Source organism: Geotrypetes seraphini, chromosome 12, assembly GCF_902459505.1.
Source record: "Geotrypetes seraphini chromosome 12, aGeoSer1.1, whole genome shotgun sequence".
Classification (NCBI taxonomy): Eukaryota; Metazoa; Chordata; class Amphibia; order Gymnophiona; family Dermophiidae; genus Geotrypetes; species Geotrypetes seraphini.
Genome location: NC_047095.1, coordinates 49,405,331 through 49,543,388, shown reverse-complemented (window position 1 = coordinate 49,543,388; position 138,058 = coordinate 49,405,331). Strand labels below are relative to the sequence as shown.

General features: G+C 43.9%; 1 protein-coding gene across 6 annotated transcripts; it reads right to left on the bottom strand.

Annotated features, from left to right (window-relative positions):
* Positions 1-29,947: 29,947 nt before the first annotated feature.
* KANK4 (KN motif and ankyrin repeat domains 4) lies at positions 29,948-134,869 on the bottom strand. Of its 6 annotated transcripts, none has more exons than XM_033917090.1 (11): positions 134,512-134,869; positions 102,263-102,345; positions 73,879-73,943; positions 66,952-68,973; positions 64,165-64,276; positions 55,926-56,156; positions 48,641-48,728; positions 45,522-45,741; positions 39,193-39,335; positions 32,531-32,731; positions 29,948-30,507 (listed from the first exon to the last, which is right to left on the bottom strand). In XM_033917090.1, the coding sequence occupies exons 3-11, from the start codon at positions 73,892-73,894 to the stop codon at positions 30,406-30,408; spliced, it is 3,135 nt and encodes a 1,044-aa protein (XP_033772981.1). In that variant the 5' UTR covers positions 73,895-73,943; positions 102,263-102,345; positions 134,512-134,869; the 3' UTR covers positions 29,948-30,405. The 6 variants fall into 6 exon arrangements, with proteins under 6 accessions (XP_033772981.1, XP_033772983.1, XP_033772980.1 ...); XM_033917092.1 differs by lacking the exon at positions 134,512-134,869 and adding an exon at positions 109,765-110,018; XM_033917089.1 differs by lacking the exon at positions 102,263-102,345.
* Positions 134,870-138,058: the final 3,189 nt, after the last annotated feature.

The following is a 138,058-nucleotide window of genomic DNA, read 5'->3' as shown; positions in this document are numbered from 1 at the left end:
GATTTTTAGTCTGAGCCATAGCCCTGGAGGTGAAATCTCTGTAGCCCTCCGTCAGTTTCCTTGAACCTCCCAGTTTCTGGGTAACCGACTCTTGTTTCTTGATTATTTTGCAAGGCCAGCGCTTCTTTGCTATTCCATCGTCTCCAGCTTCTTATTGAAAAGCAATTTATGTACTCTGCCATGCGAGCTGCTTGTGAAGTCACGCACGCCTGAGACAAATTTTATGTCTTTGAACTATAAATGGCTCCGTTCTCCTGCCAGACTGGCAGAAATCATCTTCATCGATCTCTCCTCAGCAAGTGTTACTGCTCTGGGAATTTTCTATTATCTTTCGGTATCTCGGCAAGTTGCAAATTCAGAGGCAATGATCAGTTTTCAGTCCAGCAGTTTGTAAAATGCTGCCATTTACTTCTTATGCATGCAATAATGAGAGCAGAGCTTTCTCAAACCCGTTTCGTTTCAGGTTTGGCTCTGCAAATATCATACTCAGGCTTACTCTGACCCAATCTGAGCTCTGCCAGGTTTTTGTTTGTCAAGCCTGGTTTACACAGACTGAAATGAATTTGTGAATATTCAGAGACTGAGTGTTCAAAGACATATGAATCTTCAAATGTGCCTATATAGTATTTAAAAATTCAGTTTTACACTACAGTTCTCTCTATAATATGAAATTTAGGGGTGTAGAAAACCATTACATAGAAGCAAAAAGTAGAATAAGGAAAAAATACTACTGTCTTTCACACATTTTAAGAAAGCTTTAAGTCAATCCAATTAAATGGCTTCACCTGTAATTTAAACAAAGCTACAGACCTAAAAAATATGACAGTGTAGCTCCTGTTTTCATGGATAAACACTGGCTTAATATTTATGATCATCTTGCCTACAAATTTTTTTTTTGTTATAATTCTTTATTCATTTTCAAAAATTACATTAAGTGTTAAATATTTTCATTCACAGTAACGATAAATACATCACTTATACACAATCATTGGTATATTACATAGATTCTTATTCCTACCCCTCGCCCATCCCTCCCAACCATATACTCCATTATTGTATGATATATGTAATAATTTTAAAAAAAACCCTCCCTACCTCATATACTGATAAACATAAGGGAAATAATTTTACTTAATCCTGACAATATTTTGTTAATGGTTTCCACACATCCTGAAATTTCTTAAAATATCCCTTTTGTAAAGCAATAAATCTTTCCATTTTACAGATATGGCATAAAGAATTCCACCAAAAGTTATAATTTAATCTCCTCCAGTCTTTCCAATTATATGTGATTTGTTGAATGGCAACCCCTGTCATTATTAGTAATAATTTTTGATTATTCACACATGCCTCCCTCAATTTCATTTCAGATCACTTGCCCTGTAAACCCTTCTCTCTGCACTTAACTCATCAAGTTTCAAGTTTATTCATGTATTTGATTAAACGCTTATCCTAGGATACTAAGCGTTGTACAATAATAATAAAAACTTTTATAGACAAACAAAAAAGTCAGACAGTTTTTCTTACTTAACTATTAAGACCACAGTGGTACAGTAGAAGGGAAGGGGGGGGGGGAGAACTACAATATTTATCGAGAAAAGGGTAGGGAAAAGTTAACAAATTTGCTGGACTAAATCAAATAGTCAATTAAAGGCATCTTTAAAAAGAAAACATCCCTACATTTGCTGGTCATCCCAACTCACCTAGAAATGTGATCATATTTAGCCTGACTTTCTGCTTCACGTTGAAATTCAATTCCTCGAGCTATGATCTGAACTTTCCTTCCAACCTCTTCTCAACACTCACATCGTCTCACCAAGGGGGGGGTCTTTGACTAAGGTGCACTAGCATTTAGCACATGCTAATAGTTAGGGCTCCTTTGACGAAGGCGCGTTAGGGCTTAACGCGCAGAATAGCGCGTGCTAAAATGCCGCACCCGCTAGCCGCTACCGCCTCCTCTTGAGCGGGTGGTAGTTTTTTGGCTAGCATGCGCTATAGCGTGCGCTAAAAATGCTAGCGCACCTTTGTAAAAGGAACCCTTAGCGCACGCCTTAGTAAAAAAAAAAAAAAACTTACTTTCCTCCTTGTACATTTATTTATTGGGATTTATTAACCGCCTTTATGAAGAGATTCACCCATTCACCTTATTATAGGCTCTGGTACGCTGAGCAGCAACCTTCACTTACATTCTCCGTTTTCCCTTTCACATCTTCCCATCCTATTGCATTACAGAGTAATTATACCCTTCTGTTCTTTTTTTTTTTATGTTTAAATGATTTTTATTATTCCAGCAGTAAGAAGCAAATACAAACCAGTCAGGAAATAACATTTTCAACAATATAATCAGTTCCCCTCCCATCCCCCCCTCCCCTCCCCAAGAATCCATGGCCAGTCCAACAGCTGAGAGTGGGAATAAAATCTTAAAGATTCAAAAGTCTACTGCGAGCACGCGGTGTGAGGTCCCGCCAGAAGTGCTCCCACACCTGACAAAATTTGCGACCCGGGCCAAGAGTCAAGTCTCCCACCATGCGTCTCTCCAGTGTTGCGTGCACTATCATTAGGGATCTCCATTGTGCATATGACGGGGGATCACGGGAGAGCCAGTGGGTGAGGATGGCTTTTTTTCCCCATCAAAAGGGCTCTGGAGATAAATGCTGAAACTTCCAATAAGTATAACATAAGATACAATCATTTTATACTTTAACATCACTTAATATACCATCAAGTTCTAACTCACATCAAATATCCCCCCCTCCCTTATAATCAACAATTGTTCTTAAGCATAACAAATCATAAAGTATTCACCCCCCCCCTCCCCCCACCCTGGACGTGTATGAACAAAAGGAAAAAAATGAATACCCTTCTGTTCTTACAACTGTAGCCTTGGCCTCCTCATAGAATTTTCCTCTCAACCCCCAAATAACATTTACTCTAATGCCAACTGCTTAACATAAGTTATTTATTTGTAGTACTGTATATTAAATAAAGTTAAAATGTGAACTTCATTTGTTGACCTTTATTTTTAAATGTCCACGTGATTCTGCGTTTCTTTTTATTAAGGCTACTGTGGGGTGCTCTATACAGGCAGCCACTAGATGGAGCAAGTGTCAAAACATTTCATTCCTAGCTTTCATCTCTCCCTAAGGCCTTGCTTAAAACTTGTTTCAAAAATCCTGTTTACTGTTACCGCCAGCTCCGAAAGATGAGAAACTACTTCAGGGAGCAAGACTTCACCCAACTGCTCTGTGCCTTTGTCCTTACACACCTGGATTACTGCAAAGCTTTTTCAACGGTATTACAGCAAAAAAAACAACCCAAAACCCCAACACCAAACAATTACAGTGGGTTCAAAATGCAGCAATAAGACGACAGAAAAACCTACAAGCCCGTGAACCTGTCTCTCTAGCACTGATATCGGCCTAGTGGCTGCCCAAATGCTGCATTTTCAAAGGCCTAGTGTTGGCATATAAATCCCTGTACTACATGACACCCAAATACTTCTCAGACACCCTATAGAGAACACTCCACTCCACCATCAGGACACTCCCTCCAACTCCAGACAGCATGGAAATTATCTTATTCCCATTTCTTACCAAACCTTTGGAGAGCCTACCTCCTCATATTAGAGCCCTTAAAGGACTTCTTAACTTAAAAAAAAAAAAGCTGCTAAAAAAACAACAACTTTTTACTTGAAAACCAGACTGGCAAGGGTAAGGTGATATTATGTGTACATGAAAAATGAATGGAATAAATTTGGGGTGGGATTGGGGCGGGGCTAGGATGGGAGTGGGGAGTGGGACTGACAATTAATAGATGTCCCGTTTTGATGAAAAAAATAAATGGTCATGTTAGACAAGGGGGGACTCCGGGACCGAGTTGAGACACACTTGGCTAATGCAATGGTTCGCAGACCTGTCCTGGAGCACCATCAGCCAGCTGGATTTTCAGGAGATTTGCATATAATGGAGGTGACATCAGTGACGTAGTAAGGAGGGTATAGGGGCGGTCCACTTGGCGCGCTTGCACCCGTCTTCTCCATCCCCACCTTCCCACTCCTCCCCCTGCCACACATGTGCCCCTTCCCTCTCCCATACCTTTTTAACTGGTGCCAGCAGCCATGAAGTTGCTGCTCGCGTTGGCTTCAGCGCTCTCCCTGACATCACTTCCGGGACCCCATCTCTCTGACATCACTTTCAGGACCCTTGTCTCTCTGACATCACTTCTAGGATCTGCGTCTCTCTGACGTCATTTCCAGGATATGCGTCTCTCTGATGTCACTTCCGGGACCCGTGTCTCTCTGACATCACTTCTGGAATCTGCTTGTCTCTGACGTCACTTCCAGTATCTGCGTCTCTCTGACGTCACTTCCGGGACCCGTGTCTCTCTGACATCACTTCTGGGATCCGTGTGTCTCTGACGTCACTTCCGGGACTCTGGTCTCTCTGACATCACTTCTGGGATCTGCTCTCTCTGACGTCATTTCCGGGATATGCGTCTCTCTGACGTCACTTCCGGGACCAGTGTCTCTCTGATGTCACTTCCGGGATATGCGTCTCTCTGACATCACTTCCGGGACCCGTGACTCTCTGACATCACTTCTGGGATCTGCGTCTCTCTGATGTCACTTCTGGGACCCATGTCTCTCTGATGTCACTTCCAGGACCTGTGTCTCTCTGACATTACTTCCGGGACCCGTGTCTCTCTGATGTCACTTCCGGGATCTACGTCTGGGAAGTGACATCAGAGAGAACACCGAAGCTGACGCAAGGAGCTCGCACCAAAGATCAAAAGGTACAGGGAAGGGGTACGTGAGTGTGGCAGGGGGGACGAGAAAGAGGGTGGGAGAGGGGCACTGCACACCCTCGCTACCCCATTGGGTGACATGCTGCAAAACTGTCTTGCGTATATTCATTAGTAAATCCTTCAATGGGAGAAATATTTATCATTGTTAATATTCTTCATCCCAGTACATCGTCATGCGTCCACACAACTAATATTCAATGCTGAGTAGTGCCAAAAAACACAAATCATTGCCTCACTATAAATAAACCCAAGAAAATCGTTTTGAAAAGGTGATGTGTGTTCTGAAACCTCACGCCAATAGTGACCAATGCTATAAAACCATTGGAAAAAAAAAAGATCAAACAGCCGGCAAGGTTAAAAGGAGACGTGAAAGAGGCTATTAGAGCCAAAAGAACATCTTCAAAATATTGGAAAAAGTTACCGCATGAAGAAAACAGGATGCAGCACTGGCAAGTTAGACACAAAGCTTTAATAAGGGAGCTTAGAAAAGAATTGAAAAATAAATTTGGCACAGAGGCAGAAATTCATGGGAATAACTTTTTTAGGTATATCAGAAACAGAAATCTTATGAGGGACTCAGTTGGAACATTAGATTATCAAAGAGCAAAAAAGGTGCTTAGGGAGAAAAGGCCATAGCAGAGATACTTACCGCGTCGGAGCTAATACCGCCACGGCCAGTGCTAAAAACCACACGATGGTTTTGTAAAAAAGTTTTGCTTGTTCTTTACGAAGGAAGATGTATGAGATCTACCTGTCAACACCACTCAGGACAGAAGAAAAACTCAATTCTTCAAATAGCACTTACTTCTAATCGTTCAAAACATGCAATACAGGAGTGATTAAACATTAACTATTATATTACCTAGAAGACCAGAGTTACAATTGCATTGTGCATCGACTGTAAAAATCAAAAGTGGGAGGAAAAAGCCTCAGATCCTCCTCCTATAAACCAGAAAGGTTAAAAATAGGTAGCTTCAGGATCCAGGAACCTCATTGGCATAAAAAAAACCTCCACATTTATAAATTCTCAAGCCTTGTGCAACGCATTTGACCTTGAACTTGGTTTTAACTTAGTTTCAAAACACTTTCTCCATACTACAAAGTACTTATCTCAATATTGAAGATCGAGAACACCAACGGTGGCTAGCGTTACGCCATCAAGGCTACCCCAGGGTGCGCCAAAGTCGATCCAGTTCTAATACATTTCATCCAGACCGCTAGCAGCATAAAAAGCACGGATACTTTGAGCTCCTTTTACAAAGGTGTGCTAAGGCAGTGTTTTTCAACCTTTTTACACCTATGGACCGGCAGAAATAAAAGAATTATTCTGTGGACCGGCATCGGTCCGTGGACCGGCAGTTGAAGAACATTGGGTTAAGTCATGGGCCAGACCCTGCTCATCTCTACCCAATCTCCACCCCAGACCCCGCCCCCATAATAGTAATAATTGCACCTTGTACGTCCCGTGCCTCATCTGGAAGCCTTCCCTTTGATGTTGCAACGTCAGCGAGAAGGCTTCCGGTTCAGGCGCAGGATGCCCGTGGCTTTGTGCACTGAATCAGTTAGGAAGAGGGAGCTGGCTCGAAGGTAATGCCGCATCGATTGCACCGTGGACCGGCGGTTGAAGAACACTGTTTTGGGCCAGATGCACGTGCTGGCCCTGTGGACCGGCAGGAAATTTCTGTGGACCGGCACTGGTCCATGGACCGGTGGTTGAAGAACACTGTTTTGGGCCCGATGCACGTGCTGGCCCTGTGGACCGGCAGGAAATTTCTGTGGACCGGCACTGGTCCATGGACCGGTGGTTGAAGAACACTGTTTTGGGCCCGATGCACGTGCTGGTCCTGTGGACCGGCAGGAAATTTCTGTGGACCGGCACTGGTCCTTAGACCGGTGGTTGAAGAACACTGTTTTGGGCCCGATGCACGTGCTGGCCCTGTGGACCGGCAGGAAATTTCTGTGGACCGGCACTGGTCCATGGACCGGTGGTTGAAGAACACTGTTTTGGGCCCGATGCACGTGCTGGCCCTGTGGACCGGCAGGAAATTTCTGTGGACCGGCACTGGTCCATGGACCGGTGGTTGAAGAACACTGTTTTGGACCCGATGCACGTGCTGGCCCTGTGGACCGGCAGGAAATTTCTGTGGACCGGCACTGGTCCATGGACCGGTGGTTGAAGAACACTGTTTTGGGCCCGATGCACGTGCTGGCCCTGTGGACCGGCAGGAAATTTCTGTGGACCGGCACTGGTCCATGGACCGGTGGTTGAAGAACACTGTTTTGGGCCCGATGCACGTGCTGGTCCTGTGGACTGGCAGGAAATTTCTGTGGACCGGCACTGGTCCTTAGACCGGTGGTTGAAGAACACTGTTTTGGGCCCGATGCATGTGCTGGCCCTGTGGACCGGCAGGAAATTTCTGTGGACCGGCACTGGTCCATGGACCGGTGGTTGAAGAACACTGTTTTGGGCCCGATGCACGTGCTGGCCCTGTGGACCGGCAGGAAATTTCTGTGGACCGGCACTGGTCCATAGACCGGTGGTTGAAGAACACTGTTTTGGGCCCGATGCACGTGCTGGCCCTGTGGACCGGCAGGAAATTTCTGTGGACCGGCACTGGTCCATAGACCGGTGGTTGAAGAACACTGTTTTGGGCCCGATGCACGTGCTGGCCCTGTGGACCGGCAGGAAATTTCTGTGGACCGGCACTGGTCCTTAGACCGGTGGTTGAAGAACACTGTTTTGGGCCCGATGCATGTGCTGGCCCTGTGGACCGGCAGGAAATTTCTGTGGACCGGCACTGGTCCATGGACCGGTGGTTGAAGAACACTGTTTTGGGCCCGATGCACGTGCTGGCCCTGTGGACCGGCAGGAAATTTCTGTGGACCGGCACTGGTCCATAGACCGGTGGTTGAAGAACACTGTTTTGGGCCCGATGCACGTGCTGGCCCTGTGGACCGGCAGGAAATTTCTGTGGACCGGCACTGGTCCATAGACCGGTGGTTGAAGAACACTGTTTTGGGCCCGATGCACGTGCTGGCCCTGTGGACCGGCAGGAAATTTCTGTGGACCGGCACTGGTCCTTAGACCGGTGGTTGAAGAACACTGTTTTGGGCCCGATGCACGTGCTGGCCCTGTGGACCGGCAGGAAATTTCTGTGGACCGGCACTGGTCCTTAGACCGGTGGTTGAAGAACACTGTTTTGGGCCCGATGCACGTGCTGGCCCTGTGGACCGGCAGGAAATTTCTGTGGACCGGCACTGGTCCATGGACCGGTGGTTGAAGAACACTGTTTTGGGCCCGATGCACGTGCTGGCCCTGTGGACCGGCAGGAAATTTCTGTGGACCGGCACTGGTCCATGGACCGGTGGTTGAAGAACACTGTGCTAGGGCCTTAATGCGCACAATAGCGATTGTTAAATTCCCGAGTGCACTAGCCACTACCGCCTCCTAAAAAGGAGGCGGTAAATTTTCAGCTACCGCGCTATAGCGCGCAGTAATTTTGTGCGTGCGCTAAAAACCCTAGCGCACCTTCGTAAAAGGAGCCCTTTGTGTGGCCCCTTTGTTGACCAAGAAGAAAATGAACCATCTTCCAGTCTACACAAATCACCCACTGATGTTCTCGGTTATTCATCTTTTCTAAGACGCAAGGGATGGCCTTGTATTCTTCTCTCATCCTGGTGGAGTGACCGATTAGAATAGCACCATATTTGTCGCCGTACCTAAGAAACTAGAGCTGATGCGGTCTATCCATTGCAGTTTTCTGAAACAGCGCCCCACATAATCCCAGGAACAGGTCCAAACACCCAAGGCACCAAGAATTTATTTTTGGGGTGGCCTGCGTAATGCATGCAAATTAGACTGCAATATTAGTAATACAAAATCTACTCAAATGAGGTAATAATATGCAAAACTAGGTAAAAAAGTTAATGATCTACACTAGTATGGCAGAAAAGCACCTGCACAAACTGTTTTGTAGAAGCAGTAATGTAAAAAAAAAACTTTAGCTGCATCTCAGTGGTACTATTTGAATATGTATACGTTCGTGATTTGCAGCTGTTTAACATCTGACATTAATATGCATAATAAATACCACCAGCAGATGTCAGTACATTGGCCCCTAAAACAAGCTGATATCTAGGACAGGTGGAATCTGGGAGGCTAATGTTGGTTCCTGCAGCTCTGCTTGCACCTAACCTGTGTCTCTTGTTTATTTCATGCCTTGTTTCTTCACTACACAGCCTCTCTCATTCTTCATCCTCCTCCCCCGCCCCTGTATTGACATACTGCAGTATTAAGTGTCTATATACCATTATATTCTCTCCGACAAAATATTGATTCATTTTCCATGGTGTACATGTCTATAGAAAGAATAAATCAATGCTTAACTCATCTGAGCCTAGTGACACGAGGTATGAAGATATTCAAAGAACCGAAATAAAAGCACCACTCAGACTGGGGGGAGGGGAAGCGAGATGGCTGGCTGGGGGAATAAAGGGAGGTATGATGCGAGTGTGGGTAGAGACCCTGAAATGCTGTCGAGAGGGTTGCCTCAGAATGAAATGGAAAGTGCCATAAGAAACTTGAAACGAGGTGTGAGCAAATGGTGTGTCTCTCTTCCTATCGCCTGAGGTAACTCGGGTTCTTGTTTGCAGAAGGGATGACAAATTGAAAGTGAAGTTACAATTTAGTGCAAGGACTATGCAGAGGATTCCGAGTATGAATTGCAAACTCCGGCCCGCGGGCCATATCCGGCCCATTAATTTTTGTAATCCAGCCCGCCGACCGCGAACCCTACATACTTCTCTCCAGAGCAGCATCGGGATGGCAGCACCCTAAACAGGTTGCTTCGCGGTCTTCTCTCGTCGTGGAATTCCCTCTGTCGCATCACTGATGATGTCGTCAGTAACGCGGCACACGGAAGGCCTCGAAGAGAGAAGGCCGCAAAGCAGCCTGTTTAGAGTGCTGCTGGCCCACCACTGCTCTCGAGGGAGGTATGTAGGGCTTGTGGTCAGCGGAGTTCGGATGGGAGGGAAGGATTGGAGGGTCAGCGGGGGTTCGTCTGCGCAGAGGGGGGGGCGGGTGCTCAAGGGTTCTGCTGCACAAGGGATGGGAGGGATGGAGGGATAGAGAGATGCTCTTGGTCTGGCCCCTCTGTCAAATTTAAGAAGCCATTGTGGCCCATGAGTCAAAAAGTTTGCCCACCCCTGTTATAGACCGTGGCTTGAGAGCATGATACAGTAACGCAATGCACTTTTATTCTGTGGCGTTCTGAGGTTACTTTATGGCATGCACTGCATTAAAATTGCTTTCTGCTGATATCATGTTTCTTGTAGTGCATGATTTAATATATCTGGCTCAGATTCCAAGCATTCGTTCCTCACAAATCTCCAGACTGAGCTGGGACAGCTTTGTGGAAGAGAGCCTTTGGTATTCTACTTTGATTCCAGCTTCTCTCTGAATTAGGGTTATATTTATTCCAAACAAGGGCCAAAAGAGAGGTGTGGTTAAAGGAAGAAGTGCCCAAAAAACTTTATAGTGAAGTTAAATTAATTACCTTAGAACTTAAGAACGTAAGAGTTGCCATACTGGGCAGACTGAAACTACTACTGTTTATCACTTCTATAGCGCTGAAGGGCGTACACAGCACTGTACAGTTCCTCAAGCCCAGTATCCTGTTTCCAACAGTGGCCAACCCAGGTCCCAAGTACCTGGCAAGAAACCCAAGTAGCAACAACATTCCAGAGCTGAGATTGTGATGTCATAATGCCTCATCCTACCAATGCCTAAGAGCCAAACTCATTAGTGATGTCACAATGGCTTTATTGCCCTCTACTTGGCTCACTTAAGAACATAAGAGCTGCTATACTGGGACGGACATGAAGATCCATCAAGCCTAGTAGCCTGTTTCCAACAGTAGCTACCCCAGGTTCCAAGTACCTAGCTAGATCCCAAGTAGTAAAACAGATGTTATGCTGCTTATCCTAGGAATGAGCAGTGGATTTTCCTAAGCCATCTCAATAATAGCCTATGGACTTCCTTTTCAGGAATTTAGCCAAACCTTTTTTTAAACCCCGCTAAGCTAACTGATTTCACTACTTTTTCCAGCAATGAATTCCAGGGTTTAATTACACATTGTGTGAAGAAATGTTTTCGCTGGTTTGTTTTAAATCTACTACATAGTAGCTTCATTGCATGCCCCCTAGTGAGTCCTTGGAAGCAGGACTTTTGGGTGCCCTCATTTAGGTGTTGCAATATAGGCATCCCCATTTGGGTGCCAGACTTTTGGGTGCTGAAATAGTGACATCTAAAAGTCTTCTCTGTACATCTTCCTTTCCCCCCACTCCATGATCTCCCTTGTGCTGAGGATTGTGAGGACCAGCAGCTAGGATCTCTCTTCTCCTGCAAGTAGTACTGACCCAGTACCTTGCACCAGATCAGTGTACAGAAAAAAAAACTTTTAGACACCGCCACTTGAGTTCCGAAAGGTTTGGTGCCTATATAGCAGCATCCAAAAGCCATGTACTGAAAAAGCTTAGTTTAAAGAGGTTAGACGTTAGAGTGGCTGTAATTCTGTTGTAGATGAATTTATGATCTTCTTGAGAAGTCACTTTTCTTCATTACAAAAGTATATCTGTAGGATTAATCTACAGAATAAAATCGCTACCCTCTTATATTGAAAACACAGAGACCTAAAAGAAACAGCATGAGAAAAAGAACAATTTGTGTGCTTAAATTTGGACTGCCTGACAATACAGGCAGTCCCCGGGTTAAGAACGAATTACGTTTTTAAAGCTGTTCTTAAGTCAGATTTGTATGCAACTCAGAACCTGTAGATTTTCAGATTCTTGCTGCTTACCTCTGCTCCCAGCTGACAAAAGAGACAACTGTCCTTGTAGGGTCATGAAATGGTTAACTGTTGTTTAAAATATTGCTCTGGTCTACATAGCTGAAGAAAGTTTACAATCTATTGACTTCATCTGCCTAAAATGTATGTCCCTACCTTACCACATTGTAAGCTGAATAGATAAGAGTTTGAGCCATGATGTGCCCTGCCCTTCTGTACATGTAGCATTTAGACCTGTAAGATTTAGATAAGCAGAGAAATGAACTAGTTTCCTATAGGACTATAAGTTGTACCCCTGAACCTATCATAAGTGCTGGCTTAGGACCAATAATTATTGTAGAAAGTTATAGAAGTAACAAATGAAAATTGTAGTTTTTGCATATATTAGTTTGCAAAAAGGGCATAAAAGTCCGTGTATTTCCTGTTTCTGACACTCTAGTAGGCAGGCTATTAACTGCACTAGAGTCCGGTATACCGTAATAAATTTCTTGCACTTTCTTCACGCCTCTGACTTTGTGTGTCCACGTGACCTTTCATCCCTACCAGTGTTCCTTCTAAGGTAACTGAATATATGTGTCACTTGTTTTTTGTTCAATCTAATCATGCTATATTAGGGCTTTTCTATAACTTTTTTGTAGCTTCTTTACCTGCAGCACATATTATTCAATCTCTAAGCTGTATTCATTTTTTGATTGTATGGACTTTCGGATTGCATCCAGGCATTATATTGCCGGTTGCTAAACTCTTCATGAGTCCAATCTTTATTGAGATATAATTTATAAAATGTAAAGCTTCTGAAAGCAGTGTTTGTATATTATTTTTTTTCAATTTTATCTTTTGAACTTTTAAACTTGTAAATCTTTCTCGCTAATATTATTAATAGAAGAACTTCACTTAGCTTAATGTTGGTCAGTTCTTCTTTCACCCCTCCCGACAAGCATGTCTCAACTAAGAAACTCTTCTTCAGGGTCGAGGTAAACGTACGTGGGAGCTAGAAAGTTAAGTTTAGATAGTTTTTCCACTTTCTGCATGTTGCACAGCTTTCAGCTGTGTAGATCTGAAATGATCAGAAGCAATTAAGGAAAGATTTATAAACTATAACGAGTTTTACCTTATGCAAACTTGTCATTTCTTTAATAAGACATTAGCTATTTTTTTTTCTGCGGCCCTCCGAGTACCTACAAATCCATAATGTGGCCCTGCAAAGGGTTTGCGTTTGAAAGCGCTGGATTAGATGGACAATGTGAAGGCCGTAGTCTGTTTGCTAGACCCTAGAATACAACTGGCGTTTTACTTAGACATCAGTGAAATCCCAGACACCAACAGCACTGAACACTAAGTCATATTGGAGAGATCATGCTAATCTTTCCCAGGCCTTCCATTTGTCATGAGAAAGTTTAAACATTTCTGGCACAAGATGAGAGAATTGCTTTTAATGTAAACAATGCACTGGAAACAAGAAGGCTCTGTTTTGTTCATGGGATGGCTGCTGTGTTTTAAGCCTCTGTGAGGTAAAGATTTCATCTTTACCAGAGATTTAATCCTCCTGCTTTGGCCACAGTTGCAACATTTTAGTAGGTTGGGGGGCAGGATGTTAATCTTCCCACGTTTGCAGTTTCAGGGGCCAGTGCAATGAAAGTGTGCTAGGTTTTGTGCAGGGTTAATGCAGCTTTAATGTATAATTTGGGGGGTACATAAGGCAGAAATGAGTTTTGAGCGGAAGGCTAACCTGTATAAAGTCCTGTGTTAGAAACCAGCACACAGAAACTGGAAAGAAGGCAATATTTAACTGATAAAGAGGGAGAAAAGATCTCAGATGTTGGAGGCAGCATGCTTTAAAGTCACTTGGGAAGGGGTAAAACGCGGACCTCACGGACCTGACGGACCTCGCGGATCTAAACCCGTTCGGCCTTAAAAATCTGAGGTCTGTGTCGGTCCATGTCCCTGCCGCTTGTAGTTTCTGTCGCTGACAGACCTTGATGACATTTTAGCGCTGACGGATCCGTCTCAGCATAGGGAAAAAGTGTTAGGATCCGTCAGCGCTAAAATCTCTTCCAGGTCTGTCAAAGCCAGAGACTAGTGCTGGAGCGGCAGAGCAGAAGCCAAGAGAGCGGGGACATAGGTTTTGGACGTGCGTTATGGAAAAGAAGTCTCCAAACTCCAGCACTAGTCTCTGGCTCTGACAGACCTCGAAGAGATTTTTAGCGCTGACAGATCCTAACACTTTTCCCTCCCTATGCAGAGACAGATCTGTCAGCGCTAAAATGTCATCAGATCTGTCAGCGACAGAAACTACAAGCGGCAGGGACACGGACCGACACAGACCTCAGATTTTTAAGGCCGAACGGGTTTAGATCCACGAGGTCCGTCAGGTCCGCGTTTTACCCCTTCCCAAGTCACTTCCTAATGCAGTGGCTAACTGCAGACTGCGCCCAAAACTTCCAATTTTAACTATAGTTCAACTTTGTTTTACATTTTTGGGGGGGTTTACAACTTTGTGTTCAAATTCTCTAACGAAATGGGCACTTGTCTCGTATGTGTAAAGCTCAATAGGGATCCAAAAAATTAAGCAAAATATCTTATAAGCGAACCCCGAGGCCCGAATAAAGAACTTCTTGAAAAAACGATAGGACGCCCTGGAGGTTTAAGCGCCAGGCTTGACATCCAGGGGTGCCTGGTTCAAATTCCACTGCTACCCCTTGTAATTTTGGGCAAGTAACTTAACCCTCCACTGCCTCAGGTATAAAATTAGATTGTGAGCCCTCCAGGGACAGGGAAATGCCCCATGCACCTTGCATCTCACTCATCTTGAGCTACTACTGAAAAGGATGTGAGCTAAATCCCAAATACATCAATTAGCCATTCTGCCCCAGTACAGGAGACTTTAAGGCTGAGAACAACATGCTAGGCCTAGAGGGGGTTAGCTTATTCGTCATTATATTGGACTCACCAGCTTTTATCATGGCCCCTATGAACAGCATGACCTCAAAAGTTCTTCAGGGAGGTGGTCACACACAGAACAGCATTCCAGCATGGGAGCATGTACTCTCTTCTGCTCAGACGTGTGCACAGCATTAGCTACCCTTAGCGCAGAACCTTGTGCGCATGCAACCAGGGCCGGCTGAAAGGACTGTGGCGCCCTGAGCCGACTTTTGCATTAGCGTCCCTCTCTCGCTCCCCCTCTCCCACACACACACCTGTGATCTGGTCTCTCCTCCTCTTTCTCAAGTCTCCCCCCTCCTGCTGGATGAGGTGAGGCACTGGCTTAGGACACTAATAGAAACATAGAAACATGATGGCAGATAAAGGCCAAATGGCCCGTCCATTCTGCCCATCTGCAGTAACCATTATCTCTTTCTCTCTCCGAGAGATCCCACGTGCCCATCCCAGGCCCTCTTGAATTCAGACAGTCTCTGTCTCCACCACTTCTTCCGGGAGACTGTTCCACGCATCTACCACCCTTTCTATAAAAAAAGTATTTCCTCAGATTACTCCTGAGCCTATCACCTCTTAACTTCATCCTATGCCCTCTCATTCCAGAGCTTCCTTTCAAATGAAAGAGACTTGACATTACGAATCTCAGTCTGGCATTTATCCTTGTAGATATTGGAAGGCGACTGGGATTCTGGTGCCCTATATCACTGGCGCCCTAGACCAGGGTCTCAAGTGGTCCATAGATTGAGCCAGTCCTGCTTGCATCCAGTGTGCTTTCCCCAATTAGTGTACGAACATTTTACAGGTCCTGCTGTATGTTCATATAATTTGCATGCACTGAACTGTTAGTGCCTGGCTTTAACACGGGATTTCTGAACCAACTCCTCAGCCAAAATACCGAGAAGGACCCTCCACTGCTCATGGCTCAGATCTCAACATCTGATCTTAGACAAAAAGATGCTTAGTGCATAAAATGGAAACAATACTTCAATTATTGTGGTGGTATTCCAGCTGGAAGAGGTTTGTACAATACCGCAAATAGGAAAACTGAAGGGTAAGCCTGACAGGCAAAACCACATCTTGAATGAATTTGATACACTACAACATGATTTTAATGGCTTTAACATAAAAAATATCTCCCTACATTATATAATCCCACCTAAATCACACGAGACCCATTAAAATTCAAGATGTAACCACACCTTAATAGTCTGGGATACAAATTAGCACTTGTGGTAGACAAGGAAGGACAGCTGCACCTTGAAGTGGAATTCGAAATGAACAAGAATGTTGATGAGGAAAAGTTGGAAAATCACTGCAGTCTATGGGTGCAGAGAGTAGGAGAACCATCTACCACCTACTGAGTCTTGATTACATTTTGAGAAAGAATTTGGATGAACGGAAAATGGGAAAGGGAACATAAATACCGTTGGAGAGGTCAGCTGAAGGTTTTCTTTTGCAACAAAGAGAGTAATAGGGAACTGGACCCAGAAAAAAAAAAAAATGGTCAGCAGCCTTGTGTGGAGTTGAGCATGGAATCAGCAAAGAAACCTTAATGGCATGATGAAGAAACTTAAGCCAAAGTGGTGCTATTGAAAACTAGTGGGACATCCATTCACACCAAAACCTCAGAAATCATAAACAGACAAAAAATGGAGAAAAACAGACCTCAGTTCTCTGGATCCTCGGCTTACATTGAGTCAACTGGAGCCCATTTCATCACAGGTTGGTTAAAATAACTTCACATAACATTTATAATCACTCACATTCTGTCTTTCTTTTGCAATCAATTTGCTTCCACTTGGTGTCCGCAGTAATAAACTTCCAAAATGTCTTCATTATTAAACTTTTACGACTCTTTAGATGAGCTTATCAAAAGTGTATCCATATTAATACATCCACACAAAGCTCTTAAGAGATTCCTCCATATTAATGTCTATAAACTGCAGGAGATATTACTTGTCTTAATCTCTCCAAATCCTTCTTCTGGAGATATTATTCTCATCACCAACTCCTGTTTCGCCTTCAAAACAAGCTATATCAGGGCATAAATTACTAACTTCTTCCACCCCCTCATCACACACCGCTCATCTAATATCTTCAAAATATGTAGTTTATATACAGACTTGTGATGAAATAGGCTCCAATTAAATCATTGTAAGCTGAGAATCCAGAGAATTGAGGTCTGCTTTTCTCCACTTTTGTCTGTTTATGATTTTCAAGGTATATTTTTAAAAAAATCCCACACACAGAAAAAGATGTTCCACCAGTGGTGTACTGGGGGGGGGGGGGGTGCATGGCTTGGGGGGGTGCACAGCCGGTCAGGTCCGGGTCCTCCTGCCCTTCCTATTCCCCAGCCCGCGATGCTGCAATCTTACCTCCCCCCGCCGACAAAAAGTCTTTCTGACGTCAATTCTGACGTCGGAGAGGACGTTCCGGGACAGCCAGGCAGTGATTGTCGGCAGGGGAGGTAAGATTGCAGGCACGGACTGGCGGAAAGGAAGGGGAGAGGCACTTTTTTTTTCTTTTTTCCGCAGCAGGGAGGGCAGAATGTAGACAGGCAAGCTGGCTGGCTTTAGCGCAGCAGAGAGGGAGGGAGATAGGTGGGCAGACAGGTAGGCTGGCTTTGGGGGTGGACAAAATCTGGAAGTGGGAGGGACATAAGGAGGCACTGGGGGCACCATGGACACAGGAAGGAGGCACTGGGGGCACCAAGGACACAGGAAGGAGGCACTGGGGGCACCATGGACACGGGAAGGAGGCACTGGGGGCACCAAGGACACAGGAAGGAGGCACTGGAGGCACCATGGACACGGGAAGGAGGCACCGGGGGCACCATGGACACGGGAAGGAAACACTGGGGGTACTAAGGACATGGGAAGGAAAGAGGAAGGGAATAGAAAGGTCCTGAGTGCAGAAAGAAAGAAATGAAAGAAAGGATACACAGTCAATTAATAGATGTCCCCTTTTGATGAAAAAAATAAATGGTCACGTTACCTCTGACTTACTTTCTCTGCAGCAGAGTCGGCAGCCGCGCTGAGGTACAGGAAGGTCCCGTGATGACTCGTCTGCAGGATCTGCTCCGGAAGAAGTAAGTTACATTGGAGGGGGTGGACCCAGCAGACACAGTCATTGCGAGACTTTGCCACAACTCCCTTTGTTTGCCGGAGCAGAGCCAGCAGACGAGTCATCGCAGGACCTTCCAGCATGCGGCTGCTGAGTCTACTCCAGACCAAGTACGTCAGAGTGGGGTGGACTGGCAGCCAGCAGCTACAGTCATCGTGGGACCTTGCTGCATGAAGGGAGAGAAAGGAGCAGGATTGCTGGAATGGAAGAGTGGTGGAGGGAAAGAAAGGGGGCAGGGTGGTGCTGATAGAACTGATGTACAGAGAAAGGGGAGAGACATAAGGGGGAAGGATATTGGAGGGAAAGAAAGGGGGCAGGTGCTGATTGAAGAGGGGTGGATGGCGAGAGAAAGGGCAGACATTGGATGGTAGTGGGGAGCCTATGCTGGATGGAAGTGCAGATGGGAGAGATAAGTGAGCAAATGCAGGAAGGAAATGGGAGGAGAGAAAGAGGGGAGCAGACGCTGGATGGAAGTGGACAGAGAGAGGAGAAGGTACTACATGGAAGGGCTGGAGAAAAAGGGTACATGATGGAAGGAGGGGATAAATAAAAGGAGGGCACATGATGGGGAGAAAAGGATTGAGTTAGGGAAACACTGGAGGGATGAGGGAAAGAGGTGGCAAGCTTTAGGTAGACAGTAAAAAAGGACATTGATGAGAGGGTAGTAAGAACGTAATCTAGACAGATGCAGAAAATAAATTGAAAAGGAAAATGAGGGAAAAAAGGGAAAGGGATTGCAGAGGAAAGATGTGGGAGAGGGAAGGAGAAGAGAGAGATGCCAGACCAATGGGGGTGAAAGGAGAGATGGAAGGGGGAGGCATACAGTTTCTGGAAGGGGCATAGGAGAGAAGATGCCATATAGGGGAAGAGAGGCGGCAGACAGTGGATGGAAGGAAGAGAGTTACAAGAAGATGAGGAAAGCAGAAACCACAGAAGACAAAGGTAGAAAAAAATTTCTATTTATTTATTGCTTTAGGAGACATGTGTCACTGTTTCTGTGGTACACTGTATGCAGAGTCCAGCTTCTTACTGGTTCAATTTAACCTTTGTCTATGTATTTCTATTTTATCCCCCCTTTTACAAAACTGTGGAGCGTTTTTTAGCGCCAGCCATGGTGGTAGCAGCTCTGATGCTCAGAATTCTATGAGCGTCAAAGCTGTTACACCGTGGCTAAAATCCACACTACAGTTTTGTAAAAGAGGGAGGGGTTAGTTTGTGATTACATATTCCATACTAGGTGAAGGTGTTTTCTGTGTTCTGTGTGTTCGAAAGACATGGTTTTCTGTTAGGATTGACGGTGTAGGATTGATCTGTACTAGCCTGGCTTGTTTAGTTTTACAATGGGTGTATTGATGTTGTACTGCTCACTGCAGTATGTAAGTTGCTGCCTTTTCCTAGGTACTCATGTGTGACATGTGGCTTGTTACTAAAAATCATGTTTTTTGTACAGATGGGGGGGGGGGGTCAAAATATGATGGGCCCCGGATGTCACATATGCTAGGTACGCCACTGCATTCCACGAGTCAGTATTGCTCACTCCAATACTACATATCCAGCCACTGTGCTGGTATCTGGTTAACTTAGGGCAGCCCTTTAATCTGATGATTATCTGAGTTACCACTGCTGAATATTGTCAGTGCCTGGATCAGTAGTGTAGCAAGAGGGGGGCAGGGGAGTGAACCGCCCCGGGTGCCATTTTGGTGGGTGTGCCATCACCTCTCCACCTCCTTGGTCCTTCCCTGTCCCTCCCCTGCCATGTGTGCACCTTCCCTCCTCCCCCCCTCCCCCCCCCCCCTCCATGCCTTTAACTCTTCACCACAGCCTCAGCTCTCTCTCTCTGAAGTCACTTCCTGGTTCTAGGACCTGGAAATGACATCGGAGAGCAAGCTGAGGCCATGAAGCTAAACAGGTACGGGGGAAGGGTAGTGACGTGCGCATGCGTGTGGTGCAGAGGGAAGGAGTGGAGGGGGGGGGGAAGCAGGTAAGGAACGGGGTCACTACCACCCCAGGTGCCTTCCACCCTTGTTACGCCGCTGCCCTGGGTAACTTGCAACTTCACCTTGACTTCATTCAAGACTGCACCAACACTAAATGGAGTGTGCCCAAGAGCTACAGTTCTGTGGCAGTATCCAATTAATTCTACTGAGCTAGCCAGCAAGATTTGATAGGGCGGGAACCTCTCTTACAAGTTTCAAGTTTCAAGTTTATTCAATCTTTTGATGGATCGCCTATAACAATTTCTAAGCGATGTACATAATATAATAAAAGGAAATAAGAAACTTAACATAATAGTTATATTAACATAACATAAAAACATTTAAAACTTACTTGAGGGGAAAGGGAAAAATAAAAGTTACAATTTTGGGTTTCGTAAGAATAAAGGGAAAGAACAAAAGGTAAATCACTTTGAATATCAATCCCTTTATGACAAATCTGTTCAATTTCCTGACCTAATTTTGACATCTAGAACTAACTATATCTCTCTTCCACTACTGTGGAATCTTTGTGTAATCTAAATTTGTTTTACTAAAGGAGTCCTTTTGTGTAAACCCCAGGGGCATATCTGGCTTGGTTGCCACCCAGGCAATGCACCCCCTCCTCCAGGCAGTATGGGGGGGTGCATGGAATGGTTGTGGAGCCACGGTGTGTGTGTGTGTTGACTCTGCTGGTCTCCTGTCCTAGAACAGGAAGGGAGGGGGCAGGGGAGAGGACTGGTGGAGCTGAAGGCCATGTGTGTGTGTGTGAGAACTGCGGCCCTGCGGAAGCTTTATGCACCCCCTTACTGCCAAATCTGCACGAGCAGGAGGAAGCGTATCTGGAAGCAGAGAGTGGATGTTCCTTTGCAGTTAGGGCAGCTACATTACCACACATTAGCTGATTCACACAAGATAACCGTGTGCAGTGCGTTTGACCCCTTCCCCGCAGGAACACAATTTTCCCGTCCCGTCCCTGCGAGTTTTGTTGCTGTCCCTGTCCCGTTCCTGTAAGCTCTGCCTTAACCACACAAGCCTCGAACACTTCTCATTTTAAAGTGTTTGAGGCTTGTGCAGATGAGGACGGAGCTTAGGCATTGGTGGAATGAGGCATTATGACATCACAATCTGAGATCTAGAACAGGGGTGCCCAATAGGTCGATCGCGATCGACCGGTAGCTCGCCAAGGCAAAGTGAGTCGATCATCCAGGACTCACTTTGCCTTGGTGATCTATCGGGCCGATCAATCTTCCTCTCCCCGATGTCAATTCTGCCGTCGGAGAGGAAGTTCGGGCCAGCCAATCGCTTCCTGGATGGGCGGAACTTCCTCTCCAACGGCAGAATTGACGTCGGGGAGAGGAAGATTGATCGGCCCGAAGCAGAGAGAGCATGGGGCGGCATCAGCGTCGGGGCCTGTTATCCATTGGTGGCGTTTGGGTCCTGTTCCCCGATGGCAGTGGCAGTGGCAGTGGCAGTGGCTTGGGGAAGGGCAGGGAGAAAGAAAGAAAGGGGGCAGGTAGGGAGACAGAAGGAAAGAAGAGAAACAGAAAAAAAGAAAGGGGGCATGAAGAGAGAAAGAAAGAAAGGTCAGGGAGAGAGGAAGAAAAAGTTGGGGGAGGGAATGAGGTGTGGAGGAGAGGAAGCATACAGGCTGAACGAAGGGAAGAAAGATTGGATGCACAGTCAGAAGAAGAAAGTGCAACCAGAGACTCATGAAATCACCAAACAAGGTAGGAAAAATGATTTTATTTTAAATTTAGTGATCAAAATGTGTCTGAATATTTTACAATATGGTCCCCTTTTACTAAACCGCAATAGTGGTTTTTAGTGCAGGGAGCCTATGAGCGTCGAGAGCAGCGCTGGGCATTCAGCGCAGCTCCCTGTGCTAAAAAATGCTATTGTGGTTTAGTAAAAAGGGAGGGGGTGGGTATTTGTCTATTTTTGTATGGTTGTTACTGAGGTGACAGTGCATAGAGTCATCTGCTTTGACCTCTTTGAAAACCCCCCAGAATAGGAATGATAATTAACAATTCTATGCGTACAATGTGCATTGTGTTTTTTAAAAATTTTATTGTTGGTAGATCATTTTGACTTGGTCATTTTAAAAGTAGCCCGCGAGTCAAAAAAGTGTGGGCACCCCTGATCTAGAATGTTGCTACTTATGATTTGTTGCTACTTAGGATTTTAAAGTGTTTGAGGCTTGTGCAGATGAGGACGGAGCTTGCAGGAATGAGGCAGGGGCAGGAAAAAAACTCTCTGGGACAGACGGGAAAATGAGTTCCCGCCAGGATGAGGAAAAATTTGTCTCCGTGTCATTCTCTAGTAGAAACCTCTATCATGGGTTATTAAAAGAGGGCCAAAATAATGGTCAACATTATTAAAAAGATTGCAAGAACAAATTCATAATTTAAATCCATAATAAAATAAAAAATCTAAGGAAAAAAGGCTATACGATAGGATTTTAGATTCTTGATTTTATTATGGATATTAAATAATGAATTTCTGTATATGTAATTTATTTAAATATGTATTACCCACATGATCCAATCATTCTAAGGGTACAAAATAAAACAATCTTTTGGGATCTTGCCAGGTACTTGTGACATGAATTGGCCACTGTTAGAAACAGGATACTGGGCTTGATGGACCTTCCCTTCCATCTGACCTGGTATGGCATTCCTTATCTTCTTATGTTGGGCTTTGTCACTCGCCTACAGTTTGAGGATTCCCTGTACTTTATTGGTACAGCACGAGGGTGAATGGGTCCCTCTATTCCTTTCTAATTTAACGTAACCAGCACTGGAGCCGTCAGTTCTCAAGATATGTTTTAATAGTAACCTAAAAAAGGGGGAATTGGCTCGCAATGAGAATTCTTCCAGAAGGGAAAGATTGAAAGGAAAAAGGAAAATAGAAATAGAATTTAGTAATATTGGGCAGGCCTATAATACATAGGTAAGCCCTTTATATACAATGGACATCAGTATGAGCCGTTCGAATAGCGCACAAAGTGAGATTAAGGCTCAGGCAGTGACTTTATTGATGACTAGCATCAACCAGACAGAAGTCTAGATAAAGACTGCCTCATACATCATGTTGTCCTTTATTATATGTGAAAAAAGACCCAAACATAAAATAAATAAATAAATGCCTTTCAACCATTCACTCCTGGGATAAAGCAAATAATCTCCCAAGACGTAAAAAATAAAATGTCAATGGCTGTAAAGTGCCTGTGCAAAGTTTAAAAACTAGATATCAAAAAGTTAATAAGATAACGCCCTAGTGAAAAAATATATTTAAAAAAATGTATAAGCAAAGTAGAAAAGTGGAAAAAAGTTCATCAAAGTGTCTAGTGAAAAAAAATCAATTCCTTCCTTGTGCAAGTTCGTGAATAAAGAGTTCACGAGAAAAGTTAATGGACCAGGTGGTAATAACAATCCATTGAATGAATGTGGTGATAGTAGTTCATTAGATGAAAGTCAATTCAATCACTTAGAAAAACATGACAAAATTCATGAAATAGAACTTGAAATAAATACTTAGCTTCACAGTAAAAAGCAGAATGTAGCCACATGTAATAAAGGACAACATGATGTATGAGGCAGTGTCCAACACTGGTCTCCATACCTTAAGAAGGATATAACTCTGCTGGAGAAGGTGCAGAGACGAGCCACGAAACTAGTCAAGGGTATGGAGAATTTGAGCTACAAAGAACGCCTCAGAAAACTGGGACTATTCACCCTCGAAAAGAGAAGATTGAGAGGGGATTTGATAGAGACCTTTAAAATATTAAAAGGATTCGATAAAATAGATCAGGAAACAGTATTACTAACATTTTCGGAGGTGACACGGACACGGGGTCATAGCCTGAAACTCAGTGGCAGCAGGTTTAGGACAAATGTTAGGAAGTTCTGTTTCACCCAGCGAGTGGTTGGAGCTTGGAATGCTCTCCCGGAGGAAGTTGTGGCGGAAACGACTGTTCCGAGTTTTAAGCGCAAGTTGGATGCACACCTTCTGGTAAATTGTATTGGGGAATACGGGGTATCCCGGTCTCCAAAAAGGAGTACCTAAATGGGCCGCCGTTGCGCGGATCGCCGGACAGGATGGACCTCGGTCTGATCCGGTGAAGGCATTTCTTAGGTTCTTAGACTTCTGTCTGGTTGATGCTAGTCATCAGTAAAGTCACTGCCTGAGCCTTAATCTCACTTTGTGCGCTATTCGAACGGCTCATACTGATGTCCATTGTATATAAAGGGCTTATGTATTATAGGTGAGGAGTGTGTGGCGCAGTGGTTGGATCTCCAGCCTCAGCACCCTGGGGTTGTGGGTTCAAACCCCCATGCTGCTCCTTGTGACCCTGAGCAAGTCACTTAATCCTCCATTGCCCCAGGTACGTTAGATAGATTGTGAGACAGATAGGGAAAATGCTTGAGTACCTGATTGTAAAAACCGCTTAGATAACCTTGATAGGCGGTATATAAAATCCTAATAAACTTGAAACTTAATAATAAACTAGGCCTGCCCAATATTACTAAATTCTATTTCTATTTTCCTTTCAATCTTTCCCTTCTGGAAGAATTCTCATTGCGAACCAATTCCCCCTTTTTTGGTATTTAGGTTGGACTTTATTGGCTTCTGAGTCCTTAGGGTTTCAGTGGTTTAGCTATTGTTAATAGTAACCTGACATGCCTTAACACCAACACTTAATGCTCCTTAAATGCAAAGGGAACGAGCTGGCAAGGGGGAGTTTAATATATTGACAGCCCCTCCCTCCACATTCTGCTTTGGTGATGATGCAGGGAATGAGCCCATCTGTGGGAAATTTGTGGGTTCTGCGGCCCTTCTCGTGGCCACTGCATCACAGGAGATTAGATGCCCTGAGTACGTGACTCGCATAATTTGCAACTACAGGTACAGTAAACCCCCGCGAATTTGCGGCTCGCAAATCGTGGCCTCAGTAATTCGTGGTATTTTCCAACTGCCTCTTCCTGGTACTAAAGTCATGGTTACACCAATCAGGAGCTGCTTTGACACGCTATCTGGCGTATCAAAGCAGCTTCTGATTGGTCTAACCATGATTTTAGTACCAGGAAGAGGCGGTCGGAAAATGAGCCCGGCTTCGTAAGTACAATTTAAGCACCCGCCAGCACCCCAGCTGCCCTCTCCTGCCTTCGATCAACTGAAAAACCGTAGTTGCGGGTTTTTTTTTTTAATTCGCAGGGGTTCCTGGAACGGAACCCCCGCAAATTTCAGGGGAGTACTGTATACCAAAAATGCCTCAATAAAGTACAGATGAAAGGACAGAACGTCACCCCCTATGTCGTTTCAAACCTTTGGTAGGGTTTTTATTTTTTACCCTTTTATGTTTTACAATGATGAGTTGACAAATATGGAGCAAACAGTCTGGGACAAATTCAACATCGTACAAGTTTTAGTATGATTCAAATCTGAAATGCAAAAATATTACATTTTCTACAGGAATACATGTAAACAGCTGAAAATGTAGCTGCGTATGATTTTCTGTTGCATTCATAGACTCATGTTTACATTTTCGACTAAACAGACGGTTGATAAATAAGCTTATATTTTCCAGGAAGTGATGGCTAGGCTGGGTGGGGGGGGGGGGGGGGTGTTGCTTTTGCCTATACCCCACAAAACAAATGATTGTCGATATGATAGTTGCGATTTGAAAATGCTGAACTTGATTAACTGATATCCAGCGATTCAATAGCCCCTTTGAATCGCTGGATATCAGAAAAAATTGCATTCTGAAGATTGTGATCATTTCTACTGGATCAGTATAAGAGCTCTCTAAAGACGATGGTGCCCAAGAGCCTTCTGGAAGGAAAGACCGATGGTGTCTTGGAAGCACCCAACCTCATCTTCACAGAGTTGGCATTAGAGAATGACTTGGGGACAAATTTGTCCCTGTCCCGTCCCTGCCCCATTCCTGTAAGCTCTGCCTTAACCGCACAAACCTCGAACACTTCTGATTTTAAAGTGTTTGAGGCTTGTGCAGATGAGGACGGAGCTTGCAGGAATAGGGCTCGTAGGGATGGGGAAACGAGTTCCCAAGGGGACATGGAAAAATTGGTCCCCATGTCATTCTCCAGTTGGCATATGGAGCCAGAAGAATGTAACAAAATCTACAAAGAATCAATTTTTAGCCAACGATTTGAATTTAAGCATTTGCATATTAAAGGGTAAAGTGCAACGTGAAACTCCTCAGATCAAAGGCTTTTGCAGACAGACGGAACTGAAACATATCCAGCCCTTAAAGCAGATTCAATTTGTGGAACTCCAAAAGCACAGCGGTAAATTAAAGAGCAGATGTTTACCCACAGGGTGACTTCCATGTTAAAACCGGCAACTAGCTTGACTTAGTTTTGGGAAAGAAAATGACAATTGTAAAAACATTTTCAACACAGATCTTTGTTATAGTGTGCTCGGGAAGTGTGTGGACTTACAGTAATGTGTTTCATATGCTTTGTTTCAAGTCCTTGCGCAGTTTAAGTGAACACCTTCACAATCGGTGTGTCAGGATCTCACAGACAGGACAGCATGGGTCCAGTTTGTCTGCTTTGATTGGACTAAGCAAGAAGTCGGGAGGTCAGATTGGCCTGGATTATCTTTTTATTCCCTCCCACCCTACTGCCGACACTCATTTATTTCACTCTCTAATCCAGGGGTGTCAAAGTCGGTCCTCAAGGGCCGCAATCCTGCAGGGTTTTCAGGATTTCCCCAATGAATATGCCTGAGATCTATTTGCATGCACTGCTTTCATTGTATGCTAATAGATCTCGTGCATATTCATTGGGGAAATCCTGAAACCCCCAACTTTGGCCAGGATTCACTAACCTGCCCAATCGGGCAAGTCCGACGAATCTGCAATCCAGTCGGGTTTTCAGGATTTCCCCCAATGAATATGCACGAGATCCATTTGCATACAATGGGAGGCAGTGCGTGCAAATAGATCTCAGGCATATTCATTGGGAGAAATCCTGAAAACCCAACTGGATCGCGGCCCTCGTTGCCCACCCCTGGCTTAGCATGTGCTAACGGACATTAGCGAGCACCAAATGCCACACGGCCCCTAGGTTTAAAATAGGACACACGTTAGCACATGCTAAAGCGTGCTAAGCTTTAGTAAAAGGGCCCCTTTGTTAATACGTTGGATTTAATGCTTATTAATTATTTGGATTTTGCCTACACTTTTGAAGTAGTAACTCAAGAAGCATTACGTTCAGATACACTAGGAATTTCCCTCTCCCTGGAGGGCTCGCAATCTAATTTTGTACCTGAGGCAACAGAGGTTTACGTAACTGCCCAAGGTCACAAGGAACAGCGGGGCTTAGCCGGGAGAACTACTCAGTATATCTTCAGTAAGCTACTCAGCGCCAGATTCTCAAAACTTTGCGGTAAAAAACGATGGGCCGCTGTTGAAGCCGTTATTGTAGCGATTTCAAAAAGACGAGTCATTCCCCCCCCCCCAAAAATAACCATGCATGCAAATGAGGTTGGCGGAGGGTAGCGAAGGCTCGCTATATTTACATGGTGATAGTGATTGTCACAAGAGGCGTAAATATGTACATGTGGCGGGAAAAGCAACGCCATAAGCGGTGTGTCAATCATAGGCATGCCAGAGCTACTGGATGATGGGAAGGGAGGGGAGACGCAACGTCAGCTTTTAATAAGGGCACATAAGATAGGTTTTTTCTCCCCCCCAAAACTGCTGTAATTCATGTAAATCTTGTAATTTGTTTTTAATGTCAAATTTTATCATGAACCACAGCCAGAAACACATAAGACACGGCTATAATACACGTGCTCATGAGTGGTGTTTTATCTAACCCCCTCCCCCCCAAAACCTATAATTTATGTGAATCATTGGGGGGGGGGGTTTCTTCATGAACCACAGTCAAAACACACGCCACATGTTTGCTTTTCACAGTAACGGCACCCCCAGACCAGTCACTGATTTTTCATCGCCGAAAGCCAACGCCGCGCTTGGAGAATCACTCGGCGATGTTGAAGAATCCACTGGAGCGCTCATTTAAATACTGATGAGCCCCTTTGCACGGCAGAATCGGAGACTGCTAGGAAGCTCGGAAAAGACCACAGTAAGCCGTTTTGATAATCTGCCGCTTAAATACATGCACACTAAACCGGCTGGAATCGGTCTAGCGACCGCTTTAAAATAGAGAATGACACGGTGACAAAATTCATCACTGTTCCCGTCCCCACGGATAACCACGGGAAATAATCCCATGTCATTTTCTAGTGTTTATTTCAGCCTCGGTCCTTCTACATCAGCATTCTTCAAAGCAAAGCTTGCGGGTCAGTGGTTGTGGCCATTCATACTCTGATTCTTATGTGAGCCATTGTGACATCACTGATGTGATTGGCTCTTAGGCACTGGTGGAATGAGGCATTATGACATCACAATATCTGCTCTGGATACCAGAGACTGTCATTCTGTAGTGTCTGTTTCAACCTCAGTCCTTCTACACCAGCATTCTTCAAAGCAAAGCTTGCGGGTCAGTGGTTGTGGCCATTCATACTCTGATTCTTCCCTCTCTCCTTAAAGAATGACATAAAGATGGTTTCCCGCGGTTATCCGCAGGGACGGGAACGATGATGAATTTTGTCACCGTGTCATTCTCTACTTTAAAAGACAACCTTAAGTTTTGAGAACCTGGCCCCTCAGTAACTAATCAATAAGCTATTCCAGGCATAACCACCTCCTAAATATAGTATTTCTTCATTTTTCCTCCGAGCCTCCCTCCTGTTGGCCTCATCTCATGACCCCTTGCTCTTGAATTTTTTCTTGTTCTATGTATTTCAGAATTTCTCTCATATCACCTCTTTCCTCCAGCGAGTACGGTTGGAGTGTTAAGCCTCTCTGTGCTCGTTTTGGGTTATAAACCCTGTACCATTCTTTTACTTAACATTTTGAAACTGCTGCTGTCTGCAAAGACATTCAAACAAGACCAGCTGCTGTCCTGTATTATCTATATATATAAAATCGGAGGTATGTATGTGTGTGTGTATGTGCCGCGATCACGCAAAAACGGCTTGACCGATTTGAACGAAACTTGATATGCAGATCCCTCACTACCTGGGATGATATGTTCTGGGGGTCTCGCAGCCCACCTGCACACGTGGGCGGAGCTACAAACATAAAATCAGATTTCACCCATTCATGTCAATGGAAAAAATGTAAAAAGCTGCCATTCTCACTGTGACCAATTTGGACGAAACTTGGTATGCAGATCCCTCACTACCTGGGATGATATGTACTGGGGGTCTCGCGGTCCACCTGCACACGTGGGCGGAGCTACAAACATAAAATCAGATTTCACCCATTCATGTCAATGGAAAAAATGTAAAAAGCTGCCATTCTCACAGTAATTCACAAACGGCTTGACCGATTTGAACGAAACTTGGTATGCAGATCCCTCACTACCTGGGGTGATATGTTCTGGGGGTCTCACGGCCCTCCTGCACACGTGGGCGGAGCTACAAACAGAAAATCGGATTTCACCCATTCATGTCAATGGAAAAAATGTAAAACGCTGCCATTCTCACAGTAATTCAAAAACGGCTTGACCGATTTGAACGAAACTTGGTATGCAGATCCCTCACTACCTGGGGTGATATGTTCTGGGTGTCTCCCGGCCCCCCTGCATACGTGGGCGGAGCTACAAACAGAAAATCAGATTTCACCCATTCATGTCAATGGAAAAAATGTTAAAAGCTGCCATTCTCACAGTAATTCACAAACGGCTTGACCGATTTGAACGAAACTTGGTATGCCGATCCCTCACTACCTGGGGTGATATGTTCTGGGGGTCTCGCGGCCCTCCTGCACACATGGCCGGAGCTACAAACAGAAAATCAGATTTCACCCATTCATGTCAATGGAAAAAATGTAAAAAGCTGCCATTCTCACTGTGACCAATTTGGACGAAACTTGGTATGCAGATCCCTCACTACCTGGGGTGATATGTTCTGGGGGTCTCATGGCCCACAACTCTATTTTGCTTGCTCAAGGGTGGGTTCAGCCAAGAATTTATATGTTCTTGCTCCAGGAGGTGAAACTAAAATTGTTGTTTATAATCACGTTTTGCGTTAGTTGTATTGTATTCATTTTGTCAAATATTTCACTTTATAATTTGAATATTGTACTTTTTATTAAGCTGTAAAAAAATACTTTCATTCACCACTATAAAGTATCTTTATTTGAATCCATTTACAGTGTTATTGCTATAATTAAATACCAGTGCAACGCCGGGGCATCAGCTAGTACTCCATAAAAGGAGATGCACTTTAGAAGCTTTATTTAAAAAAAAAAAAAAAAAAGACAAATGTTGGAAATGCAGACAATAAGTATATCGGTAGTAAAATCAATCTCTGTCAGATGTTATGTGGTAAACTATAAGTCATTTAGGATGTCACGCTGAAAACAGGCAGTCTTAACATCTTGGAAAACACACATGCGCGTCCTTCACTGTGCTAGTTTCTGGTTAAGGCCAGAGCAGTGTGCTTAACAAAGAGAATTCCAGAATGCAAATATATGCACATATTTGACATAGTTCCATCGAGAAGTATAGAACTTAATAACGTTATTACTGCCCCCTTCCAAATGCGGCCCGAAAAAGGCTGACTGAATGAGGCGCTTGTTCTCTGTGGCAGGTTACGAGGAGGCCCGTTTTTTCCCAGTTCATTTATAGCGACGGGGCTGCGCTGTGCTCTGTGTGGGCTTCCAGAAGCTCTGCAATGTGGCTGTGGGCAGAGCTCGGAACAAGGGACAAAGCAGACTTACCACCCTATATGAAAGAAAAAATAAAAATAAGAAAAGGGTTTATTTTTCAGTCCGTTAAAATTGCGGGAAAGATTTCCATTTTCTCAGGGCTTCCTCTCATTTCAATATGTCCAATCCAATCTATTCCCAACCCCTCCCCCCCCCATCTGATTTTAAGAACACCTGCGAAAATGGAGCCTTAAGAAATTTAAGGGTAAAATATTCAAAACGATTTAACGGAGGCAGGAAAGGCTCTTGCCTGGTTAAATCACGTTGGCCTTCTCTGCTGTTGGCATTCGCTCTCAGCTGTGACCACCCATCACTATCTGATTGGTGCTGCGGTGGTCCAGGAGTGGAGTCAAGGCAGAGGAAGAGCTTATCACAAATGGGAAGAAATTGGATCACGTCACTCCCTTACTAAAAAGTGTGCATTGGCTGCCAGTCCCACCTTGAATCATATATAAAATAGCTTTTCTCTCTTTCAAGTCCCAAAATACTAAAGAACCGGCCTTCATTCACAAGCTCCTTATTCCACACGAGCCTTTAAGAGTCCCAAGATCCTCCTCTCAACATCTTCTTCATACACCGTCTTTGAAAATCATTAGCACTTCATTTGCAATTATGGCCCCCACCGTATGGAACTCCTTGCCACCTCATATCAGGGCTGAACAAAACTTAGATAAAATTTAAGGGAAATCTAAAATGCTACCTCTTCCAAGGTGCATATGATTGCTGAATAGATTGGGTGACTGCCAGGGTTGTTTAATAATCTTAATTCCCTAGTTCCCTATTGTCTTTTACGCTCTGTGTTTCCTTTGCTTTTAAAATTGTAGTTCTTCCCACTTTCCTATTGTTTTTATGTTTGTTAAGTATTGTCTAGTCGGTACTTATCTGTTCAATGTTTCCCCCTTTTTTTTTTTATTAAAATAAATTGTAAAACGCTTAGAATTCATGATTAGCGTTTTATCAAAATTTTAATAAACTTGAAACTTACCTGGTTAGTGGGAAGAGAGAAAGTTAGGGCTCCTTTTACTAAGGTACGCTAGCGTTTTTTAGCGCACGCAGGAAATTACCGTGCGCTACGCTTTTAAAACTAACGCCAGCTCAATAGCGTGGAAATGTAGTGCGCTATTCCGTGCGTTAAAGCCCTAACGTGGTATAGTAAAAGGAGCCCTAAGTGTTCAGATAACATAATATCGGACTTCTAGACCGCATAACCAACAAAAGTTATATGCAGTTTACAAAATATTATCAAAAAGATACAATAGAAAATATAGGATCAGAAAAAAGAACAGCAAAAAGGCTAGCCTACTTTTATCGACTCAGGGGCAAATTTATCAAAGTTTGCTAATGATTAAGATTCAAGTTTTCAGAGATGCCTTTGAGAGCTGGCCCACTTGGCTTCTAATCTTTATGCCACACTAGTCACTTGCAGCTCGGGCTCCAATCTAAGCCCTACTGTTTTAACCATTTTTGTTCCTCTTTACTCTAATAATTTGGAGTTCTGCCCCTCCATCCCTGAGTGAGCCTCAAGTAACTTATGTCGATGTCAAGTTACTATATGTTCTTTTTCCCCCCACTTTTTATGATGGAAATCGCTTAGAAATTTTATAAGCGTTGTATCAATTTTTTTTAAAATAAAACTTGAATTAACATGGGCCAAATGCTAAAGGTTGTGGGTTCAAAACCCGCACTGCTCCTTGTGACCCTGGGCAAGTCACTTAATCCCCCACTGCCCCAGGTACATTAGATAGATTGTGAAGCACCAGGACAGAGGGGGAAAGCGCTTGAAGTACGTGTACGTGAACCATGGCTGAATATTGACACATGCTTTTAAACCTTATTGCTAGCTGGAAACCCTCAGATTTGGAATGTTCATAAGCGAGTTAATATCTGCACACTTAGGTAATGCTGCTGTCGCCGAGATTAGTGGCGGCACAGAAATGATGTGGAAAGGAGCGTGCGTGTCCTGCCTTCCACCTCTTCCTCCCCTGTGGAACTGCCTTTCTCATAATATCAACCAACACAACAGAGGCCTATATCCTTACCTTGTCGGTTAGCTGAGCATCGCACTCGGGCTGAGCCAGAAGAAGCTTGGCGATTTCCACGTGACCACACTCGCAAGCCATCATCAGCGCAGAACGTCCCTCATCATCTTGCACATTTATATCGGCGCCGCAGGACAACAAGACTCCCACCATATCGGCTCGCCCGTGGCTCACTGCCAGCATCAGTGCCGTCTGGCCTCCCTGCAAGAATGGCGATGCTTAGACATAGTGTGACACAGTGTGAACAAGTAACATCTTGCTTCTCAAAAACTTTATTTATCGTTCTTCTCTATGTTCTTCGGTTTATTTAATCTCTAATCATTATTGTTGTTATTATTACTTTATGATTATTAACCAAGTCGAGCTCCATTTTCCATGGAGGAGATGACCCGGTCTATAAACTTAAGTTTTAGTTTAGTTTAGTTTGAAGAATAGTTAAGCAGCTCAGCTCACTAAAATACATGAAGGAACAAACATGATGCCTGTGTAGTTCATCAAAGGAAGGGCTGATGAGAGGTTCCATGCAAAGCAAGTGCATTTCAGTTTCATCCCATTACTCAGTAGGCAGCACTGGCCAGAGCATTTATGTACTAGAACAGGGCTGCCCAAGTCCGGTCCTCGAGATCTACTGGCAGGCCAGGTTTTCAAGATATCCACAATGAATATGCATGAGAGAAATTTGCCCGCGCTGCCTTTCTTGGTATGCAAATCTCTCTCATGCATGTTCGTTGTGGATATCCTGAAAACTTGGCCTACCAGTAGATCTTGAGGACCGGACTTGGGCATCCCTGTACTAGAAGTAATTCAAGAATTCTCCTGCTTTATTTAGGAAAAGGAACATTCTGGAGTTCCTGCTCCTTGTGTGAACTGTGAGTATTATGATTAAGGGACGATAGGCCTTCATGTCCATCACTAGACAGCGAGTGCATCCTTTGAAGATCTATCTGGAACGATTTAAGGCCCTGAATATTATTCTGGCTTGGAAGCTGTTGGTCCTAGCTGAGGGAAGTGCCGAGAAGGGGCCTGGAAACTCAGAAAGAGCAACAGGGATTTGCCTCTCTTCATGGCTAGTTAGGCCTTCAATAGGGGGAGGAGCTGCTCCAGGCTGGCTTAGCCTAACCCAGTGGTTCCCAAACCTGTCCTGGAGGACCCCCAGGCCAGTCAGGTTTTCAAGATAGCCCTAATGAATATGCATGGAGCAGATCTGCACTCCTGGCATCTCCATTATATGCAAATCTCTGTCATGCATATTCATTAGGGCTATCTTGAAAACCCGACTGGCCTGGGGGTCCTCCAGGACAGGTTTGGGAACCACTGGCCTAACCAAAGAAGATCTGAAGACTTAAGGGAGAGTCTAGAAAATGGGTGGGCAACCCTGGTCCTCGAGGGCCGGAATTCAGTCGGGTTTTCAGGATTTCCCCCAATGAATATGCATGAGATCTATTTGCATGCACTGCTTTCAATGCATATTCATTGGGGAAATCCTGAAAACCTGACTGGAGTCCGGCCTTCGAGGACCAGAGTTGCTCACCCCTGGTCTAGAAAGAAAAGCCAGAGAAATTTTGAGTAACTTCAGGAGATTAGTGAGACCGCACTGTGCATCCTATCTTGACCCTAACATAGTAAATGACAGCAGATAAAGACCTGAACGGTCCATCCAGTCTGCCCATTAGTTATACCAATTAAAACTACATGATTAAATTAACTTGTCTCTTCTTTGATATTTCTGGGTCATAGACTGTAAAGTCCACCTGGTATTGGCCTAGGTTCCAAATGTTGAAGTTGCCATCCAAGCTCTCTCCAGCCTATCCAACCATCCTGTTTGCAGGACATCTACCATAAAGTCTGGCCAGTAACATCCTCATGCTCCAAGTTAGTGGAGTTCCCATTGATGCCCTCCCCAGTCCATCCTACACTAAATCACCCCATATGGGACACAGACCATGCAAGTCTGTCCAGTACCGGCCGTAGCTCTTTAATTCACATCCTTCATTTTCTAATTAGAGATCTTCTCTGTTTTTCCATCGCTTTTTGAATTCTATCACCATTTTCCTCTCCACCACTTCTCTCGGGAAGGCATTCCAAGCACCTACCACCCTCTCTGTGAAAAAGAATTTCCTAACATTGCTCCTGAGTCTTCAACCCTCCAACCTCAAATTATGCCCTCTAGTTTTACCATTTTCTCTTCTCTGGAAAATATTTGGTTCTATATTAATACCTTTCAAGTATTTAAATGTCTATATCATATTTCCCCTGACCCTCCTCTCCTCCAGAGTACAGTATACATATTTAGGTCTTCTCATACTTCTTTTGGTTCAAACCCCTTACCATTATTGTTGCCTTCCTCTGGACCACTTCAAGTCTTTTTATATCCTTCATCAGATATGGCTTCCAAAACTGAATACAATACTCCCAAGTGCGGCCTCACCAATGACCTATACAGGGGCATCAACACCTCCCTTCTTCTGCTAGTTATTTCTCTTTCTATACAGCCTAGCATCCTTCTGGCTACAGCCACCGCCTTATCACACTGTTTAGATGCCTTTAGATCAGGGGTAGGGAACTCCGGTCCTTGAGAGCCGTATTGAAAGCATTGCATTGAAAGCAGTGCATGCAAATAGATCTCAGGCATATTCATTGGAGAAATCCTGAAAACCCGACTGGAATATGGCTCTCGAGGACCAGAGTTCCCTACCCCTGCTTTAAATCCTTAGACACAATCACCCCAAAGTCCCTCTTTCTCTGTCAGTTTCTTATCAGCCTCTTACCTCCCAGCACATATGGTTCCCTCGGATTTCTACCCACCAAATGCATCATTCTGCACTTTTCTGCATTGAATTTTAGTTGCCAGACATTAGACCATTCTTCTAACTTTTGCAGATCCTTTTTTATGTTTTCCACTCCCTCCGTGGTGTCCAGTCTGTTACAAATCTTGGTATCATCCACAAAAAGGCTAACCTTCCCTTCTAAACCTTTAGCAAAGTCGCTCACAAACATATTGAACAGAATATGCCCCAGCACCGATCCCTGAGGCACTCCATTACTCACCTTTCCCTCCTTTGAGTGAATTCCACTATGGTGTCTGTCCATCAACCAGCTTCTAATCCAGTTCACCACTTGGGCCCTAACTTCAACCCATGGAGTTTGTTTAAGAGCCTCCTATGAGGAGCCATGTCAAAGGCTTTGCTGAAATCTAAGTAAATTACATCTAGCACATGTCCTTGATCTACCAGTAATTCTCTGGTCACCCAGTCAAAGAATTCAATCAGATTCATTTGGAACAATTTACCATTAGTAAATCCATGTTGCCTCGGATCTTGTAATCCATTCGATTCTAAGAATTTCACTATCCTTTCCTTCAGCAACGTTTCCATTATTTTTCCAATAACCGAAGTGAGGCTTACCGGCCTGTAATTTCCCGCTTCATCTCTGCAACCACATCCGCTTTTCTCCAGTCCCGCGGAACCTCTCCCGTCTCTAAAGATTTATTGATCAAATCTTTAAGAAGACCTGCCAGAACCTCTCAGAGCTCCCTCAATATCCTGGGATGGATCCTGTCCTGTCCCATAGCTTTGTCCACCTTCAGTTTTTCAAGTTGTTCATGAACACTTTCTTCCGTGAACGGTGCGGTATCCACTCCATTCTCAGGTGTAACTTTGCTAACCAATCGCGGTCCTTCTCCGTGTTTTTCTTCTGTGAATACCAAACAGAAGTATTTGTTTAGCATGTTTGCTTTGTCCTCATCACTCTCCACATAGCGGTTCATACCTTCTTTCAGTCTCGTAATTCCATTTTTTGTCTCTCTCCTTTCACTAATATATCTGAAAAAATTCTCCCTTTTTTATATTTATAGCCATTTGCTCTTCCACTTTTGCCAGATGTATCTCTCTCTTGACTTCTTTCACTTTTATCCGTTATTCCTCTTCTTGAGGTTTTTTTTATATTTCATGAATGCCAATTCTTTTGCCTTTATTTTTTTCTGCCACTAGTTTGGAGAACCATATTGGTTTCCTTTTTCTCTTATTTTATTTAATTTTCTTCATATTAAGGTCAGTAGCTCTTTTTATTGCATCTTTCAACTTAGACCACTGTTTTTCCACTTCTCTTATGTCTTCCCATCCAATCAGCTCTTTCTTCAGAAGAAGCCCGAAAAGGAGCACGAGAGTGCAAATCTGCCTGGGATGAAAAATGTTTCCTGAGAACTTTCCAAGAATTAGGACACTACGAATCCAGGCAAGGATTGAAACTGTATTATTTATTTTTGTAAATTGTCTTGGGCAGGGTGCCACCTGGAAGTCAAACCTGCAATTATTATTCTTAACAGAATTTTTTTTTAAAAAAGCAAGTGAGCAAGCCAAGAAAATGGCAATGTTAATATAGTGATTTGGTCATCACACATACATGAAAGCTCAGAATGAAGGCCCTTTTTTTTTTTTTTTTACCTCCTCTTGCTCTAATTCATTCTTGGTCTTTACCTCTGTATTTACACTTGGCCCTGGGGGAAGTTAATTAGTTATATGGCCAAAAAACAGAAATGCAATGTTGTAGGCTCATCACTTATTAATGCATTGCCTACGCGCTTTAATTAGCAGCTGATTGTCATGGATGCATAATAGCTTGGAATGAGGTAAAACACTCCAATTGACCTCTGAACATTCTGCAAGGTTTCATTAATCTTAGGAGAAGTACATGACTCGGCTAAAAGTGGCACTTTAACATCCTAAACTATCGTGTCTCGTCTCCGTCAACACCATGCAAACAATCCTTCTCCCAGCCAATTACTATAAGGCCAATATCTCATATGGACATAGAGACATTTTCAGGAGGCTGTATAAGATTCTTCACTCATAAATCCACACTGAAATACTCGTATTAATGTCCATGAGGACACGTTAAGGTTACCAGATGTCTAAGAAAACCTGGACATGTCCTCTTTTTTAGAGAACCGTCTGGGTGCCCGGAGGGATTTCCAAAATCCGGCAGTTTGTATGAGTTTTGGAAGGCCCTGAGCTTGTCTGGATGTCTCCTTCTCTAATTTCCACTTTCTCTCCTACTTCCTCTATTCCCCCCCCCCCTAACCATCCTCTTCCCTCCTCTCTCCTAACCCCCTCCTCTCCTTAAGTCACCTTGAACCTGCATAGGTATGAGCAACGCACAAATAGAAGATTAGATGTCCTCATGCGCGGTCGTCAACATCATCACGCTGATGTCCGTGCATACACAGAGGACATCCAGAAGTGGTCCCAAATCCGGGGAAAGAGACCTGCAGTTCATATGGAGGTGGGGCCGAGGGCGAAGCAGGGCAGGGCCAGGTATCCTCTTTTTTTTTTTTAAGAGGAAATCTAGTAACCCTACATTAACTCCCATTAGCCACCGCATTACTTGGATTCATGAACACAATATAGCATAAGCCAAGCAAAAACTGAATATCTGAGGACTGGCTCAGGGTCTCCCAAGCCTGTCCTAGCTCTACACCCCCATACCTCCATTCTCAAGTCAGGTATTCAAAATATGCACAAAATCCTAGGAACTAGCTCGGAGTACCAGTGGGTGCTCAGCATCCCCTATATTGACCAAGCTCCTTCCTAGGTGTTCAGGGAATAGTTTCAAGTTTATTAAAATTTTGATATAAACGCAATATCTAATATTTTCAATGTGTATAACAATAAAAGTTGGGGTTTTTTTGGGGGGGACAAAATAAAACAATTTATACAGGTAAACAAACAATCGATGTACACAATGAATTAGTGATACATAGGGAAAGAGGAGTGAACTACAATTGTTAAAGAAAGTCGATGAACATTTAAGGAAAAACAACATCAGGAGGGTAATTGAAAATGTTTTACAAATAAAGCTAGGTCTAAAAGTGAAAGGGAGAAGTTGTGACTTATATAGAGATCTGGTTAGGTTTAAGTATTTGAGCCTGAGATTGTTGATAAAAGAGTTATCCTGTTTATGACTCGAATGCATCTTTGTGTAGGTGGCTTTTTAATGTGCTTTTAAATTTTTCTAAAGAAGTTTCACCATGCAGATAAACTGATAACTTGTTCCATAGTTGGGGTGCTATGATTGAAAAAATTGTAGCTCTTCTGGTGTCTATTATTTTCAGAGACGGGAAGTAAGTGTAGTGTGTGTGTGTGTGGGGGGGGGGGGGGAAATATTGTAAGTGCACTACACTTCCAATATTCACTTGGTATCTAGTGTTAGGGTAAGGTTTAGATGAAGATTTAATCCTCATCTAAACCTTACCCTAACACTAGCGCAATTGATGGGTCGCCATTGTCCTGTAAGCACTTGTCGGTGTACCCAGGAATTCAGTTTAGGATTGGCTGGGGAGGGCTTCGACAGGAACTCCACTAGTTGGAACCTCATGACAGTACTGGGTGAACATCTATGGTCTGTCCCAGAAATATCAAAGAAAAAAAAAGACAATTGAATCATGAATTTATAATGAATACGACTACTGGGCAGACTGGATGGACCGTTCAGGTCTTTATCTGCTGTTATTTACAATGTTACTTTACATTAGTTGACTTAAACAACCTTAGAACTCATAGTCATGAGGTAGGCCTTGTTTCTGAGATTTTCCATTAGAAAATTAAAAGCTAGCAACAATTCTAATTTCATAGCCAGCAGAGCAATTCAGCGTCATTTTTGTGTACCTGACTGGCGCGCGTGTTAATATTTCCTTGATTTAGAAGCTTCAAAACAACCTCCATTTCTTGGTTGGTCTGTGCCGATGCCAATGGTGTGAGCATGACAGCAGTGTACCCCGCCTTGTTTTCACAGTCCACATCACACACGCCTGCAAAACGAAAAACACAAAGATTATCAGGTAGCCTACAATGTGCAAGTGGGGATTTTAAGCAATTTTTGGAAATACGGGTGAATAAACCAAAAGGAATTAAGGTGATATCTTTTTATTAGACTGATTTAATTCATTCTAGCTATCAGGAGTCGATGCTCCCTCTCTCAACCCAAACAGTCAACGATGATATTATGAGGAAATGCAAATAAGCCACATGATTTTATCTGGACATCATGGCATCTGGAGTTGTCAAATATGCTTAGGGTTACCATATTGGATGACAGACAAACCAGGATGTATGGCTCCGCCCCATTCTGCCTCCAGTCTCAACTTGTTCTGCCTCCAACCTGCCCCATTCCGCCTTCAGCCCCGCCCCCCCTAAAAGCCTCGTCTCTTTTCTTGACCTCCAGGCTGTGTCCGGAGGGCCTCCAGCATGTGGACATCATCCGCGCATTGCTTGTTGAAGGCCCTCCAGATGTGGCCGGAGCTCGGGGCTTTCCAAAACCCGGACAAACTGCCGGGTTTTGGAATGTTTAAAAAGAGAACACGTTTGGGTTTTCCCAGACGTCTGGCAACCCTACATATGTTGCAATGCACTCTACAGCTTGTCAGAAAGCCACTATTAAAATTTTATTGTGTCACGTGGGGAGTTTGCTTTGCATAATGCATTGTGAGCCTTCGGGACAGTAAGGGAATTTTTCAAGTACCTTTCTTATTTCTAATCTTAATGTATATTTTCTGTAAACCGCTTAGAACCTAACGGATGTAGCGGTATATAAGAAATAAATTACATTACATTACATTACATAATGTGACCATTTATTTTTTTTCATCAAAATTGGACATCTATTAATTTTCTGTCCCGCCCCCAATCCCGCCCTAGCCCCACCCCAGCCCCGCCCCCAATTTCTTCCATTCATTTTTCATGTACACACAATATCTTAATTCATAATGGTAAACATAAAATTTTTTTAAAAACCACAAAGCACAATGTACGCAGAGAAAATATTAATTATCATTTATGAGTTTTGAGGTTTTTTCAAAGATGTCGAGACAGATGACTTTAAAATATGCAATGTCACCTCAGTAACTATAGAAAAATAGACAAATAAAGTGCAAAATATAGACAGCAGATATAAATTCTCAAAACGGACACATTTTGATCATTAAATTGAAAATAAAATCATTTTTCCTACCTTTGTTGTCTGGTGATTTCATGAGTCTCTGGTTGCACTTCCTTCTGACTGTGAGTCCAATATTTCTCTCTTTCTTTTACATCCAACATTTCTTTCACAATCCAGTCCCATCCCCTTTGGATCTAGGCTCTCTCTCTTTTCCCTCTGTCACCCTCCCCAGATTTAGTGTCAGTTCTCCTCTGTACCTTTGTTCCAGGTCTCCCTCTCTCTCCCTCCTCTATTATGATCTTGATCTCTCTCTTCTTGCTCAGGGTCTCTCCCCCTCTGTCTGAACCTCCCATAGTCCTGCATCTGCCTCCTGTCTTTCCCCTTTGGTTGAGGCCTTTCTTGTCTTTTTTCTGCTTACAACCCTCCCCCCCCTTGTTCTCTGCCTCTTTCTCTCCTTCCTTCCTCTCTCCCTCCTTCTTATGTCTCCCTCACTGCCTTCCAGCCTTTGTCTCACCCCCTCCCCCAAAACCAGCCAGCCTGCCTGTCTGCCTCCTTCCCTCCGAAGCCTACCGCCGATTCTTCTGCTCCCCCCACCCGGTCCACCACCGCAGCCCCCTGCAGCTTCCTGCTCGCTGTCGCAACAACTGCAAGAAAGGAGGGTCCAGGCGCCGGCCCAGAAGCCTTCTCCCCGACATCCATTCTGACGTTGGAGAGGAAGGTCCGAGCAAGCCAGGCAGAATTGACTTTGGGGAGAAGGCTTCTGGGATGGTGCCTGGACCTTCCTTTTTTGTGGTTGTTGCTGCGGCAGGCGGGGAAGAAGGGAGAGAGCCCATTCTCCCACGATTGCCTGTCCCATTGTCCCCATACACAGCTTCAGGATGCCGTCTCTGAAAACGGGACATTTCAGTGTCCTGACGCTGTGCGTGGGGACGAGACAGGAGAATCCGAAAAAGGGACAGTCCTGTTGAAAAGGGACGTACGGTTTGCACCACTTAAAAGTTGCAGAATGTGTTTTGGGCCTGGGCTGTGCTTCTTTGAAATCACACCTTATTAGAGTTACCATATGGCTCCAACATGCATGCAGACTGGGTTTTTTAAAAAAAAAAATGGTTTTACTCAAGGTCTAATTTATGCACTGGGCAAAATTGCTATATTTCAAAATACTGAAGCAAAATGATTTGTAGAAGTTTGTACAGTGGCAGAAACTGCAATAGTTGCTTATTCTTTAATGCTGCTACAAATGTAGGAATTCACTAGGCATCCTGAATGTTCACAATTGTACAAAGTTATTTTGTCATTTTGTTTCTCTGTCCATTAAATTGTACATGACCCTAAATTGGAGCTTTCAGGATGAGGCAAATAAAAAAAAAGTAACCCATTAGAGATTTTTGCTGTTTTCTGAGCAACTGCTTGGAATTTCACAGCTTTATCCGTCGTTACTATCTTCATTTATATGCCAACTGGAATGAGATTAATCTTTAAACACAGCAAAGTTACAAAGTTTATAGCATGACCACCCAGCAATTTTCGTGCTGTAGATTCTTTTGAATTCTTAATCATTGGTGTTATTGAGATATATGGCCTAAACCTGACGGGAATTCACCTTTCTGCAAGGTTCGAGGCGATTTACAAGCGTCATGGGGAAAAGTTTGCATCCCGTCGTGGAGGAAGGTTACGCCGTTTACAATAGGGGAAAAAGTTGCAACACATTATGGAGGAAGGTTACATTGTTGTGAGAGGGGAATTGGTTAAATCACGTTGGGTGAACGACGAGCGCCAGATTTGATCAGGAAAGAATTAATGCTGGCTTTCACAAAAACTCTGAGGCGGCTCTGGAGAGTGAGAGGAGGTGGTGCTCTGGGCACAAGTTATCAGTGCTCTGTTTGCTGCTTATTCATTCCTACACTGCCTAGGAAGGAGAGAGACTTGTGCATAGGAAGCGGCTCCTGTATGCTTGTTGGCTGCGATGCTCCGAGATTATAATTCACATGCTGGTGTGGGCCTGAGCATCAGACCAGTCCATGGTACACATGTTTAATGATGAAATAAATTAAACAATTGACAGAAACGCAGAGTCATTAGAGGAAAACTGTAGAGAAAACTAATGAAAGCATTCATCTAAGTACCGGTAATAGTGGGGGGTGGTTGTTGTTTTTTTTGTGTGGGGGTTAACAGCAAAAATTTATAGATGTTATATTAATGGCATTACGTTGACTTGGGACTATATTCAATATTAATGAGCAATACATTGTTTCCGCATCTCCTTTTCTACATTATTTGCATACACTAATTTCTCCCGTTCTGATGAGTGGAGACGAGGATTCAGGCAAAATTAGAGAAAAGATGCTCTCTCTGCTTTCTTTGCCAGTGGTACAATGTTTTTGAAATTAGGGTCTGAAAAAGACATGGCTGCCAGGGGCCCTTCTTCATTTCAGTTTGGAGGGCAGCAAAAAAAAAAAAAAACAGAGAGAGGTACAAAATTATACACATCAACCTTACATGGAAACATGATGGTAGATAAAGGCCAATTGGTCCTTCCAGTCTGCCCATCCGCCGCAACTTCTCTTCCTCTCTCTAAGAGATCCCATGTTCTTATGTGAGCCAAGTATAGGACAGTCAAGCCATTGTGACATCACTGATGAGATTGGCTCTTAGGCATTGGTGGAATGAGGCATTGTGATGTCACAATACCAGTTCTGGAATGTTGCTACCGTTTGGGTTTCTGCCAGGTACTTGGGACCTGGGTTGGCCACTGTTGGAAACAGGATACTGGGCTTGATGGACCTTCAGTTTGTCCTAGTGTGGCAATTCTTATAGAAACATGATGGCAGATAAAGGTCAAATGACCCGTCCAGTCTGCCCATCCGCAGTAAACATTATCTCTTCCTCTCTCTGAGAGATCCCAAGTGCCTATTCCAGGCCCTTTTTGAATTCAGACACATTCTCTGTCTCCACCACCTCTTCCAGGAGACTGTTCCACGCATCTACCACCCTTTCTGTAAAAAAAGTATTTCCTTAGATTACTCCTGAGCCTATCACCTCTTAGCTTCATCCAATGCCCTCGCATTCCACATGGTTGGGAGCTTCCACAATTAAATAGCACGCTCTCAAAATATGGAGCGTTTACAATTCTACAAAATATAGAACTGAGAAGACGGGCCAATTGCTATGTCATTGGTGAGGTGGTACAGTAGTTTAGCGTTTCAGTTCCACCCATTAGTAGCTTGGTGGCAGCATCATTCACTTCAGATCTTCTCTCTTATTGGGGCTAGAGAGGTTTGATCTGTCCCAAAATAAGGGAGCAGTGAATGATGATCCCTAGAAATGACCATGAAAGAATTAAAGCTGGTTTCTCTTGCAGGCTGGCGAGGTAAATGCTCCGACGCTCATAGAATTCCTATGAGCATTGGGGCATTTACCTTGCCAACCCATGGTAGAAACCTCTACCGCATCTTTGTTAAAAGGAGCCCTAAGGCTTCCTTCTAGTCCTACCATGATTCCCCGAAAATAAGCCCTAGCATGATTTTCGGGGTAGGTCTTAATATAAGCCCTACCCCAAAAATAAGCCCTAGTTGGATCGATCCCCGAAGCCCCTCTTGAATATCCCCAACACTCCTTGATTCGCCAGCAGCAGCACTACCCCCCGCAGCATCTTTCCTCCCCTCTCACCCATCCCCTTGCGCAACATCTTTCCATCCCACGCAGCAGAACCCCACCAACCCTCCCACCGCAAGGCCGTCATACCTCCGTTCCAAACAGCAGCGGCGGCAGCACTGAACAGGCTGCTTCGTGGCCTTCCCTGCCGGGGCCTTCCCTGTGCTGCTGCGTCACTGATGACATCATCAGTGATGCGGCAGAGGGAAGACCATAAAACAGCCTGTTCAGTGCTGCCGCCACTGCTGTTTGGAACAGAGATATGACAGCCTCGCGGTGGGAGGGTCGGTGGGATTCTGCTGCACGGGGGGGATGGGAGGGAGAGATGGAAAGATGCTGCACAGGGGATTGGGTTGGCCAGGTTGGCGAGGTTCTGCTGCACGGGGGGAACGGCTTCATGTTATGACATCTGAAATTCAGTTTGTTTAAGGATGTTTTGTAATTTGTTTATTTGTTAACCATTTAAAGCTTTATTTTATAGGGTAGATGTGGTATACAAGATGGGATGAGAGGGAGGTATAGAAAGATGCTGCACAAGGGGATGGGTGAGAGATGTTTGTTGTATGCACAAGAAAATAAGACATCCCCCGAAAATAAGCCCTAGTGCGATTTTTGGTCCCCAAATTAATGTAAGACACAGTGTCTTATTTTCGGGGAAACACGGCAGCTACAAGGAAGGAGTGGCCTAGCGGTTGAAGCTACAGCCCTGAGGTTGCAGGTTGAAGCCCAGTCCTGCTCCTTGTGACCCTGGGCAAATCGCTTAATCCTCCATTGCCCCAAGTATGCTAGGTAGAATGTGAGCCTGCTGGGAGATAGGGAAAAATGCTTGAGTACGCAGTGCTGTACATTTTGACATTTAATAGAAGGTCCCTACTCGGAAGAGCTTACAATCTAACTTGGACAGACAGACATGACATATACCCCCTCTATTGCTAAGTTGTGCTAAACGCTAACGTGTCCATAGACTAACATGTATGCATTGGCGTTTAGCATGCGCTAATCGGTTAGCGCACCTTAGTAAAAGAGGGCCATAGTGTTGGGGGTGCAGAACCCAAGGTGAGAGGAGTTAATTAATTAATTAATTAATAATTAATAAACTTGTGCAGGAAGGGTGGGTAAAGGAAAGGAGGGGGGGAGGAAAAGGATAATCTAAAACAGAGGTGTCCAACCTGCGGCCCGAGGGCCACATGCGGCCCCGTGAAGTGTTTTGTGCAGCCCCAGTCGAGGGCGATGTAGTGTTTTCCTCTGCTGCCCCCTGGTGTTTACCGTCTTGCCGGCTCCCTCCTCTGTCTTGCTGCATCGTTTGCGTGTTTGGGCAGCCCCAGAAACATTTTTTTCGGCCAATGCGGCCCAGGGAAGCCAAAAGGTTGGACACCCCTGATCTAAAATAAGCAAGAATTTCCACCTGTATCCAGAAGAAGTTTGACGATGGAGAAGTTGGAATGGGAGATGCTGTAATGAAGAGCAGTGTTTCTATTTCTGTCGGCCATATTCACAATCGTTTCCAGTAATTGGGCATTAACCGATCTCAGCGTCTCGAGATAAGCTGCAACAGTTTCAGAACTGGAGGACTTTCGGCTCGAGACTCGGAACCATTCTTGGCAGACGGCCTTCAGCGATTGTCTCTGAAACAAAAGAGAACAACAAAAAAAAATCTTGTCACCCCCTCGATAGATTCCTCGTTTCTTCTACTATTACAAATGAACGTAGAAATGGGTATAAAAAAAAAAAAAAAAAAAATCAGGGTAACCAATACAGTAGTATCCAGAGCTGAAGACGTGCATTCTCACACTGAACTTCTCAGGACAATAATCTTGCCTTTATAAGGGCCACCAAGTTATCACTGTAATGTCAGCCACAATCGCATCCAGAATGAGAGATAGCAATTTGCTTAGAGGCAGCGATTGCAGTATTTTGGCAAATCTCATGGAATAGTGACCTGCACAGTTGTAAAAACAATCAAAATTCCAGCCTCCGGCCAGACTAAATTCTTCTTGCTTCCCTCCTCTCCATGATAATCCCTTAGGTATGAACTCTTGATAACACTAGTCCTATGAAGATGGGTTATGTGGCGCATTCAGTAAATACTATAATACGAGGGATCTTCAAAAAGTTTCTGCATTTTTATTTATTTATTTTTTTTAAAACGCTATTTATTAAGGGCTCCTTTTACGAAAGTGCGCGCTATAGCGTGCGCTAACCGAAAATCTACCACCTGCTCAAAAGGAGGCGGTAGCGGCTAGCGCCTGCTATTCCACACGTTAAGGCCCTAACGCACCTTTGTAAAAGGAACCCTTAATATCTCAAACACAATGACATCACTACCTGTAACTATGACAAATTTAACCTGTAAACTGTATATTATGTAGCTTGGTATTAGATGCCCAGTATGTGTCGAGTTAGGATAAAAACTTATATTGATAACCCTTGCACTGTATCTATAAACTGTATATCCTATATAATAAAACCCTAGCCGCGCATGCGCACTCCCACCTGCGTGTTCCATTTTCCCCGTTCCATGAGATGTAGGTCCGTGGTGGCAGGAGTGCGCATGCGTGGGTCCCCAGCCTTACCGCACCTAACTACACTCGCTGGAAGGACTGGCAGCCAGCGCTGGACTCCCTGCTCTGCTGAAAATAAGTTCTTCGCCTTGCCCGCCCCCCCCCCCCCTTCCCTTCCCGCGGTCCCAACTCCAGCAGCGTCTGCATCACTCTACACTATTCTTTATCATTCAAGTATCTATAAATTTATCATAATTCCGTAATTCATTACATATTTTAAACATAAAATTACACATTTATCCACTTAGACATATTTTAAACTTATAAACCACCAGCTTGGTTTTCTTTTAGCACCGACTGCTCAGGATTGATCTTGTACTAATCTGGCGTCTTTAGTTTTCCAATGGGCGTACCGATGTTCTACCGCTCACTGCAATATGTAAGATGCTGTCTTTTCCTAGGTACGCTCTTGTGGCACGGTTTATATTCGGATTGGTTTGTACGGTAACTCATGAAACATTTTCTTTTTGTGTGTTAAAATTAAAGCCAATGTCAAAATGTGCAGGCTTTTTTTGCAGAGCCAAACGAGCCTAAAAATTAATGCAATGGATTTTTTTGAAAACCACACTGAGATCTTAAATTAGTTTTCACATCATTATTCTATGCAGTCTCCCTTCCACTGTAACAACCAGCTCTGTCTTTACCTCATTATAAACATTTCTAAGCAACTTAGCTTAAAAAAATACAAAAAAAATAAAAATTTTCATGTAAGTCAGATGAAAGCTATCTAAGAAACAGGTTTCCAAGTTTATTTAATCTTTGATATACCATTTATAAAATATATACCTAAAAGGTTTACAATTTTCAAATATTATATACAAGAGTAAAAATTAAAAAGAAAATTAGAAGGGGGACAAAACATGCTGACTTACTGGAAACAAAGGGAAGAAGCAGGAAATGGAAAGAGATTAAGGGCTAGATTCATAATCCTGACTTTCCGTGGCCGATCCTTGCAGGCCCAATCAATTCATGAAACAAAAAAAATTAAAATGAGAGTGATTGGAGGAACACCCCCCTCCGACCGCACGGATCGCTAGTGTGCAATCCTGACGCATGCGCAGATCATCTTCCTTGCCTGTAGATGGTCTGCGCATGTCCTCAGCATTTTTTGTTTTTTTGCAAGCCCTTTGTGCCCAGCAGAGCGCTTTTTTTTTTATTTTTGACTGTTTTTTCTACTTCGCGACCCCATGGTTTTAACCTGCTTTAAACCCGCGGATTAAAACCATGGGCTCGCACTGCGGGGAAGGGCAGGTGAGTCGGGGGCTTAGCAGGGCAGGAGATCAGCTGGAAAGTCGGGGGGCTGAAAGCAAATTGTGGCAGACAGCAGGGGGGAGGCAGAGAGAGAAAGTCGGGGAGGCAGATCGCAGCAGAGAGTGGGTTTATTTCAGGGCTGGCAGGACAGTTGGAAAGGAGGTGAGCGACTGGTCCCCGGCAGTCGCTTCTTGTTGATTGACCAGCCCAGCTGGTGTTCAAGATTTTTATTTTGTGAATCGCGTCCCTGCCTACTTTGCATGCCGTTTCCCTCATTTGCATGCACGGATCGGAACGGGATCGGTACACAGGTTAGTGAATCGGGTCGGAGGGAAATCGGGTCGCAAAGGGCTTGCAAACCGATCAGTACATGATCGGTTTGCTTAGTGAATCTAGCCCTAAGTACATCGAAAAAAAAAATATATATCATGGGAGAGAGGGAAGTGAGGGGGAGGGGATTGAAACAAGATGGTAGGGTAGGGTTCACTTCAAAAGAAGCGTTTTACTTTGGTATTACCGGCAACTAACATTCAGGACACAAAAATAAGCCGATCTATTCAGCATGTCCCTTAGGAGATTTCAGGCCCTACAGAAAAGCAGAACATCCTTTTCAGGGTGAAAGGATATTAACATTCTACAACTCAAAAGTTGGCATTGAAACAATACTAAGAACGAGACTACACATAAGCCTTCAATTAGAACATAACAGTACCAGCTCTTCGTCGGTAATAGTTCCCATTTCCGAGAGGTGATTGCTTAATAACTGGCACTGATTCAGGAAGGCTTCTGGAATCACGCATCTGAAAGGCAGACAAAACGTATGAGAGCGCTTCTCCTCAAAGAAACAATGGAATTATTGCGCATCAGGAAGGCGGGCTTACAGGCCCCCATCTGGTCTAGAGATACAGTTGTAACTCATTTTTCATTCATTCCAGATGTTAGACTGTCTAATTATCATATAACCACAGAAAATTTGACTTCAAAGACTACAGTAGTGTTTGTGGTTTTAGCGTTAGTATGATCTGGGGGGGGGGGGGGTGTTCACTCACAGCCAATTAGATCACTTCATTCTCTAACACTTCAAGCCTTCCTATATCTTGGATCACCCTCCCAACCTCCTCACAAGTAGTTGGGAAGAGGTAACCGTTAATAAAAAGCTGTTCATTTATAGTACATTAGGGAAGTGCAATCATTTTAAATACTGAAAACGCTAATTTGGTTTCAAAATCAGCACAAGAGAAGAAACCCCCCAGCAGACTTTTGTTTCGTGTTGTTTCTAGATTGTAAAGAACATAGAAATCAGTACTTCAAAAGTCCATTAAAAAAAAAAATCTAAAATCGGCAACACGTCCAGAGTTGCAAAAAAAACCAAAACAAATCAAATTAAGGGCTCCTTTTACGAACTAGCCGAAAAACTACCGCCTGCTCAAGAGGAGGCGGTAGCGGCTAGCGTGGCTGGCAAATTAGCGCGCGCTATTACGCGGCTTCGTAAAACATAGTAACATAGTAACATAGTAGATGACGGCAGATAAAGACCCGAATGGTCCATCCAGTCTGCCCAACCTGATTCAATTTAAATTTTTTTTTTTTTTTCCTTCTTAGCTATTTCTGGGCGAGAATCCAAAGCTCTACCCGGTACTGTGCCTGAGTTCCAACTGCCAAAATCTCCGTCAAGACCCACTCCAGCCCATCTACACCCTCCCAGCCATTGAAGCCCTCCCCAGCCCATCCTCCACCAAACGGCCATACACAGACACAGACCGTGCAAGTCTGCCCAGTTACTGGCCTAGTTCAATATTTAATATTATTTTCTGATTCTAAATCCTCTGTGTTCATCCCACGCTTCTTTGAACTCAGTCACAGTTTTACTCTCCACCACCTCTCTCGGGAGCGCATTCCAGGCATCCACCACCCTCTCCGTAAAGTAGAATTTCCTAACATTGCCCCTGAATCTACCACCCCTCAACCTCAAATTATGTAAAAGGAGCCCTAAAGCTTCAGAGTCCATTTTAGGACGATGTGCCCAGACGATTTTTAGATATATGCACGCTTGAAACTAGCAAAACATTTGTACTGTCTCTTCAGGCATTCTCAGGAGCAAGGAATGGGGAAAACATGCGCGTCAATTTCTACAGGCACGAAGCCGTCTTAACTTTCTGGGGCGCTGTCAGGGAGGGAATTTTATAAAGACACAGATACGGTTGCCAGATTTCCTCTATGAAAAAAAGAGGACCCCCCCCTGGCCCCCTCCCCCAGCCCTGCCCCATTCTGCCTCCAGCTCCGCCCCCACATGAACCTCCCCAACAGGACCTCATCTGGAGGGTGCCTGTGCGGCCACCGACACGATGATGTGCGTGCACATGACATCATCAAGTCGACATGTGCAGATGCAGCCCTGAAGTCGGGGGCTTCCAAAACCCGGACAAACTGCCGAGTTTTTTGAAATACCTCCGGGCACCTGGACGTCCTCTAAAAAGAGGACGTGTCCAGGTTTTCCCGGACATCTGGTAGCTCTACATAGAGAGAAGTATTCAAGGTGAGTTCTGAGTCACCAGCTTGAGGCATCCCAGTACCACAGGTTGCTGACTCCCACGCACTGTTCCCTCCAAGCTGGGCAGGAGCCTTTCAACTGCATTGCTACCAGTGGTGGTGGTGGGAGGGGGGGTATTTCAATACTGTGTCTTCCATCATTAGAGACAGGCAGGTTCCCAGGAGTCCTGCAAACTCACTATTGAAAATGTGATAGTGAGACAGCACCCTCTACTGGCAGGATTATAGATGGAGGACTCCTGCTCAAATTAGGAGAACAGTGCTCCTATGGTAACAGGATAATGCTGCTTTATTATCCCAGATCACTGAGTTACAAAGCCATGGCATGACGCACCTAGCTGGCATCTTAAAGGACCTGTCTGGCTATCCTGATCCCTAATGGCAGTCTCCCTGTCAATCCAACACTTGCTGATGAGGGCATTCCTGCCCCCACCCAATTAAGGCAAGGTCTCTCCCAAGCATTTCCCTCTTTGTTCCCCTTCCCTCCCTCCAGAGCCCCTGAGTCTACTGTACCAATGTAGTCCTTGGAGATCCAGTAGGTCTCATACAGAAGCAATCCCTAATCACTTTTGCCTTTGTCGGTGCCAGGTCTCAAAATGGCACTGGTGATCCCTAGCAGTAGTACTGCGAGACTACCACTAGGAGTCACAAGTACCATTTTATTTTATTTCACAAATTTCTTCTCTGCTAAATGCCTAAGTGGATTACAGTCATCATCAACTATTTATTTATTTTATTTATTTAGAGAACTTATTATCCACTTATCAACTGAGCAGCTTACAAGTAAACATGCACAGTAGAGGTCAAATTGTACCACACAATTTTCTATTACATTACAAACACTTTGTTTACATTGTTCAACAAAAATTTGTGGTCATTCTCAAACATTTTATTGGGTGTCAGAGGGACAACTAAAAGCTAAGACGAAAAAATGAGCCTTAAGTAATTTTAGAAATAGCAGTACATTGCTACAAAAACGTATTGCTCCGGACAGACCGTTCCAAACCGCCGGACCCGCAATTGAAAACCAAGACTTTCTAGAGGAGGCATACAGACTCATAACAGAAGAAAAACATTCTTTCTTCACCTCTTCCCCGCAAACCTCATATTACATCAAATATACTTAAAAACTGTACCATTCAAATTTAAAAAAAAATTGTACAAATAAGTTAACATAAGCATTGCCTCTGCCGAGTCAGACCATAGGTCCATCATGCCCAGCAGTCCGCTCCCGCAGCGGCCCTCCAGGTCAATGACCTGTAGTGATCTATTACTCAAGGGCGTTTTGTATTGTATAGTAACCCTCTAATTGCACCCTTGGATCCCCTTTCCCTTCAGGAACTCATCCAATCCCTTTTTGAACCCCAAAGTCGTACTCTGCTCTACCACCTCCTCTGGAAGCACATTCCAGGTGTCCACCACCCTCTGAGTGAAGAAGAACTTCCTGGCATTTGTTCTGAACCTGTCTCCCTTCAATTTTTTTGAGTGCCCTCTAGTTTTTGTTGCCCCCGCCAGTCTGAAGAATCTGTCTCTCTCTACCTTCGCTATACCCTTCATGATCTTATAAGTTTCTATCATATCTAATCTAATCTAATCTAAACCTTAAGTTTATATACCACATCATCTCCATGAGAATGGAGCTCGACACGGTTTACAAGAACTTAAAATAGTGGGTAGAGAAGAAGAAAAAGGATTACATGAACTTATGTGTAGAAGGGGGGAGAGAAAGGGGGGAAGGATAGAGCTACAATTTGCTGAAAAGCCAGGTTTTCAGTTGTTTGCGGAATAACTGAAGGGAGCTCAGGTTCCGCAGCGGGGTGGTGAGGTCGTTCCAAAGACCTGTGATTTTGAAGAGAAGAAATTTTCCCAGTTTGCTTGAATAGTGGAAGCCGCGTGGAGAGGGGAAGGCTAGTTTAAGCCTTTGGGCAGTTCTGGAGGAGTCGGGACTGGAGGAGTTGAAAGACAGTGGGATAAGAGGAGGCAGGATTCCGTGAATGATCTTGAAAGCCAGGCAGGAACATTTGAAATGGATTCTGGAGATTATTGGGAGCCAATGAAGTTTGGCAAGGAGTGAGGAGGCATGGTCAGACTTGCGTTTTGAGAAGATCAGTTTGGCTGCAGTATTCTGGATTAGCTGGAGTCTTAGAATACTTTTTTTGATAGATTTAAGTAGATGGCGTTGCAGTAATCTAGTTTGGAGAGGATGATGGATTGGACAAGGATGGCAAAGTGTTGTTGGCTGAAATAGGATCTAGCTTTCCTCAGCATGTGAAGGCTGAAAAAGCATGATTTTGCCAAGGAGTTGAGGTGGTCATTGAGTGAGAGAGAGGAATCGATAGTGATACCAAGGACCTTGCATGAGAACTCGAGCTGTAGTGTATCGCCTGTGGGTAGTGTGAAAAGTGTGGGCAGGTGTTCGAATTTTGGGCCGAGCCAGAGTAGTTTTGTTTTAGATTCGTTTAGTTTCATCTGTACCGAGAGGGACCAGGCACGGAGTCTCATTATGCAAGCTGTAATGTTTTTGTGGAGGTTGGTGAGGTTCTAGTCAGTCTCAAGGAGGACTAGGATGTCATCTGCATAAGTGTAGATTGTTTCCAGGGGGGATAGTTGAAAGCGTTTCAGGGAGGACATGTAGATGTTAAAGAGAATAGGGGAAAGGGGTGATCCTTGAGGGACACCGCAAGATGGAGTCCAAAGAGTGGACATGGTGCCATTTGTGTTGACGGTGTAGGAACGGGAGCGTAAGAAGTTTGAGAACCACATTAGGACGGTGGAGTCGATTCCAATCTCGGAAAGTTGGTAAAGTAGTATGTCGTGATGGATGACATCAAAAGCAGCGGAAAGATCGAATTGTAGTAGGACAGCGAATTTGTTACGTGAGTGTAGTTGTTGTACCTTTGAAAATATCCTCTCTAAGTTTCCGCTTTTCCAGGGAAAAGAGCCCCAGCTTCTCCAGCCTCTCAGCATATAAGAGGTTTTCTATGCCCTTTATCATTTTTGTTGCTCTTCTCTGGACCCTCTCGAGTATCGCCATATCTTTCTTTAGGTACAGCGACCAGTACTGGACGCAGTATTCCAGATGCGGTCGCACCATTGCCCTGTATAGCGGGAGGGCTGTTTTCAGTTGTTTTCTGAAAGACCTCAGGTTTCTAATTTGTAGGGTTACCAGATTTTACTTTAGCAAAATCCAGACCCCCATAGAAATGCCCCCCAAGCCCCGCTCTTTTAGGCCCAAGCCCCGCCCTCTGCTGCCTGCTCTTCTCGGATGCCCTCCTGCCGACGCCATTTCGAGGAAGCTTTTCAAAACCAGGACAAAGTGCCGGGTTTTGAGAAGCCGTCCGGACCCTCGGACATGTCCTCGAAAAGGAGAACATGTCTGGGGAAATCCGGACGTCTAGTAAGCCTAGTAATTTGTAATGTATTCATTTGTATCCGGCTTTATACAAAGCGGGTCATAACAAATGCATACACAATATCAAAAGAAAGCAAAACACTAGTGCGTACATTACAAATTTAAGACAAAAGGACAAATCAGTAGCCAGCGCTCAAATACACACAAAAGGCTTAAACCCCATGGTTCATCTTGCAAAAGAAATACCTCTTCAAATAGTTGCTTAAAATTACACAAATTATCTGCTGGCGTATGTATATCGGAATCTCATTCCATTTCTGAGGGCCAAGGCTGGACATTTTCCGCCTCAAGCGCCTGACCGGTGGTATATACAGAGCAGTACGATTTACAGAGCGCAGTTTTTGTAATGGAACTTAGGGCAGAATACTATCCACCGGACATTTCGGGGCCAATCCATGCACGCAGATAGACCATCAACAGAAATGTATAGCGTATCCGGTACTCCAGTTTCAACCAATAGAGCTTCACATAGTATTCTGCCACATAGGCTCTTACACAACCTCAAACAACCTGGCAATCCATTCAACAAATGTGGACCCGCAACTGAAATAGCTGTTGGCTTGCGTTCTCTTGTATTGTCCTTTTGAGTCCCGGACCAGCAAGGGCAGGAGCAATTTGGGATTGCTTCTGCCGGAGAGACCCACCGGACCACAGATAGGCTTGGGGGGGTGTCTTGCTTTCATAAGAGGGGGTGAGAAGCCTTAATCAAGCACTCTAATCACAGAACAAGGTTTACAAGTATTTTATAGGGTTTTGAAAAACAAGGCATAACAAGCCTGATGCTAATTAATTAGTAACTCCATGCGTGGGCGGCGGGAGGGGGGGAGGGCACAGTGGTTAAAGCTACAGCCTCAGCACTCTGAGGTTGTGGGTTCAAACCCCACACTGCTCCTTGTGACCCTGGGCAAGTCACTTAATCCCCCCATTGCCCCAGGTACATTAGATAGTGAGCCCAGTGGGACAGACAGGGAAAAATGCTTGAGTACCTGAATAAGTTCATGTAAACCATTCTGAGCTCCCCTGGGAGAACAGTATAGAAAATAGAATAAATAAATAGAGTGAAAAGCTTCAGCCTCTGATAACCAGAGCTGGTATTGTGACATCACAATGCCTCATTCCTCCAGTGCCTAAGAGCCAACCTCATCAGTGATGTCACAATGGCTTGACTGTCCTGTACTTGGCTCACTTCTACTATATTTTGATTTCTAGAGTGGTGCAGTGATTAAAGCTACAGCCTCAGCACCCCAAGCTTGTGGGTTCAAAACCCATGCTGCTCCTTGTGACCCTGGGCAAGTTACTTAATCCCCCCATTGCCCCAGGTCCATTAGATAGATTGTGAGTCCGCCGGAACAGAGAGAGAAAAATGCTTGAATAAATTCATGTAAACCATTCTGAGCTCTCCTGGGAGAACGGTATAGAAAAATGAAATAAACACAAATGCATAAACTCATAATATCACGCTTACATTATTGTGGTACAACATATACTAATAAGTCTGCCTAGAATGACTGTAGCCAGTGGCATAGCTAGGATAAGAGGCGCCCAGGGCAGTGGCACCCCTCCCCCCCTCTTCTCTCTCCCCCCATCCGCTCCTTCCCCAACTCCTCCTGCTGCATGCGTGCATCCCTTCCCCCGCACCTTAACATTCGCGGTGCGAGCAGCAACCCCCAGGCTGCTGCTCGCGCCATTGGCTCTTCCTCCGACATCACTTCCTAGGCGCGGGTCCAGGAAGTGATGTCAGAGGAAGAGACGACGCTGGCGCGAGCAGCAGATTGGGGGGTTGCTGCTCGCACCGCGAACGTTAATGAGGTATGAGGGAAGAGAAGGGGCGCACGTGAGCGGAAATGGGGGGGGTGGGGAAAGAGTGGAGGGCAGAGAGGAGGATGGTTGCCAGTGTCCCCACCAAGATGGCGCCTGGTGCGGACCCCCCCCCCCCCTTACTACGCCATGGGCTGTAGCCCTTGAGCAAAAGTTGCAGTTATCTGATTTTAGCTATTCATTCTAACCACGAACCTTAGCTTTCTTTTGACATTACCTCTCTGGACTGTGTCGTGCGCTACCGCTTGCGGAATGTTCCATTTCCTGTTCCTCTTGGTCTTTACTCATTGCGTACTGGGTGGTTTCATACTCCGCTTCCAAACGTTTACTGTCGCTTTGCAGATGTTCTCCCTCAGAAGCATCACCCTTTGCTTCCACATCACTGTCGGTAGATCCCTCCGAGGAGTTTTCTCCGTAACTTGTGTCTTCGCTTGATGTGGTTTCATAGCTAAGAAGTTCAGACATTTATTTTTTTTTTTACTCTAAGAGTATGTTATAGAAAAACAGAAAAAAAGCTATGCATAGACTACTGTAAGAGAATCGAGAACAAGGTCTTGCATGCTATAGGCACTACAAGGATGTAGAGGGTCCCTAGGCCGGTGTTCTTCAATGCAAGGCCTGAGGGCCAATGGCAGCCTTTAAGAGGCCTGTGGGGTGGCCCTCATCTCTCTGCCTCTCTAACAAAGGTCATGATAGAAAGAAGTGGATTAATTGATAAGATCCTTAATTCTCTGAATTTCTTAATTTTCCACACACATCCAGATAGGGAGGGAGGGTAAAGGAGGGGGGAGGGTGTAGGGTATTTCATTTTAAATATTTGTACAAATATAAGTGCTGTTAATTGTTTATATCTATATGCTTATTTGTATGCACTTGTCGGTAACTTTGGAAAACTAATAAAGAATTTAAAAAAAAGAAGTGGATGGGAGGAAGAGCTACATGCTTGAAGGGCAAGGCATTTTTCAATAGGTGAAGAAAATGCATTTGGAAATACCTCCCCCCTGTTAATAAATGGTTTGAAGATGAGCTGGTGGGGTGAGTGTCATTGACACACGCGGTGGTGGGCAGTATTGCGATCTCACAGGGGAAGATAGTTGGCGGCTCTTAGGGTTAGCAGATGTCTGGGTGCCCGGATGGATTTCCAAAACCTGGCAGTTTATCCGAGTTTTGGAAAGCCCTGAGATGGGGGGTTGCATCTGGGGGGGGGCCTCCGAGCATAAGGCAGATGTGACCCGATGATGTCACACAAATGCACGCAACATCGCGTCACATCTGCACATGCTCGGAGGCCCTCCAGACATGGTCCCAAGCTCATAAAAGAAGATGAGGTTTATGTGGGGGCATGACTGGGGGGATGGAGAGCTGATAAGTTCTGATCCAGTGCATCAGAACACAGGCAGGGTTAGCACACAGGCGGTTCTGAACACAGGCCAGGTCGGCACACCGACCTAGGCCCTGTGTGCGGATGTGGCATTCCTACACATGACTGGGGGGGATGGAATAGGGTGGGGCCAGGGGCGGAATGGTGCTAGAAAGGGGCGGGGCCACATGTCCTCTTTTTTTAAAGTAAAAATCTGGCAACCCTAGTGGCGCTCCTCTAGGTCATTGGATCCAATGTGGCCCCAACTTAAAAATGAGTGAAAAACGCTGCCCTAGGTGTTAATATATGCACCTCCATGACAACCCCACCCCCCTAAAAATAAAATATCCATATCCACATTATACCCCTTCTACAAATCTATGTTAGAAAGCTTTTCCAGAGCCATTCTTCTGCATCTTTTCTCTACTTGTTATAGCAGAACCTGTTATCCTGCTTCATTTATTGATGAAATTGGAACTACGTTTTACAGATTCTTCTGAGCATTTAGGTTGGATCTACGATTATAAAGATTAGTTTTCCTCAATATCAAATACAGCAAGAGTTCTTTCTTTACAAGCCACCCGCTTCGCTCCTTTCATTGAGCCTACAATAAAAATTTATCTTCAGAAACTTAAGGATTGGAAAACAAATTCTGCACTGGCTTCGACACTCACTGCAGGACCCTAAGGCAGAACCCCTCCCCCACTGTTCTCTAGCTTTGCGCTTTATAGAACAGTTTCTTCCCATGTTTAGCAGAAATCTCATTTATAAGGATATCCCTTACACTGCAATTGCATTATTAAGTTTTCATTTACACGTGTGCAATTTTTATTCTGTGGTTATTTCACCCAAAGAGAAACCCCTGACTCAGTTTACCTTCGAAAGCTAATCATAAACTACATTAACCCCCTTTTACAAAACATTGAAAGCGGTTTTTAGCGCAGATGGATGCGCTCAATGCTCTGCGCTGCTCCTGACGCTCATAGGAACTTTATGAGTGTCGGACACAGAGCATTCAGCGCACCAGCCGGCGCTACAAACCACTTTCGCGGTTTTGTAAAAAAGGGGGGTAAATTAGTCCAATAAAAAAGGTATTATTTTATTTCCTTTATGTTTATATCACGCTTTCTAAAAATACTAGGACTAGGGGGCATGCGATGATGTTACTAAGTAGTAGATTTAAAATAAATCGGAGAAAATATTTCTTCACACAACGTGTAACTAAATTCTGGAATTTGTTGCCGGAGAATGTGGTGAAATCAGTTAGCTTAGCGGGGTTTAAAAAAGGTTTGGACCATTTCCTAAAAGAGAAGTCCATAGGCCGCTGGTCTTTGACCTAAGGACCTCCACGTGAGAGGACTGCTGGACACGATGGACCACTGGTCTGACCCAGCAGCGGCAATTCTTATGTTCTTATTATTGAGATGGCTCGGGGAAATCCACTGCTTATTCCTAGATTAAGCAGCATAAAATCTGTTTCACTACTTGGGATCTAGCTAGGTCGATTCTACCTACCCAGACACGATGAGACCCAGGCGACTGCAACAATCATGACACCGGCTGCAGAAGCCTAAGAGAAAAATTACATTGCATTATCTCTCCCGTTGCCAAAGGGGGCTATAATGCAGTCAAAACACATGCCACAAGATGCACTTTTAACAGTGCTATCACTGTACCGGCACCCCCAGAACAGTCGCTAAAAGCAGATGCCACTCTTGAAGAATGGCTCTGCGATTTTGAAGAATCCGCCAGTGCTGAAGAGCCCATTTACGAGGCAGCGTCGGAGAATGCTAGAAAGCTCACTAAAGACCTTGATAAGCCATTTTGATAATCTGCCGCTAAACCGTCAGAAACCAGTTTAGAGAGAGGAGAGGAGTGTGTGGCGCAGTGGGTTGAAGCTACAGCCTCAGCACCCTGAGGTTGTGGATTCAAACCCATGCTGCTCCTTGTGACCCTGGGCAAGTCACTTAATCCCCCCATTGCTCCAGGTATGTTAGACAGAGAAAAATACCTGAATAAATTCATGTAAACCATTCTGAGCTTCCCTGGGAGAACAGAAAATTGAATAAATAAATAATGTGAAGAGTTTCAGCTGGTAATGTGACATCATAATGCCTCATTCTACCAATGCCTAAGAGACAACCTCAGTGATGTCACAATGGCTTCATTGTACTATACCTGGTTCACTTCGACTACATTTTGATTTCTAGAGTGGCGCAGTGGTTGAAGCTACAGCCTCAGCACCCTGGGGTTGTGGGTTCAAACCCCACACTGCTCCTTGTGACCCTGGGCAAGTCACTTAATCCTCCATAGCCCCAGGTACGTTAGATAGATTGTGAGCCCACCAGGACAGACAGGTAAAAATGCTTGAGTACCTGATTGTAAAAACCGCTTAGTCCTTGGGTACGACGGATCAGTTTGCTTATATGCAGCTATCTCATTATGCAGCCTCTTTGTCCAGGGACTCTTTGACCCAGTCTTTTGCTATCACTTTACGCGAATTTTTCTTCGATGCTCAGTGGGATTGGCTTTCTATCTCTCAATATCATCGCAGACTGGTGGCTTTGCAGCCTCGGAGGGATTACCAGCGGCTTTTGACATCTTGGGCCCGGGACCTGGGATGTCGCCCGCGGGTGGCGTCCTTGGCTCCTCTGGTGCGCCAGATTCCTCGGGTGGTGCAGAGCGCCGAGCTCCAAGAATGTCACTTTCGGGTTCTACATCGGGGTTATGTCTCTCAGCAGCGGGCCTTTTATTTCGGGTGTGCCCCTACGGCTATTTGTCTGAAATGTCACCGGGTAGCTAACTCTTTGGCACATGGGGTGTGGTTGTGTGCATCCATCTCTGCCTTTTGGATGGAGGTCCGATGTTATTTGGAATCTTTGGTGGGTTATCGGCTCCCCTCATCGGTGGAAGGGACTATCTTTTTGGCGGAGGGCTATTTGGGAGGACTTTCTGCAGGTGATAGCTTGCTCATTCGTAAGGGTTATATTGTGGGGAAGATATGTATTCTAAATCATTGGCTTTAGGACTCCCCACCCACCATCTGGTATTGGCGCAATAAATTGCATCTTTTAATGGTCTGGGAGTCCATGTCCGCTCGGTTTTCTGGATCTCGGTGCAAGCTTTTTCTGTCCATTTGGGCCTCTTATTTGGATACTTTGCCCCCTATGATAAAGAGCCAGGTGGTCAATCGCTTGCGGAAGCCAGTTGTCCCCGTATTGCCAGTGGGTTGAGGGAGGGGTTTTGGGGGTGGGAGTGTTGGGTTGGGGTGGCTGGGTGGTTGCTTCTAGTTTGGATCTGGAGGGCTCCAGGCTATCAGAATACAGGCCTGGACTCTCACTGTTATCTAGGATTTCTGGTTGGGTGATTACCTTGTATTTCGTATTGAGACATTGCAATGAGAAAATAATTGTGTTCTCTTTGTTCTGTGTGTATTTTTCATTTTGGTGAATAAAAAGTTTATACAAAAAAAAAACAAACCGCTTAGATAACCTTGATAGGCGGTATATAAAATCCTAATAAAACTTAAAAAAAACAAACAAAAAAAAAACTTTAGCGACTGCATTAAAGTTTTGAGAATCTAGGCCTAAGTTCCTAACTTCTTAAGTGCCTTAATCCTTAAAATCTAACCCTCTTAGATCATTTTCAGGTAGATCTAGCAGACTAACTATGTTATCTGGTGAGATTGCCCTGGGTAAAAACTCTCCACCTCCCCACAGTTCAGTGTGCTTGTGAGCATTTACCTCACGTACATTTTCAGCCAGATTAGAAAATGATCCTTAACCTTTTTTGGTTCTTACACCCTCTGTCCTCATCTGCACAAGCCTTAAACGCTTCAAAATCATAAGTGTTCGAGGTTTGTGCGGTTAAGACTGAGCTTACAGGAATGGGGCAGGGACAGGTAGAGCGACAAAACCCGTGGGGACAGAACGGGAAAATTGAGTTCCTGCAGGGACAGGGGTAAAATGTGTCCCTGTGTCATTCTGCCTTTCGGGTTGGTCCCAAGCTTTTCCCCTGATGCAACTTCCAGTTTCCACATAGGTAGAACCAGGCCAGAGGGATGGCTTGGGGCTGGTGCGGGCAGTGGGTATAAGTCACTGCCGCCAGCAGTGAGGAACTAAAGATTTAAAAAGGTACAGGGAGAGAGTTAAGAGGTGCCTGGGGAGGAGGGGAGAGATGCCGTGCCCACCCACTTTCGACTCAGGCCCACCCAAAATTGGTGTCTTGCTACGTGCCTTCCTGGCACCATTCCAAACCTGGTATCATAGAAGGCAGAAGCAACCGGGGATCATTCCTGCCCCCACTAGAAACTAGAGAGACCCCCCCAGTAAGACCTGGGAAGGGTAGGGTATTTGTTGGATTGGGTGGGTGTAAAGGTAATACTAATATTGGAGGTATGAAGGGGTTACACTAATTTCAGGGGGTTTGAGTCGGAGGAGGGGCGAGCAGGATGCTCTCCTGAACTTGGAGCTTTTTAAAACTTGCTTCTCCTGCTCTACAAGCCAGCGAATACACGTTCATTTCTGTACGTATCAGGGGTAACTCTCTAATTAGGTGCCCCTTTGCACAAGTGCCCTAAGCGTTATTCTATAAGGACATATAAGTGTTATCGCACACAACTTCAAAGGGTGTGCATTTGGGTGGAGCATGTGTGGAACATGGGCGTAACGTACAGATTATTATATTATGCATACCCTCAAGTTATGTCTATTCTTTACCAGCATCTGGGCACCCAGATTTCATTAGGAAAAAAACTAGTATAACCCAGCATTGGCGCACCTCACACTTAGATGCCCTCTGCAAGTCTACCCCACTTTCGGGGAGGCACTCCAAGACAAGACAGTACTTTGTCAGAGCCTGTATGCCAGCCTGTCTTGGGTCCTCCCTAAAAAAAATAGCCTCTCTACAAATCACTCCCACTGAACACTTCAGACATAAGCATGAGCAACAACCCCCCCTCCCCGTACCCCACAAAAATCACACCACCTCCCCATGGCATTCGTTTCAGCCCCCGAGTCTCCTTAACATTCGTATGAGCCCCTGACATCACTATCCCTGCACCTCCCTGACACCCTAACATTAGAGCAAGGAGGAAGGTGGAGGTGGAAAAAAATAAATAAATAGACTGCTGGGAGATTTTCCCCCCACCCCAAGTCTAAGAGGGAGATGCAGACAGTGAAAGAACAAGAACTGGGAAAGGGAGAGACATGGAGAAAGCAAGAGCTGTGAGAGAGTCATAACCGGTGTAGTAAGATAGAAAGAACGGATAGCGAAGCTGGCTCCTGGAGGACAAGTTCCTGGAGGAAAAGTCCATTGTCTGTTATTGAGAAAGACATGAAGGGAAGCCACCGCTTGCCCTGGATTGGTAGCATGGAATGTTGCTACTCCTTGGGTTTTGGCCAGGTACTAGGGTCTGGGTTGGCCACTGTGAGAACGGGCTATTGGGCTTTATGGACCTTTGGTCTGTACCAGTATGGCAATTCTTATGTTCTTATGAGATGGGGAGAGATAGATGGTGAGAGAACAAGAGCTGTGAGAAAGCAACTCACCCCCCTCTTTCGTGGCTGTTCTGACATGGTATGACTTTTGGTGGGGGGGAGGGAAATTTGGCACTCTGCCCAGAAATGGCATTGCCCCTTGATGTAGATTAATTCCATGAATAATTTAGATGAATTAAAGCACAGTGTGATTGCACGGAATCTTAACTGATCGGAGCATCAGGTATTCACTTTGCAATAGGTCCCGATTTGCTATTTCATCTGTGCAAATTAATCATGCAACCTTTTTTTGTTTGGAATAAAGCTTGGATTTGGATGAGCTCATGCCTTTCCATTGGTAGCTCAAGGTAGGTTACATTCAGTTACAGTGCGTATTTCCACAGCCCTGGATTAACCATTAAGCATAACAATCACATGCTTAAGGCATCAAAGAAAAGGGAGGGGGCAACATAGATTTTTTTTTCTCTTAACTATTATGCCCTTAACCCTTTCAGGACCAAGGGACATATTTGTCCCATTACTTTAAAATCCTATAAATTTTGATTGGGATAGTCTACAGTTCTAAATTTGATATGTACGGATTCCATATGATACTGCCTTTATGTAAACAAACTGGTTCCGACATTCATTCATTAGCGTCGTTGCCAGATTGACGAGAAGATTCACTTGCCACACTGTCCATAAGCCAGAAGTGTGATTTTTTAAATAAAAATAATGATATTTCACAAAAAAAATCAATTTTTTGGCATCTGCAAGCCCTTTTTACCATAAAAATGTCGTCAAAACCACAAAAATTGGCCTACGATCCTTATGGTCCTGAAAGGGTTAACTCTTTCACAGCTGTGCGCCACACCCATTATTCAATGTGAATTTCAATGTTTTCCTAATCATTATAAGTGTATACGATGTTTTGTTTCATAAAATGATATTTCTTAGCATTTATTGAGTCTTACTATCAGTAACCCATCAACTGCGCACACAATACGCCCCGACAAAAGCGCACACGTGCGTCCACTGAATGGGAGGTGACCCGTCAAATGTGCCCTGAGACAATTGCGCTCCATACTACCCTGTTCACAGTGGATACTATTTTGTCTTTTTGAGGGGGGGGACGCCCCCCTTACACTTAAAACTTTCACTTCCTGTCTAGTGTTAGGGTAAGGTTTATGTGATGATTATGGGAACCCTTTACATACGTGGATATGAGGAGGGCCCTGATTTGCTCAGACTCCTCAGGCCCCGTCCCTTGGGAGGGACTTGAGGTCCCTCCCAAGGGACGGGGCCTGAGGAGTCTGAGCAAATCAGGGCCTTCCACATATCCACGTATGGCAGATTCAGATTCACGGGGCGCAATTGTCGATCGCACACTTGTCCGCGCGCGTAATGGTCGGGGAGCATTTGCCGTGCGCGGATTTGTCGTTGTGCCCTTACTAACTTGTCAGTTAAGCAATGGAAGGGCCGAGAGACAGATGGGCCATGCTTAGGGCATCAGTTGGCCTTAATCCAGCCCTGATCATCTCTCTTGGGTTGTTGTTCATGCTAATTACTTTGTACACAGCAATGAGAAAAGCATTTTAAATATAATAATGGATGCTTACCCACCGTTTACCCCGACAAACTGCAAGTTCTTTTTTGTTCCGTTACCTCCTGCATGGAAACTATAGTTTTTCCTTTTCATGATCGATTTAAGACTTGTGCTTGGGGATGTTGCTATTGAAAATAAAACGTCGTCATAAACTCCTAGGTCGAGAGGTTTAAAATTCTGCTATCTGAATAGAATATGCAAGTCCCAAGATCCCTGCAGTTATGGGTTAGATCTGGCAAATAAGTATCTCAATATGCAAACATGTCCCCTGAAACATTTGTTTACATTTTGGATCATCAGAGGTTTCCAAGGTGAGCCTCGTATGCGGGCTTGATGAAGACTAATTCACCATCAGATCTTCATTGATCCAATTTGTGTGTCTAATTTTAATCCATATTTACATAGGGGAAAAAACATAAACTTTTTCATAGTTCTTTAATACTCCGTGGAATGCAATTAATGAATGAGCTTATCTCACGTGAGAGGGGCCTTCACCGACATGAATTCACGTTTCGCAAATAGCTGTTCACGATTCACGCCAACAACCCAGCAATGACAGCCATTAGAATTCAGCAGAATCAGACATGATATCGAAGCGGGTACAACGCCTTGAAACAGCTATTTGTGAAACGTGAATTCATGTCGGTGAAGGCCCCTCTCACGTGAGATAAGCTCATGAATTAATTGCATTACACAGAGTGTTAAAGAACTACGATAAAGTTGATATTTTTTCACTAAGTAGAAAAATTAGGGAAAAAAATTGGATCCATGAAGATGCAATGGTGAAATAATCCTCATCAAACCCATATACGAAGCTCACCTTGGAAACCTCTGATGATCCAAAATTTAAACAAATGTTGTTTCAGGGGACATGCTTGCATATTGATAAGGTGAGCGTTCCAAACAAAGGTAACATTATTGAATTTTGCGTTGTGTGCTAAAATAGATCCAGTACACAGCCATTTCGGATAACCTTTCTCCGAGTGCTGTAGGTTCTCGATGGCTGTGCGGCTTTGATTAAGTTAAATATTACAGCATCACTCTTACAAAAATTCATGAGCCACGTAAATGGCAGAAGATCCAGAGATATCTGCCAGATATCTCTGGATGTTCTGCCATTTATCTGGCTCTGGATATTAATTTTTTTTTTAATGCTGCCAAAACAATAAACCATTATTCATGTTATCTTGAGAGATATCCAGCTTTGCCACACACAAGTTTACATCTGAGTCTAACTGGTTGCATGCCTCAAAAAAAAAAAAAAAAAAAGAAGAAAAGAAATCACACAAGAGGAATCTGAACAATGCTCTTGATTCATTAACGACTGATGATATGTAATCCTACTGTAGTTCCCTGCTATTTTCAGTGGATTAAACGTATGTATTGAAAGTTTTGTCAAATGTTGATCTTTGAATCATTGTGAATGTTTTATGCTGTAAACCACTTTAGTTATAGGCGGTTATGAAATTTTAGAAATAAATTAATAATATCGTTGTTTTATGCATAGATGGGAGATGGCAGGTCCCAATCCACATCTATAAACCTGAACTCCACTCACTATGGCAGTGTATCGCACACTGCGTGCCATGGCACACTAGTTTGCCGCCCGCGATTCCAGGTGTGCCGCTGGGGAGGAGGAGAGCCAAGGGCGCCGGCCTCTCGCGGCGAGAGGCACATCCTGTAGGCAGTCAGCCGGCGCTAACACTTCTCCTCTCTGTACCTCTTCCCTTCCAGCACCTCCTCCCCCCATGGCGGCTCAGGGCCCCGTCTAGAGGGCCTTCGTGCACGTGTGGATGTCGATGTGATCACATCACGCATGTGTGCGATGTCATCGCATCAATGTCCACGCACTTCCGGAGGTCCTCGAGCCGCGGCCGCCAAGTTTAGTGTGTCACGGCTTCGCAAAGTTTGCGAGACACTGCACTATGGGGTTCTTTTTGTATTAACGTTGCCATTAAAAAAATTAAAATGACCGTGTGAGCACTTAACCACCACCCATTTTGTAAGCGGTAAGGATTCATGTGGTATTCCTGTACTAACTGGTTAGTACGGGCTAAGGGAACTGCGGTCCTCGAGAGCCGTATTCCAGTCGGGTTTTCAGGATTTCCCCAATGAATATGCATGAGATCTATTTGCATGCACTGCTTTCAATGCATATTCATTGGGGAAATCCTGAAAACCCAACTGGAATACGGCTCTCGAGGACCGGAGTTCTCTACCCCTGGGCTAGGGTTACCATATGGCTCCAGAAAAAGGAGGACGGATTGAGACATCTGGGTTTTACTTTTAAGTAAAACCCAGATACCTCAATCCATCCCCCTTTTTTTCTGGAGCCATATGGTAACCCTAAATTAGGCACAAGGTAGCACCTGATATAACTTAGTAAAAGGCCCCCTATGTGATGCATAAGTGTAAGAAACATATGGAGCACAAAGCAGAAAACCTCTATCTCCACTAAATACAATGAAAGTCACAAAAAAAAAACAACGCTGGCCACGAATGGGCAGCAACGTGGAGTCAATGTGCTAATAACAACCAAGTTTATTGACAGGCCAAAAATAAAAACAATTACAGCAATTCACTGGTAAGAATATGAGTTTGTTGGGAACAACGCTACTATAATCATATGGATTATTTTTGTTCGGTCTTGTATTACATTGATAGCACACTAGGCCAGCTCCTTACCAATTAGTTTTTATAACGAGCACTGACTGTATCAAGAAAGTCTGAGTTAAACACAACGTCTCAGTTCTGCATTAAAACCAACATATTAATTATGAATTGATTCACTAATATTTACCCATCGGCTGCTGTCTCACCACTGAAGTCTCGTCGTCTGTTGCTGCTTCAGATGAGCAAATGGAGGACAGCAAGTTCAGAGAACTGACCAACTGATTCTGAATGGAACTGAGTTTCGAGGCCGGCTGCCTGATCGCCTTTGCTAGCTCTGGATATCCATGCTCCAAGCACGTCCACTGCTCTTGCAAAAGCTCCTGGATTTTTTTAACATATTGACCTATAGGAGTTTCTGCAGGTAAGCTCTGCCCGTCCCTCTGATATTCCTTCTCTTCCACTTCTTCTTTTGCAAAAAAGGTGTCTTGATTTTCATGCATCCAGGGCTCTCCTACTGAGGCCCCAGCAATGAACTGTTCATCATCACTTATTGTTCGGAGTGGACAGTCATATACGGGTTCATCAATCTTTAGCACAGTGGAAGCAAAGCTATCGGAAGAACAAGAGTCCATGTCCGATTTAATACAATTCCCAGCTTTTTCGTGATCGATAGTGGTAATATGGTTAGACTGGTCTTGTTTACAAGCGAAATCAACATCTACCAACTTGTCGAATGTTATTGTATCTTTAGAAGCCTTAACTTGAGAATCCATCATATTTACGTCATAGTCACCACATCCAACAGACTGTGTCTCGGTAGACATACTCACATTGATACATTTATCAAGAGTCCTTTTCTTATCTTCGTGCTCTTCTTCTGTATTCACAGCAACGTCCTGGCAATAACAGCCATCAGGTTCATAAGATATTTTGGTCTCCCTGCTGGCCTCTTCAAGTTGCATTTTTAAGCTTAAAAACTCTTGAAGGCTTAAATCTTTCGCCCAGGCCAATTCTTCAAGGCTTATATCCTTGTCCTTAATGTACATCTCTTGCTCTTTCACTACTAGCTTGAGTTTCTCCAGTTCATCTGTTTTATCCCTCAAATTCCTTTCTAATGTTGTAAACTGATGCATCAGAGTCATGAACTCTGTGGATTCTGAACGGACATAAAGCAAAGACTCAGATCTGATATTTTCCTCCCTCACTCCATCACTAGTACGTCTAGATTCAGCTCCGACATCAGTTAACAGTTCATTTTCGGTTATACTTAATTCTAGGTTTTCTGACACCATGTTGTCAGGTATAAATGTTGTTTGTGTTGAAACACTGCATAGTGGTAACGTCTCTGTGGCTGCTTTTATGCCACAGTTACCGTTTGACATGTCAACTGCATTTGTCTCACTCTCCAGAGCTCTGGACCACAGGTTCTGTAGTTGCAAGGCCAGCTGAATTTTCTCCTCCGAAAGTAGGGATATTTTCTGATTAAGCTCAGGAATGGTTTTCACCTGCCCTTCCAGTTCCTTCATTCTTTTTAAAGCTTCTTGGATCTGCATCTGCATGTTACTTTTTTCCACAAGATGGGTCGATTCGAGATTAGTATAGCACTGGGGATCCAGCGACGCATCCACAGGAGGAAAGGTATTCTGACTGAGAATACTTGGCTGAAAAGGTAAAGGAGACTGGGAAAACAAGGAGTACTGATTAAGTTCTTCTGAGCTTTTGTGCTGTATCAGGGTGGCGGGCATGCTAGAGGCCCTTAAAAGCTGCGGCCTACTTCGCAGGCTATTCAATTTTTCATCAGGATGTATCTGCTCTGCTTGCTCATCACTCTCTTCTCTGTATTTCAACTCGTACCCTTGTCTTAAAGAGTGTGCTGGGTCGGAGTTCGGAATTACATGTAGAATTTCCCTCAGGTCGGTCACCTCTTTCCTTTGTGCAGGTAAGGGGGTTGTGCTAATCCAACCTTTGCGGGCAGGGGGAACGTGGGGTCTGGGTTCACTGTTGGGAATGCCGAAGTTTCGAGGCAGTGTGCTGAACTTGGGTTGCTTGCTTTTCCTATGGACGTGGACTTTTTTAATGGTATTTCCTTTTTCAATGTCGTCTACATATTTCAGGAAATCTAGGTCTAAATAAAAACCATATGGAGTCTCCACTGAATAAGCCAGCTGTTCCCTTTTCTTCTCGCCTGACTTTGATATCTGATTGTTGTCTGAAATAAAATGGGGAGGGGGGAAGAAAAAAACAGAGTATTAGTATTTAAAAACATATTTTTCATATGTTGTGCAGACACATTTTAGAGAGAATGTAAAAATCCAAATCGATACATCTAGGTTAGGATGTGTATCATTCTATTATAATTTTAGAAAAGAATCTGCTGACTGAAGCCCTTTTACTAAACCCAGTTAAGAACTAAGGGGGGGGGGGGCAAAAGGCTTGTTGAATAATGTATTAAAACATTTTGAGGTAATTTGCCTGTCAGCGTACGCCAGCCACGTGCTATTGAATTTTTTTCAGAAGGGAGAAAGGGAAAGGCAGGGAAAGGGCATGCAAACATGTGTTCCTGTGTTACTTTTTGCAAGTCTGATGTGCTAATAGAAAAATTTGCAAAAGGCTTGCAACTAACAAATTGGAGAAATCTTTAATGGACCACTGCAGTAAAACTGGGCTTAGTGTGGGGGGGGGGGAAGTCTCATGTTAGCCTGGAAATAAAGATCATTATGAAATATCTGTTGCGTACCTGCCACTCAGCTTTCCTCTCCCTCTCAATCTCTTGACTTCATACAGACTGAGGATTTGAGGAAATGGGCCTGTTACCTGTGCCACCACAAGGTGGAATATCTTGGGGGAGGGAGGGGAGTGAGACGCCAGCTGCAGGCACAAGCAGATGAGTAACAATTCAATGTCAAATGCCCCTCTCCTCTTCTCATTCATCTCTATGGCAGCCATGTGGGTGCAGGCTCCCACCTATGGCGCCACAAAGTACAGGTGGCAATGTATAACCAATAGGCAAAGGCTGGTGCCTAACCTCCATGTACTATAGTCAACTCCCAAACTACAATGCCCACCGTAATAGTCAAATGTGAAGCTGGCGACATAAAAAGGATGATGGAGTCGATCCGGAGGAAGGGTATTAATGTACTTATTTTTATATTTGGTCATTTTACTAATGTTATATGCTGTTAACAAAACTAAGGGGTCCTTCTATCACGCCACCCTAGCGGGCTTAGCGCGTCGGACATTTCATCACGCGGCCGGCTAAAAAACTAACGCCTGCTCAATGCAGGCGTTAGCGGCTAGCGCGGCAGGCGGTTTAACGCGCGTTAAACCCCCCTACCGCAGCCTGATAAAAGGACCCCCTAAGTTTCATGTTAAAACTCTGCCTTGGGTGAATCTCTTCATAAAAGCAGTTCATAAAGCCCGATAAAAAATTTTTTTTTTTTTTTTTTTAAAAACCGAACAAACTTGTATTAGTTGCTTAATGCAGCCGAGTAAAAAAGGCCCCATTATTTTACTGCAACTCCAGATACCTAACAATGAGATGCAAAGCATGCGAGTACATGCAAACCAGCTCACTATTATGTTGATCAAATAACACAGCTAGCATTTAGCTTAGCATTACACCTGGGAAAAAAAACAACACCAGCCCTGAGCTATCAGCCCAACGCTCATCAGGGAGGGGTTTGAAATAACATCAGCTCAAAGCTGCCATTATTTTCCCATCAATCAGCTCCTAAGGTTGATCACAAGTTATGCCACTGACTGTGAAAGTTACCGACCACTCTAAGTAGACAGTCCTAGTGCAGAAAACCAACATCTAGGCACCGGGGCCCAGATTCTCTATTCAGCGCTGATCTCGGCGGATGCCTACAAAGCGGCGGCGTCTAAATTAAAGCACTGTTTGTAGAATTTTCCCCCCCCCCCCATATTTGCACAAGTGGTAAGCCTAGTCTAAAAAGCGCATTAAGGGCCAGATTATGCTAACGTCTAAAAAAAAAAAAAAAACCCCAAACGTTGCCGATTACGTGCAAATCACACTACGGTGCCGTTTGCAGAATCACGGCTCCCATCAAAGGGAGGCGCCGATAATGGTGGTCAGGGTTTTGAAGGCCTACATTTCCAGCACTTACGTTGGTTGTGAATCGCATCTACAAAGGTGCCTAATGGCGCCTAAGGTAGGGTTACCAGACGTGAGAATCTGCGGGAGCCAGTAAGGATGCCGCTAAGCAGCGGCGTCAAATCGCGCTCCTGCTCGTGCCTCCCAGCGGCCATAGAAACTCACAGCAGCCGATTAGCCACGGGGCAGGAATTGGGAAAGTTCACACCTGCCCACTGCACCTCCACCGGGGATCAGCAGATGAGGTATGAGGCTAGGGCAGGAAGGGGGGGGGGGAGGCAGAGCCTGGTGGCGGCGGCGGCCTTCAATAATTCTGGGAGGGGGGTGTACTGTTGGCTCGAATATAAACTGGGACCCCTATTCTGGGGCCAATTTTTGGGCCCCAAAATCCCTGTTTATATTCGAGTCTATACGATATTCTTTGGAAAAGTACTAAGACTAGGGGACATTCAAATGACTAGGAGGAACTCGTTGCCAGAGGATGTAGTAACAGCAATTAGCGTATCTGGATTTAAAAAAAAAGGTTTGGACAAGTTCCTGGAGGAAAAATCCACAGTCTACTATTGAGACAGACATTGGGGAAGCCACTGCTTGCCCTGGATCAGTAGGATGGAATCTTACTACTCTTGAGATTCTGGAATCCTAAAGAATAGCAAGAATCTTGCCAAATACTGGGAACCTGGATTGGTCACTGTTGGAAGCAGAATACTAGGCTAGATGGACCATCAGTCTGTCCAATATGGCTATTTTTTGTTCTTAGACTACTGCCTAAGAACATGCACATGGATGGATCATGAAACCAAATCAGCTACCAACTCATGGCAACATAAGAACATAAGAATAGCCTTACTAGCTCAGGCCAATGGTCCATCAAGCCGGTTCTAATGGTGGCCAATCCAGGTCACTAGCAACTGGCCAAAACCCAAAGAGTAGCAACATTCCATTCAGAATCTTATAGAATAGCAAGATTCCGGAATCCCAAAGAGTAACAAAAGATTCCGGAACCCCAAAGAGTAGCAACATTTCATTCAGAATCTTATAGAATAGCAAGATTCCGGAATCCCAAAGAGTAACAAAAGATTCCGGAACCCAAAGAGTAGCAACATGCCATTCAGAATCTTATAGAATAGCAAGATTCCGGAATCCCAAAGAGTAACAAAAGATTCCGGAACCCCAAAGAGTAGCAACATTTCATTCAGAATCTTATAGAATAGCAAGATTCCGGAATCCCAAAGAGTAACAAAAGATTCCGGAACCCAAAGAGTAGCAACATGCCATTCAGAATCTTATAGAATAGCAAGATTCCGGAATCCCAAAGAGTAACAAAAGATTCCGGAACCCCAAAGAGTAGCAACATTCCATGCTACCGGTCCAGGGCAAGCAGTGGCTTCCCCCGTGTCTTTCTCAATATCAGACTATGGACTTTTCCTCCAGGAAATTGTGGTTTGCCATTGCCTTCTCCTGTGCAGTGTGTGGCTCTGCTATGTTGCTGCTGCTCAACAGAGGGCCCCTCAGCCTACAGCACCTGGTATTCCCAGGCGGTCTCCCACAGAGGTACTAGCTAGGCCTGAACTTGATTAGCTTCTGACAGTAAGAGTGGGCCGACTCTGTGGCCAGGCGTACCAGATGTCTGGGTTTCCCTGGACATGTCCTTCTTTGTCTGGGTTTTGAAAAGCCGCCTCAAATCATGTCGGGCAGAAAGTCTGCTCATGCGCGGATGCCACGCGTGCAGGGCCGGATTTTCCTATAGGCTAACTAGGCTTCAGCCTAGGGCCTCAAGATCAAGAGGGGCCAACATTCAAATTGTTAGTAAAATTAAAATTACACTATTCTACAAACAGTGAACACTAAAACACTGAACCGAAAATAAGGAGAAATTCTACGCTTTGGGATCGGAACCGGCTGCAGCCGCAACAGGGCGCCGACTCGGCTTCTCCCTTTCTTTTTCTCGCCCTGGGAGGAGGCTCGGGGAGGGAAAGACGTCAGTCCAGAAACAGCTGGGCAAAGCCAAGCCCCGCGGGGAGAGAGGCAAAACATGGATCCGTCAGGACAGGGCGGCCCAGACTGGCATCGGGGGTGGGGGGGTGGGGGGTTTCAGTGGAAGGGGGATGGGAGGCAGGCGGGCATCGGAGGGGGGGGTGAGGTGAGGAAGGACGCACTGGGGGCACTATGGACATAGGAAGGGGCAATGTTGTGTGTTATGTTTGATTAGTTATTGTTACAAGTACTATATATGGTGCTGAGAATAAATGTCCAAATAAGTGTTCTCGACTTTTTTTTATTTATTATCCGTGTCGCATTTTTTTAATAAAGGTTAGTACCAATAACAACATGTTTCATTTAACATATTGATATATATCACAGTAATGATGTATTTTATTATCTCTCATGTAATTTACAAACTTAAAAATGGGAGGTGAAAGGGCCTCATAAGTGGAATAGCCTAGGGCCTCTTTTCATCTAAATCCGGCCCTGCACGCGTGACATCCATCACATGGCATCCGCACATGTCCGGACTTCCTCCCTGCCTGACAAGAGCAGGCAGTGGGGGCGGGGCTACAGTGGGACTGGGGGTGAGATTAAGGCATGGATGGGTGGAACTGGGCGGGCCTGGGTGGGCGGGTATAGGGGTCCGCATTTTCCAATTGGAAAATCTGGCAACCCTAGGCCAGGCCATTGGCATTAATGCACATAAGTGTACATTTACCTGTATGAATGGCATTATATTATAAATTTAAGCACACCAATAGTGCTAAAAATTTAGGTGTCCTATTACAGGATGAATGGGAAGCGTGCTGCACTGAGCGTATTAAATTTGGCCATCCTACAAAAACCCAAATGACTGTGGCGGGTGGGGGGAGAGTCCTGCCCTAATACAAAGTTGATTATTTGACACATTTTTACACTTTTCTGAGCTCATTTGATAGGCCTCAACCGGACAGAAGATATAGGTAGATAAATGCATTCGATATGTAATAGATAGAATACAGATCTACTTACTGCATATTTTCTCCATCTTTATGATCAGTCTGTTTGTTGAACGTCATCAGATGATTTCAAGGAAACTTGAAAGAAAAAAAAAAAAAGGGAAGACACATTCAGCGCAAGTCATTAGTGATGGCAAAAGAAACCCAGATTTAAACATGCGGCTGAAACAAAAGAGCACAAATAAAATGTTATGCGCCATCTACATTTCCATGCCGTCTACTAAGTCTTATTAATGTTTAAAGCTGGAATTACCTGCGCTAAAAGTTAACGAGATGATACCTGAACATGAACACGGTGCACTGTAAGGGCATGCTAACTGCAGGGGGGGTCATTTTTCAGGATTTCTACAACGAATATGCATGAGATCTATTTGCATAGAATGGAGGCAGTGCATGTCTACGGAAGTTCTCATGCCATGTTTGCCGCTCCAGGTCTTCCATCATGCCTTACCATTTTCCCAAGTCATGTCATACTAAATTAACCATGCTTTGTAATACTATATTAGCCATGCTATGCTTTGCCAAACTATACTCACCATGGGTGTCAGGTCAAAAGCGCGCCGCGACAAAGGCGCGCCCAGACAATTGAGCGCAGCGCGGAGGCGCGTGCCGCTCTAAATTACTGTTTTTAGGGCTCCGACGGGGGAGGGCATGGGGGGAACCCCCCACTTTACTTAATAGACATCGCGCCGCGTTGTGGGGGGTGTGGGGGGTTGTAACCCCCCACATTTTACTGAAAACTTAACTTTTTCCCTGTTTTTAGGGAAAAAGTTCAGTTTACAGTAAAATGTGGAGGGTTACAACCCCCTAAACCCCCCATAACGCTGGTGCAATGTCTATTAAGTAAACTGGGGGGGGGTTCCCCAACAAACCCCCCCCGTCGGAGCCCCTAAAAACTGTAATTTTGTGCGGTGCGCGCCTCTGCGCTGCGCTCAATTGTCGGCGCGCGCTTTTGTCTTTCGAGCCGTTGTCTATGAACCCTCACCATGCTATGTCTCACCATTTCATGTTTTATCATACTATGTTTTACCATGCTTTGTTAGCTATGTTGTGCCATCTCTGTCAATGTTTGCCATGCTATCTTTTACCATGCCACGTCTGAGAATGTAGCACCATGGTTAGAGCAGCAGCCTTGGCACCCTGAGGTTGTAGGTGCAGGCCCTCACTGCTCCTTGTGACCCTGGGCAAGTCACTTAATCCCCCCATTGCCCCAGGTACATTAGATAGATTGTGAGCCCACCAGGACAGACAGGGAAAAATGTTTGAGTACCTGAATAAATTCATGTAAACCGTTCTGAGCTCCCCTGGGAGAACAGTATAGAAAATAGAATAAATAAATAGAGTGAAAAGCTTCAGCCTCTGATCACCAGAGCTGGTTTTGTGACATCACAATGCCTCATTCCACCAATAAGAGCCAACCTCATCAATGATGTCACAATGGCTTGATTGTCCTGTACTTGGCTCACCTTTACTACATTTTGATTTCTAGAGTGGTGCAGTGGTTAAAGCTACAGCCTCAGCCCCCTGAGGTTGTGGGTTCAAACCCACACTGCTCCTTGAGACCCTGGGCAAGTCACTTAATCCCCCTATTGCCCTAGGTACATTAGATAGATTATGAGCCCGCCCGGAAAAATAGGGAAAAATGCTTGAGTACCTGAATAAATTCATGTAAACTGTTCTGAGCTCCCCTGGGAGAACGGTATAGAAAATTGAATAAATGTAAATAGATCTCATGCTCATTCATTGGGGAAATCCTGAAAATCCAACTGGATTGTGGCCTTCAAGGACTGAGGTTGGACACCCCTGTTCTAGAAGAAGCCACCCAGATGTAGGTAGCAAGAAGGCTACTACCGTGTTTCCCCCAAAATAAGACAGTGTCTTATATCAATTTTAGGCCCAAAACACGCACTAGGTCTTATTTTCGGGATATGTACATGATCATCTCTCCCTTCCTCTCTTTCACCCCAATTCTTCCTCTTTCCTTTCTCTCCCCCACAATTTCAGCATCTTTCCTCCCCTCCCTCGTGCAGCAAGACCCTTGCCCAGCTTCTATCCTTCCCTCCCTCCCATCCCTCATGCAGGACCCTTGCCCAGCTTCCCTTTCCTCCCTCCCATCCCTTGTGTAGGAGAACCCTTAAGCGAGCACCCCCCAACACCAGCACCCGCTGCACAGCCGAACCCCCATCCTTCCTTCCCTCCCATCTGAACCCCGCTGACTGCGGAAGAAGCAGCCTGTTTAGAGTGCTGCCGGCCTGACACTGCTTAGGGAGGTACCGTATGTAGGACTCGCTCGCGGTCGGCAGGGTCTTTGGATGTGAGGGAGGGAAGGATGTGGGTTTGGCTGCATGGCGGGGGCAGGGGCTCGGAGGGGTGGTGCTCGCTCAAGGGCTCTGCTGCACAAGGGAGGGGAGGGAGAAAAGGGAAACTGCTGGCGAATCCCGGGAATGATTGGCTGAGTGGCAGACTTCAGAGGGTGATGGTTAACGGTACTTTCTCTGAGACATCGGAGGTGACCAGCGGGGTGCCGCAGGGCTCGGTCTTGGGTCCGCTCCTCTTCAACATATTCATAGGAGATCTGACTCAAGGGCTTCAAGGTAAAGTAACATTATTCGCCGACGACGCCAAACTATGTAATATGGTAAGCGAGAGCAATTTACAAGATAGTATGGCGCAGGACCTGCGTACATTGGAATGCTGGTCCTCAACCTGGCAGCTGGGCTTCAATGCTGGGAAGTGTAAGGTCATGCACCTAGGTAGCAGAAACCCGTGCAGAACTTATACCTTGAACGGGGAGACCTTGACCAGGACTTCAGCGGAACGAGATTTAGGAGTAATCATTAGTGCAGACATGAAATCTGCCAATCAGGTGGAGAAGGCTTCCTCAATGGCAAGGCAGATGCTGGGTTGCATCTGTAGAAGTTTCGTCAGCAGAAAGCCTGCTGTCATAATGCCATTGTACAGGACCATGGTGAGACCTCATCTGGAATACTGCGTGCAATTCTGGAAGCCACATTACCGCAAAGACGTGCAGATGGTCGAGTCGGTCCAAAGGATGGCCACCAGAATGGTCTCAGGGCTTAAAGGTCTCTCGTATGAAGCAAGACTAAACAATTTGCAGGGGAGACATGATTGAGACGTTTAAATACGTCACCGGACGTATAGAAGTGGAAGATAACATTTTCCTTCTCAGAGGCCCTTCAACCACAAGGGGGCACCCGCTCAAACTCAAGGGCGGGAAATTTCACGGCGACACCAGGAAGTATTTCTTCACGGAGCGAGTGATTGATCAATGGAACAAGCTTCCAGTACAGGTAATCGAGGCCAGCAGTGTGCCAGATTTTAAGAATAAATGGGACGCCCATGTGGGATCCCTACGTGGGTCAGGGCAAAACATTGGCCAATCTTAAGGGGAGGGTCTATAGAGTGGGCAGACTTGATGGGCCTTGGCCCTTTTCTGCCGTCATCTTTCTATGTTTCTATGTTTCTTTCTATGTTTCTATAAAAGTTATAAAATACTTAGTCATTTCTAGGTACAATCATTTTCATTAGCTATAGAGTTCGTGTAAGTGCTTGAGTATTAAGGGATACATTCTCAAAAGGTCACTGAAATTTAGGTGTCGAGATGATGTGCACAGAGAATGAACTCTAGAATAGCAGTTCTTCGTGGAATTGCTATTATAATCATAATCATTTATAAGTTGCCTAAGTCTAAGTAAACTTGGCTCAAGGCAACACACAACAAAATACATCATCAACATTACAATCTGAACAGCCTTATTGTCCTAGGTGCTTCCAGAAAAGAAAGGTCTTCAAGGATTTATGAAATAATCTGGAGAAGTTGATTTCTGTTTAACAACTAAAGGTAAATTGTTCCAAATTTGAACAGCCTGGAAAGAACGTTCAAAAAAAGATTTCTTCTACTGGGCACCCTTGAATGAAGGAAAATACAATGGAAAATGAATTTTTATACGAGGAGTTAGTTAACGATGTGAATATTAAATTTGTTATGTAAATAAGTGCTGTGCCTGAATAGTTCTTGAAGACAACGCAGTATATCGTAAAATACAACCTTTGCTTGAACAGGAAACCAATAAAGACCCCTAAACAAAGGAGGTACATGACCAAACCCCTTTTACACCTATATTATGGTTAACTATGGAGTTCCGAGTGAAGTACAAGTTATTACTGATGGTTTATCTAAGCCTTAACCACATGGCACCAAAGTATCTGCAGAGCTGCTTGACACTTTATGTATCTACCAGAGATTTGAGATCTTCTACATAGGCAGGCTTGGTTGTTCCTTCTCAGAAAAGTTTGCATTATGAGTCCATAAGGAGCAGTGTGTTCTCACGTGCAGGACCATCAGAGTGGAATAAGCTGCCAGTGTATTTAAGGCATCTAACAAACTTGTCTGAGTGTAATTGAATGTTAAAAAAACATCTTTTCTGTAATATGAAATATGGTGCTCAGTAATGTTGGGTTTTAACATGATAGCAGTTTCTGTTTTGTGCGTGTGTTTGTATTATCATTGTTTCATTATGTATGAATTTTTTGTAATCCGCCTTGAACAAAGATGGACTAGAAATAATAAATTGAAATTCTGAAGGAGCTGAATCTTCTACTGTAATCTAACTGAAATCCTGTCATAAACAGAATTACAGTAATCTAATTGAGTCAAAATTAAGCCCTGGACCAATACAGCACAATGCTCTTTCAGGAAAGATGAACACATGGTTCTAAGCTGTTGAAGCCTAGAAAAACCTCCTCTTATACAAACAGAGAAAAATGAAAGCAGATAAAGACCGTATGGCCTATCTGGTCTGCCTAACTAAACTAAACTAAACCTTAAGTTTATATACCGCATCCTCTCCACGGAAGTGGAGCTCGGCACGGTTTACAAGAACTTAAAATATAAGAAGAGAAAGGAAAAGGTTTACATGAGCTTATATATAGAATGGAAGAGTAAGGGGGAAAATAGAATGACATGTTAGAGAAAAGCCAAGTTTTCAGTTGCTTGCGGAATAGTTGGAGAGAGCCCAAGTTCCGCAACGGGATAGTAAGGTCGTTCCATGCCATTCACTATCCCCTCCTCTCTCAGAAATTCAACATACTTCACTAGAAGGTTTAATTGAGGAGGCTTTTAATGCCAATGAGGTTCCCTCACCCCTAAATTACCTATGAGTTTTTATAAGGTGTAGGTGGCGTTCTGAGGCTTTTTCTTACCTCATTAACTGGGGCTAGTTGCTGTTTATGCTTGAGACCCAATTAGCACTATTTAAAACACATTTGTTACATGGTATATCTGTTGATGGTGACTGTTATCGTATAGCTCACTGTAGGAGAGATGCTTCTCCATGATCACCACTAAATCTAAAACAGCCTCTAGACCAGGGGTGTCAATCCAGTCGGGTTTTCAGGATTTCCCCAATGAATATGCATGAGATCTATTAGCATACAATGAAAGCAGTGCATGCAAATAGATCTCAGGCATATTCATTGGGGCAATCCTGAAAACCCGACTGGATTCCGGCCCTCGAGGAGGGACTTTGACACCCCTGCTCTAGACCCAGAATCTTGTTTAGAGCAACCCAAGAAGAAATCACCAAACAATTCCACAGTAATGGGAGGGGGGGGGAGAACCAAAAGCAAAAGAGAACTGTGGAAACAGAGATCTCTATAACCAAGTTTATTGTTCAAAATTAAAAAGTCTTCAGAGGTAAAGGCGATGCATAAACTTGATACATCCAATAGGTACACAGAATTTGACAACCTTCTTCCGGGGTCCGTCCAATTTAAGCCACAACAGATAAAATTGCTAAATAGCATCCAAGATACTGTGTGTTGAAGTAGATACGCTGCCAACACAGTCAGAATCAGACAGTAGTAGAATCTCGTTTCCCATACTTCAAGTATTAGCATATACTGCTTTCCAGACATTGCCTCTTTTCCCCCATATGTGTAGAAGTATTTAATGATTCACTTAGCTGAGGGTTTACACGTACCTGGCTTTGATCACCCAGCACCAATGATTCTAGTTTAAAGCCCTCTTCAGTAGGTTAGCCAGTCTGCTGCTAAAGACGCTTCTTCCCTTCTTTGATAAATGCAAGCCATCTCTGTTCAGCAGCCCTTGGAAAATCATCCCATGGTCCGGGAAACCAAAATGCTCAACACCATTCACACATTCACCTCTGGGATGACAGCTTCTCTGCCGTGGCCTTTACCCTCGATAGGGAGGACCTACGAGAGCTTCACCTTCTTTCACAGAGCTACAAAATCACTTTGTTCAGCCAGGTACCTAGCACTATCATGAGTGCCAACATGGATGAGCAGTATTGGATAATAGTCATTAGGCTTGAGTCTCAGCAAGCTTTCAGTAACATCTTGAATTTTGGCACCAGGCAGAAGGCACACCTCCTGGGATATCATATCTGGTCTGCAAATGAACGCCTCCGTAGCCCTCAGAAGGGAATCACCAACCAACACTACCTTTCACCTTCTAGTGGTCATGGATCCAGCAACTTTTGGGATTTCAAGTTTTGGTTCTTCCTCTCCCTGGGATGCTCCTCCAGGGCTGCATACCAGTTACTCAGTTTGAGGACAGGAAGAGAGATACAGTATCAATCCTGCAGGGTCCCGTAATCTGAACCCAGCAGTCTTCCCTCAGCATCTTTGATGCCTCATGAAGTATCTCTTTCTTGCAGATGTTTCTCAGTCTTGCCATCTCCTCTTTCAGTTCTTTCACTTCCTTCATTAGAGATTCAAGCTGAAGACATCTTGAACATGGAACCACCCCTCTCCTTGGGCTACATTTTCTGGCTACACAGAGGCAGAAGCTGTAACCTGGGCAATAGCCATACTATGGTTGCAGAAGTATTCATACCTGATGATAGAAAAGAGAGGAGAAAGCAGAAGAAGCCCTACCAAAGCAATATCCTCTTCCGAATTGGCTGAAGAACATATAAATCAATGGATCAGTGTGGGGGGAGGAAATTAAACACCAAACAGAGGCTTTCCTCAACTGCTATCTGTACTCTAAACTCATGTTATCTTATGCTCTGAAATGCAAACTAAAATACTAATCTATGCTAAAACACTTTTTATATGAAATCCTAAACAGAGACTTTAAAGCCTACACTGTTGTCTAAATTGATTTTGCTACAAAAGCAGAGTAATTAACTAAAAAGTAATGATATAACCTACAGAAGCCCAAGTTTACCTTTTCACAAAGTCTGAATGTCAGTAGGTAAAATCTTCCAATAAAGTTTTTCTTCCCCCACTCAGCACCTCTTGAGGTAGTTTACCTGGGCTTCCCATGATATCCAAATATTCAATTATTCAATCCCAAAAGAATTTTATCAGGCAATGATGCCGGTTTCAAACCAAACCACAAAACTTTAGTTTTTGCTCATATTTAATTTCAGTTAAGTTCAACCCTGAAATTAGCAATTTTAACATAGGTCAAATCTAAATCTTGGAGTACAGATGCAAGAATATAGATCTCATCTGTATACGAATTTAACTCATGAAAATATTAAGTAAGAAACAAAACTGGAGAACCTCGAGGAACTCCATGGGATGGCAGCCATGAGTGAGATGATTTTCATTCTTTGTTGCCCTATATCTTCTATTGGTTAGAAAGTTCTGGAACCACCCCAAAGCCTATGCCAGAAATTCCAAGTTCACTTAATTTTAACAAAAGAGGACTATGATCTACAGAGTCATATGCCACTGATATATCAAATTGCAAAAGATCTAGTTACTATGACTAATCTGTATTCACTTTAGAAATGAAAGATAACAATAGGGTTTCTGTACTATATAAACTACAAACTTCAAACTAGGAAAAAAAAGGAAAATATCATGACCAGCGACAAATCCGTGTACTGCAAAGTGTAGAATGAAATGATGGTCTATAACAGCGTCCCGCAAATTTGCCTGAGCCACAGCACATTAAGGGCTCCTTTTATGAAGGCGCGTTAGGGCATTAACGCGCGGAACAGCGCGCGCTAAATTGCCACGTGCGCTAGCCGCTACCGCCTCCTTTTGAGCAGGCGGTAGATTTTCAGCTGGCGCGCGCTAATTCGGTGCGTGCGCTAAAACGCTTAGCGCACCTTCGCAAAAAGGAGCCCTAAATGTAGCGGCCACGGCTTGAGGCATCTGGAAGTGCGCAGATGTCACCGTGATGACATCCGCGCAGGTGCAAAGGCCTGCCAGGCGGGCCCTGAGATGCCGGTGGGAGGTGCCAGCAGTATAAGGGGCCGGAGTGAAGGAGAGGCACTGGCGCTGGCTGATTGCCTACAGGATGTGACTCTTGCTGCGTGCCAGACTTTAAGAATAAATGGGATACCCATGTGGGATCCCTACGAGGGTCAAGATAAGGAAATTGGGTCATTAGGGCATAGACAGGGGGTGGGTAAGCAGAGTGGGCAGACTTGATGGGCTGTAGCCCTTTTCTGCCGTCATCTTCTATGTTTCTATGATGGGTCATTTGGCCTTTATCTGCCATCATGTTTCTATAATCAGAAAGTTCTATGACATCACAATGCAGGTGTAAAGAGCCTTAGCCTATAGGAAGAGGAGATGCAAATGTTAAGAGCCTTAGCCAATAGGGAGAGGAGGAGAGAGTGGCTGCTGCAGACACCAGAAAGTATTTCTTCACAGAGAGAGTGGTTGATCATTGGAACAAGCTTCCAGTGCAGGTGATCGAGGCAGTCAGCGTGCCAGACTTTAAGAATAAATGAGATACCCATGTGGGATCCCTACGAGGGTCAAGATAAGGAAATTGGGTCATTAGGGCATAGACAGGGGGTGGGAAGCAGAGTGGGCAGACTTGATGGGCTGTAGCCCTTTCCTGCCGTCATCTTCTATGTTTCTATGTCCAGTCAGCCGGTGTCTTGCCTCCTCCCCAGTGTGCTGAGGCACACCCGAAATCTCAGGAGGTATACAGTTTGCGATACACTGGTCTATAACACCAAAAGGTTTTGTCAGGTCAGGCGCAGCGTTGAAGGTTTTCAGAAGATTTCACATCAATTTTTACCATTGAACCAAGGGTTTTGTCTTCTTTTAGAAGCAGAAGGCAGCCTGTGCAAGTTTTAAGCGCAGATAGTGAGAAACAAACATTTCCATGAGTCCCAGGATGACAAAAAGTGAAAGCGCACAGACTTCCGGTGGAGCCATGGCGCTGTGAAGACGTGTGTCACCTCGGCTCCGGTAGACCCCTGCAGTGAATAGCCTTTCAAACTAGCCAACCCCTCCCCCCCTTCATTTTGCTCGGGTGAGGTGTCACGGAGCTCTGGGAAGTGCGTAGATAAGAGCATTAGAACATAAGAATTGCCTCTGTCGGGTCAGATCGGAGGTCCATCGTGCCCGGCAGTCCGCTCACACGGCAGCCCCTCAGGTCCAGGACCTGATAGTGCTCCTACCCTAAAACTCTCATACGCTTTTCGCTTATGTCCTGTAGAGTAACCTTCTATCTATACCCTGTAATCCCCTTCGCTTCCAGGAAGTCATCAAGTCCCTTTTTGAAACCCAGTATTGTACTCTGTCCTATTACCTCATTTGGAAGCGTGTTCCAGGTGTCCACCACCCTCTGAGTGAAGAAAAACTTCCTTGCATTCGTTTTGAATCTGTCCCCTCTCAGTTTTTCTGAATGACCTCTTGTTTTTGTTGTCCCCGCTAGTCTGAAGAATCTGTCCCTCTCCACTTTCTCTATGCCTTTCATGATTTTATACATCTGTATCATGTCTCCTCTCAGATCTGCGGGTCTTTTCTGCGTTTTGGATCCATGCATAGAAGGCCTCAAAACCTGCGTGCAAAGATCGGGAGAAAGGGGAAACTTGATTCTAGCGGCTCCGGCCTCCCCTTCGAGCTCGCCTAGCTCTGCTTGGGTGGCAGAGGTGACCACGGAAGTCCAGGTGGTGCTGGAGCACACAGTGGGCAAGCAGCTCCGAGTGATTTTGGACACATTGGAGGTCATGGATCAGCATTTTACAGCGGTTACCAAAGGACTACAGGAAGTACAGCAACGTGTGGGAGCGATAGAGGACGTGGTCCATGAGCTCACATCTGACTCACAAACTACAGACACACGTCTCTTAGAGCTTGGAAAGTGAAAGCGAACATCGGCACCTGCTTGCCTGCGTTTAAATACGAGCCTTTCAAAAATTAAAGAAATTTTGAAAGTCTCATTTTGAAAAGCACACCACTGCACCAACCGTGGAGTAGCAAGGGAGATTGATGCCCGGGGTGGTGGCGCCTGGCATCACCACGCTATGTGCCCCCTTTCCATTCTTGCACACCACTTGAGCACCCCTGACCCCCTGCAAAAATGGCACCCGGGGTGGTCCGCCCCCCTTTATGAGCCACTTTCATCTGGGCATGTGCACAAAAGTTGTGCTCACGACAATACCTTATGCTAAACACACTCCTCCCCTTACTTTTGGTTTGTTAATGCACAGTAACTTTGCATATCATTTGCATATGATTTATTTTGACCATTGCTTCGATATCTTTTTGCACTCCTTTGAGAAACAGCCTAGGAGTGGTCGCGAGCTTCTTAAAATGTCATGGAAGTTAAGTGGCCCCCAAATAAAACGTCTTAAATCAGTTTGATGTGAATTTGCCCTCCCATATTGAATTCAGGTTTTGGCAGCTAACAATTTGTGTTGGGTATAATGAAGAATGTTTGAGGGGATGCTGAAAAGTTCTCAGCCTAACCAAAAAGAGAACGACGTGGATATGGTCCAATGATCTGACATAATGCCCCCAAAAACCCCACAGAATTTCCTTTCTGTAAATTGGCAATTAACAAAATAAGATCACACACTTTTCAGCCACTGCGGCAAAATAACACTTAGGGCTCCTTTTACTAAGCTGCGCAAGCGGTTTTACCGCACGCGCTAGACGCTAACGCCTCCATCAAGCTGGTGTTAGTTTTTCCGCCTAGCGCAGGGGTTAGCGCGCACTAAAAAACGCCACCGCAGCTTAGTAAAAAGAGCCCTTAGAATTCAGGAAGCTGGTTGGCTGGGCTGAGAACTTAGGGCCTGTTTTACAAAACCGCAGTAGCAGCTGCAGCGCGGTAACGGCCCCGAAGCCCACAAAGATTTAAAGGGCTTAGTTTCAAGCACCCCTTTGTATCTTGTAAAGCAAGTGATTCCCAAACCTGTCCTGTGGGACCCCCCAGCCAGTCAGGTTTTCAAGATATCCTTAATGAATATGCATGAGAGAGATCTGCATATAATGGAAGTGACAGGTATGCAAATCTCTCTCATGCATATTCATTAGGGATATCTTGAAAACCTGACTGGCTGGGGGGTCCCCCAGGACAGGTTTGGGAACCACTGTTGTAAAGTAAGATAACTGCAGCTAACAGACTGTCCAAATCTGTTAAAAATCGTGAACTATTTGATCTGTTCGTTTTATCTGTAATCTGTTTAGGCGGAAGCGGAATAAAACATTTTTTATAAAGAAATAAGTATTGGTGAACAGCATTGCTCCATCTAAAGCAGGGGTAGGGAACTCCGGTCCTCGAGAGCCATATTCCAGTCGGGTTTTCAGGATTTCCCCCAATGAATATGCCTTGAAAGCAGTGCATGCACATAGATCTCATGCATATTCATTGAGGAAATCCTGAACACCCGACTGGAGTACGGCTCTCGAGGACCGGAGTTCCCTACCCCTGATCTAAAGTAAACTGCTACATCAAAAGCTTCATTTTAAAGCTATTAACTCCATTATGTATTTGAAACCACAGGAGGCAGAGAATTTAAAACTCTGCATAAATGCTGTGCTGTGAACGAGGCAGACAGAAAGACCCACTGAAACTCTGATTATTCATCTTAGCCTTCACTGATCTTCCAGTACCTTCTCACGCTTCTCTGGTTATATACCACCTTACGGTATGTATTTTGTCATTTTTGAAGCCACCAGCTGTGCAAATAAACTAACACATATTTTCAGATTCTTGCATGCCCATAACTTTCTTTAAGACCGGGGGGAAGCAATAATTAAAGCAAGATACTAGAGCAGGGGTCTCAAAGTCCCTCCTTGAGGGCCGTAATCCAGTCGGGTTTTCAGGATTTCCCCAATGAATATGCATTGAAAGCAGTGCATGCACATAGATCTCATGCATATTTATTGGGGAAATCCTGAAAACCCGACTGGAGTGCGGCCCTCAAGGAGGGACTTTGAGCCCCCTGTACTAGAGCCAAGCTACCCCCAACCACCAAAAAGACAACATTAAAACAATCACCATAATAATAATAAAACCTAGAACCACAGTATTTGAAATCAGTGACCATATATGCACAAATCAGAAGTATATATATATATATATATATATATATATATATACACAGTATATATATATATATATATATATATATACACACACACAAACACAGTATATATATATTTATATATATATATATAAAGTCATAAACGCAGCAAAAGCAAAACACTGGACTTGTATAATCCGAGTGACCATCTGCTAGCCAGAATTCAAATTTCAAGGTCCAGTTTTGAACCAGCTTAGCAAAACTTGCGCCTAGACCCCAATCCCAGATCACCCCTCACCGCTCCTGCCCAGTAGCAGATTAGCCGATCAAAATCTCGGAGCTTCCTCCCATCCTGCAGCACCTTTCAGAAGCTTTGCGATTCTATTTTTTTATTTTTTTTTTAACAAAATGCTTTTTACAAATCCAACACGTGTAACCTTGTGGCTATAAACAAAGGCAGCATTCATCTGGAGTGCATGACACATTAACACAACCTCATTAACTCGATCCCAACACGTGTTTTTCGGTTCCAGACCGACGCTCTCTTCTGCACTGCAGCAGCTGGAGCCGAAACCTCAAGTCACAGCAAGACAACTCATCAGAAACCCATTTTCCCACGTCGGACTCTAATCCTCATTCCTCCAACGCCAAAGAGAAAGGGAGTGGTTTAATTTCGGGGGGTGGGGGGAGGTTTGGGCTCCGCAGACTTCTTTTGTTGGAAAATCCAGGGAAATATGTTCATCGCATACCGGGTGGGTGTTTTCGAGCTGTTAATGGACTTGGTCAGGTGATCAGTGACCTTGGCACAGTTTTGAGCCTGAACTGGTTAAATAAAGCAACCCGTGAGGCCACACTGCCCTCATCTTTACGTTTTCTGTGTACTTTTGTCACAGAGCTTTAAAGGGACAAGCTTTGTATAAATCCTTTAACTGCTGCAATTTCAAGAGGAACGGGAATGCAAAAGTACTGTTTTAAATATTGGGTGTTGCAGCCTTTTGCCAGATCCTAATGTCACACATAATCCTATCACTATTACTGGGTTTTGTTTTGTTTTTTTCCAAATATCTTTATTGATTTTGAAGCCAAAAATAAGTGCAACATATTATACAATCCAATTACACTATAATAGCACCTAAACTCAATCAAAATTGTAATTTATGACAAATAGATGTATCACCCCCCCCCCTCATATTCATATTCAAAAATTGCACTCAGATTAAAGAATGAAAAATATTTTCCACCCCCTCCTACTCACCCACCCAGGACGTGCATGGTCAAAGGGCAAAATCAACAATCACTCTTCGCACAATTTTATCAATGGCTCCCAAATCTTCAGAAACTTCTTATAGGGCTCCTTTTGCGAGGCCGCGTTAGCGGTTTAACGCGCATAATAGCGCAACGCTAATTTGCCGGCCGCGCTAGCCCCTACCGCTTCCTCTTGAGCAGGCGGTAGTTTTTCGGCTAGCGCGCGCTAAAAAGGTGCGTGCGATAAAGCCGCTAACGCGGCTTCGTAAAAGGAGCCCTTAATGTCCCTGTTGTATAGCCATTTTAAAGACGTGACACAGAGACTCCCACCAAAAGTTATAGTTCAATCGATCCCAGTTTTTCCAATTCCTTAAAATAAGCTGTATGGCAACCCCTGTCATAATAAAGAGAAGTTTGTTATTGTGAGATGATATTTGACTTTTAGCTCTCATCAAAGGGCCAAATAGCACAGTGTCGTATGTTAGTGCCACTGGATTTCCCAGGACTTTGTACTACTGTTAATTATTTCTAGAGCGTTACCAGATGTACACAACACTGTACAGAATCAGAAGACAGTGTATAATCTAAACCAGGGGTGCCCACACTTTTTGGGCTTGCGAGCTACTTTTAAAATGACCAAGTCAAAAATGATCTACCAACAATAAAATGATTAAAAAAAACCACAAAGCACACTGAAAGGCAGAGAAAATGTTAATTATCATTCATATTCCAGGGTTTTTTTTCAAAGAGGTCAAGGCAGATGACTCTATGCAATGTCACCTCAGTAACAACCATACAAAAATAGACAAATATACCCCTCCCTTTTTACTAAACCGCGATAGCAGTTTTTAGCGCAGGGAGCTGCGCCGAATGCCCCGCGCTGCTCTCGACGCTCATAGGCTCCCTGCGCTAAAAAACGCTATTGCGGTTTAGTAAAAGGGAGCCATAGTGCAAAATATAGACAGCAGATATAAATTCTCAAAACGGACACATTTTCATCACTAAATTGAAAATAAAATATTTTTTCCTACCTTTGTTGTCTGGTGATTTCATGAGTCTCTGGTTGCACTTTCTTCTGACTGTGCATCCAGTATTTCTTCCCTTCTTTCAGCCTCCTGTATGCTTCTTCTCCTCCAGACCTCATTCTCTCCCCCAACTTTTTTTTTCTTTCTTTCTCTCTCTCCATGCCCCCTTTCTTTCTGTCTCCATGTTTCCTTTTTCTTTCTGTTTCCCTTCTTTGTCTCCCTGCCTGCCCCCTTTCTTTCTTTCTCCCTGCCCTCCCCCAAGCTACTAGGTTTGCCGCCGCCACCATCGGGGAACAGGCCCCCAAGCCACCGCTGCGCCAAGCTCTCCCTGCAGAAGCATCGCGCTGACCAGCATTCCGCTCCCTGACGTCAATTCTGACATCAGAGAGGAAGTTCCAGGCCAGCCAGGCAGTGATTGGCTGGCCCAGAACTTCCTCTCCAACGTCAGAATTGACGTCGGGGAAAGGAATGCTGGTCGGTCCGACGTTTCTGCAGGGAGAGCTTGGGGCGGCGATGGGGGACATTGGGGAGAGGAAGGCTGATCGGCCCAGTAGATCAGGACAGCAACACGAGTCTATCATGGAGCCTGGGATGGGCTCCGCGATCGACTCGCGTTGCCTTGATCTACTGGTCAATTGCGATCGACGTATTGGGCACCCCTGATCTAAACAATCAATTCAAACAGCATGCCAGGGTAGGGATTACAGTTAGAGGGGATGGTATAGAGTTACTATATGGCTCCAGTAAAAGGACAGATTAAAACATTTGGGTTTTACTTCCATTGCTTTCAATGGAAGTAAAACCCAGATGTCTCAATCTGCCCTCCTTACTTCCATTGTTTTCAGTGGAAGTAAAACCTGGATGTCTCAATCCGTTCTCTTTTTTCTGGAGCTAAATGGTAACCCTAAGTAAAACACGGATGTCTCAATCCATCCTCCTTTTCCTGGAGTCATATGGTAACCCTAAGAAGGTGGATAGGGAGCCAGTGAAGTGATTTGAGGAGTGGGGTAAAGTGAATGTAATGAGGTTGGCAGAAGTTAAGTCGTGCAGTAGAGCTTTGCACAGATTGCAGGGGGGAGAGGTGGTTCAGTGGGAGACCTATTAGAAGTAAATTGCAGTAATCTAAGGGATGATGAGCGTGTGGACAAGAGTATGGTAGTGTGCTCAGAAAGGAAGGGGGAAATTTTAGCGATGTAGAGATAGAAGTGACAGGTTTTAGCAATCTGTTGGATGTGCGTAGAAAGTAAGAAGTCGGAGTTGCAGAAGAGTCCAAGGTTACGAGCAGAGGAGACAGGAATGATAACAGTATTATTTACAGAGATGGAGAATGGAGGGAGAGAAGCAGAGGGTTTAGGAGGAAAGAGGAGCAATTCAGTTTTGGACATGTTTAGTTTCAGGTGGAAGTGGGACATCCAGGCAGCAATGTCAGCCAAACAGGCTGAGACTTTTTCTTGGATTTTAGGTGAGATCTCCGGTGTAGAGAGGTAGATCTAGGAAACATCAGTATATAAGTGATACTGGAAGCCATGGGAGGAGATCAGGGCACCAAGGAGAGAGGTGTAGAGAAAGAAAAGAAGAGGTCCTAAGACAGAACCATGGGGTACGCCAACTGTTAGAAGGATGGCAGCAGAGGAAGATCCGCTAGCGCATACACTAAAGGTGCGATTGAGGAGGAGGCAAACCAGGAGAGGACAGATTTGCAGAATCCAAGCGAGGATAGCATATCAAGGAGTAAGCAGTGATTAACAGAATCAAAAGCAGCAGACAGGTCAAGAAGGATGAGGAAAAAATGAAGGCCCTTAGATCTGGCCAGGACCAGGTCACTGCAGACTTTGGTAAGGGCAGTCTCTGTGGAGTGTAGGGGGGTGAAAGCCAGATTGTAAAGGATCAAGAGTCTGTCAAGATGAAAGGAAGTAAAGGCAACGACAGGGACAGCATGCTCGAGTAGCTTGGATAGGAACAGAAGAAGGGAGACGGGGGCGATAGTTAGAGGGGAAGGTAGGGTCATGCGAAGTGGCTTAACCACCACATGTTTGAAGGCATCAGGGACAGTGGCAGTAGAAATGGATAGTTTGAGGATAAAGCAGATGGGAAGGATAATGGTATGTGAGTAGGGGGTCAAGTGGAGGGGTGGGAATAGGGTCAAAGGGGCATGTAGTAGGCTTGGCTGAGGACAGAAGTTGTACGGTTTCCTCCTCCATGATTTCAAAGAACATAAGAACATAAGAAGTTGCCTCCGCTGGGTCAGACCAGAGGTCCATCGCGCCCAGCAGTCCGCTCCCGCAGCGGCCCATCAGGTCCATGACCTGTAAAGTGATCCTTATCTAAAACCCTTTATTCCCCTTTTATGCTTCTATCTATACCCTTTCATAATCCTATCTCTACCTCTATCTGTATACCTCAATCCCCGCATCCTTCAGGAATTTATCCAATCTGTCCTATCACAACCTCCGGAAGCGCATTCCAGGTGCCCACCACCCTCTGAGTGAAAAAGAACTTCCTAGCATAAGTCGGAGAGAGTTGATGAAGGATTGAGAGGGGAGGACCAGACAAGGTGGGTCAGGTGGGGAAGGATGTTATTTGGGTGAAGGAAGAAGGGATGGTGGAAGCTGGAAGGTCAGGAGAGGGGATGGTGGAAAGAGGAGAAGGAAGTGACTTTGCAATGAATTCAAGGGCGATCTTGTGAACCTTGTCATGAAAGTATTCAGCCATGGTCTAGTTTTCTTAAATCCCATCCTTTTCACCATTTTTGAACAGCTCTAAGAATGCAGTAAAATTGGGTTTTAAGTCTGTTAATAATAATAATAACTTTATTTTCTATACCGCCAACATCCAAGAGTTCTAGGTAGTTTACAAACAGAGAATGACACGGTGACAAAATTCATCACCGTTCCCGTCCCCGTCCCCGCGGGAAATAATCCCATGTCATTTTCTAGTGTCTATTTCAACCTCAGTCCTTCTATACCAGCATTCTTCAAAGCAAAGCTTGCGGGTCAGTGGTTGTGGCCATTCATACTCTGATTCTTATGTGAGCCAAGGATAATGAAGCCATTGTGACATCACTGATGTGACTGGCTCTTAGGCACTGGTGGATTGAGGCATTATGACATCACAATATCTGCTCTGGATACCAGAGATTGTCATTCTGTAGTGTCTGTTTCAACCTCGGTCCTTCTACACCAGCATTCCTCAAAGCAAAGCTTGCGGGTCAGTGGTTGTGGCCATTCATACTCTGATTCTTCCCTCTCTCCTTAAAGAATGATATGAAGATGGTTTCCCGCGGTTATCCGCGGGGACGGGAACAGTGATGAATTTTGTCACCGTGTCATTCTCTATTTACAAATAAGAGAACTGGACATTCAGGGATGAGATACAAATATCTAAAAAGCACAAATACAGTACATGGTTCTTAGTCAAGTAGAAATTTTTTAAACAAGTGGGTCTTTGCTAGTTTCCTAAAAGAACGATATGATGCAGCTTGATGGATCATGCCATCTAACCAGGATTGGACTTTGCCTGCTTGAAAGGCCAAGGTTCTATCTGTCTCTACGGATGCATCCGCAGACCTTTCACATTCCAAAGCAACAGCACTGGTAGGAACTGGTTTAGTCTGCGCTGTGACTGCATGCAGGTCTGCAGTGCTTCAGTAATCTCTAATTATGTTTTATATCACCAGTTCAATAAGTTGCTTATTAAGTTCTAATTGTCTCTTGCAAAGATTGTCCATATTTCTCTTTTCAGCTGATGTCATCATTTCATTCAAGCTAGGCAGGAGGTTTGAAATATGAATACTTATTGCAATGAAATAATTTTGTAAAATATGATGCGATCGCCTTTGTCTTTCCACAAACATTTATCTCCATAGATATTGGTGGCTACTTCTCATTTCATCCTTTTCTTTTCATAAACTACTTCTGAAAGGTCCTTCTCAACACGGCTGCTTCATATTAATTATGAACTTTTTTTTTTTTTACAAAAATTCTAGTGTAGACTGAGCTAACAAACCGTTTTACTTACTCAGGAATTAATGTAGCATTTCAGCCTAGTGGATCAAAAGTTGGCTGTGCTGAAAAATCTTAGATGTGCATCCAGCGGTCCGGCATGGGTTCGGGGAAGGGGTGTGGCCGGCAGGAGGGATTGAGCATCCCTCCTGCTGGCTCACTATGCTTTCTACCTTGGCTCCCGGTAGGCAGGTCTAAGATACAGATCCATTTATAAGAAATCTTTTCCCTTTTATGCAGTGAAAATTTGGAATTGTTTATTGTTAAATGATTGTTTTGCTCCTACCTATATTACCCCACCCACCCCTTTTTACCAAGCCGCATTAGGATTTTTGATTGCCGGCCGTGGCAGTGTTAGCTCTGATGTTCATAGACTTCCTATGAGCATTGGAACTAAAACCACCACAGCCAGCGATAAAAAAAAGCCTAACACTGCTTCATGAAAGGGGAGTAGTTTTTGGAAGTTAATGAAACATCACCTGTTTAAGAAATTTTATACGAAGTTGTAAAATGATAATTCTTGGGGGTTTCTGCAGAATTTATCTGCTTTGAACCTACTATGGTCAGGATAGATGCATTGTAGTATAGCATAGGATGCAAACATGTTGAAACCAGTGCAATGACCTTTTGTTGTGCAGGGGTAAAATTGTGGAATTCATTTGTGGGGCAGATACGGAAATGTGGTAATAGAGTTGCATTTAGGAAACTACGCAAAACACAATTATTTGTAAAAGCCTTTTTCTAGGCATTGATTTTTCCTGATTGTTGATTTTCTGAGGATCTGATTATTTATTTGTTTTTTTATATTGTCTTAAAACTTAAGTAAGATTTTGTAAACCTTTTAGGCTACAGAGAGTATATAAATTTTTAAAATTAACAAATAAATATAGCCTACAAGTTCTTCTGACGCGTAGTTCACTTTCGCTGGGTTTTACTACACTGCAGAAGAGCTTCTTACCCGCAGGACGGGGAGGTAAATGCTCTGACGCTCATAGGAACTGAATGAGTGTCGAAGCATTTGCCTCGCCAGCCCGCAGTAAGAAGCTCCTCCACGGAACCCTTTGAGGATTGGTGCAAAATGGGTGGTTTCAAAATTGATCTTGTAAATGCATACATAGAAACATAGAAAGATGACGGCAGAAAAGGGCTATAGCCCATCAAGTCTGCCCACTCTACTGACCCACCCCATTAAGTCTGAGTACTAATGACCTAGTTCCTTAACTCGACCCACGTAGGGATCCCACTAGGACGTCCCATTTATTCTTAAAGTCAAGCACGCTGGTGGCCTTGATCACCTGTTCTGGAAGCTTGTTCCAGTGATCTACAACCCTTTCTGTGAAGAAATACTTCCTTATGACACTATCAAATTTCCCTCCTCTGAGTTTGAGCGGATGCCCCCTTGTGACCGAGGGTCCTTTGAGAAAGAAGATGTCTTCTTCCACCTCGACACGTCCCGTGATGTATTTAAATGTCTCAATCATGTCCCCCCTTTCCCTGCGTTCCTCTAGAGCGGGGGTCGGCAACCTGCGGCTCCAGAGCCGCATGCGGCTCTTTTCCACCTTTGCTGCGGCTCCGGTAGTGTGTCACGCAGGCACTTACAAGTCCGGCGTCGCGGCGGGAAATAGCCATGCTGAGCAGTGAGCTCAGCACATACACAGATGAAAGCCTTGCTTGCTGATTGGTCCGGCGGCCCCGCCCCGCCGTGCCGCCGGACCAATCAGCAAGCAAGGCTTTCATCTGTGTAGTGCTGAGCTCACTGCTCAGCATGGCTATTTCCCGCCGCGACGCTGGAGTTGTAAGGTGCCTGAAAAAGAAATCATCCTGGCCGGGGTCGGTGTCATGCTCCGGAGATCTACAGCCTTCCTATCTCCCTCTCCCTTCTACCTGCTTCCGGCCACATCCCCTGCTCCGCGGCTCTCTTCGGCAACTCAGCAGCAGCGATCGACACAAGCTTCTGACGTCGGGGCCTACCCTCTGCGAGTCCCGCTTGTTTCAACTTCCTTTTTCCACAAAGGCGGGACTCGTAGAGGGAAGGCCTCGATGTCGGCAGCTTGTCTTGATCACTGATGCTGACGAGTTGCTGAAGAGAGCCGCGGAGCAGGGGGGTGTTGCCAGGTGCAGGTAGAAGGGAGAGGGCCAGATGCAGGACTCGTGGGTGAGGGAGCAGGAGAGAGAGAAAGAGAGAGGGGAGGGGAACAAAAGGAAATATTTCATACTGGGCTGGGCCGGAGTGGAGGGAGGGTGGAAAGATTCTGGCTACAGGGTGCATTAACAAAGGAAAAGGGGGGGAAAGCTGAAAATGGAGATAGTGACACAAAGAAGAGAAAGAGTAAGCAGGACCTACTGAATAAGGATAGAGATACAGAGGGGACATGAAGAGGAGGTGAAATAGAGACATAGAAGTAATGCTGAAAAAGTGTGGGGGGGGAGATAAAGACATTGAAAGGGCAAATGGTGAACATGGCGTAAAGATAAGGACAGAGACAAATGAAGATTCTGAAAAAGTGGTGAGATAGGGATATAGGTGAGATGGACACAAAGAAGGGTGATGCTGGAAAATAGGTGGAATGGTAATTCTGACAGACACAGAAGGGAAATGCTGGATCAAGGAGAGATGGGGCTCAGGCTGGATGGAATGAGGAGAAATGCCTTGTTGGCCCGGAACTTCCTCTCCTACGTCAGAATTGACGTCAGGGAGCGGAATGCTGGTCAGCGCAACACTTCTGCAGGGAAAGCTTGGGACGGCGGTGGCTTGGGGGCTGTTCCCCGATTGCGGTAGCAGCAAACCGAGTGGCTTGGGGGACGGCACGGAGACAGAAAGAAGGGGGAACAGGGAGACAGAAAGAAAAAGTTGGGGGAGAGAATGAGGTCTGGAGGAGAGGAAACATACAGGAGGCTGAAAGAAAGGAAGAAAGATTGGATGCACAGTCAGAAGAAGAAAGTGCAACCAGAGACTCATGAAATCACCAAATAGCAAAGGTAGGAAAAATGATTTTATTTTCAATTTAGTGATCCTGTATATAGCATTAAGATAAGAAACAATATATGCAGTGTTAGATTTGTTTTATAATGGTTTTGCGGCTCCAAGTTTTTTTTTCTTTTCGAAAACGGGTCCAAGTGGCTCTTTATGTCTTAAAGGTTGCAGACCCCTGCTCTAGAGTGTAGAGCTGCAATTTGTTTAGTCTTTCTTCGTACGAGAGACTCTTGAGCCCTGAGATCATCCTAGTGGCCATCCGCTGAACCGACTCAACTCTAAGCACGTCTTTATGGTAATGTGGCCTCCAGAATTGCACACAGTATTCCAGATGAGGTCTCACCATGGTTCTGTACAGTGGCATTATGACTTCAGGTTTGCGGCTAACGAAGCTTCTATTGATATATCCCATAAGTTGCCTTGCTTTGGATGAGGCCTTCTCTACTTGTTTGGCGGCCTTCATGTCTGCACTGATGATTACTCCCAAGTCTCTTTTTTCTGAAGTCCTAGCTAGTGTTTCTCCATTTAAGGTGTAAGGTTTGCATGGATTTCTGCTACCGAGATGCATAACCTTACATTTCTTAGCGTGCTGCCACAGGACGCGCTGGATGCCAAGACAGGCACGGAGCATGAAAGGTGCCTATGCTGATCCCAACTTTATTTCTTGAAAATATGTGAAAGACGCGCTCTTTCCAGCCTAGTAAACGTCCAGCTGGCTCCTAAGTTAATGATAGATGTGGAATCACTCAAATAAATCATGATTACTCGATTGTTATAGGAAGCTCTGGTCCAAGAGAAAGTTTGAAAAATTTTGAAAAATATACAGAATCTAAATCCTGGAAAAATGAGGTGAAGCTAGTTCTCACTTTGTATATATTTTTCAAACTTAGCTCATGTGTAAATAGCACATGTGTGGGGAGAAGGCCAAATAGATTTGGAACGTACATATGGTAACAATATCTATGTCCTCACAGAAAAGAAATGCTAGAACAGTAAGATAACTGATATCCCTGTAGAAAGCCTGAGAAGGATAGATTTTGTCTATGCTTTCAGAACATTGCCATGTTTGTTGCCCTGTAGCTGGCAAATAATATTAGAATAGTTTTGCTCCACCAGCAGATGGCAGTGCAACACATGTATAAAAGAGGGCTGCAAAGGTCTTTGAAGGGCTCTTGCCTTCTGTCTTTTAGTTCTGAGGGAAGTGCAGAGAGATGAAAGACCTGCAGAAGTCTCCTGTTTAAGGGAATGAAGGACATCTAATCCTAAAAACTTACATTTATTTTTTTTAACTCCATGGCCAAGTCGGAATAATGAAGAGAATAAGAAGAATGAAGAGAAATGGTTAGGCGTGGTAGAAGAACCGAACTGTACAATTACTACTATTATTTATCATTTCTATAGTGCTAAAAGGCATATGCAGTGCTGTACATTTGACACATAATAGACGGTCCCTGCTCTGAAGAGCTTACAATATGATTAGGCAGATAGACAGAACAAATGGGACAGATAGGGGTTGGGAAGGTTCTTGCAGAGAGAATGATAGGATGGATATAGGTATAGTGTGGTGAGTGGCAGTCTGTTGTTCCAGGCATACTGTGCAGCAAGGTAGAAGGGACGGAGTCTGGAGCTGGCAGTGGAGGAGAAAGAGGGATAAGAGGGACCTACACGATAAACGGAACTCAAAGGGGGGAGCATAGGGGGAGATAAGTGAGGAGAAATATTGAGGGGTGTAGAGCACTTGTAAATCAGTAAGAGGACTTTGAACTGTATTCGGAAACGGATGGGAAACCAATGAAGTGACTTGAGAAGGGTAATGTGAGTATGGTGGCTCTGGCAGAATAAGTTGTTCAGCAGAATTTTGAATGGATTGAAGGGGAGAGAGATGGTTGAGAGGAAGATCTGAGAGAAGCAGAAATCTAAGCAAGAAGTGATGAGAATGTGGATAAAGATTTTGGTAATGTGCTCAGAAAGGAGAGGTCAAATATTGGTAGAAATGACAGGCTTTAGCAGTTTGTTGAATCTGAGTGGAGGAGAGAGAGGAGTCTAAGATGAGCCTGAGGTTGCAAGTTGATGAGACGGGAAAGAGGAGAGTGTTGTCCACAAAAATAAAGAATGGAGGGAGAGGGGGAGATGGGTTTAAGTGGAATGATAAGGAACTCGGGATTAGCCATATTCAGTTTTAGATGGAGGTGAGACAGCCAGGTGGCAATGTTGGACAGGCAGGCTGAAACTCAGGCCTGGATTCCTGTAGAGCAGGGGTAGTGAACTCCGGTCCTCGAGAGCCGTATTCCAGTTGGGTTTTCAGGATTTCCCCAATGAATATGCACGAGATCTATGTGCATGCACTGCTTTCAATGCATATTCATTGGGGAAATCCTGAAAACCCGACTGGAATACGGCTCTCGAGGACCGGAATTCCCTACCCCTGCTGTAGAGATATCTGGTGTGGAGAGGTAGATCTGGGAGTCATCGGCATAGAGCTGATACTGAAAATCAGGAAAGTAGATCAATGCACCAAAGAAGTGGGTATAGATGGGGAAAAGGGGAGGTCCCAAAACAGAGTCTTGAGATACACTGACTGATAGTCTAATCCAGTGGTTCCCAAACCTGTCCTGGGGGACCCCCAGCCAGTCAGGTTTTCAAGATATCCCTAATGAATATGCATGAGAGAGATTTGCATATAATGGAAGTGACAGGTATGCAAATCTCTCTCATGCATATTCATTAGGGATATCTTGAAAACCTGACTGGCTGGGGGTCCCCCAGGACAGGTTTGGGAACCACTGGTCTAATCTAATCTTCTATTTGTGCATCGCGCATACCTATTCAGGCTCAAGGCGACATCAAGACGGCATAGTGGGATGGCGATGGAGGAAGATCCACCACTGAAAGTGCAATGGGAGAGAGAAGAAGAAAGCCCTGGAATCCCAGTGAGGACATCATATCGAGGAGTGATCAACAATGGTGATCAACAATGTCAAAGGCAGCAGATAGATCGAGAAAGACGAGGATAGAGTAGAGGCCTTCAGATCTAGCCAGGAAAAGATCATTGGAGACTTTAGCAAGGGCACTTTCAGTGGAATGCAGTGGGCAAAAACCTGGGTCAAGAATAGCTCGAGATGAAAGAAAGTCTAAGCGGTGAACAGTACATTCAAGTAGCTTGGATCAGGGGAGGAGGGAGATGGGGCAACAGCTGGAGGAACATGTAGGGTCCAGTGAGAGTTCCCCCAGCTGATTTTAACAAGGACAATCTCCACCAACCTGAAACATAGAACATGACGGCAGAAAAGGGCCACGGCCCATCTAGTCTACCCACACTAATGGCCCACCCCCTAACTACCTCCATGAAGAGATCCCACATGCCAGTCCCATCTTTTCTTAAAATCTGGCACCTAATCCACAAAACCCTCTCACCCACTTGCTGGGAGGTGCCTACCAGCTAATTAACCTCCCCTTTTTATAAAACCGTGGCGCAGTTTTTAGCTCCAGTGCTCAACTGAATTCCTATGAGCATCGGAGCTGTTACCACTACAATTTTATAAAAGAGAGTGTAATTCTTTTTTCATGATGCTTTCAATTATCAGTGCTGATTAAGTCAATTAAGAAAATTAAGCCGATCCAGGTGCCTAAATTTAGATGTCACTTATAGAATCTAGGCCTATGTGAATAAATTCACTTGTACGCTGAAAGGGTCATTATAGAAGCACCTGTTTTCCCACGTAAAGTCCTCCTTTACAGACAGAAACGGCTTTTCAAATTGTTCTCCCGATGCTGAAAATCAAACCCTTTTGTGTGGTAAGCCATGATGGGACACACTCTTGGTGCACTTTGGTTCACCAGGGTCAGACCCTGGAGAGTTACAAGGTCAGGCATTTCGGCCCTCCACGGGATTACACAATAGATCAGAAGAGCTTTTGTTAAAACTTTGCATACCAGGAATACGTACGGCCTCTCAGGGAATATTTGTTACAGATTTTTGACTTGTTTTGGATACAGAGGAAGGAAAGTAATGCTTTTACAATCTGCTCGTTGCGACCACACAGCAAAGTACTGAAGAATCTGTAACAAAGGGCAAACTGGAATGGATCATCTGATGAATTTAACAAATGAATTTTAAAAACAAAGGGGAACCCCCCAAGGAGCGAAATATGTATGTGACACAAATTCTAAAATATACCTGGCTGAAATTTATAGAATTAAGTACATGAAAAAGCAAGGAAGGTTTACTTTGATTTATTTTGCCCATGGCAGGTACGAGAGAGGAAAAACTTACCAAGTATTATGTCTTCTCAAATTACACTTACTTCTAGTCTAACTGCTACTTGGCTGTCTGAATAAAAACATTTAGGCCTAAGTACACTTTGTTCGAATGTCACAATATAATAGGGTTACCATATGGCTTCAGAAAAGGACAGATTGAGACATTCGGGATTTATTGCTCTTGAAAGTAATGGAAGTAAGGAGGACAGATTGAGACATCCTATTGGTTAATAATGTCTGTATACTGGAAGACCAAGGGATTGAGGGGTACAGATAGGAGTAGAGGTAGGTTATAGGGATAGGATTAGAGGCAGTACAAAATTAGTCAGGGACACTGTTCAGGCCTGATGGGCCGCCGCGGGAGCGGACCGCTGGGCAAGATGGACCAGAATCTGGTCTGCCTCGGCAAAGGCAACTTCTTATGTTCTTATGTTCCGCTGTCATTCATCGATCCCCAAAACTCATCGGCTGTTTTCAAAATATCTCATTTTTTTTCAAATTTTTCCTTATTAGATCAACAACTTTAGAAGTTTCAAGTTTATTCAAATTTGTTACCCCGCTTATCCTATTTCTAAGCAGCATACAATAGTGAAATTAGAAAATTATGGGATATACAAACCAAAATCCGTACTAAATATACATTTACATTAACAGACGAACAGTTCAAGACAGGAGTTTAGGGGAGGAGAAACAGAATAATAGGATAGGAGAACATGGAGGCCATGTACATAAGGAGGAAAAGGTGCTATTTAGTTTAAAGTGCCCCCAGTGTTTTCTGTTCCTATGTTCCTTGAAGGGGACGTCCCCGGTCTATGTACTTGCTGCTGCTGCTCCCGGGATGGGTGGGAAGGGGAGGAGGGGTTGGTTGCTGTTAAGTTGTGACTGAGGATTGTTTTTGTACATTTATATACAGTATTTGTTTGCTGTTGACTTATGGCCCTTTAATAAAGAGATTTAAACATAAAGTGCCCCCAATGAAGATAAACTGAACCCTGAAATATACAGGCATTACCATATGTCCCCACATATAGGCCGCACCCCGCTGTATAGGCCGCAAAAAAATGCCTATATGAGTTTAAAAATTGGTAGATAAGCCACCCCATTTTAGTAGCCGCGGCTTATCTACCAGTAACTGGGCAGCCTATACAGCATTTTAAAAATCATCCCTCCGCCCTCCCTCCCTTGCTGGCGGCGGCCTCCTCAAATCGCGCCACCAGCGATCTTTGCATCTGCAGGCCGGCCCCCGCGCTGCTTCCTGGATGGCTTTGCCATCAGTTCTCGTGGGGGTGGCAAAATAATGCTCAGAATTTAGGAAGTTGGTTGGTTGGGCTCAGAACTTTTCATCACCCCCTCATAGCCCTCCACTCAGGGCAGGATTAACCAATAGGCCAAGTAGGCACGTGCCTAGGGCCCGAAATGGTCAGGGGGGGGGCCCGAAGAAGGAGGGCATCAACACTGTTTTTTCCAAACAGCGATGGCCCCCTCCAGCATCAATTGGCAATGCGGGCCCCCCGATCGGCAATGTGGGCCCCACCCCGATAGGCAACACGGCCCCCCCCCCCATCGACGGAAAGTAAGACAAGCAAGCAACGCGGGAAAGAACGGCAACGGGAACTGTAATTGTGCAAGCGGTGCTGCTTGCCCAAAGCTTCCCTCTGACGCAGCTTCCTGTTTCCGCCTGGGCGCATGATGGGGTGGGGCGGGGCAGAGGGGCCCAGTGTACTTGTGTGCCTAGGGGCCCTTGACGAATTAATCCTGCCCTGGGGAAGGGACATAAGGGAGGGTGGGGGATGATTTTAAAATGCTGTATAGGCCGCCCCAGATATGCAAGCCGCACCCGCTGGACCGGCTTGCAAAACCCATACATAGGCCGTGGCCTATATATGGGGAAATATGATATTATCCAATAGGATTCTCTGTAAGGTTGCTGAGATCCCTTTCTCTTTTCAATATGAGTCATTGACTTAGTTTAGAGACATCTTTGGGCTCTCCCACATTAGCACAAGTTGTTTTTTTTTTGTGCACAGCTCATATGCATTCAATTCACTTCCCGCATTGTGGAACAATACTTTCAGTTATGCATGTGTTAATACACTCTATGCTGAGCTTTAATGCAGAGCCCTAAGCCACGGCTTCCTGCATCAGCACCTGTGAATTTCCACTGCTTTGCTAACTTGCATTTGACAGTTAAACGGCTGTGAAATGTTAAAAGCTTCCAAAACTATAAGGTTTTGCCATAATTCTTGACTCCAAAATAAATAGTAGGAATAATTGAGTGTCTTGCACATGATTCAAAGGCCCCCAAGCACACCAGATGAGGTTTTTTTCACTGCTTTTTGACAAACATAGATATACGATCTAAACCTCCAGCAGAGAAAGAGCCAGCGCTAGGCCTTGTCTTTCATTGCAGGCCGATCATTCATTTCATATCACACCATTGAGATGGTTTTGGATTCCCGGAGTTCGTCCATTTTCTTAATATTGCTTTCAAGCAAGATGAATGTGGCCTGTCTGTGTAAAAGCCTTCTCAGTATCAGTGATATGAAAGGAAACGCTGGGAGCGAGGAGTGAGGAGAGAGCAGATGGAACAGTTTCATTTTCTCTTTTTAATAGATACCTTTTGTTTCTATATGACTGCCGGCAGTTCATTTGAAGCACCCCAGTTCATCAATATATAGTTCATGCCAACAGAACGAAGACCTAAAGAGAAAGAGATTGATGCACTTAAGAGAAATAACACGGGCTGTTAATGCACGTTAATGGCCCATGTTAAAAGACATGTAAATCATGTGAACTTCATTTTATTGTGGCACTTAGCTCATTAAAGCCAATATTAGTGTACAGAAACTTGGCTACGCCTCCCTAAGGAATAACTGCGTTTCTCATATTAATGATTCTACGTTAATGTTTTAAGCACATGGTATTTTACTCTGCACTCATATGTAATGAGCTGATTTGCATAATTTTGCAACTCATTAGCTATATTTTGCATTAATTGTCTGTTGGCATTCAGTGCATCTGTCATTAACATTTTGTGAACTTTAGTGACTCTTGATAATAACTGGTAGTAAAAGCCTATATAAGAGACGAAACAACTATAGTTATTATAGGTGCTAAACATTAGGAAAGCAATGAGCCCAGCAATTTGGAATCAGATTTGATACATAAGGAGTTTGGCATTTTGGAATCAGTAGACAGTCAAAGCCTTGATGGTGAAATACTGTTATCATACAAAAGAACCCAACCCCGCAGATGTTAACACATAGGAAGAGCTGGGAAGAGGAACAACCAAGGAGAAGAGACTGAGGAGACCAAAGTTCCAAAACATGACAGACTTTATTGATGTCCCAAATGTAACAGTCAAAGCAACCTGACACAGCCGTGTTTCAGCATAAATTACCTATATCAAGTGTATTGCCTGTATGGATACAGCTTAAAATCTTGATAAAGATTCAATCAGCTTCTCAGAACTTCAGCGGGTGATGACCTACTCTCGAGAAGCCTTCAATAAAACGCATGGCCTTGGACTCACCAGTCAATGAGCTACCATTGTCAGAATGACTATATTTTCGAGCCCCCGATATTTTTTAAACATTACTGTGTCTGCCGTCCACTTCAAATAGAACTGGACATTTCAAATTATTCCCTGAGGGGTAAATTCTGTAAAGGACGTCTAACTTTAGGTCCTATCTATATTGGGTTGGGTTTTTTTTGTATGTGTTCATAAATTTTTATTGAATATTTTAGAAAAGAACAAATCAGTGAGTAAAAGTGAAACGATCAATACAGAACAATGACAATTTTACAGTGTTGGCTGGAAGAACTGAAAAAAAATGTTATTTGATACGTATACAAATAAAAAATGGTCTTATACGTCGCAAATGCCATAAAGTTCAATGTGGATATCAGAGTAAAAGAAAACCAATCAGTCAGACCAATAAACAGACTTTAAAGATTTTCTAAATAAAAAATAGGATCTTATTTTCCTTATAGCAAAAATAATTGAGTTCCAGATATGCACAGCTTGGTAAGAAAGTAAAAAGTCTTTTTGAATGAAACAATTTTGGATTAGGAAAGAAGGGGGTTAGATTTCTGGAAGATCTACAAGTCTTTTTCTCCAAGAAATATGTAATACAGCCTAAGTAGGATGGTGCTGAGGATATGAGAAACAAAGTACAGATAACTAGAATTATCAGGATATATGTAAATCTAAGATGAACACAGAACATGATACAGGTATTATGTGTGCAAATAAGTAGGATTTAGTATGAACATAATACACAATACTAATATTATATGTGTATATAAGTAGGATGATTGATTATGGTATAAATGTGTCTATATTGAAAACCATCTCAGAAAACGCTAACTCTGTATTGTAACACCTTTACAGAAGCTCATGTAGCCCGCTCTGAATTGACTCCCCAGTCATTAGTAGTGGTATAGAAGCTTTCAATAAACAATAAGCCAAACAATATTCTACATATTAGAGTATAGATTTTAAACTCTACTCGTGCAATAATTGGAAGCCAATGCAACAATCTCAAAAGTGGGGTAATTCTATCAAAACAATATATATGAAGTCATGTGATTTGAGAGGCCTGACACAGGTAAATGGGAACCACTGTGTAATTGTAATTTTGTTTGTTTTAGGTATGTGTGTTTTATTATAATGCGCCTTGGTTAAGGCAGAATATAAATAAACCATTAAACCATTCTTTAAAAATCTAATAAAGAAGAGGAGCTGGGCCAGCCTGACAGCTCAGTGAAAATGTAATTAAATCTGAACAATTCTAATCCATTTAATTATACATTCAAGGCAGAGTATAAAAGTATAAAACGTCAAACAGCTGCAAGATAAACAAGTCTTTATCAAACGGTTTACAAAACTATAACATATTGCAGTTACTGTACATACCGTGTTTCCCTGAAAATCAAGTTACAAGTTACAAGTTTCTTTATTTTTGATATACCATCTATCATAACAAATGTCTAGATGGTGTACAATGTAAAAAGATTATGAGAAACAATTAAAATAGGTAAATAAAAGCAATATTTTATCAAATATTAAAAGTACTAGACAAATTCAGATTAACGTACATGAAACGGAAGAAAAATAGGGGAGGGAAAGGTTGTTTAAAATACATCGAAGTACAATTAATAAAAAAGGACGGTAAATGGGGAGTGGCAAAAACATTAGGATGGGAATCACTTCAGAGGAAGCTTTAGATGTTTCAAAGCTTCACTAAGATCAAGGGATTAAGAGACGAAAGCTGATATTAAAGAGTAAAGGCATCTTTAAAGAGGAAAGTTTTAAGTTTGGCTTTAAATTTTTCAAGCGAGTTCTCTAACCAAAAGTCTAATGGGAGGGCATTCCATAGAGAGGGGGATGGATTTGCGAGGAGTATCGTAGAATAGTTCCCATATTGATGGTATAGAGAGTAAATTTTGATTATTTGATCGGAGGGTCCTAGAGAATGAGTAAGGGATCAAAGTTTATCTATGAACGCTGGTTGGTTAGAGTTTTTTGTTTTAAAAGTGAGGAGGAGTATTTTATAGGAGAGACGATGAGTGATAGGTAGCCAATGTGCTTTGAGGAGAAGAAGGGTGACATGGTCAAATTTTTTTGCTTGATAGATTAGTTTAACAGCAGTGTTTTGCAATAGTTGTAGATGGCGGATTTATTTCTGCGTTAGGCCTTGATAAAGGGAATTACAGTAATCTATAGTTGAGATTACTAGGGAGTGAATCAGGATATTAATTGAGGAGGGATCAAGAAAAGAAGAAATAGAACGGATGAGCCTAAGCTTGTGAAAACATTTCTGCATAACTGCACTAACTTGTTGATGAAAGGTGAGGTCCTTGTCTAGAATGACTCCGAGAAGTTTAACTTTACTATCTGTTTGAATTGGAGAGGAGTCGATACAGATGGGCAGACATAAATGTTCATCTGGAGTAGGCGAGTAGTTGTAAGACTTACCCTGAAAATAAACCCTAGCATCATTTTCGGGGTAGGTCTTAATATAAGCCCTACCCAAAAACAAGCTCTAGTCCCGGGATTCGCCAGCAACTCTTCAACTCGGCCGCACCCCCCCCCCCAGTCGTGCAGTCGCCCTCCATCCTTCCCTCCCCGCCGACCATGAGTGAGCCCTACCTTCAACCGAAGCAGCATCATGCTGGCAGCACTCTAAACAGGCTGCTTGGCCTTGTCCGTCAGGGATTTCACTCTGTCACGTTACTGATGATGTCATCCCCGACAGACAAGGCCCTCAGTGCCATGTTGGCTATGAAATCCTGACTGTGTCCCATCTAACATACCATAATTCTTCAAGTGTTTGTACTGCCACCTCCATAACCTTCACAGATTGAAATATATGTGATTGGATGATAGATGGAATAGCCATAGGATCTAAATTCTCTCCTTTCATAAGAGAGGACACCATAATTTGTCTCTATTTGGAAGCTAAGTAGCCATGCTCTAAGGATTTATTTACCAGCATTGTCAGTCACTGCAGTATACTCTCTGGTATCTCTTTAAATAAATACGCTGGACAATGAACTAATGGACAATGTCCATTTGCAAAGTTCTTTACCCACTCAGTGACCTTTCATAAAGACACATGAGCAAATCTATCCCAAATACAGTCAACCAAAACCAGAGACATTTCCCCTGTATCTTCACTCAGCTGAGACAATATATCAAATCGAAACAAACCAAATTCTGCAATTTTATAGTTTAATTTAGGAGCTAGGACCATCTTAATGGCTTCGGCTTTACCCCACCAAGTAAGGTATAGAGGGGACCATGAATTCAGAGTAGAGGTGGTAAAAGAGATGATAGACTTACTATTCAATGACATGGTTTTGTCTATTGTGTTGCTATATCATATGCCGAGATTCTGCAATTTTAAAGATAAATTCTTCCCTGAGTTCTCACCCCCTAAGCTTTTAAGAACCTTCCTGCAGTATCCTCAGAGAATCAAGCATAGTCATTAGACCTCAATTCCCCCTTCATTTAATGGGACTGAGTTGGTGCCTAGGAAAGGTGTTTAATAAATACCTGTTCCTGCACATTATCTCCACAATCCCCAATTAATTTGATGATAGAAACATTTCTTTCCCTCTCTAATCCTCTGTTAATCTGTCTTCTGCATTTTTTTCCCTTTCTTTTTCTTTCCCCCCCTTCTTGTGTTTCTACCCTTTTTATGTTTTTCCAGACCGAGATAATTGTAACTTTTCCCCCTTTTTCCTTGTGTATCTTGTTTGTCACTAAACCACATGCATAAAGAAACCTTATGTGTTTTAATAATATTTGTTTTTTAAACTAACGTTTTAAAATTTGTTTTAAGATTGTCTGTTCCCCCATAAGCTGTTTTTAAATTGTACATCGCTTAGAATATTTTATATAGGCGATTTATCAAATAAACTTGAACTTGAACTCCTTTAATAGAATCTTTCAATTCCTGCCACAGATGTTCCAGCTTGCTTGCTCAAAAATACGGCAATCAAACTTATCTATGAGGCTGAGAAATACGATCATTTTACTCCTCTTTGGCGAGAAGCTCACTGGCTACCCAACACCCACCGCATCACCTATAAAAGTTTAATGCTGGTCTTTAAAAATCAAACTTTCGCGTCTCCCCATCTTTCCTTGATAAACTCATCATCCCCTTTTGCCCTCCCCAGACCCTTAGATCGGCTGATCAGAATTTACTGACCATACCTTCCATCAAAGAATTCTACTACACTAGGAAAACTAACTTTTCCGTTGTAGCTCCAACTTTATGGAACGCCATGCCACCTCAACTCCGCCTCGAAAATTCACTCGACAAATTCAAGACTAAACTAAAAACGTTCTTATTCCAAGAAGCAAACCATAGCGTCTAAATATTTCCTTTCCAACAGTTGCAAAATAAACATAAACCGCTTTTAAAAAGCGATCCCCATTCCTGGTGTTTTATCCTCCCTCTTTCCCTTTAATTAATTTGTTTTTAATGATGTAATTATTAACTTTCCCCCTTACAAAAATTTATTTTAACCTTTCATTTTTAGCATTGTAAACCATCCAGGTGCACATTGAGGGTCGGTATATTAAAATTAATTAAACTTGAAACTTAAACCGAGTGGAGTCTCTGTAATTGATGGTTCATAGACAATCCCTCGAAAGACAAAGGCGCGCGCCGACAACTGAGCGCAAGATGGAGGCGCGCGCCGAAGAAAATTATAGTTTTTAGGGACTCCGACGGGGGTTTTTATTAGGGAGCCCCCCAGTTTACTTAATAGAGATCGAGCCAGCGTTGTGGGGGTTTGGGGGGGTTGTAACCCTCCACATTTTACTGTAAACTTAACTTTTTCGCTAAAAACAGGGAAAAAGTGAAGTAAAATGTGGGGGGTTACAACCCCCCAAACCCCCCACAACGCCCCCACAACGCGGCGCAATCTCTATTAAGTAGGCCCCCCCCCCCGGTCGGAGCCCTAAAAACAGTAATTTTCTACGGCGTGCACCTCCGTGCTGCGCTCAATTGGCTGTGCACGCCTTTGTCCCAGCGCGCTTTTGACCTGACACCGTCCTTGATATTTTCCGCAGTTTCAAAGAAGCTATCTCATCTAATACCTCGGTCATGCTTCTTCTCAATCATTTGCGAGGACCTTCAAATATGCCTAGATAAATTATTAATTCCTTACAATACTCTAAAATCCCTGAGATCAAATGAACAACACTTATTATCCATCCCCTTTTTGAAAGTTATTAACACTAGACGCACTAGATATTTTTTCGGTTACAGCCTTTCAAATCTGGAACTTACTACCTATCTACTTACGAGAGGAATCCTTATTAGAAAGATTTAAATGTTCACTGAAGAGCTTTCTCTTCAGAGACACTTTTGGACACTAATAAGTCAGTTGATCGGCAATCGTAATCATGATTTTAAACTTGGTCCTCTTTCTTTTTTTTTAATTTATTTTTATTGCTCTTTCTTTTTTTCCCCTTCCTGATGTTATTACCTTCCATGTTTTCTATCCTATTAAAAATTATAGTTCCTCCCTCTCTCCTTTTGTTATTGGTTACACTTCTCCCTCCGAATCTGCGATTTCAGTATCCACAGATTTGGTTATTCATGATTTTTTGCAAAAAAAAAAACTATTTTCATTTTTGGGCTATTTTTAAGCCGTCTAAGCCTCCTCAGAACCTTACCTGGTGTTCTAGCGGTGAAGCAATCTTCCTATGCTCCTGCCCTGTGCAGAGCCATCATCAAAATGGCTGCTGTGAGTTCCTGTTATAATCTCGAGACTACAATGGGAACTCACGGCAGTCATTCTGATGATGGCTCAGCACAGGGCAGGAGCATAGGAAGATTGCTCCTGCCCCGCTTCACCGCCAGACCACCAGGTAAGGTTCTGGGGATGCATGAGGGAGGCGGGACTGGGTCAGAGCTGGCCCAGAAGTTATTCACGATTTTTCACACTTCGCGGTCCAGCTCTGCACCTAACCCCCGTGAATACCGAGGAAGAAGTGTAGTTATTTTTTGTTCTGTTTTGTACATGTGATTTTATTTATCGATAATATTGTATCCCCTATTTTTTAAACTTGTAAATCGCTTAGAATTATTGATAAGCATTCAATCAAATTTTAATGAAACTTGAACTCTACTGATCCTTCTTCCTTGTCTCTTAATTTTCGGGCTCCTGAATTCTGAAGTTAGTCTGCATTTATCCCTCTCAATTTATTTAAAAATGTATAAACCGCATAATAACTATACGGTTTACGAAATTACAATTACAGTTGTCTCTGTGATCCATTATCTCTTACCCTTCTCCCCTCCATTACCAAATGTAATGTAAAATCTAATAGATAATGATCAAACCAAACTACTGTTGAAGCTGACCAAATTTCTATTAATGCTGTACCTAAAGTATCAACTGACACTGCTAACGTAGCTACCGCAATTGATATCCACCCATGTGTCTTGCAAACATTTACTAATCACAAACGTAATGCATCCAAGAAGTCTAAAAATGCTCTTATATCTTCCAGACAAAGATTTAAGTTTCCTAAAACCGCTATAGGTGAAAAACGCATTGTAGCTTGCATAATCAACATTTGTAACTCTTCCATACCTTTGTCAAATGTGCTGCCAAAGCAAAGGAATTGGGTTGATTCTCAGACCAAACCTCTGCTCTCTGAGAGGGCAACTCTCAGAAGTCCTAAGAGTGGAAGTCTCAGCCATTCCTCAAAAGTGACTCCTAGTGGCCAGACCTAGACATCGTGTCAACCAGGTTCTGGAGGGAATCATGAGTTGTAGCTTGGGTCTGAGTACCATCACTACGATGTCTAGACTCAGTTGGGAGAGCAATATCAAAACAGGGGAAAATTCCTGGTGAGCTGTGAACGAAGGCGCCTGTTCTGATTGTGCTGGAAGCCCTATGGAGTAAGAGAAAACTGCCAGACCAAAAAAAAAATGCAAAGGAAAGGAGTGTCTGCTATCTAATCCATCCATGCAGCTGTATAAATAAATGTAAGCAGAATTTATAAACAAAACTTGGACAGATACAATCATCATAAAAACCTAGAGACTTCCTGTTAAACTTCCTTTAAAACTAAAAATACTTTGATTGCTAGTAGACAAAATCCACATGGCGCTGGCTGCAGGGACCTCATCTAGTTAAAAAAAAAAAAAAAAAGGATGAAAAAAAAGAACCTTCTAGAAAAATCCTCTTTCGGTCCTGAAAGTTGCCCCTTTTTTTATCACTATGTGCCAGAATCACTATAAGCTGCTCAAAATAAATTGAAAATGGATTGCCTGCTGCAATCCCTTCTTTCTGGGTCTGAGTACTGTCTTTTATTGTGTCAAAGAAACAGTGATTCTAATTGGCTAGAGTCACAGACAGGAAGTTCAGGCTCAGTGGCCAATCGGTTGATTCTGCATAACATTCCACAGCATCTTTTTTTTTTTAAATGCCAAATTTCCTGTCAGTGCCTGAGCCAAACAGCACTCAAGCACTGACAGGAAAGTTGAGATTTACCCCCCTTTTGAGTTACATGCTATTAGATTTAGGTGCCATGCCTATTAGAATAGTGTGCAAATCCTAATTATTGCCGTTTAAATGGCACATCTCAGGACCGTGCCCAAATTATGGTGCACGAATTTGGGCAATCTTTATAGAATCAAGGGGATAGTTCCGGAATTTAGGTGCTACAATTACAGCAGCTGTATGGCTGGCATAAGTACTCACGGCTGATTGATAGGCCCATATTGAGCCTGTAATGCTAACATTCTATAAAGGAAAGTAGCACTTACATATGTACGTGTGCTGGTGTACAATTGCTGCCTCTTCAAAGTTAGCTTGTAAACTTTATTATTTATATCCCGCCTTTATCCAAAAATGATAAAGCGGAATTAGAAAAGGTTCCGAGAAGAGCAACCACAATGATAAAGGGGATGGAACTCCTCTCGTATGAGGAAAAACTAAAGAGTTTAGGGCTGTACAGGTTGGAAAAGAGACGGCTGAGGGGAGATATGATTGAAGTCTACAGAATCCTGAGTTGCGTAGAACGGGTACAAGTGGATCGATGTTTTGACTCCGTCAAAAAATGACAAGGACTAGGGAACTCTCAAAGTTACAGGGAGATACTTTTAAAACCAATAGGAGAAAATATTTTTTTCATTCAGAGAATAGTTAAGCTCTGGAATGTATTGCCAGTGGAGGTGCTTACAGCGGTTAGTGTAGCTGGATTTTAAAAAACGGGTTGGACAGGTTCCTGGAGGAAGAGTCCAAACACTGCTATTAAGACAGACATGGGGGAAGCCACTTCTTGCCCTGGATTGGGTAGTATGGAATGTGCTAATATTTCGGTTTCTGCCAGGTGCTTGTGACCTGGACTGGACACTGCTGGAAACAGGAACTAGGCTAGAATCAGAAACAAACAGTATCTAAATAAAACAGAAGCGTACAGCCAAAGAAACAAGTACAACGAAGGTCCAAAGAAGCAGCTTTCCAAAGACTGCTCCACACGCTGCCCTGAGCAGATGACACTTTTAACGTTCTTTTAAAGGTTGAGGTTTTTTGCCACTAAAGTAGGTTACATTTTGCCATCAATGTGCATTAATTTTGTCAATAACCTTACTGTGATTTAGCAAATGGGCCCCTAATCCCTGTATGTTACAAGGAAACAGCATGAAATAAAAACAAAATTAAATGAAACAGAAAGAGCAACTGAAATGAGAATATTCTCCCTGTCCATTGGTCTCTCAATTAATATTTTATATTGGGATTTGATATACCACTAAGATGTAGTAAGCACTTTACAATCAGGTACTCAAGCATTTTCCATATCTGTCTCGGCAAGCTCACAGTCTGTCTAATGAACCTGGGGCAGTGGAGGTTAAGTAAATTTCCCAGGGTCACAAGGAGCAGAACAGGGTTTGAACTCTACCACTCCAGCTCTAACTACCACACTACACTGTGCCATGAAGGTATACATCACACAAATGCCGGCCTCCATAAGAAATTTGCAACTTGATATTAGTGTACAGAGGATTACCTTAACCCAGTGTCCCGCAAACTTTCTCGAGCCACAGCACAGAAAAGGTAGTGCCTGCGGCTCGAGGCACCTGGAAGTGCGCGGATATCGCAATGATGACATCACGCACATGCGTGACATCATCATGCCGATATCCGCGTGTGTGTGAAGGCCCTCCAGGCAGGCCCTGAGACACCGGTGGGGGGGGCAGAAGGGAAGAGTGTCAGAGAGAAAGATAGGTGCTGGCGCCCACTGACGAGGCATGTCCTGTAGGCAGTCAGCTGGCGCCGGCGCCTCTCCTCCCCCCCAGTGTACCGCGGCACACCTGAAATCTCAGGAGGCACACAGTTTGAGATATACTGCCTTAACCTTTAAATACGTTTCTAATTTTATCTCCTATTTCCCACCAAACTTTGCAGTTTAACTTACCCCTGAAAATTTAGTTAAATTTAAGAGCCTGTAAATTGTGGGGTTGTGGTGTTGGCTGTCTTGGGTCATAGTCCTCCTTCTGGTCCTTTGGATTTTTCCGCATCATTTCCGATCTGTCTGGTCACTTTGATCCTTTCCAGTCACTCTGGTCGTCTTTGAACACTTTAGCCCTGTGACCATGCTGTGGTCACCTCTGAACACGTTAACCCTTTGATCACACTCTGGTCACCTCTGAATGCTTTAACACTCACTCCCCAGGTCTAAAACCCCTGGTGTCCTAGTCTTGACTCCCTTTCTTGCTCAGGGTGAACCTTTGTCCACCCCCCCCCCCCAACCCCCTCTTTGGGAGAGGTCAGGGAATTTCTTTCTCCTTTCTTATGCCCTAGGACTCAACTTCTATTTTCAGTCTCTTTCTATCTTCTTCTGGAAGCCTTTCCATTCATACAAATCCAGCTATATTTCCCATATGCAAATTAGTCTCGATCAGTGTCTCTGTGGGGCCTGTTCCCAGTCTTTAGACTAGAGAGTTGCGCGGGGACAGAAATCCCACCCATCCCCGCCCGTCCCCACCAGGATCCTCTCCGTCCCCACCCGTCCCCACCAGGATCCTCTCTGTCCCCACCCGTCCCCATCAGGATCCTCTCTGTCCCCACCCATCCCCACAAGGAATTACCTCCATCCCCACCCATCCCCATAAAAAGCAGCAATTACTTCTGACAGGATCATCAATTCCACAGTTTCTTTTGTGTTTGCGCTGCTGTTTTCCTTGTGGAATCTCTTTGGTGGAACCCTTTTTTTGTTTTCTGTTCAGGTAATTAACTTATAAACCCCCTCTTTTACTAAGGCTGACGTGTCCATTATATTATATGGATGAACCCTGCTTCCAAAACCTTCCATCCCTGTGGGAGTCCCATTGGCTAGAGGGGGGTCCCTGTGGGAGTCCCGTGGGCCAGAGAGGGGTCCCCGTGGGAGTCCCGTGGGATAGGGGGGATTCCCGCGATCCCCGTTCCCGTGCAGACCTCTACTTTAGACCCAGGTTGATTTACGATATTAGTTTTCCAATAGTGGTGCCTTCTTCTCTTATTCCTGGTGACGGGATGTACATCTTGTCATAGGGGTCGATATTTAGAATTTTTGTAAAGTTTGTTCATTTGGTTTTTTTAATTGTGAGCTCTACAAGGACAATATCTCTACTGTGACTTCCCTTACTACATTCAGTGGAGAACTGCTCAATCAAAGAACCTTTCTGTAACCTGGACATGCCATATACCAGGTCTTAATACAGATGTCCATCTTATGGACATGGACAACCCCTTTTGCAATCAGAGATGGACATCCATCTTTTGGTCCCTCCCTAGTGCTGCTCAGAATATGGCCAGACCATGCCACCTTGCCATATGAATATACTGTAGTTTTAGACATTTGTTTTCTGGCTTCATAAAATTGGTATTTGTTGGGGGGGTTTCCGCTTATCAACAATGTATTTAAGCAGCAATATGGCAGAATATTTTCCTTTTTAAAAAGTAAAAGTCCCACGCACTCTCAGTGAAGATTCAGCGCTCAAAGAAACCCATATGATTCTCATTTTCTTCCTGCTCCACTCAGAGGTAAGGCTCATCCTTTGATAATTCCCACTTAGGTGGAGGCCTTCCCGGAGTAACGGGCCTTTTTGCTGAAGTGGCCACAGCAGTTTCTGAGCTGGAAGGTGGTGCTCCAGATGACAGAGTTTTTTTGGTATTTGAATCTTCATGCAATATGGGTGTGCAAACAACCAGTTTTCAGGTGTCCAAACTGCAAACAGAGCTTCTAAAATAAGTACTTTAAGACCTCACCCCTAGTAAATTTTCAAAGAAGCCAATTTAGAAGCCAAGCTTTCAAAATTAAGAACATAAATCATTTATATCAACCTCTTAGAGTAAACCCATGCAGCCATACAAGTTTCAAATTTTGGTCCAATGAAAATTCAGTTTAATCAGCGTTATAAATCCTATATACTGTATATGAATGAAATATTAAAGTCCAATTTACTGCACCTGAGGGCTTTGTTTTCACAAAAAGCAGAAAGTAATATGGTTGCCTGATTTTTCCACTTGAATATATGTCAAACTAATGATCAACAAGCAAGTTGCAGGAGATCCCTTTTATTGGTTTTAAACTATCAGTGCATATAAGACATTTGATTAGAATTAACTTTGACTTGATACCCCAAGCCAGACCTTGCAGAGCCAATGGCCACATGTATGCAGACCGCAGATCACAGCCCCATGACCACTCCAAGCACCCCCTCACTGTCTGCACCCCGGGTGGACCACTCCCACCCCTACACCCCTAGTACACTAGAGCTTAGTGCATCTTTAATTGAGTCATTCCCATATGCTAAGGCCATTTTTATCACCAGGGTAAAATGGCCGCTTTTTAAAATTTGTTTTTATTATTCAAATAGATTTTATTGAGTTCAACAAAGCCATCAAACAAGAAACCAATCAAATACAAACAAGCTCAGCATTTTTGGATAACAAAACCCGTCCCTACAGATAAGAAAGCCCACCTATCCCAACACAACCCACCCTAAAATAAATAACCCCCCCCCCCAGGATCCTCCTTCCAAGTACAACACAGCCAAAGAAAATAAAATTTGTTTTTATTAATAGCTGCAAGCTAATTTTGCCATAAGTACACGAGCCCTTCTGCCACCCATTATATAGATGGCAAGGGCTCACACACTAACCACCCGCTAATTGGTGAGCGCACGACAATGTAGCTGCATTAACCAGTTACTACAGAACATAACCACTGTCTACCCCAGACCCACATCAGTGCTAAAAAACAAATTAGGCGGCCTTTTTACGAAGCTGCGGTAACGATTCTCTCGCAGCAAATGCAATGCAGTTGAGTTACCCCCTCCTTATGTTTTTTCCCTGGATGGCTCTCTTTTCTTTTTCCTAAACATTAACTATGTAACTTTTCCCCTTTATCCTCTCGTATTTTTTGTTTTCTTTGTTCATGTGTCTGTTTTTTATACCCCCATTTACTAAATTTTAATTTATATGTTTATTAGTAAGTTTATTATAACTTATTATAATTCGCTTAGTAAATCATGGATAAGCCATTCATCAAATTTATAAATAAACTTGAAACTTGAAACATAGGAATTGAATGGGCTTTAGTGCATTTGCCACGGAGGGAATTGCTTTGAAAAAGGGGCTCATGCAAAAAAATTAACAGGGGACCCTTGAGCATGACCTATAAGCCCTTTTTGCTACAGTAAGCACGTGTTAGTGTTTACTGCAGCTTAGTAAAAGGACCCCAAAATATGAAAAGAAGGTGTCTGGAAAACAAAACATCTACTGCAGGTCATGTTTTTTTCCCCAATTCTCTATTTTTCAAATATAATGTTTTAAAGATTTATCGGCCTAAAGCACTCAAGAATGTGTACGGGTCATGTTCCTAAAATGTTACTGATGCATGGAAAGATTTGAAACTCTGGTAGAAAGAAGAATTCTAAATTCCTAGACCATCTGGATTTCATTGAAGCTGTTCTTTTTGAAAATCAAGGGCAAGAGTTGACAGGAGCTGAGCGACTCGTTTGGCAGATCAGATGCACTGGATCTGGGGGGGTGGGAGGAAACCTCTGCTGTTGGAACACTGGGGATAAGGTCTCAAATGCAAGTTCCAGGGAAGGACGGCTCTGCTGAGAGGGTCTGTGAGTTACATCAAGAACTGAGGTTTTAATTAGCTGAATTAAAGTGAGATGGCAATCAGGGCTAGGTTGGAAACAAGTGGGAAGCAAAAGCACAGATTGTTAGATAAGCTGTATTTATGAGATGGATGCAATTAGAGCAAACTCTGAATTACTTAGGATCTTACCCAACAAGTTACTTTTCCCATGGACACAAATTTGGAGAAACAATTTAGTGCTCTAGGCTCCTGAAGTAGGGCCGATGTTAGATATGCTGGGGCCCAGGGCAAAAATTAAGCAGGGGGCCCCCAATTCCTCTCCTCCCTGCCCCCTCTCCCAATTTTCCCACCCACTAAATGCCCTCCCATCCAGCATCTCTCCCTTCCTCGTCCTTCCTTGTCTCCATTCCTACCTCACCTCTACCCCCAGGTCAACCCTTCTACCCCCAGGTCCATCTATCATCCCTCCCTCCTTTTAAAAATCAGTTGTTCCAGGGGGATCCCATGGGCCGAAATGTTCTTCTCCTCTCTACCCCATTCTGAAGTCCTAGGGTTACCAAACGACCGAGAAAACCCAGACATGTCTGGGCTGCCGGACAGACTTTCCAAAACCCAACATTTGTCTTGGTTTTGGAAAGCCCCGACAAGCTCTGCCTGCACAGCTGCGCATGCTCCAGGCCCTCCAGACACATCTGGAGCTTGTCCGGAAGAAAAGATGAGATTTTTTTAGGGGCGGGGCAGGGCATGGGGCAGAACGGAGCGGGACTGGAGATGGAATGGGGTGGGGATGGGCTGGGCTGGGTGGAATGGGTGGGGCTAGAGGTGGAATGGGGTGGGGTCAGGTGTCCAGGGTTTCCCAGAGAAAAATATAGTAGCCCTACGAAGCCCCCTCCCCTCCCCTCCCCCCACTTTTAAAATGCAAAGAGTTCTGTAAAGAGCGCTCATCCTGGAACACCCTCTGCAGCAGTGGTTCCCAACCCTGTCCTGGAGGCTCACCAGCCAGTCGGTTTTGTGGGATAGCCCTAATGAATATGCATGGGGCAGATTTGCATGCCTGTCACCTCCATTATATGTAAATCTCTCTCATGCATATTCATTAGGGCTATCCCAAAAACCCGACTGGCTGGTGGTCCTCCAGGACATGGTTGGGAACCACTATAGAATGGCGCTGAGTGCTGATTTTTCCTAGCACCTACTTTTCAATGCCATTTACTGAATCTGGCCATAGTACATAAGGAAATGACACTTATTTGAAATGACTACCCATCCCTAATATACACTGAGATTCAACATGGCACCTCTGGTCCCCTAGAGGTAGTTTTATGGGGCTACTGCTAGGGGTCAAGCTCCCAAATAAGGGCACATACCCTTTATTAAGCAGTTTAATCCTTGGTAGTACTGTGAAGCAATCACTAGGGGTTTGAAGGTGCCATTTTGGATCCAGAACACATGGGGCAAAAGAAACTGGGTTCCATATCATACTAAGAGCTAAGATTGAGATCAGGGGAGGGGGGGGTTTGCCTATCAGAGGGCCATGATTGTCATGGGAGGGAGTCACAAGGATTGAGGGGTTCTAAGCCGTCAGAAGCAGTGATTTTAATAAGTTTTCAAAGTTGCTGCCATTGCTGAATGTGCTGGCAAATAACTGTTCATTTACCAGCATCCATCTAGATATTTTTTTTTTTTAAAAAGGCTCCACATTCAGCAGACATGCCTTGACCTGGATGTCTCAAATCCTCCCTCGACATGATATATGAAATGGGGCTTATATGTATTTTACAAAAGGCTCTGTGTTCAATGGGCCTTTTGTAAAATAATCAGGAGATTTATGAATGTCCCATTTCCAGCCTAGAAGTGCGGATGCCAGTTGGGGGGCGGGGCAGGGCATGACAGAGGCGGAACTGGGTGGTCCTGGGGGGCGTGGCCATGGGTCCAGATTGAGGTGCCTAAGGTCATTTCCGGCATTAGCCATGCCTACTTCGGCCTTAGACATTCTAAAGTGCCCCTGTAAATGTGGTCTAGGCTCTAGTTATGTAGGCACCTCTAGGCGTCTACATTTTTTTTTTAATTTATTTATTTATTTCTAATTATACATCAATTTTTACAAGAATACATCTTGCTCCATTAAACACAAGGAGGAAAAAAAAACCACAAGTCAAATCAAGGTATTAAATTCAATCTTACAATATCAATCATTCTTAATCCCTTTCTTAGACCACTATATTGGTGGAATGGTCAAGCAGTTAAATAATGTGAGAGAATAAAAAAGGAAATTAGTTAATCAAAAAAGGCTTAATGTATCTAAACAACTGCTTTACTTCCATTATCCCTCTATCAACATTCCTTGACGATCTTTTTAACATCTAAAAACTCCCTCAGATGATTTGGAGAGAAAAAAGTGTATTTGACCCCTAAATACCTAACCAAACATATGCAGGGATAAGCTAAAAGAAACGTTGCTCCTAATTTAATAGTCTCTTGACGCATAGAAAGAAATTATTTCCTCCGGCTCTTGAGTGGTCTTAGCGACATCATTTTTAAAAGGCTTTGCCACTTAAGTTAGGCACCAGTAGAGCTCCTGCCTAACTTAAGGCGCCGTTTATAGACTATAGTCCTGAGGGCCTGATTCTATAAACAGCACTTAATCTGGTAGGTGCCTCTAAAAACACCACTTATCGCATGTCAATCAAATTTAGGCGCAATACAAAGGCAAAGAGCACAACCCCATGTGCGGGATATGAAAACAAAAAAAGAGTGGGGAAGGGACACCATGTCAAATGACTGTGAGAACAATCAATTGATTAAAACATCATATATTAACATAATACATATATCATGTGCATAAAAAGAGGCAGGCATAAAATGGGTTCATAGACAATGGCACGAAAGACAAAAGCGTGCGCCGACAATTGAGTGCAGCGCACGCCGCCCCACCGCTCTAAATTACAGTTTTTAGGGGCTCCGACGGGGGGTTTTGTTGGAGAACCCCCCAGTTTACTTAATAGACATCGCGCCGGCGTTATGGGGGTTTGGGGGGTTGTAACCCTCCACATTTTACTGTAAACTGAACTTTTTCCCTAAAAACAGGGAAAAAGTAAAGTTTTCAGTATACAACCCCCCACGCCCCCCACAACGCCCCCACAATGCGGCGCAATGTCTATTAAGTAAAGTGAGGGGGTTCCCCCCACGCCCCCCCGTCGGAGCCCTAAAAACAGTCATTTAGAGCGGCGCAGCGGCATGCGCTGCGCTCAATTGTCTGGGCGCGCCTTTGTCCCGGCGCGCTTTTGACCTGACACCCATAAAATGATCCTTTTACAAGAACAAACTGGACCCTCAACACAGTCCGTGTTTCGGCAATATAAGAGGTGTATAGAATCGGCTATATCAGGGGTGTATAGAATAGAAGTCCATTAAAACAGAACAGTAAATTTTCAACGCCATTTACTGAATCTGGCCATAATTTGTAAGTTTCATGGCTCCACATCATTCTCTTCTTGGTTGGGCTCAGAACTTTTCAGCGGACCCTCGTACAAAGACCCGGTTGTGCCCTTTCCAATGAGGCCGATTTCTGGATAAATGGGACTATGAGTGGAAAGATGAAATAGACCACTGGTCTCAAACTCAAACCCTTTGCAGGGCCACATTTTGGATTTGTAGGTACTTGGAGGGCCTCAGAAAAAAAAAAAAAAAGTTAATGTCTTATTAAAGAAATGACAATTTTGCACAACATAAAACTCTTTATAGTTTATAAATCTTTCCTTTTAGCTAAGTCTTAATAATAATATTGTAATTTATAGCTAAAGAGATATATGATCAAGAAACTGTTTTATTTTACTTTTGTGATTATGATAAACATACCGAGGGCCTCAAAATAGTACCTAGCGGGCCGCAAGTTTGAGAACACTGAACTAGACACATTCAAACAAGCAGTAAAGGCCCACAGAGAGAGGAAGAAAGGAATGGAAGAGTTGCTCTTCATCAGCCATCTATACTGTTTAATACACTGGACCTGGGGATGAGAAGAGGAATTCATGCAATGTAAGAACCAAACATCATCGGGGTGGTAGTAGAAGCCCCAATGGATTTACATTTCTGATCTTGAAAAGCGGAATGGAGAGAAAGAGATAGAAGGGGTATACAGAGATGCGAAATTACCAAGTTCCAGGCTGGAGATTTTGGGATAATTCTAGATTTCTGAGCACCCCCGGCCCCATCCCAGTGCATTTTGGGACTTGCAGCACTGATTTCAGTTCACTGAATCAAATACAGGCAGTCTCCAAGTTACAGACACCCAACTTAAGTACAACTTGTACTTAAGAATGCGGTCGTGACTTCATTTGATTTCACTGAGCAGTATTTCCTGTGGCATAGACTCTTATACTTCTCCTGTAGCAAATTCAGGAATGATGCATGGCCACATTAAGAACAGTGTATGGTTGTGCATGCTGTACTTTAGAGGGGACCCTGGCAGGGACAGTTGTCCCTTTTGTCAGCTGGGAGCAGAGGTAAGCAGCAAGAATCTTAAAATCAACAAATTCTGAGTTACATACAAATCTGACTTAAAAATAGCTTTAAAAATATAACTTGTTATTAACCCAGGTACTGCCTGCATAGGAATAATCAAGCCATTGTGACATCACTAATGAGGTTGGCTCTTAGGCATTGGTGGAATGAGGCATTATGGCATCACAATATCAGCTCTAGAATGTTGCCACTCCTTAGGATCTTGCCAGGCACTTATGACCTGAGTTTGTCACTGTTGGAAACAGGATACTTGAACTCTTATGTTCTTAAGTGAGTCAAGTACAGGCAGTCCCTGAGTTACAGACGCCCAACTTAAGTACGATTCGTACTTAAGAACACGATTTCATTTGATTTCTCTGAGCAGTATTTCCAGTGGCATAGACTCCTATACTTCTCCTGTAGCAAATTCAGGAATGATGCATGGCTACATTAAGGACAGTGTGTGTGGTTGTGCATGCTGTACCTTAGAGGGGACCCTGGTAGGGACAATTGGCCCTTTTGTCAGCTGGGAGCAGAGGTAAGCAGCAAGAATCTGAAAATCTACACGTTCTGAGTTACATACAAATCCAACTTAAGAACAGTTTTAAAAACGTAACTTGCTCTTAACCCGGGGACTGCCTGTATAGAAATACCATGTTGCTTTGAGATGTTAATTTCAAACAAGAACTGGCTGAAAAGTCTCCAGCCTGAAGCTGATTAGCTTGGCATCTCTGGGACTATATCACCATCTCCCCCAGTCCCTCCTAAAATACTAGGAAGAAAGAAAACCTACTTATCACGCTAAATGTTCCAGGGAATTTTTTTAAGTACAACAGAGGAGCTTCTTGCTGAATTAAAAATAAAAATAAAATGCCTCCTTGCTAAGCTGCAACGTGGGTGGTCAGACACCAGAGTTTATCAGAAACAATAAACCAGCGGCCATCTAACCGCACATGTTCAGTGTTAGCTCTATTTAATTTTACGATGCTCTGTAGATCCTAAAGTGTGTGGGAGGCCATGGGAGGACCCTAAAAAGCCACAGGTAATCAGTGAAACAAACAATTCCATTTATTCAAGTAACATTAGTGGAGCCCGTACAGAGCCAATGCACATAAAATTATGTATCAAGGCTAATAAGATGCAAAAATAAATCAAAGAATTTTTAATTTTGCAGGCTTAGTCAAAACACAGGCTTGATTTATGCAAATAACTTCAGACAATGAAGAACTTAGGGAGAAGGAGGGGGAGTTACAGAATTCAAAATTAGTCCAACATTTACATAATTGGGGGAGGGGGCATATTGCAATTAAAGTATGCAGGAGTATTCAGAGGCAACTTACCACTTGCGCTACGGAATCCTCAAACCTAATACAGTAAAACCTTAGATTGCAAGTACAGTGATGCCTTGGAATCCAAACTTAATCCATTCCAGAACCCCGTTCGAGTTCCAAAGCGTTCGAGTTCCAAGATAGTTTTTCCCATTGGAAATAATAGAAACTGGATTAATCCATTCCTGGGTCCCACAAACTCAAATTTTAACAGGAAATACACTGGATTTTAAGATAAAATATTAAAAAATATTCCAAAGCAGCATTCAGATTCTGGGGCAGAAACACACACTTACAATGTGCAGGGCGTTCGGATTCCAAAGCAGAGTTCGGATTCTGGGGCAAAATTTACAACATAAAAGGTTCGAATTCCAAAGCGTTCGAGTTCTGGGGTGTTTGGATTCCGAGCTACCACTGTAACTTGGTTTGCAAGTGTTTTGCAAGCAAAACATTTTATTAAATTTGAACTTGATAAACAAGCAATGTCTTGCAATACAAGTACATACAGTATACATGTGTCATATCATCACAACTGAGCCAATGGTTCTTCTCTCTCTGACGCTGCGTGAATGTAGTGACTGTTCTAAATGAGCGAGATCTTGCAATGCAAGTACATATAGTATTTTGTATTAAAGTTTTTGGGTTGTGGAACGAATCGTCTGAGTTTCTATTGTTTCTTATAGGGAAATTCGCTTTGATATACGAGTGCTGTGGATTACAAGCAGGCTTCTGCAACGAATTATGCTCGCAAACCAAGGTTTGACTGTATTTGCATCTTGTATCTGTTCCCATAAATATATGCAATCGATTGCACATCTGTGAAATGTATTTAATGCCAGTAGTTTGGTGTCCCAGTGTTTCCCTATATCATCCACTGCATTTATATCACTTATACACTAGACTAAAATCTGCTGACGATGGGTCATTAGCGTCTGATTAGCACCACATAACAGCTGCTGCACAGTTCAACCGCCTGCTGTTATTGCAAAACATCCACAGAAGATTACACACTCTCAGCTTACAGCTGATAAAATGATAAATAAATAAAACCCAGAAATATCTCCAGGATTTCCTTTATCAAGATAAGGTGTAAAGTAAAACTGGAAATGTACACGTGGACCAAATATTCCACTGGAACTATTAAAGAAACTGAAGCCAATGCCCTCTAATGCCTGTGGGAGCTAAATCAATTTTGTTCATCAACCTTTACCTTATCTCAGGATCTGTTTAAACCTCAGAGGTTGTGCTACTGTCCCTTTAAAAGATCAGGACATCTCAAGTTCCACTACATAAGAACATAAGCATTGCCTCTGCTGGGTCAGACCAGAGGTCCATCATGTCCAGCAGTCCGCTCACGCGGCGACCCATCAGGTCCAGGACCTGTATAGTAATCCTCTATCTATACCCTCCTATCCGTTTTTCCTTCAGGTCCTCTTCTCCCTCGAAAAGAGGAGATTGAGAGGGGACATGATCAAAACATTCAAGGTACTGAAGGGAATAGACTTAGTAGATAAGGACAGGTTGTTCACCCTCTCCAAGGTAGGGAGAACGAGAGGGAACTCTCTAAAGTTGAAAGGGGATAGATTCCGTACAAATGTAAGGAAGTTCTTCTTCACCCAGAGAGTGGTAGAAAACTGGAAAGCTCTTCCGGAGTCTGTCATAGGGGAAAACACCCTCCAAGGATTCAAGACAAAGTTAGACAAGTTTCTGCTGAACAAGAACGTGCGCTGGTAGGGCTAGTCTCAGTTAGGGTGCTGGTCTTAGACCAGAGGGCCGCCGCGTGAGCGGACTGCTGGGCATGATGGACCACTGGTCTGACTCAGCAGCGGCAATTCTTATGTTCTTAATACTGTACTCTGTCCTACCACGTCCTCTGGAAGCGCATTCCAGGTGTCCACCACCCTCTGGGTGAAGAAGAACTTCCTAGCATTGGTTCTGAATCTGTCTCCTCTCCACTTTCTCTATGCCCTTCATGGAGAAAGTATTGTACTAGCCCATATAGAACTTTTTCTAAAATATATTGAAGCATAGGTGGCAGAATGGGGGAAGGCCACAGTGGCCATGGCCTTCCCAAAAATTGGCAGTCAGTTATGGCTCTACTTCCCCCCCCCCCCACCTTCTCCCAGCTGCTGTAATTTTAAATGTGGGCAGCTGCTGCACAGCGTCACTGTAGAATGAAGACTTTCGGGGCAGGCCTGCTCATTGATGCTGCGTGGCGACTGCCCGAAGATTTAAAATTACAGCAACAAGGAAGATAGGCGGGGGAGTCGTCGTGCCGCAGGATCCTGCTGGGGCTAGGGTGGACCTTTTGGACCCCCAAACAAAAAAGCATTTATATACTGGTTACCAGGAGTGTAGCCGGTATTCAGTAGGTGGACTAGGAGGCCAAGCATTTCTTCTTCTCATTGCGCCCCCCCCCCCCTCCGCCAGCCAGGCATCTGGCGTTTCAATTTTGAAGGGAGCCCGAGCCCAAAGTGGTGCCACCCCATGGCTACACCCTTGCTTGTTACATGTGGCAGACAAATCCGTTTTGATTATTTACACTTGGACGACCTGTCTTTTAGGTTGCCCAAGTACCAATTTTGGCGGGTTTTTAGATGTATTTCCGTTTCGATTATGAACCTCTTGGTGTATTGTGGACTATTCAGAGTTAATTGATTTTTTTTATAACATTTTCAGAATTAATGTGTTTTGCCTGTTTTCCCTTTTCATTGAAAAAATTATTTGATGTAATTATAAAAGCATATAAATAATTTTTTTAAATGGTGCACTACTACTCTTAATTAATCATCTGTACCTGCGAACAGGGAAGACCAGAAGTCTTGAGAGTTGGGTTCTCGAAAGCCCATAACTAGTCCCTATTTCTGTTTCTCCATTACTGCCAATAATAACTGCTGCCCCAAGCGCCAACTGAAAATATCTTTGAGAATATTTATGAGAATATTATTGGGATCATATTTTAAATTTATTATAATGAAGAATGTATTTAATGGCGCGAGCTATGGGTGGGGGTCTGTTCTTTTATTAATGTGCCCACCCCCTTTTACAAAACCGCGAAAGTAGTTTTTCGCACAGGCCGGCACGCTCAATGCTCTGCTGCTCCTGACACTCATAGAGTTCCTAAGAGCGTCAGGAGCAGCGCAAAGCATTCATCACGCCGGCCTGTACTTAAACCTACTTTCACAGTTTTGAAAAAGAGTGTGGGGGGGGGGTAGTTCTTTTCAGGGGTTTAATTGATCTTTTTATTATAATGTACACTGCTGAATGAGCTTGATCTTAAAAGCGATACATTAATTATCGGTCTGCTGCCTATAGATTCTGTTTGCTACATAGTTTCTGAATAGCATAGTTGCAGGTTTTTCTGTTGTTTCATATTATCTGGCAGTGGAGGGATTTTGTGTTGCTGTTACTGAGGTGGCACTTGAATTTAAATATATATTTGTTTTGTTGTCTGACAAGTGAGAAATCTGGGACTGATGTGTGTGTTTGTTTATTTATTTATTTAAAATATTTATTAAGGATGAGTCCCCTTTATTTGACCATTCTAAATTACGAGATGCTTGGTCTCGTGACCTGGCTGTTGAGATGCCCACTGATGTTCTTTTGCAGGCTGTCCGTCGACTTCCTGCCTTTCGTAAATACACCACCTTTTGGGAACAACATTTTAAGTTGATTTTTCGTTTGTATATTTCTCCTAAGAGGGCCTATTTGTCGCACTTCCGTGAGACTGCTGCTTGTCCTCGCTGTCAGGCTCCGGAAGGGGGCTTGGGACACATGTTCTGGTCTTGCCCCAATGTTCAAACCTTCTGGACTGCAATTTTTGTTTTTGTGGAGCATATTTGGAACATTACTATTCGACGTTCCCCCTTGCTCTTATTTAGAACTGTTCCTCACTACTTCCCTCGGACGAAGGGAGCTGCAGCTTTTCTCAAGTGGACTATCCTGATTGCTCTGAAATGCATTTTGTTAAAATGGCTTGAGGCTGAGGCTCCGGATTATTCTCTTTGGCGTTGCCGTATGATTACTCTCCTACTGTGGGAAAGGAGGGACGTGACGGATCTTTCTTCTCTCCCAGGCCGCATCTTTCAGAGTACCTGGGAACCTTTTTGGACAACATTGACCCCTTTGACTCGCAGCCAGGTGCTTAATTGTTAATTTTGTTTTGTGACTCACTTTGTATAAAATGGCAAACCTATTTTTTGTTGTATTCTTGGTACTATATATTTGGATGGAGGACCGGGGTGGGGGTGGGGGGTTGCTTGGGATGGTTTGGGGTGGGGAGGGGATGTTATTTTCAAACTTGTTGAGCTGCTTTGTATTTGTTACCTCTGATTTGTTGCCATTTTGTTTGCTCAATAAAATATATTTGACTATAAAATATTTATTAACCGCCTATAAACCTAGGCGGCTTACCATAAAAACCATCCAAAATCATTAAAACACACAAAAACAATACAATAAATATACATATTTATCAAATAAACCAAATAAAATCATCCCAAATACAAAACAAATACTGATTTTCAATTAAATGCCTGAACAAAGAAGTGGGTTTTTAACAACTTTCTAAATCCCAGTATATTATCACTAAAACGTAAAATCCCTGACAAACCATTCCACATAGCAGGGCCAGTCACTGAAAAAGAGGATTTTGATGTATCCACATAGTGTATCTCAGATCTCAATACAGGTCGTGGCCTATACAATGACAAAATACCACTGAAATAACTTGGCATTTTATTATGTATTCCCTGATGAATCAATTTCAAAATCTTATATTAGATATAAAAGTATACGGGGAGCCAATGAAGCTTCTTTAAAATAGGCGATATGTGAGCAAACCGCAAAGCTCCCATCAACATCCGAGCAGCAGAATTTTGTACAACATGTAATGCCTGTCCCTGGGTTGCTGCAATGCTCTTCGATATGAGAGAGGCAAATTCGTACAAAATTATTAGTCAAACAATTAAATATTTAGGCACAGTTTGTTCAGCTGTGAATTTTAGTGTTCAGTGAATCACACAGATGAATACTGTCTGTCAGGTGTATCGCAACAGAGGAAAGGTTGAGGGGTAGGCAATTCCGGTCCTCAAGAGCCACAGGCAGGTCAGGTTTTCAGGATATCCACAATGAATATATATATGAGATGGATTTGCATGCACTGCCTCCATGTGGATATCCTGAAAACCTGACTTGCCGGTGGCTCTCGAGGACCGGAATTGCCTAACCCTGATAGTAAATGGATATGAGTATAGAGAAACCAAGCCATTGTGATATCACTGATGAGGTTGGCTCTTAGCATTGGTGGAATGAGGCATTATGACATCACAATACGAGGGGCTGCTGAAAAGTTCTCAGCTCAACCAGGAAGAAAATGATGTGGAGCCAGGAAAATTACAAATTATGCCAAACTTTTCTTGACACTTTTCCTTTCAATGAGGCAAATGCATCTAGTACAGGGGTGGGCAATTCCGGTCCTCGAGAGCAACAGGCAGGTCAGGTTTTCAGGATATCCACAATGAATTTGCATGCACTGCCTCCCTGAGATGCAGGAAATTCTTTTTCACTGAAAGGGTGGTTGATCGCTGGAATAGTCTTCCACTTCAGGTTATTGAGGCCAGCAGCGTGCCTGATTTTAAGGCCAAATGGGATAGATACGTGGGATCTATTCACAGAGAAAGGTAGGGGAGGGCCATTGGGGTGGGCAGACTAGATGGGCCGTGGCCCTTATCTGCCGTCTATTTCTATGTTTCTATTGCATATCCTGAAAACCTGACCTGCCTGTGGCTCTGGAGGATCGGAATTGCCTACCCCTGCTCTAGACTGACTCCATCCTATTTATATCTTTTTGAAGGTGCAATCTTCAGAACTGTACACAATATTCTACATGAGGTCTCACCAGAGTCTTATATGGGGGCATCAATACTTTCTTTTTCCTACTGGCCATACCTCTTCCTAAGCACCCTAGCTGTCACCTTTTCAACCTGTTTGGCCACCTTAAGATCATCACGTACAATCACACCCAAGTCCCACTCTTCTATCATGCACATAAGTTCTTCGCCCCCTAAACTGTACCATTCCCTCGGGTTTTTGCAGCCCAAATGCATGACCTTGCATTTCTTAGCATTAAATCTTAGCTGCCAAATTTCGGACCATACCTCAAGCTTCACTAGGTCCTTCTTCATCTTATCCATACCATCAGGGGTGTCTACTCTATTGCAGATTTTGGTATCATCCACAAAGTGGCAAATCTTAGCAGACAGACCTTCAGCAATGTCGCTTACAAAAATGTTAAAAAGAACTGGTCCAGGAGACGAGAGAGTTGCAGAAAGATAGGAAAACATTTGATGGCACTTGTTAAAGCGTCTTGAAAGGAAAGGGAATGGGACTTGATTACCACCTTTTTGTGGTTACACATTCAAAGTGGTTTACATATATACAGGTACTTAAGAAGTTAAGTGTTACACAGGCCCATTGAGCCCAACTTCCTGTCTCTAGTGGCCAATTTACATAATTTAGAAGCACCTATCAGCTCATAATGGTGAAATCCATTTATTGTTGCTCATTCCCAGAAGTGAGAGGCATTGAACCCCAAGTTTATCTGGCTCATAGTTCTAAATAGACGTCCTTGAGAACCTTACATAACTTTACATAAACTCACTTATACTACTAGTCAGGATTACATATTTTGGCAACCAATTCAACAGCTTAACTGTGCATTGAGTGGAAAACTACATTCTTAAGATTTGTTTTGAAATTTGTTTCTAGTTAGGGTAATGGAATGTCCCTTAATTCTAATAGTATTTGAAAACTGTAAACAGCTGTGGCATCTCACTCACGCTCCCTTTTATCAAGCTGCGGTAGAACGTTTTAACGTGGGCCGACGAGGTAAATGCTCCAACGCTCATTCAATTCCTATGAGCTTCGGAGCATTTACCTTGCTGGCCCGTGCTAAAATGCTCTACCGCAGCTTGATAAAAGAGGACCTCAAGTGTTCATAGACCTCTAATCATATCCTTTCTCAACTGTTTCTTCTCCAAGCTAAAGAGCCCTAATCCTTTAAGCCTTTCTTCATAAGGAAGATATGTCTTACTCTTTATCACTTTTAATGATCTTTTTTATACCTAGTTCTCCTTTTGGAAATGAGAATTGTCCACAATATTCACAACAGAATTATGGTATTATAATATTCTGTTTTATTCTCTATTCCTTCCTAATTCCTAACTTTGTATTTGTTTTGAAAGCCACCGCACACTTAGCAAAAGATAACGGGATTATTAGGGAATAATAAGGTATTTAAATTAGTGTAGGGCCCGTAAGCAGCTTTTATTGCATCTATTTAATTTATATCTCTTTTTAAATATAGGTTTGGTTTCCATGCACATCTGGGGGGGAGGGGGAGAGGGGATTATTTCATAGCAATATATAGGAAAATGTTTACATCATTGATTTGTAAGGGTTGGGGGGAAAATGGTGACTTTAAATTCTGTAAGTTAAAGGTGCTTCTTTCTGTTTTGATATGTTTTCAGATGTTTATACAGCATTTGTATTGCACTGTTCATATTGGAACATTAATAAAGATTTTGAAAAAAAAAAATAAAAAAGATAACATAACACAAATCTTTATTTATATACCGCAAAAGCCTTTCCGTTCCAGGCAGTTTACAAAAGAGGTAAGGCCAAGTATAGACAGCGAACTACAACGTAAGTATGCAGGCTGAGAGCTGGAGAGTTCACAATGTGGTGAGAAAACAAAGAGAAAGGCTTAACAGAGTTAAGGATGACCACTGTCTGTGAGACTTCACCTTCCTGTCCACGGGGACACCACGATCTTTTTCCAGGTGACAGCAACTAATGTGAAAACAAAACTGTCTAACATACAATCCTGTTGTGGTCAACCTAAGGTGCGCTTTGTTTCTGGTTGGCCAGCACAGGATTGCACTGGCAGGTTTTTATTTGATAAGGTGGCACGCAGAAAGCCAGCACATCTCTAGCAGGGCTGCTGTTAGACACGAAGGGGTCCAGGGCAGAAACTGGGGAGGAGCCCCCCAAGCCCACCTGCAAGCTATATTTCCTTCAGCTTGAGACAGGCAGGAGGGGGGTTCCCCTTTTGCATGGGACTCAGAGTATTTGCCCTGTTTACCCACCTAATGTCAGCCCTGATCTCAAATGATGGAACATACTTGTGACTGGATTGGCCTCCGTGAAGACGGGATACTGGGCTACACGGATCATTGGTCTGACCCAGCAAGGCTATTCTTATGCTCTTCTGTGAGCCAAGTATAGGACAATCAAGCCATTGTGACATCATTGACGAGGTTGGCTCTTAGACATTGGTGGAATGAGGCATTATGACATCACAATATCAGCTCTGGAATGTTGTTACTATTTGGGTTTTTCTCAGGTCATTGTGACTCGGATTGGCCTTCGTGAAGAAGTGATACTGGGCTAGATGGACCATTGATCTGACCCAGTAAGGCTATTCTAATGCTCTTCTGTGAGCCAAGTATAGGACAATCAAGCCATTGTGACATCATTGACGAGGTTGGCTCTTAGACATTGGTGGAATGAGGCATTATGACATCACAATATCAGCTCTGGAATGTTGTTACTATTTGGGTTTTTCTCAGGTCATTGTGACTCAGATTGGCCTTCGTGAAGAAGTACCCTCTCAAGTACCTCCATGTCCTTCTTGAGGTACGGCGACCAGAACTGAACACTGTACTCCAGGTGCGGGCGCACCATAGCACGATACAGTGGCAGGATGACTTCCTTTGTCCTGGTCGTGATACCCTTCTTAATGATACCCAACATTCTGTTTGCTTTCCTTGAGGCCGTGGCACACTGCGCCGACGCCTTCAATGTTGTATCTACCATCACTCCCAGGTCTCTTTCAAGGTCGCTCACCCCTAGCGCTGATCCCCCCCCCCCCCATTTTGTAAGTGAACATCGGGGTTTTTTTCCCTATATGCATGACCTTGCATTTCCCTATGTTGAAACTCATTTGCCACTTTTTGGCCCATTTTTCCAGTGTTCCAGTCAGATCTTTTTGGAGATCTTCGCAGTCCTCCATGTTGATCTGACCCAGTAAGGCTATACAGACGACATTCAACTCTTGCACCAAATAGATTCTGAAGACCACAGTCAAATTCAAGAAACAAATGAGAAATTGGAAAAAAAAATCAAACAATGGCTGACAGAAAATGTGCTGGCTTGAAATATAGAAAAATCAAAAGTCATCTTCTTCCCTTGGAAAGAAAGCATATCCACAAAATCATCAATCCAAATGGTCACAAGTATAAAAATTCTAGGTATGATCTTAGCCCAAAAATTATCTTACAGTGAACAAATCAGTTCTGTCGTCAAAAATTGTTTTTACAAGCTTAGAATGATCAGATCTATTGCAAAGGTTCTAGAACCATCTGCATTTCATACACTTCTTCGCTCACTCATTACATCTAAGTTAGATTACTGTAACTCTCTCTCTCTAAACATCACGCAGAAACAAATAAGACGTTTACAACTAATCCAAAATTCATCCATAAAAATGATTACACATGCAAAAAAATTTGATCACGTAACCCCGCTATGACGCAATGCTCATTGGCTCCCTATACAACATCATATAACGGTAACCTATAAAATTCTCTTTCTTTGTTTCAAAATTCACCAGGCCAACCTCCCAGCATTTCTTGATCAATTGCTAACTCTATATATCCCCTTAAGAATTTTGCGATCTGTAGAGCAAAACCTACTCGCAGTGCATTCCCTAAACATAAGTAATATAAGACACAACAAAATATTCACAGTGTATGCCCCTCAGCTATGGAACTCTATGCCCTCCTTTCTCAGAAGCATGCCATCTTTAGACAAATTCAAGAGTTTCCTAAAAACTTTCCTATATAAAGATGCATTCGAAGAGTGAAACTCTATCTGACTCCTTTTTCTTTATCTTATGTTTTCTTAAAGGATAAATGCCTTAAATTTGGATATAAAGAGGCCACGCTTATTTTCCCCTATTCCCTATTGTAGTTTACCATACTTGTCTATTTTCTTATAACCAGGGCAGGATTACAGTAACTCTTTGTTGGGCCCTAGGCAAATAGGTTTGTTGGGGCCCCTCATTGTAATTTAAATATATTTTAAAGCTCCCACATATGGAGCCTTAAGTGATTCTGACTACAGAGAAAAACTGGCAGAGGAGGAAACAACAGATAAGAGGCCTTGCTCGCTGGCTCCGCCTGCTGACTAGAAAGCAGTGCACAGGGAGTGAGGAAGAACAGACAGACCTCTGTGGTGAACAATGGCTCTGCGCCCTCCTGATTCTCTTCTCTGCGGCAGCAGCTAATGTACTAGGGAAAACTCTGCCTCGACTTGCACATTTGAGAGGGCCCCTCCTAAATATTTGGGCCCTAGGCCCATGCCTATTTGCCTATGCTTTAATCTTGCCCTGCTTTTAACCAATGGAGTTCTTTCCCTTTTTTCCTTCTGTATCAAGTTAGTCTATGTCTAAGTTGGTTTAATTTTTAAGCTGTAAAATAATGCCTTTGTTTTTAATATGTACATCTCCTAGAAGTTTTATAGGCAATACTATCGAATTTTAAATAAACCTGAAAGCTATTCCTGGAGTTGTGGGTTCAAACCCATGCTGCTCCTTGTGACCCTGGGCAAGTCACTTAGTCCCCCCATTGCCCCAGGTACATTAGATAGATTGTGAGCCCACCGGGACAGATAGGGAAAAATGCTTGAGTACCTGAATAAATTCATGTAAACTGTTCTGAGCTCCCCTGGGAGAACAGTATAGAAAATAGAATAAAAGAGTGAAAAGCTTCAGCCTCTGATCACCAGAGCTGGTATTGTGACATCACAATGCCTCATTCCACCAATGCCTAAGAGCCAACCTCATCAGTGATGTCACAATGGCTTGATTGTCCTGTACTTGGCTCACCTTTACTACATTTTGATTTCTAGAGTGGTGCAGTGGTTAAAGCTACAGCCTCAGCACCCTGAGGTTGTGGGTTCAAACCCACCCTGCTCCTTGTGACCCTGGGGTTGTCACTTAATCCCCCCATTGCCCCAGGTACATTAGATAGATTGTGAGCCCACCGGGACAGAGAGGGAAAAATGCTTGAGTAACTGAATAAATTCATGTAAACCATTCTGAGCTCTTCTGGGAGAACGGCATAGAAAATTGAATAAGTAAGTAAATAAGGTAAAGGACTGGCAATTTCAAGGTCATATCACAAACTGTGAAGCCTACTTTTCTAGGAAGAACACCCACCATTGGAATGGCATTCCTTTTCCTTGCTTTTTGGTGATTGGTTGTTGCCTGTCACTTGTGAATGAATGAAAAGGAAGTGATGCATTCCCCATTTATTCACATCTGTGCAAAAGGTAAGCCCAGTGGTGCCCAGTTGGTCGGCTTTTGCCAATTTGCTTCACATTTCAAACTACACAGTAGCATAAAGGCATCCTGCTGAGATTCTGTGCTGTGAATTTCACATACAGCAAGAACTCAAACCCACAAACACAATCTGGGAATTGATCAGATTCTGTTACTTCTGTTTTAAATGTTCAAAGTGAAAAAAAATAACAGCACCAGCCTCTCCGTGGAAACAAGACCATCCTAACAAAATTGCAAATATCTGAAACTTTTTGAAACGAGGCTCATCAGATCTGATCGTTGAAATAAATGAGAGAAATTTTACCTTTTGCTTTTTTTTTGTATTCCCCCCCCCTCAGACTATCTAATAGATGGCATGCAGTTTGCAAAGGAAGCTGTCAGCCCAGCAGCTCAGTTGAGGTCCTAAAACCAGGCCATCGGCTTCTGTAATAGAAGCGCAGAATATTCATCCCCCTCGGGGTAACGCTCTGCCCCGTTGTACCACAAAATACATCTCCTCCAGCCTCACTGCCAGATCCCGAAGTGGGAAGAATTTAAGCCATCACAACGCGGGGTTTCGCATTTTACGCTACTAATTTCGAAAAACTCATGTTTTTTGGCACGTTCAAGAGTTAAACAAATATGCTTTCTTTTCTTTTCTTTTTTTTTAATCAACATCAGGAGGACCAAGGAGCCGCTAGTCTCCTGCAACCGATCCGGTTCCGACTGCGATCTACAGGGGGAGGGGAGGGGGCTCTACTCTTGCTGTCCTCCCTTCCCCACCCCACAGTTCTCGGAGGCCAGAACCTCCAACCCTGGACCGGATCCCTGTCTCCCCTTCTTTCCTGGCTATATTTCTTCAGTGAATGGCTTTTGGCAACCCCTCCCTCCAAAAAAAAAAAACCAACACAAAAAGAACTACCTTTGCCTATGAGATTAAAATCCGATCCGCCTGGATCCGACAGCTCTCCCCTGCAGCTGCGGCCAGATGTTACCGGTGCAGAAATCCAGGCTTTCCTTACCTTGGGTAGCAAATGAAGCTTTTCATTCCCTCCCTGCCCGGCTCGTCCGTCTGCGATTCTCTCCCTCCCTCTGTCGCTCTCGTGGGTTTTAATGCATCGCACACACTGTCTGCCAGTGGGATGAGGCTTCAGGCGGAGATGGAGTCTGGCTTTGGGGATTACTTACTAGATTCAAAATTATTAACTTGTTTTTTTGTGTTTTTTTTTTAAATAAACCATTACCGATTGTCTGAATAGTGCTCATTAGCAGATCGGCATAATTCAGCGAGGAATAATTTAAGGGGGGAGGGGAGAGTAAGAAAGAAAGATATAAATGCGGTTCGGAATGGTAGGCACCAAACGACACAGCCCACGACAACCGATACGTTCCGAAAGGAGCGTTTTCAGCCCATCAGCAGCCTAATAACCGAGTTTCCGGGACGAAATGCAGGGCAGGATGAGCTCTTCGTTTGGGTCCTAGCCCTCCCCCCCTTTCCCCCCCTCCTCGAGCTCTGCCAAGTTCACCTCTCAGAAAAGTGCCGGAGTAGCCTAGTGGTTAGTGGTTAGAGCTGACGGTCGCGATACCAGAGAAGCCTGAATTCGGTCACTTCACCCTCCATTACTTCAGCTATAGGCGCACAGCTAGATTTACTAGGCTACCTTATTGTGATTAGTGCGCGTTATTAGTAACTAGGCACCCAAAGGACAATAAAGGGCCTTCTGCTACACAATGCTACGGTGCAATAAACTTTTAAAAAGAGCCCCTTGTGACTTTTCTTGAGCAGTTTATTCTTTGGACCATGAAGAACTTTTCTGATATGTTTTTGGATTTTTTTTTTTTTTTTCAGTGAAGATGCAGCAGTTCCTGAAACAGGGTTTTTCTGTCAGTGATTTGCTATTGGTGATTTGCAATTTTGAAGCTAAGATGGATTTTGGTGAATTTATTTCAATCTGTCTAAAAAACAGGGGTGTCCATCCTGCGGCCCAGTGAGGTATTTTGTGCGGCTCCAGTCGAGGGCGATGCAGTGTTTTTTCTCTGCTGCCCCTGGGTGTTTACCATCTTGCTGGCTCCCTCCTCTGTCTTGCTGCAGCGTTTGCGGCCCCAGAAACATTTTTTTTGGCCAATGCGGCCCAGGGAAGCCAAGAGGTTGGACACCCCTGGCCTAAAACAAATTCTTCTTTGATTGGCTAGACTGATGACTATAATGACAAATGGGTCCTTTTATTAAGCCGCGCTAGTGGGGTTAACGCGTCGGACATTTCATCATGCGCTATCCCCCCCCCACCCGTGGCCGACTAAAAAACTAATGCCTGCTCAATGCAGGCGTTAGCGGCTAGCGCGGCAGGCAGTTTAACGCGCAGTATTATGTGCATTAAAACCCTACCGCAGCTTGATAAAAGGACCCCAAAGTTTTCTAACAGCGGAAGCTGGAGCGGCCCGCTTCCCCAATGCATACCTTTCCAACATTAAATACCAATCCAACTCTCTTACCAATAAGACACATAGACCTGAGTGGATAAACCTGGCCGCAGCCCTGTTTATTGTAAAACATATTTAAATACAATTTACATATAGTAAACAACACATATAAACATCCTTAACTAACATTTTATCTAATTAAACCGCCACAATGGAACCCACCCTTGTGACCCCTGATCCCGAGCTACCGGCATAGATGAAAATGGCCCCCGACCCTGCCGTCTAAGCAAGGGTCCGAGGGGTGGCATGTCCCCACATGCCCCATTGTCCAGGGTCATCCGACCCACCGGCACTGCTCCCAGCCGGCCTACCACTCATCCCATGATGAGACCAGCCGCCAGTAGCTCGGGATACCGCCAACCAAAAACCCCCTCTACCTCTCACAGAACTAACGGGTGGGCGGGCGGGAAAGCTGCCTCGGAGGACCGGAAACCGTTACGGTCCTCCGAGCGTCCAGCTTATATACCCCCCCACCCACCCTACCCTGCGGCCCCAATTTGACCTATAGGAGGTCCATCCCACGGTGGGAAAGACCTCCTCCCTTATTTAAAGTTTTTGCCTGCCTACCCACCTCCTCCTGTCTATCTTCCCGACGGACGGCAACGCGGGCCGCCCAGCTCCGCGTTAGAGCCGCCCATCGAGACAGGCTCTCGGGCTTTTTATTCAAGTGTAATGGTTCATAAATCTTAAGGAATTTGTGCTAAACAGTGTAATGTAGAATTATTTTGTTTACTAATATTACTATTTAATATTTCTGCAGTGGTGAAAGGCAAATGCAGCACTATAGATAGTCTCTGCTCTGAAGATCTTGCAATCTATGAGGGGGGAGAGGTGCTGACAAGTTCTCAGCCCAAGCAACCGGCTTCCTAAATTCTGAGTCTTATTTTGACACTGTAGCTGAAAAGAGTGTTATCTTGTTTCGTTAAGTACCAATCTGCAGAAACAAAATTCTATGTTTTGACATTGTTTCAGATCATTGATTGAACCATATCCATGTCTCTCTTCTTGGTTGGGCTGAGAACATTTCAGCATCCTCTTGTAGTGTGAAGAGTCTCAGTCACTGGTAACCAGAGCTCAGATTGTGATGTCATAATAATTCATTCCACCAATAAGAGCCAACCTCATCAGTGATGTCACAATGGCTTCACTGTAACAAAAGTGAGCCAAGTATAGGACAAATGAGGGAGTGCTGAAAAGTTCTCAGACCAACCAATCAACTTCCTAAATTCTGACCATTATTTTTGTCACTGTAGCTGAAAAGAGTGTTATCTTATTTTGTTAAGTGCCAATTTGTAGAAACAAAATTTTATGTTTTGACATTGTTTCAGATCATTGATTGAACCATATCCATGTCATTCTCTTCTTAGCCAGGTTGACAACTTTTAAGCATCCCTTCATAGTTTGGACAGACAGATAGGACATATAAGAACAGAATGTTGGGCATTATCAAAAAAGGTATCACTACCAGAACGAAGGAAGTTATCCTGCCACTGTATTGGGTGATGGTGCGCCCGCATCTGGAGTACTGCATTCAGTACTGGTCGCCAGGATATGGCGATACTCGAGAGGGCCCAGAGAAGAGCAACACGGATGATAAAAGGCATGGTAAACCTTTCATATGCTGAAAGGCTGGAAAAGCTAGGGCTCTTTTCCCTGGAAAAGCGGAGACATAGAGGGGACATGATAGAAACTTATAAGATCATGAAGGAGATAGAGATGGTAGAGAGGGACAGATTCTTCAGACTAGCGGGGGCAACAAGAACAAGAGGGCATTCAAAAAAACTGAAAGGTGACAGATTCAGAACAAATGCTAGGAATTTCTTCTTCACTCAAAGGGTGGTGGATGCCTGGAATGCGCTTCCAGAAGAGGTGGTAGGACAGAGTACGATTTTGGGTTTCAAAAAGGGATTAGATGATTTCCTAAAGGAAAAGGGGATTGAAGGGTATAGTTAGATGGTTACTATACAGGATATTAAATGATTAGGGAATAAAATGTTTTAGGTAAAAAGATCACTTACAGGTCTTGGACCTGGGGGGGCCGCCGCGGGAGCGGACTGCTGGGCGTGATGGACCCATGGTCTGACTCAG

Excerpts from the sequence above, each read along its gene's own strand:
- KANK4 (XM_033917090.1), bottom strand. Across the intron at positions 45,742-48,640 it reads CTATTACCGACGAAGAGCTG|AGACAATCGCTGAAGGCCGT; the intron begins GTACTGTTATGT and ends CTTTTGTTTCAG. Across the intron at positions 32,732-39,192 it reads TTAACACGCGCGCCAGTCAG|GGAGGCCAGACGGCACTGAT; the intron begins GTACACAAAAAT and ends CCATTCTTGCAG.